General features: G+C 36.7%; 4 protein-coding genes across 13 annotated transcripts in view; 2 read left to right on the top strand and 2 right to left on the bottom strand.

Moving 5' to 3' along the window:
• Positions 1 to 9,923: 9,923 nt before the first annotated feature.
• Positions 9,924 to 36,182, bottom strand: LOC136035327 (uncharacterized). Of its 9 annotated transcripts, none has more exons than XM_065717052.1 (7): positions 35,970 to 36,182; positions 31,178 to 31,499; positions 19,253 to 19,588; positions 17,821 to 18,103; positions 15,945 to 16,112; positions 13,528 to 13,710; positions 9,924 to 10,257 (listed from the first exon to the last, which is right to left on the bottom strand). In XM_065717052.1, exons 1-7 carry the CDS (start codon positions 36,110 to 36,112, stop codon positions 10,250 to 10,252), a joined length of 1,443 nt encoding a protein of 480 aa, XP_065573124.1. In that variant the 5' UTR covers positions 36,113 to 36,182; the 3' UTR covers positions 9,924 to 10,249. The 9 variants fall into 9 exon arrangements, with proteins under 9 accessions (XP_065573124.1, XP_065573120.1, XP_065573128.1 ...); XM_065717048.1 differs by having other exon boundaries at positions 9,924 to 10,253; XM_065717056.1 differs by lacking the exon at positions 13,528 to 13,710.
• Positions 36,183 to 48,897: 12,715 nt separating this feature from the next.
• On the bottom strand, positions 48,898 to 76,585 carry LOC136035326 (uncharacterized). Its single transcript, XM_065717047.1, has 8 exons — positions 76,422 to 76,585; positions 71,967 to 72,086; positions 69,980 to 70,147; positions 68,053 to 68,165; positions 66,894 to 67,058; positions 55,191 to 57,586; positions 51,368 to 51,679; positions 48,898 to 49,110 (listed from the first exon to the last, which is right to left on the bottom strand). Exons 2-8 carry the CDS (start codon positions 72,068 to 72,070, stop codon positions 49,024 to 49,026), a joined length of 3,345 nt encoding a protein of 1,114 aa, XP_065573119.1. The 5' UTR covers positions 72,071 to 72,086; positions 76,422 to 76,585; the 3' UTR covers positions 48,898 to 49,023.
• A 9,996-nt stretch (positions 76,586 to 86,581) lies between these two features.
• Positions 86,582 to 103,297, top strand: LOC136035324 (uncharacterized). The gene is made up of 5 exons (XM_065717046.1): positions 86,582 to 86,765; positions 88,385 to 88,566; positions 94,838 to 96,531; positions 97,296 to 97,365; positions 102,277 to 103,297. The coding sequence occupies exons 1-5, from the start codon at positions 86,650 to 86,652 to the stop codon at positions 102,366 to 102,368; spliced, it is 2,154 nt and encodes a 717-aa protein (XP_065573118.1). The 5' UTR covers positions 86,582 to 86,649; the 3' UTR covers positions 102,369 to 103,297.
• A 9,968-nt stretch (positions 103,298 to 113,265) lies between these two features.
• Positions 113,266 to 115,805, top strand: part of LOC136035323 (uncharacterized) — a 9,252-nt gene continuing 6,712 nt past the window's right edge. Inside the window, exons 1-2 of one of the 2 annotated variants that reach the window (XM_065717044.1) lie at positions 113,266 to 113,423; positions 115,590 to 115,710. In XM_065717044.1, the coding sequence (XP_065573116.1) occupies positions 113,419 to 113,423; positions 115,590 to 115,710 (126 nt within the window). In that variant the 5' untranslated portion in view covers positions 113,266 to 113,418. The remainder of the gene's footprint in view (positions 113,424 to 115,589; positions 115,711 to 115,805) is intronic. The other variant, XM_065717045.1, reaches the window with a different exon arrangement.

The raw sequence follows: 115,805 nt of genomic DNA, 5'->3' as shown, positions 1-115,805 counted from the left end.
TTTTCCCATGGGTGATTGTTTCGAGTCAATTGTATTAGAAGATCGGGAGAGGGATCATTTAAACGGATATCACAAGTTCTAGTGCCCTTTTTAAGCAACCAAAAGAGATTGGATGGTTCTTTTCCCCGAAGTAATAGGATCAAAATTTTTAAGTATCCATTTTTTTAGCATAGTTAAAAGGTTCAATTATAAGGTTCAATTATAAAGGTTCAATCAAACAGTTCGTGGTAACGAACTGTAGTAAGGAGCGACCCGGCTCGATAGAAACCAAAACTCTAAAAAATGGAATTTTGATACCAATAGCTACATCAAAAGAATCGCATTTTAATGCTGATTTTAAATATATAAGTTTCATCAAGTTTAGTCTTACGCACTAAAAGTTACGAGCCTGAGAAAATTTGTGCTATTTTAGAAAATAGGGGGAAACACCCCCTAGCGAATCAGAGAACCCTACTGTAGAAGTTTCAAGCTCTTATCTACAAAAATGTGGAATTTTGTATTTTTTGCCAGAAGGCAGATCACGGGTGCGTGTTTATTTGTTTGTTTTTTTCTGTTTCCCAGGGGTGATCGTATCGACCCAGTTGTCCTAGAATGTTGCGAGAGGGCTCATTCTAACAGAAATGAACAGTTCTAGTGCCCTTTTTAAGTGAAAAAAAAATTGGAGGGCACCTAGGCCCCCTCCCAAGCTAATAATTTTCTCAAAGTCAACGGATCAAAATTCTGAGATAGCCATTTTATTCAGCGTAGTCGATAAACCTTATAAATTTGTCTTTGGGGACGATTTACTCCTCCACAGTCACCGTGGGAGGGGCTACAAGTTAGAAACTTTGACCAGTGCTTACATATAGTAATAGTTATTGGGAAGTGTACAGGTGTTTTCAGGAGGATTTTTGGTTGGGGGGAGGGGTTGAAAAGAGGGGAACTTTCCATCGAGGAATTTGTCATGGGGGAAGAAAATTTCCATGAAGGGAGCGCATGACTTGCTAGCATTATTTAAAAAAAAAAACAATGAAAAAATAAATATGAAAAAGTTTTTTCAGCTGGAAGTAAGGAGCAGTTTTAAAACTTAAAACGAACAGAAATTATTACCCATATGAGGGGCTCACCTCCTCCTAATACCTCGCTCTTTACGCTAAAGTATTTTTAGTAATGTCAACTATTTATTCTACGGCTTTTGTGATTCAGGGCTCATTCTTAATGAATTGGGCCAAAATTTAAGATTTAGTGTAAAGAGAGAGGTACTGATGAGGGGGCGAACCCTCTCATATGTGTAATAAAAACATGAGAATAAAAAATTGTTTACGTAAGCTAGTTTATAAGTTACGTATATCTTTTACTAATAAAAAGATTCGTAAAAAATTAAAAGTTCTAGTTGCCTTTTTTATTAACCAAAAAATTGGAGGGCAACTAGGCTTCCTCCCCAGCTCTTTTTTTCTCAAAATCATTCGATCAAAATTATGAGAAAGCCATTTGGCCAAAAAAAATAAAAAAAAAAAAAAAAATATGCAAATTTCGTTTTAATTATTTCTCTGCGGAGAGCCAAAATCAAAACATGCATTGATTCAAAAACGTTCAGAAATTAAATAAAAAAAACAAGTTTTTTCAACTGAAAGTAAGGAGCGACATTAAAACTTAAAACGAACAGAAATTACTTCGTATATGAAAGGGGCTGCTTCCTCATCAACGCCCCGCTCTTTACGCTAAAGTTTTTTGCTGTTTTAAAAAGAAGAGTTGAGAGAAAGAGTCAAACTTTAGCGTAAAGAGCGGGGCGTTGATGAGGAAGCAGCCCCTTTCATATACAAAGTAATTTCTGTTCGTTTTAAGTTTTAATGTCGCTCCTTATTTTCAGTTGAAAAAACTTGTTTTTTTTATTTAATAATAGTTAAAGGTTCAATAGTGGGGGAGGTGAATTTCCTGGCATTATTTGAAAATCGATCGGAAATTAATTACAAAAATAAGTTTTTTTAACTGAAATAAGGAGCAATATTAAAACTTAAAAAAACAGAAATTATTCTGTATATAAGTGGGCTCCTCCTCCTCAATACATCGCTCTTCACGCTAACATTTGACTTTTTGTCGCAATTCTTTAAGAATAACTTCTGAAACTCTAATGCCGTTTAACTAGAATAAAACGCTTTATTAAAGTACTACAACTATAGCGTGAAGAGCGAAGATTTGAAGAGGGGACACTACCCCTCACATACGGAACAAATTCTCCTCATGTTAAGTTATAATGTTGCTTCTTACTTTCAGTTGATAAGCCTTTTTTTAATAAATGAGAAGGTTAATTTTTGATGCTATTGAACAAGTTACTATAGAAAACAAGAGCTAAGAGATCATATGGCACTTGTGACGAGGTCGGAAGAGCCAAGAACTCATATGGCATGAGCTCTAGCAAATTATAAGAATCAACAGATTGATTTAAAAGGAAAATCAGAGGTTTAATGCCGGTCGGGATTTAAAATAAGAGCTCTGAGTCACGAGGTCCTTCTAAATATCCAAATTGATTAAGATCCAATCAAATACCTCAAGTTAAAAATACCTCATTTTTTTCTAATTTTTCTCTCCCTTCAGCCCCCCAGATGGTCGATTCGGGGAATACAACTTTATAAAGTCAATTTGTGCAGGTCCCTGACACGCCTACCAGTTGACGTCGTCCTAGCACGTTCAGAAGCACCGAACTCACCAAAGCACTGAACCCCCCTAACTCCCCCAAATAGAGCGGATCTAGTCCGTTTATGTCAATCACGTATCTAAGACATTTGCTTATTCTACCCACCAAGTTTCATCCCGATCTCTCCACTCTAAGCGTTTTCCAAGATTTCTGGTTTCCCCCTCTGACTCTCCCCAGTGCCACCAGATTTGGTCGGGATTTAAAATAAGACCTCTGAGACATGAGTTCCTTCTAATATCAAATTTCAATAAGATCCGGTCACCCTTTCTTAAGTTAAAAATATCTCATTTTTTCACATTTTTCCGCATTAACTCCCCCGCCCCCAACTCCCCAATATAGAGCAGATTCAGTCCAATTATGTCAATCACGTATCTAGGACTTGTGCTTATTCTTCCCACCAGGTTTCATCCCGATCTCTCTACTCTAAGCTTTTTTCAAGATTTCCGGTTTCCCCTCCAACTCTCCCAGTATCACCAGATACGGTTGCGATTCAAAATAAGAGCTCTAAGACACGAAGTCCTTCTAAATATCAAATTTCATTAAGATCCGATCACCCATTCGTAAGGTAAAAATACCTCTATTTTTTTCCTCCCCCTCCAGCCCCCCAGATGGTCGAATCAGGGAAACGACTGTTATCAAATCAATTTGTGGAGGTCCCTGACACGCCTACCGATTTCCCTCGTCCTAGGACGTCCAGAAGCACCGAACTCACCAAAAAACTGAAAATCCCCCTCACCCAACTCCTCCAAAGAAAGCGGATTCGTTCCAATTATGTCAATCATGCATCTAGAACTTGTGCTTATTCTTCCCATCAAGTTTCATCCTGATCCAAGATTTCTAGTTTCCAAGATTTCTGTTTCTCCCTCCAACCTCCAATGTCCCCGGATCCGATTCAAATTGAAAATGGAGCATCTGAAACGTAAGATCTTTCTATATATCAAGTTTCATTAAGATCTGATCACCAATTCGTAAGATAAAGATGCCTCAATTTTCATATATTCCGAGATTTCTGGTTTCCCCCTTCAACTCCTCCCAATGTCACTGGATCTGGTTAGGATTTAAATTGAAAGCTCAAAAGCACAGGATTCTTCTAAATATCAAATGTCATTAAAATCTGATCACCCGTTTGTAAGTTGAAAATACCTAATTGTTTTCTAATTTTTTCGAATTACTCCCCCCCAACTCCCCCAAAGAGAGTGGATCCGGTGCAGTTATGTCAGTCACGTATCTTGGACTTTTGCTTATTCTTCCCACCAAGTTTCATCTTGATCATTCCGCTTTAAGTGTTTTCCAGGATTTCCACCCCCCCCCCCCAACTCCCCGCAATGACACTGGATCCAGACGGGAATTAAAATAAAGAGATATGAGCTACGAGGTCCTGCTAAATATGAAATTTCATTAAGATCCGGTCACTACATCGTAAGTTAGAAATACCTCATTTTTCTATTTTTTAGAATTAATCCTCCCTCCCCAACTCCCCCAAAGAGAGCAGATCCTTTCCAGTTATGTCAATTACGTATCTATGACTTGTGTTTATTTTTCTCTCCAAGTTTCATCCCGATCCCTCCACTCTAAGCGTTTTTCAAGATTTTAGGTCCACCCAACTCCCCCCAATGTCACCGGATCCGGTCGGGATCTAAAATAAGAGCTCTGAGACACAATATCAATCTAAATATTATATTTCATTAAGATCCGATCACCCGTTCGTAAGTTAAAATACCTCATTTTTTTAATTTTTCCAAATTAACCGTCCCCCCATTCCCCCGCCCAGATGGTCAAATCGGTAAATGACTATTTCTAATTTAATCTGGTCCGATCCCTGATAGGCCAACCAAATTTCATCGTCCTAGTCTATGTGGAAGTGCCTAAACTAGCAAAACCGGGACCGACAGACCGACTGACCGACAGAATTTGCGATCGCTATATGTCACTTAGTTAATACCAAGTGCCATAAAAACAAGAGCTAATAGCCCATGTGGCACTTGTGACGGGGCTGGAAGAGCCAAGAGCTTATATGGTATGAGCTCTAGCAATATTCTAAGAATCAATAAATTGATTTGAAAGGAAATTCAGAGGCTTAATGCCGGTTGGGATTTAAAATAAGAGCTCTGAGTCACAAGGTCCTTCTAAATATCAAAATTCATTAGGATTCCATCACCCACTCGTAAGTTAAAAACACCTCAATTTTTCTAATTTTTCCTTAGCCCCCCAGACGGTCGAATCGGGGGAAATGACTTTATCAGGTCAATTTGTGCATCTCTCTGACACGCCTACCAATTTTCATCGTCCTAGCACGTCCAGAAGCACCAAACCCGCCAAAGCACTGAACCCCTCACCCCCTCACTCCCCCAAAGAGAGCAAATCCAGTACGGTTACATCAATCACGTATCTATGACATTTGCTTATTCTACCCACCAAGTTTCATCCCGATCTTTCCACTCTAAGCGTTTTCCAAGATTTCTGGTTTCCCCCTCCAACTCCACCCAATGTCAACAGGTCTGGTCGGGATTTGAAAAAAGAGCTCTGAGACAAGTGTTCCTTCTAAATATCAAATATCATTAAGATCCGGTCACCCGTTCTTAAGTTAAAAATACCTCAATTTTTCTAATTTTTCCAAATTAACACCCCCCAGCTACTCCAAAGAAAACTGATCTGTTCCAATTATGTCAATCACATATCAATAACTTGTGCTCATTCTTCCAAGATTTCTGTTTCCCCCTCTAACACCCTATGTCTCTGGATCCGATTCGAATTGAAAATGGAGCATCTGAGACATAAGATCCTTCTATATATCAAGTTTCATTAAGATCCGATCACCCATTCGTAAGATAAAGATACCTCAATTTTCACGTTTTCCTAGAATTCTGATTTCCCCCTCCAGCTCCCCCAAATGTCAACGGATCGGGTCAAAATTTAAAGCAAGAGCTCTAAAGCACAAGAGGCTTCTAAATACCAGATTTCATTAAGGTCTGATCACCCGTTCGAAGTTACAAATACCTCATTTTTTCTAATTTTTCCGAATTACCAACCCCCCCTCCAAACCCACCAAAGAGAGTGGATCCGGTCCGGTTATATCAGTCACGTATCTTAGACTTGTTTTTCTTCTTCCCACCAAGTTTCATCCTGATGAAACCCCAATGACGCAGTATCCGGTCAGGATTTAAATAAGAGATCCGAGTTACGAGGTTCTTCTAAATATGAAATTTTATTAAGATCTGATCACTCCTTCGTAAGTTAAAAGTACCTCATTTTTTCTAATTTTTCATAATTACCCTCCCCCCAACTCCCCCAAATATAGCAGATCCGTTCCGGTTATATCAATCACGTATCTAGGACTTCTGCTTATTTTTCCCACCAAGTTTCATCCCGATCCCTCCACTCTAAGCGTTTTCAAAGATTTTAGGTTCCCCCCAACTCCCCGCAACGTCAACAGATCCGGTCGGGATTTAAAGTAAGAGCTCTGAGACACGATATCCATCTACATACCAAATTTCATTAAGATCCAATAACCAGTTCGTAAATGAAAAATACCTCATTTTTTCGAATTTTTCAGAATTAAGCCCCCCCCCCGACTTTCCTAAAGAGAGCGGATCCGTTCCGGTTATGTCAATCACGTATCTAGGACTTGTGCTTACTTTTCCCACCAAGTTTCATCCCGATCCCTCCACTTTCAGCGTTTTCCAAGATATTATGTTCCCCCCCCCCCAATGTCACCGGATCCGGTCAGGATTTAAAATAAGAGCTCTGAGACTCGATATCCTTCCAAACAGGCGATCGCTATATGTCACTTGGTAGATACCAAGTGCCATAAAAACTTTAAATGCCAATTTTTTCTATTTTGTTGTTTTAATAAATCAACAGTATTTAATTTGTTATTTTTTAGCTGCATATAATCTAGTGCCAGGAACTTAGTACCCAATAAGTTTCTAGTCTGTAGCTTAAAAATTACCCCAAAGGATGATTTTACACAGAAAATTACATGTAAGTCTCCTAGGCGGGCATAGACTATCTTTTGCTTAGCCAAGAGGAAAATAAGGCATGTAATAATGAAAAAAAAGGATTTTGGACGTCTTCTATTTCAAAATGAAGGTAATATACCCTATAGTATGCATTGCTGTTTTTATTTTTATTCTTTGTTGTGTTTTTTGAGGTGGACTTATAGCCGGGTAATATTAAGGTAAAAGAAAATGAATTGCTTGTATATTTGATATAAGGAGTTTTGTGCATTTTAAACTTGCTTTCTTCTGACTTGTGGGTTTTACTCCATATTGTTTAAATAGGTTTCTTATTGCACTTGGTATTAACCAAGTGACATATAGCAATCGCAAATTCTGTCGGTCTGTCTGTCCCGGTTTTGCTACTTTAGGCACTTCCAGGTAAGCTAGGACGATGAAATTTGGCAGGCGTATCACGAAACAGACAAGATTAAATTATAAATAGTCTATTTTGCGATTTGACCATCTGGAGGGGGGAGTGGAGGGTCGGTTAATTCGGAAAAAATAGAAAAAATAAAGTATTTTTAACTTACAAACGGGTATTGAGATCTTTATGAAATTTTATGTTTGAAAGGATATCATGTCTCAGAGCTCTTATTTTAAATAAATTGGGGAGAGTTGGGGGTACCTAAAATCTTGGAAAACGCTTAGAATGGAGGGATCGGTGTTAAACTTGGTGGGAAAAATAAGCAGAAGTCCTAGATACGTGATTGACATAATTGGAACGGATCTGCTCTGTTTGGGGGAGTTGGGGGGGGGGGGGGGGTTAATTCTGAAAATTAGAGAAATGATATATTTTTAACTTACAAAGCAGTGATCGGATCTTCATGAAATTTGAAGTTTGGAAGAATATCGTGTCTCCGAGCTCTTATTTAAAATCTTGACTGGATCCGGTGACATTGAGGGGAATGGAAGGGGTGGGGAACCTAAAATCCTGGAAAACGCTTAGAGTTGAGGGATCGGGATGAAACTTGGTGGGAAAAATAAGCACAAGTACTAGATACGTGATTGACATAACCGAAGCGGATCCGATCTCTTTGAAGGAGTTGGGTGGTGGGTTAATTCGAAAAAAATAGAAGAAATGAGGTATTTTTTACTTACGAAGGAGTGATCGGATCTTAATGAAATCTGATTTTTGGAAGGATATCGTGTCCCAGAGTTCCTCTTTTAAATCCCGACCGGATCCTGCGACATTGGGGGGAGTTAGGGGGAGCTAAAATCTTAGAAAACGCTTAGAGCGGAGGGATCAGGATGAAACTTGGTGGTAAAAATAATCTTAAGTCCTAGATACGTGATTGTAATAACCGGAACAGATCTGCTCTCTTTGGGGGAATTGGGGGAGGAGGGTTAATTCTGAAAAATTATAAAAAAATGAGGTATTTTTAACTTACGAAAGAGTGATCAGATCTTAAATGAAATTTGATGTTTAGAAGGATATGGTGCCTCAGAGCTCTTATTTTAAATCCCGACCGGATCCGGTAAAGGGGAATTTGGGGGGCGGAGCCTAAAATCTTGGAAAAAGTCTAGAATGGAGAGATCGGGATGAAACTTGGTGAAAAAATAAGCAGAAGTCCTAAATACGTGATTGACATTAACCGGAAAGGACCTGCTCGGTTTGGGGGAGTTGGGGGGGGGTAATTCAGAAAAATTAGAAAAAATGAGGTATTTATAACTTACGAACGGGTGATCAGATCCCAATGAAATTTGATATCTAGAAGGATCTTGTGCTTTAGAACTCTCATTTTAAATCTCGACCAGATCCGGTGACATTGAAGGGATTTGGAGGGGAAAACCGAAATTCTTGGAAAGTGAAAATCGAGATATCTTACGAATGAGTGATCGGATCTTAATGAAACCTGATATATAGAAGAATCTTATGTCTCAGATGCTCCATTTTCAATTCGAATCCGATCCGGGGACATAGAGGGTTGGATGGGGGAAACAGAAATCTTGGAAAACCCTTAGAGTGGAGAGATCAGGATGAAACTTGATGGGAAGAATAAACACAAGTTATAGATACGAGATTGACATAATTGGTACGGATCCGTTCTCTTTGAGGGAGCTTGGGGTTGTTAATTTGAAAAAATCAGAAATATTGTGTTATTTTAACTTAAGAACGGGTGACCGGATCTTAATGAAATTTGATATTTAGAAGGAACTCATGTCTCAGAGCTCTTATTTCAAATCCCGACCAGATCTTTTGACATTGGGAGGAGTTGGAGGGGGAAACCGGAAATCTTGGAAAACGCTTATAAATGTCGTAGATATGTGATTGACGTAACCGGACTGGATCCGCTCTCTTTGGGAGTTAGGTGGTTGGGTTCAGTGCTTTGGCGAGTTTGGTGCTTCTGGACGTGCTAGGACGATGAAAATTGGTAGGCTTGTCAGGGAGCTGCACAAATTGACTTGATAAAATCGTTTTCCCCGATTCGATTCAATTAAAAAAAGCCATTCAGGGCATCGCTTTCGAAAATGAACGAGACAAGAACTTTTGTCTTAAAATAAATGTTTAGACCTAGATTTTCTTTTCGGGAAAAGAGTTAATAGCTCTTTCTTTTCTTTTAATAAATCAGTTAAAATGACTTCCCCTATCTTCCTTTTAGTAAATACAACATCTGCAAATTCAACCAGTTAATAATAGCCAGTGAGACTCTGAGTCGAATAAATTGATTTTAAATTGGACTTATTTTTTTAAATATCCATCAAACCATTTCTGGTTTTAAAAGACTCGTTTTAATGCTAATAAAACAGCCGATCTGTCTTTTCGAAAACTAGAGCAAAGTTTGAAGCTGATAGTAAAGAACAAGTGATTGGCTCTCAGGTGTTTTGGTAGTCATCAAACAACAAGTGATTGACTCTCAGGTGTTTTGGTAGTCATCAAACTTATATTTTGATATCAGAGAAACAGTAATTGGTAAGCAAATTACCCATGTTCATCGAAGTACCCTTATTCTTGTGATAAGGAATAACTGTTGAAATCTTTAATGTTTCACATTATTGATGCTAATAGCTGATACAAAAGAAGAACTTTACATTTTTGCATTCCTGCTTAAAAATTCAGAGTAGAGTGCAAAAGCAAAGATGAGGAAAAGGGCCCTAAATGAAAACACCTTGACACTTCTATTCACAAAACGGAACAGGCGTAATATAATGAAAAATACTATTCAAAACTTTGATATTAAGTTGTGTTTTTTCCAAGAGTTACTCTTTTAAAGAGATTTTGCTTCATGCCTAAATCACGCATTAAATTGACATTATTCACACGATATACCGTTTTATTACGTTAAAATAAGAAAAATGCTGATCACAGAAATATCATGTATAAACAAAGTGAAACTATGAAGCAATTGGTTCATTTGTTTTATTCTTCACATCTTTCAACAACTCCTTCGCAACAGGATCAGAATACCCAAGACTTTTACCCTTGACTTCTTCCTCCTTTTTAGTAGCAACCTTGCCTGGAGGTTGTCCAACAGTTTCTGCGTAAGATTTGTTACGAGGTCGTTTTGTAAGTGTATCTTCTTCTGGCTTCGCTTTGTTCATTTTGATATTGTTGTCAACGGCAGATGGATGCTCTTGACTATCTTTCTGAAAAAGAATTTATTTAGACTAAGAACTCCAGTGAAACTTTTTGTAGGATAGTTGAACCAAAACCGCTCAAGGTGCTCTTAAATCTAAAAGTAGATCTTTTCCTACTGCTATTTATCAAATAGTTACGAAAGCAACACAGCCTTTCTTTTCTACTGAAAAAGAAAATCGATTTTCAAACCCTTTCATTCCCTAAGGCAGACAATTTCTCCTATGGCATGGTGGTCGTCTTACCTTGTATAATCGGTTAGTATGCATTTTTATTTATTTTTTTTGTTGCTTACTCCGTTTGTATTTAAGAAGGTAATAAAATGTAATAAAAACTGTTATTATTGCAACACTCAGTCACGTGAGGCCATACAAAGGATAGCTCAAATCCGTATTTCTCTGGAGGTGACAGGTTTCAAACATAGTGGATGATATTTGGCTTTTTCCCAAGATTGATATTTAGACTTTAAATTCTTAGAAATTTTTTTTTTGACACTTGGGGGGAGAGATACGATGATTATCCTGTAGGGAGGGGGCTTCTGGGACAACAGATTTTTTTTCTGGTCTTCGCAAAAGTTTTCGCTACGGTCTCCTTTCTTTTTTTAATGCCTGTTGTACGAAAGGGATATGAATGAATGAATGAATGAACTTTATTACCCGTAAAGTATAAAAAACACAAAGTACGGAGTATTATAAATAAATATAAATAAATAAACAAAAACAAATACGATAAACAGCGAAGAAAAACAAAATTCAAACTAACAAAAGACAATATGGACTAATCAACCAGTATCTATATGGAAAAAAGGCTGCACAGGGTCATAAACGTGAATAAAGTTGACAGTCTTTTTACATAAATCATCACTGGAAGACCGAATCCGAGAAGGCAAATCTACTAAACCAAATCGAGCAATTATTTTTTTGTTTCGGTGCCATCTAGGAAGCCGGAGGAGGAATTTGCAATATCTGAAATAAGCCGTACGTAGAGTATGTCGATCTTTCTTACGAAACAGATGAGCCATGCCTGATAAAAACAAAAGCACAGGGGCGCAATAAGCGTTATAAATCATGCACAAACCGTTGCGGTTGTAACGGCTTTTGTTTGGGGATATTTTTCCGTAAGCGACGCGTAGGTTTTTCACGGCTTGATTCACTAGGGATGAACAGGTAGCGGAAAGTGTTGGGCCGAAACACAGACCAAGCCAACTAACTAAAGAAGAACATGGTAGAACTGCAGTCCCAGTAACGAATGGAGCGACCGCATAAGGGCTATTAAAACAAATAAACTCGCATTTAGACGCATTAACTGACAGTCCAATCTTAGATAGTTCATTGGATAATATAGTAAAATTAGAAAGCAATCCACGGCGAGTCCGGGCAACAAGAAGAACGTCCGGACACTTTATTTAGACTCACAAAGCTACATAACGTCAATAATAATGAAAGGTAAGGCTCTTGCCAGGCAGGGGAGGTTCCAATTTCCCCCTCTGAGCCACTCAACGGTTTCAGAAACTTAAAAAATGACCCGGAAACTAGAGATAAAAAGCCCTTTGACCTTGAAAGCCGTATAATCGAGTAAACTCTTAGCGACCTTGAATTAAAATCAAGTTGCCATCAAGCCATTGGCCTACTGAAGACAGAGCCAAGACAAGTCTGAGTGAGAGGCAAAGCTGGCGTAATCCTTTTTCAGAATTGAACAAAAATAATGTCATTTTCACTTCTTGATAGATAGTCTACCATCGATCCACCCATCTTAGGGCAGAATTAAGGTAGATATTCACAGAACTAAGGGATGATCGAGATTTTTTGGTTTTACTCATGACGAACAATGTCGACTGGACTAGTATTAAAAAAAGTGGGGGCGAAGACTGAATTTGCTTGGACTCGCAGGAAAACAAGTGACCGAAGTCTTATAGGCAAGCCCGCTTAGAGTCTCAGGTGGACTAGCGTGTTATTGGATTGACACACGACAGACTCCCTCTTAGTTTCACTATTTTGTTTAGATGTTGTTAGATAGTTTAGTTTTAAGGTGTTTGCCCTAGAAGTAGTGAGACAATAGGTTCATAAAAGTGATAAGATTTGGAAAAATGGTTCCATCACATCACAAAAATATCTTAAAATACAATTTTTTGTATTTTCGTCATTTTTGACATTTTATTCGTCATTTTTGACTGACGAATCGACTATCAGCTGAGTTGCTTTAGAGACAGGTATGGTATTTGAAAGTGAGACTAAAATGACAAATTGAGCTCGATCATCATAGCAGGTGATGGGGCCTATGAAAAAGTATCTGAGAGGTTTAAATTGCCAAGTAGCCTTTATTCTTATCCAATATGTGTGGAGGGGGAAAATTTAAAGAACTGCAAGTGTCATTGTAGTTCCCTAAATGAAATGACATATCAATAAAAATATTCAGTATTGGTGAAACTCATCGGCTAATACATTTAAAAGTGAAGCATAAATAAATATTAAGATATAGAGTATTAAGCTTATATATATATATAACAGATATCTTGTGCAATGAATAAGAGAACTTGCTTTTGCAGTAATCATATATACGTGGATGACATTACCTTTGTGAGTTTTGCTGTTTTTGCTAGGTTAAATAAATAAGAATAAATAAATAAACAACAGGAAAGAAAAATACTCTCAAATTTGTTTTAATAAGCAATCCTTCTCGCATATACCATAGAAGCATTATGTTATACCCAAGCATAGATAAGTTCGACATAGTTGGTGAAGATCAAAAGAAATTGACATTTTATCGTTTGAGCACTATTATCTTATGGTTTTGCTACTTCCCTGCATAAGGTACTGATGATTTTCTAGTATTTTGCACTACAAGACAATTTTTGTTCAGTTTGACTTTATTTTCGCTCTGGTGGCTCTGGATCCCTTGGAACTACACTCCTTGTCAGGGTGGTGAGCAAGTTATCATGGCCCTTATTCATAGCATTTTGTAATGAACCGCCCTAGTATTCTATGACGTCTTTACTGTACTTGAATATTTAGGACAAGCGATCTTCCGCTTTCAAATAAGTAAACAAGGACCACTGAAATGCTCTGAAAACTATTCCCAGTTGATTTGAGTGTAACATCCATATCTCCCAAATAGTTTGTAAAGTAGCTATAAAATAGCTATAAGTAAAGCTAAGCTAAGTTCGGACTTCTGGAAAGAGGTAAACGAATCTTGTTTGTAGATTGTTAAATTTGGATTAGAAAAAATCGCATTTCACTTTTTGCAAAAGTTCTCTTAAGTAGGGAGGGAGAGAGAATACGTACCCTTATAAAACCCCTCTTTCCCCGATTCATTATCCATTCGTCCAGCCATATGTGCAGCCGTGTCCTGGTCGTTCTTAGGATTCATATGGTGTGCATCTTCACCTGCTTTTTCTGGTGGGGCACCTTCATAAATATCGTTTAAGCGTGTCCACGCAGTTGAGTATTTATCAGTGTCACTGCTGCCTTAAATTTGAAATAAATAACTTGCTTCCGACTCACAATACTGTTCAATATTCAACGGTTGATAATGATCGTGTCTCAAGTATCGTATTCTATGTTTCTCTATCCCAGTACTACTATTACAAATACTCAAAACTAAGAATGGTCACATATTAAGCCTTTTAAAAAATAGGTTACAGAAATTGGTTACATACAGGAATGTAAGGGGTATGGGATTAGTCAAACAGCAAATGGCCGAAAATCCCAGTGAAAACCATGGATTCCATGGTTTTCCATGAAAACCATGGAATCCATAGTAATGACAGTGGTCAAGTAGGGATCTGAAGTATGGTAGCTTCGAAAACTGAGGAAGATTACTTAAATGTTTCCAGAGAAACAGTCTGAGGGCAGCTTTATGAACTCAGTTTGACTGATCAGATATTAAACAGTAACCAGAACGAGAAATTTGTTTCGGGCCCACTTTCTAGGGCTATAACGAAAAAAAACGCTAATAAGGCTAAGCTACAATTTATGGAGGAAGCGGTATAGATTGCTAGATTATTCTTATTGGTCTTCCCCCTGGGGCCAAGCGAGAAGCAGGTCGTTTGTGAATGGGGTGGGAAGATTTCATCAGAGAAGATTCAAGGAAATTAGAACTTGGAGCTTTGAATAGGTCGGAGCGGAGGAGCTTGTATTGCTGCGTTAGCCTTAAGTAACTCGGTACTGCAGTGAGTTGTTCCTAGTAAGAATTTACTGAGTTAGGTTACTAGTTCCAAGTTCTTATATGTTGATTCTCTGAATATTCATTTTGTTCTCCAAGAATTGAAGACGCTATCCCCTACAAGGGGTCGCCCACTTTCCACTATCTGGTTTACGTCTTGGAGTGCCATGTGTCACAGTTCTAAAACGCGTGGCAAATTTTCCATAGGCATGGTGTAGTCCCAGTAATGCTCTGAACAGTTCTGCCACGCTTGTAATACTTTCGCAACGCTTAGCATGCACCACATGGTGTACATGATTTCTGAACATTGTCGACCCCTCGACGGCTTATTTTTTATTTTAAAACTATTGCAAATAGAACATAATCCGTAATCTACCTAATCCATATTTACGTTAATCTGTGTCTAGGTATTTCTTATCAATCAATATTTCTTTTTCCTTAAAAGAGCTTAGAAATAATAGAATCCACTAAATTTATTTGAGAAGTTTTGAGAAATCAAAAATTACCTACAAGGGGACTAGCATAAGCAAGAATTCAGAGAATTACAGGTTAAGCCCTGCTTGCAGCACTTTAATTATATAACAGGCCGCAGCCTCTTATAATTCTAATGATGAACATAAAAAAAATCTTTAAAACGCACGACAACTTTCATTGTTATTTTCTTGCATATTCTAGCTGTCTTGTTCACCTTTTCTTCTACTTTATCTTTAATAAAGGCTTGCGGACATGAATGCAAAATAGTCAAGCATTTTTAAGTTTATTTTCTTTGTCTTGATTAAATGTTTTACCGTTTACTTATGTATCTACATATTGTGTGTTATAAATGGAAAGTTACTTTGGTCTAAGAAACCGTACCATTTTCTTTTTTTTTAATTCACTTAGGACCAAACTAAAAGCAGTACTAAGATTGGAAGACATCACAAAAAAGAGTTGAAGGGAAATTGAAACTTCACGGGAGTAAGTAGTGTAGCTCTGATGTGGCTAGAAACGAGTGCTCGTAGCTACGTCGGCCTCAGGTGGCTTGATACTGTGAAATTTGTCAATTAGAAAAAAGTATGATTTCTTTTTGTCGATCAAATTTTGGACATTTTCATGGTGATACTAATCACCATACGATGAACCTCTTGACATGGGTCAAAAGTAAGAAATTTTAAAACGAGTTAAAAACTCAAGACTGCATTTCTGACATTTAATGCATTCTAATCCTTTTACCAGAAGCTTGCAAGAATGTATGGCTCGCCCTAGACATAATGTAACTCATATTCCTGTTGCCTAATTTTCAACAGGTTGGTAATTTGCTAATTATGGATTTTTTCTAGTTTTGCCTTAGCAATTATTCACTTCTTACCAAGAGGCTAACGAGTAGTAACTCTTTTAAGACTTCCTTTAGAGCACATTGACTTCCACTTTCTTTTGCAAATCTGTTTCATCTTTTCTGTTTAATTTCTTTTCCTGAAATCTGTTTAAGGTTGAAGTAACCCAATTATTTTTTTTTCTTTTATTACTAAATATACTAAATGTTTAACTTTACACCCACCATGAGCTCCAGATGCCGACTGTTGCCCTTTCATATTCTCTGTCTGCTCTGGTGTTATTTGATTGAAGCCAGACCCTCCCTTTGAATCTCCTTTAGTCCCACTGTACATCTCTGTTACTCGCTCTGATACCTTTTCTCCCCTCTTCAAGGTCTTATCAACCGAGTTGCCTACAAAGTAACAAATCTGTATAAATTTTGCACTTTTTTAAACTGAGAAAGTAACATCGTCGAAGAGGTCATTTACGCCATCTCTACTTATTAAGTTGTCTTGCTAAAGAAGGATTGTCAAAAACTTCACTTGATGTTTTTCGTGTTTTTATCTTTTGTGTAAATAGACTAAAAACTAACTACATTTTAGATGTTAATATTCGACAGAAAATCCCATTTACTCACTTCAAAAGTTATACGCTCCCTCCCCCCCAAAGAGTTTAAACAGAATTTTTTTTTTTTGCTATGAAAGTTGTAAAAATACCAAATATTACTTTCAAATTGGCTATTCAGATAACGTCCACATTTTTAATTGTCAAAACATTTATAGTTTACACTTTCAAGGTTTGAAATTTCATCCTCAGGCTTTACAATCCTTACTTCATGTGTAAGAAAATTTTCTATAATCATTTATTGCTGATTTTCAGTATTTACTGGTTGTATAGCCTCGCAAACATTTGTTCTACTTTAAAGAGAAAAAAAAAGTTAAGACACTGGATTTTTATGCAAAAGCATTTGACTCAGCTGTCTATATTAATATAAAAATAGAATTTATTACGCCAAAATATGTTTGCTTTCGAAACCCAGTCTCTAAGGTTTTCTAAATACTGAAACAGAGGTTAGATGCAGTCTCCAACAGGAACATACGTTCAACATAGTAGAAAACTCAATATGTCAGGATAAATACGTTTCATATCCTATAGAAGCCAGCCATGCCCTGTAATAGAAGCTCCAGAAACTGGACTAGTACCAAAGCAGAAAGCTTTCTATAAGGTAACAACATTTCCACACTGACATTCCGTATCAAAACTACAAATTTCGTTTAAATTGAGAACAAATAGTTATACCGATCAATACACTAGATAAACTTATCACCAAGTTCTTTTACTTTCAGTTTCTTATGAAGATTTTTCGCTAAATATTAAAAAAGAAGTAATAAAGCCATGTTTGTTCATACTGACATTTGAGGATTGTAACACCACGGACCAAGCCAACGGCCTTTCTGACTGATTCCAATAAAGATTAGTTATAGTGCTTGCAATTTAATATAATTTTCTCGGAGGGGACAAAAACCCGTCATATTTTGTATTATCGAATTTTAGTGTGCTAAGATTCAATATTTACGGATCTTATGGAGCTAGTGTTGGGTAGTATCTAACATTGGCATGTCGGATAAAATATCAATATCAAACCACTTATATCGAAGTCAAATGGAATATTTAGAACGTTTTACCTATTTTCCACTATGCCTACAATCCATTAGTGAGATCCGTGGGAAATACTGTCTTTGGAACCCGAAAAGAACAATACTTTACCATCAGTTTGTCCCACTTGACGGATTCTGTAATTGCAGAGCTTTAAGTTAAGTCGAGGCCCCTGGGGTTACTACAGAGCAGAAACAATATTTTGCTGGTCATGATTGATTCAAACTGAGTTCCAAGCCTCTCCTAGCCTTTTCAATTGTTTGGCTACCAAATTCGCGGTTTCTATATTTTTTTTCTTCTTCAATGATATTTTTCTCAGCTTGCATGTGGCATTTCTTGTATCGTTTAAGTCTTAGCCAGCAAATTTTTGGCAGTCAATACTTGTGTTTCCGTGCGCAGAAGTTGTTTTCAAGCTTTTTGAAATTTTAAATTCATCAGATAACCCTTCAATTTAAGTGACTTACTCATTTTCTCCGAAGCTGCATCTTTCACTTCTTTCGTTTTGTCTTTTGCAGTGTTCCATTGATCTTGCGCCCCTTCTTTTGTCTGCTTTGCAGTATCTTTAAGGGACTCCCAGGAATCTTTCATGCCTTCTTTCATACTTTGACCAGTTTGTTGCATTTTTTCTTTCATATTATGGCCAGTCTCTCCCATTCTTTCTTTCATACTTTCCGCAGTATCCTGTATTCTCTCTTTTATCTCTCCAGCCTTTTCTTTGTATGTTTCTTTGGTATCTTCCCAAGACAACTATAAAAAAAGGAAAAAAATGGAAGTTAAGTATCAACTTTACCATAAGAGTAACACAATTGTAAGAAAGATACTAAAAAGATAATTGCATTAAAAAAGGAAGCTGTTGGCCAAAAAAGAAAAAGAAGGTAATAATGTGATAAATTCTCATTCTATCAATAGATAGATCTTGTCGCCCGGCTTTCGAGCCAGTCTTCCTACCAATATGCTATGTGAAGTTTTAAATATGTATAGTTAAAGAATAATAAAGAACTTGAATAATAACTGTTAATTGTAACCGTGACTAGATAGCTTTCATAGCAAATAAATGAAATGCGAAATATGAATAATTTTATCCGAAAAGCAATTTGGAAGAAGTTTGCTTCTGAGCATTAGTTTCTACAGTGAATGTTAGTGTGTTGGCTATTATTATGGACTTTTTAAGCATATTCCTTGCTTGTATTTACTTCTTGCATGTGCCCTTCGTAAGACAGCAAAGCTACAAAAACTATTATTTGTTTTATTGTAGTATTGTGCCTCTTTTCAAAACGGTCCATTGGTAAAATGAAACTTGTAGACCAATATTAGGTCACATGCTAAATAGGCCTGTGCGATAGAAAAAGGTAACTTTTCTAGATAATTTTCGAACTCTACTTTTATATTATAAAATTCCTGGCAAAATCCTTGATTGTTTACGTAGATTTGGTAGCTTTACGTAGCTTGATGTTTTAAGAGCTTTAAATGCATAACTTGTTACAATATTACAACATCTCATTGATATTTTTACTTTATTTTGAACTGCAGTACAACCTTTAAACTACCCACTTTTATAGTAATTGTTTCCTTAGTCTTACTTGTCCTGGTATTGTAAACTAGAGCCAAGGGGTTGCACATTTTCGATCGTAGATGTCCACACCCTTGTGTTCTGATCTTTGCCTTTTGGCCATTGTATTGTTTATTCAGTTCTGTGTCTGTGCTTCAGCTCCCTTTTCCGTGCTCGAAGTACACATAGTGACCTAGTGCGCAACCCTTTGACTAGAACACTTTTCTGTGTGAAGGAGAGAAGGGGATGGACAGTCTAGCAAAATTTAAATTTCTGCATATCATTTCTGGTTCGTGAGTTTTTACTCTTAAAACAGTTTTGTAGGATTTACCATAAGCAGCAGTTACCTTTGCGCCTTCTTTGAAGTTTTCTTTGACATCTCTTAATCCTTCTTTTAAGCTCCGCATGCCAGGACTGCTTCTGGATGCTGTATCCCTCCAATGCTGATCATACCTATCCGCATCGTCAGCTGGATCGTATTCTCTGGACGCTGTATCCATCCAGTGTTGGTTGTACCTATCTGTATCTTCGGCTGGATCATAGTCCATATTATTAGGGGCGATACCTTCGCTTTCTAAAACAGCACTCATGGACTTCTGAGAACCATTAGAGGTATATGAGCCCCCCTGGTAGTTCACTGATTCAGCTTGGACTCCACCAGTAGCTTTAGCCACATGCTTCATCTAAAATAATGAGCTGTTACGGCTTGCAACCAGCTGGTTTCAGAAATCTGCTTTTTAAGTTTTGGTGACAACTGCTTCGTTTTCTATTAATTTCAATCATAAATAGTGTAATTTAAAATTGGGTCATGGAAATTATTGTTGGTTTTACTTTGCAAACGTATGAAAGACAGTCTTTATAATAAAAAGCATAGAAACAAGATAGCTTTTGAAAAACTTCAATTGCATAATTGATAAAAATGGTCATAAATTTATGAATGGTCAAGCTAAACAAAATCATTTTGTTGTTATATCTGCCGTACCATTACCATTAAACATGCTCAATTCACTGAGAAGAATGTTTTCACAATGATTCTTTATAACTAAAAAAATTCTGGTTTATGGTACTAGTTGTTTTTTTGTTTTTTTTAGTTCTAAAAAATTGACGCTAGGTACAACACTAATACAGAACTGTGGAGATTTACAGAAGGTCTAAATCCTAGCTGACCAACCATGAAGAAATAATCTATCGGCAGCTGCCGATGAATGCAGGTAGTAACAAAACGCACAATTTGAGTGTTTAGAAACAAACTCAGGTTAAAGTAAAGTGATTAGGTCTGTTGGGAAATAATCTTCTCTTTGGCATCCAATGAAGCTTTTTCTACATACTGAATTCAAATAATAAAGATTGAAATTTTTATATGAATAAGTTAAATTTTCAATGATAGCTTCATTTTAAAAATATGTTCATAAATTGAGCCAATATCTAGATTTTCAGTAGGCTACCTCTATTACCAAATTTAAGGAAATGTGTTTTCTTTTTTCAAGGGCTTCACCAGCATATTGTCTAAAACCCCTTCTTGTATAAGACTGAAGCATCCACAAACTCAAAAAAATAGATAATTACTAAAACTATGCTTAGCCGGTCAAATCGTTTTTTGTTTTTGTTTTTAATTCAGAAGCTATGCATGGAGCACCATCTGCAGAGGGGTAGATAAATACTGAAAATGAAACATTTACCACAAGAACAGAGAGTCTTAGGATTTTGTTGTTCAGAGTATGTTTAATCCAAGCTGCTTTATATAATGACACTTGTTTGTAATGACTACCCAGTCAAGCTCACAAATAACGTATTAAAAATATAGGTAAAGTTTTGCCTCATATCACAACAGTCCTTGGTCAACGCCTTTCTTAAAATAAATTTAAAATCTAAATCATGGGTAGCTGAACATATTGATAGTTAGATGCTAAAATCTAAACTTTGATTCAATTCCTGATAATATTTTTAAAATGAACGTATTATTGAAACATGTGACTCAATCTTTCAAAATTCCCAACTGATTCAGTAAAATCATGGGATAAATGAAAACTACCCTAGATGACAAAAAAGATTATTCCTGGCTAGAATTACTAAGTCTTTTTTTCTTTCTACCTTGAGTTACTTTCTGGATGTGAGATGTGACAGAGGTAACTCGAACTCAAATCCTACATTTTTTTACTATCTGGATCTTTCGGGAGCAACCATAATATATTCGTATGATTTCATGTTTAGTTTTCAGATTTTTAGCCTCCTATTCTTGTTTTTGTTCCTTTTGTAACTTTTGTGTTTTAACTTTGTCGTTGTTTCTTTTTTTTTGGTTTTTCATACATCTTCTGATTGTTTATTCACGCCGAAAATGCCTTGGCTAATGTGCGAAAAATACTCGTGTTACTTTTCTCTTTTCATACCTTCTTAGACCCAATTCTTTGTAGTATTTTTCTCTTTTGTTTAGCACATATTAAATAGCATACTATTCAGGTTTTCTATACAATAGATTGATGTTTACCGTAGAGAATATACACAAAAATACACACGTAAAAGAAGACCCTAAGTCACTAGACATTAGACAAGAGCCATATTTTCCAACTGAACTAGATAAAACAACCACGGAAAACTGATTTCTAACCAAATAAAGTCTATTTTGGTAGAAGTGGTAAATATCTGTATATTTTTAAAATCTCTGTGGAGTGGTATCTAGAAATTGAAACTGTCTAGTCACATATTTCTAAATACACAACTTCAAAAAGCAAAGAGAATGATTACTCTGGGTAAGTGATCATAAGCCAAGTGTGCTACTTAACTGCTTAGTTTAGCATTGTACGCCTAGTACCAAACCATTTTATATTTACCTTGTTTTTGAGGAAGTTTCCAAGAAAAAAATGAAATAAAGCATTGTCTAAACTTAATTTTGACACGGGGATGTGGAAAATGTGCTGGAGATGTAAGCAACTTTATGTCTCCAGCTGTCTACCCTCCAATACTGATTCACAACTTGTATGCCTCCGAACCTACATAATTGTATTTCATCCTTTCGATGTCCACGAAGTCTTAATCTGTCTTTTCAGTATTTCTATTTCATTGGTTTATTTCTAATGTATGGTTGGTTGTTATTCACCTTATTTGCCATACTTTGAAGATATTTCAACTCTGAGGTAAAAAGCTGCTTCGTTAGTTGAGTCACTACTCAAATTACATTTAACAATTTTCACTTTGTTTTTATTGTATGAATATGGAACGCAATAACAGCTTTGTTTGATACTCAACATCGCACTAAAGCTGTACAGCTGAGGGGCAATTCTATCAAAGCCATGTATTAAATCCTTGAAGTGAATGTTTTATCAAAATTGCAAATCCTGTTGACTAGGCTGGATAAAGGATAACTGGTATACTAGATATGACTGGAACAATGTTACAAAAACATCGAAGAAAAGAAACTTCTGTCATTCAGATGGTTCAGATAGATATAGCTCTTTGAGTTACTTTCAAATCGTTTTGTATTGCTTTTTTCGGTAGTAAAATTGGCCCTACAATGAGACAAGATCCCCCCCCCCCTTACACTTTGGATAACCCATCTGTGGCATTAAAAGTAGAGAGAAATTAATTTTTCTTTTCACGAAATGAATATTAAGAATGAAGTTTTATAACTTAAAAACAAATAAATATTATCCTATACATGAGGTTTGCGCCTACATTCCCACTCTTTATGCTAAAGCTTAGCCTGTGCTTTATTGAATACAAAGATGATCTACAATATATTGAAACTTTAGCGTAGAGTGGGGTATTTGGAGGAGTGGCGATCCCCTTCAGGCCTGAAATGTGTGCTTATGCTCAAGTGTCAAGAGCTTTCTGAGGTGCATTTGGAATAGACTGGGTCAAATTGGCTCCTAAAAGATATTTAGCATTCATTGGCAATGTATTTTGTCTTTATTATTTTGAGAATTATTCTTATTTTTGGGGACTGTATTCATGATTATATAAAGTCGATCAACCAAGGAATGTGATATAAAAATTAAAGGAAAGATGAAAAAACTGGATAAGTCAGATTGGCTTCTAAAAAGTACATTTATATTGCAATTCTCCTAAAGATCGTTTGCACTTGTATTCAATGATTTTCATGGAAAAACTGAAATTGTCAAATATTCTATCATAGGCAGCGCAATAGCGCTGCGAAAGTAAAGAGCGATGTGGGCACAATATATGGTTTTGTTTTGCACTTCGTATCGACGGAGTTGTCACACAAACTTCAAAAAGGGCCTGTTCGACAGCAAATTGAAAGGGCTAGTGCCCTTTTTATAGTCGGAGTGATTGGAGGGCAACTAGCCCCCCTCCCATGCCAACCATTTCCCCAACCCATCCAATCAAAATTTTGAGATAGCCATTTTGTTCAACATAGTTAAAAGGTCCGGAATCTATATCTTTAATAAACTCTGGAGGGGGATCATGGAGTGGTAATCATAGGTTGTAGTGCCCTCTAAGATTCAGAGTGATCGGAGGGTGATACCCTCTGATCGTGTTTTTCCGATCTCGAGTTTTCCTGAAATGCATCTGATAAAAATTTTGAGATGGCCATTTGTTGTCGTAGAAATTTCTAAAAAGGCTAATTCGATTGTAAATTGAAGAGACTAGTGCCCCTTTTAATAGTCAAAAATCCTTGGAGGGCAACTAACCACCCCCACCCATCAATTCCCAAAACATACAATCAACATGTTGAGAGCCATTTTGTTCAACGTAGTTGAAAGGTCTGGAAATTGGGCCTTTGAGGATGACGCACCCCCCCCCCCCCCCACAGCTCTCAGCCCAAGGGTTGTAAGTTATGCCTCAGGGACATGCAAGGTTTTTATGAAAAGGATGGTCATATAAACTCTGGAGGAAGGTCATTAGATTGGAAATCAGATATTCCAGTTCCCTTTTTAAGAGTCAAAGTGATCGGGGGTACTCGCTCCTCCCCCCCCCCACGTCGTAATTTCCACAAATATATCCGATAAAAAATTTTAGATGGCTATTTCAGAAATAGTCCAAAGATAATATAATAAGGCCTTTGAGGTGGACAGAATCCCCCAGAGTTTGGGGGCAAGGGTTTTAAGCTATGCCCCATAGGCATACAAGGTTTTTATGAAAGCGGTGGTCGTGTGAACTTTAGAAGAGGTTCATTTGATTTGGAATGTATAGCTCTAGTTCCTCTTTAAGAGTTAAACGTGATGGAGAGCAAATAGATCCTCTACCTGACATCCTCCTTTCCCAAAACGCACTCAATTGAAATGAGATACCCATTGTATTACCAATTGTTCAAATATAATAACAATGTCTTTAGGGTGGACACAATCCCCCAGATACCATTGGCAAGGGTTGTAAGTTATGCACGGGACAAATAATGTTTTTATGGAAGGGGTTGTCATACGAACTTTGGATGAACTGGATCGGATGAAGCTCATTTGATTGGAAATTTGAAATTTTAGTGCCCTTTTTAAGAGTCAAAAGTGAATTGAGGGCAATCAGCCCCCTTTACCAAAGCCTATTGTTTCCCAAAATATTAGATCAAAATTTTAAGAGCTATTTTGCTCAGCATTGTTGAAAGGTCCAGTAATTACGTCTTCGATGATGTCAACCTCCCCACAGTCCTCAGGACAAAGCCTGCAAGTCAGGCAATTCGTTCATTGTTTGCACCTAGTATATGTTATTGAGAAAGGTGTGTATGTTAGAACTTTACTTTCGAAGAAGACGAAAGGTATTCAGTTGAAACTTCCAGAGAATCTTGAGGGATGTTGTTAACTAGTCAAAATAAATTATGCGTATAAGGATTGTCAGAAGGGTGCGGGTGCGACAGAAGTAACTGAGCATATTAATTTGGAAAATTCAAGAAATAATAAGGGAGATTATCAAAAAGGCAATATTTGCATGCTATCATACTACTACAACTACCACCACTACGGCTACCACAGTACTCCATTTACAGCATTAAGGGGAAATTTGAACTAAATCAAAAGACGCTATGTGCATGCACGTTGCCGAAAAATTGTATCTCAAGATTTGACTTAGGCATTAAGTTTGAACTTACAGAGAATACTTAAAGTGGAAGATCATTTCACCAAACGGCAATATGTGCACACTACTTCTAAAACTACTGTTACTGCTTTATTTACTGCTACTATTTGCATCCTACTAATCAATAAGAGCCAAAATCAAAACATGCATTTGATTCAAAAACGTTCAGAAATTAAATAAAAAAAACAAGTTTTTTTAACAGAAAGTAAGGAGCGACATTAAAACTTAAAACGCACAGAAATTACTTCGTATATGAAAGAGACTGCTTCCTCATCAACGCCCCGCTCTTGACGCTAAAGTTTGACTCTTTCTCTCAATTCTTCTTTTTAAAACAGTAAAAAACTTTAGCGTAAAGAGCGGGGCGTTGATGAGGAAGCAGCCTCTTTCATATACGAAGTAATTTCTGTGCGTTTTAAGTTTTAATGTCGCTCCTTACTTTCAGTTAAAAAAAACTTTGTTTTTTTTTATTTAATTTCTGGACGTTTTTGAATCAAATGCATGTTTTGATTTTGGCTCTCCGCAGAGGAATAATCAAAACGAAATTTGCATATTTTTTTTTTTTTTTTGGCTCAATGGCTTTCTCATAATTTTGATCGAATGATTTTGAGAAAAAAAGAGCGGGGGACGAAGCCTAGTTGCCCCCCGATTTTTTGGTTAATTAAAAAGGCAACTAGAACTTTTAATTTTTTACGAATCTTTTTATTGGTAAAAGATTTACGTAACTTATAAATTAGCTTACGTAAAAAACTTTTGTATTCTCATGTTTTTATTACATATATGAGGGGATTCGCCCCATCGTCAGTACCTCGCTCTTTACACTAAAGCTTAAATTTTATCCCAATTCATTAAGAATGACCCCCTGAATCACAAAAGCCGTAGAATAAGTAGTTGAAATTACTGAAAATACTTTAGCGTAAAGAGCGAGGTATTAGAAGGAGGTGAGCCCCTCATATGGGTAATAATTTCTGTTTGTTTTAAGTTTTATTGCTGTTCCTTACTTCCAGCTGAAAAAGCTTTTTTACTTTTATTTTTTAATTGTTTTTTTTTTTTTAAATAATGCTAGTAAATCCTGCTATCCCTTCATAGAAATTTTCTTCTCCCATTACAAATTCTCGAAGGAAAGTTCCCCCAGCATATCCCCCTCTTCTCAACCCCTCCTCCAAACCAAAAAAATCCTCCTGAAAACGCCTGTATACTTCCAAATAACCATTACTATATGTAAGCACAGGTCAAAGTTTGTAACTTGTTGCCCCTCCCACGAGGACTGTGGGGGAGTAAGTCGTCCCCAAAGACATAGTTATAAGGTTTTTCGACTACGCTGAATAAAATGGCTATCTCAGAATTTTGATCCGTTGACTTTGGGAAAATAATTAGCGTGGGAGGGGGCCTAGGTGCCCTCCAATTTTTTTGGTCACTTAAAAAGGGCACTAGAACTTTTCATTTCCGTTAGAATGAGCCCTCTTGCGACATTCTAGGACCACTTGGTCGATACGATGACCCCTGGGAAAAAGAAAAAACAACAACAAAAAAACAAAAAAACAAATAAACAAATAAACACGCATCCGTGATCTGCCTTCTGGCAAAAAATGCAAAATTCCATATTTTTGTAGATAGGAGCTCGAAACTTCCACAGTTGGGTTCTCCGATACGCTGAATCTGATGGTGTGATTTTCGTTAAGATTCTATGACTTTTAGGGGGCGTTTCCCCCTATTTTCTAAAATAATGCAAATTTTCTCAGGCTCGTAACTTTTGATGGGTAAGACTAAACTTGATGAAACTTATATATTTAAAACCAGCATTAAAATTCGATTCTTTTGATGTAGCTATTGGTATCAAAATTCCATTTTTTAGAGTTTTGGTTACTATTGAGCCGGGTTGCTCCTTACTACAGTTCGTTACCATGAACTGTTTGATTTATTGCAACTACTTGTATGGCTAAGATTATTGAGATGAATGTTTCATTATTATTGAGATGACAATAAATATTTGAACATACAGGCTATCAAAAGGACATATCAGCAATGTCATAGCGATGGCTAATTGCATCACGTTGAAACTTCCGAGATTTGATGAAAAAGTGTACTGAAGAAAGTTTCTCCAAATACAAATAGCAACCCATACTATAGATTCTTATAGAAAAATCTGAAAAGATGTAAAATATTATTTTTTCCATGAAAAAGACTCAATAAAATACGAACAGAAATTAATTTAAAAACTTTCCACAAAACAAGTTTTTCAAAGAAAAATAACTTGGCTCCATTAAGCCAAGAATGAGCAGAATCAAAGTCAAATAATCCCAAGCTTAAAACTACCACAAATCACCATCAATGAATAAATGAAACCCAAAAGAAACATAAATTATAATAAATAGCCAAGTCAAACTCAAAACGAAGAAAAATTAACACGAATAGGGCTGATATCCCCTATGCCTTCTCAAAACCAGAATACAATTTGCGCTTTACTGAAAACCAGATACGTTTTAAATGTTTTCACTTTTCTTACTTTCAAAAAAACAAAAGTGATCAAAACTTTAAGGAAAAATATCAGTATGTCAGTTAAACTGACAATCCAGTTTTTTTTTTCAGTAAAGCACAAAATATATTCTGGTCTTGACAAGGCATTGGGGTTATCAACCCTACTCATTAATTTTTGCTCGTTGAGTGACTCGGCTATTTATTGCAATTTCTGTTCCGTCTTGAGTTTCATTTATTTATTGATAGTGATTTGTGGCAGTTTTCCGATTGGAAGATTATTTGAATTTATTTCTGCTCATTCTTCGCCTAATGGAGCTCTTTACTTTTCTTGAAAAACTTGTTTTGTGGAAATTATTTTTTTTTAAACTAATAATAAAAACAAGAGCTAAGAGCTCATATGGCACTTGTGACGAGGTCGGAAGAGCCGAGAGCTCATATGGTACGAGGTCGGAAGAGCCAAGAGCTCATTTGGACGAGGTCGGAAGAGCCGAGAGCTCATATGGTACGAGGTCGGAAGAGCCAAGAGCCAAGAGCTCATTTGGCACTTGTGAGAAGGTCAGAACCTAAAGTTAAACTTTATAGCACAAGATCCTTCTAAATATCAAATTTCATTAAGATCTGGTCACCCTTTCGTAAGTTACAAATACCTCAATTTTCAAAATTACCTCCCCCCTCCCAATTCCACCAAAGAGAGCAGATCCGGTCCAGTTATGTCAGTCACGTATCTTAGACAGGTTTCTATTCTTCCCATCCAGTTTCATCCTGATCTCACCGCTTTAAGTATTTTCTAAGATTTCCGGTCCCCCCAACTGCCCCCCCCCCCAATTACGTTTGATCCGGTTGAGATTTAAAATAAGATATCAGAGTTACGAGGTCCTTCTAAATATGAAGTTTCATGAAGATCCGATCACTCCTTCGTAAGTTAAAAATACGTTATTTTTCTTATTTTTCAGAATTACCCCCCCCCCCCCGCAATTGAGCGGATCCGTTCCAATTATGTAAATTACGTATGCAAGACTTTTGCTTATTTTTCCAACCAAGTTTCATCCCAATCCCTCCAATCTAAGCGTTTCCCATCATTTTAGGTCTCCCCACCCCAAACTTCCCCCAATGTCACCAGATCCGGTCAGGATTTAAAATAAGAGCTTTGAGCCACGATATCCTTCTAAAAATCAAATTTCATGGAGATCCAATCACCCGTTCGTAAGTTAAAAATACCTCATTTTTTCTAATTTTTCAGAATTAACCCCCCCCCCCAACTACCCAAAAGAGAGCGGATCTGTTCCGTTTATGTCAATCATCTATCTAGGACTTGTGTTTATTTTTCCCACCATGTTTCATCCCGATCCCTCCACTCTAAGTGTTTTCCAAGTTTTAGGTTCCCCCTCCCAACTCCCCGCCCCCATCACAAGATCTGGTCGGGATTTAAAATAAGAGCTCTAAGACACGATATCCTTCTAAACATCAAATTTCATTGAGATCCGATCACCCGTTCGCAAGTTGAAAATACCTCATTTTTCTAATTTTTAAGACTTACTCCCCCCCCCCAACTACCCCAAAGAGAACAAATAAGTTCCGATTATGTCAATCATGTATCTAGGACTTGCGCTTATTTTTCCCATCAAGTTTCATCCCGATCCCTCTACTCTAAGTGTTTCCCAAGATTTTAGGTTTCCCCCCTCCAACTCCCCCCAATGTCATCAGACCCAGTCGGGATTTAAAATAAGAGCTCTGAGACACAATATCATTCCAAACATCAAATTTCATTAAGATCCAATCACCCGCTCATAAGTTAAAAATACTTCATTTTTTCTATTTTTCCGAATTAACCGGCCCCTACTCCCCCCCCCCAGATGGTCAAATCGGGAAAACGACTATTTCTAATTTAATCTGGTCCGGTCCCTGATACGCTTGCCAAATTTCATCGTCCTAGCTTACCTGGAAGTGCCTAAAGTAGCAAAACCGGGACTTTAGGTTTTCCCCCTCCGACTCCCCCCAATGTCATCAGATCCGGTCGGGATTTAAAATAAGAGCTCTAAGACACAATATCATTCCAAACATGAAATTTCATTAAGATCCAAATACCCGCTGATAAGTTAAAAATACTTCATTTTTTCTATTTTTTGCGAATTAACCGGGCCCCACTCCCCCCCAGATGGTCAAATCGGGAAAACGACTATTTCTAATTTAATCTGGTGCGGTCCCTGATACGCTTGCCAAATTTCATCGTCCTAGCTTACCTGGAAGTGCCTAAAGTAGCAAAACCGGGACAGACCGACAGACCGACAGACAGACAGACAGACCGACAGAATTGGCGACTGCTATATGTCACTTGGTTAATACCAAGTGCCATAAAAACGGATTGCAATCAAAAGAAAGATTACTCCTCGTGAACGAAAATTTTTAATTAAGAATAATTAAATTTAGGGTAATTGTCTGTTTAAACGAAACTACTCAAGAATTATGCTGCGTAAGATCTAACAGAAATCGGTTTCCCTTTCAGGATTGGTTATAATTTACTCAGTTTAAGTGAGCAAACTACGATATATGTATTTTTTAATTAATATTTAATACATATAGGCGGTCAGGGGTTAGGTTATGCTGGGTTAGGTATTTGATATAATGCGTTATGCGTGGCCTGCTTTCCAAAATTCATTTATCGTAGTTTTCATAATTTTGTATATGTAGCGCTGTAGCCCGAGCTAAACTGAATCTAGCACGTTTTCTCTTATGCAAAAAATTGCAAATACAAAGTCATAAAATGCGACTTAATGTGTTAACAAAATATAAGTCAGGAGAATCTTTACGTATGACAATAAGCTAAATACATTCAAATATGGGATATTCGTGTGTGTATACATTCTCCCATTTAGAGCTCTTATCAGCGCAGCGTACATTTTTATTCCTTTATATTAAAAAAGATTAGAAAATTGACCTAAAAACTAATTTAAGCACATTTAAATAGACCATGCGTGTATCGCGGCGCAAGCCACGACAGGCGCTAATTTTTTTTTTACTATAGCGCTGAATACCGCTATGTAGTACGCAAATTTGGGCAATTGTTACACTTCAGGAACTGACCGTGGTGACAACCCTGCTACAGACTAATGTAAGAATTAATCCACTTCTGGTGTCATCAGCAGACCTACCTCCATCGAACTCAATTTTAGAGATTCCTAATTTAACCACCCAAGAAATCCCCTAAGATTTTAAACCATTTCTCGTCTCACCCCAGCCTTGTCTTTGGCGTCCATTGTTTCACTTACCCTAAATTCATGCGTGAATGCTAGAATTTTTTTTACTGAAATCTAAGCACTGGCTGAACTTATTTCCAACTGAAGTACAAGAAAAGATAATATTCTAGATTAGGGCCTCCTGAGAAGGAAAAACCTTAACCAAAGGCAGTACCATTAGTTTTTATCCTGTTCTTTTCCCAGTATAATATTCGCGTTTCTGACAATACACCCGCCCCCCTACCCCCTGAAGGTCCCATACAACCATAAGACGTGCACAAAACCAAAAGGAAGCACTAGAACAGTGAAGTTCTTGCATTATAATATCCATAGGAAAAGATCAGGGGCGGGTGCATTGTCAGAAACGCGCATGTAATATCGAAAAATCATAAAATAAGGAATGTAATGTCACTACTTTTATTCTTTTAAAATTTTCGTTCTGAAGAGGGCCTTATCTAGAATGGTACTCAAGAAGATCTTGTTACGCCATATACCAATGCATTTAAGCTTGCAAAATTAACGCTTGTGGAAAAAATTGCTTACTTTATCTGCTCCTGATTTGGCCGTCTCCTTAGCAGTGTCATACATGCTTTCAGCCTTTTCTTTTGCTTTGTTTGCTGTATCTGAAACTGTTTCCTTTGTTTTACCATACATCGATTCTCCTCGATTTTGAGCCTCACTCGAAGTACTACTCACCGACTCTTTGATGGATTCGTATGCCGACTTTACTTTTTCTTTTGCACCTTCAGCAACATCTTTGGCTACATCTTTTGTTGCTTTCATGGAAGATGATAATGGATATTCTGGATCATACTCTCCCTTAGCTTTTTCCATTGCTCGTTTGAAAACACCTTCTTGCTCTTCACTAAAATCGCAAGTTTGTAATCAGAAAGGCTGCACATTCCGTACAAAAGAATAAATACCAATAAAGAATCAATTGTTTTATCACAAGAGTTACACAATTTCGGTGTTGGTAGTATTTTGCTTTGCAACCGCAGGTAAATGTCTGTAGCTTTAACTGGAATTAATCGTAAGAGATTATTGTCTGCAGCATTGTTTGAGAGTCAAAGAGCATATCTTCGCTTAATGCTCAAGACCTCATGAATGTAATACAACAAGGACAAATTAATGTTCATTAAATCTTAATTTGGTAAAATTTTTAGTTTATTGACTTTTGGCTATCTTGGAAAGGAGTTAGGTTAGGAAAATGAAACTTTCAGGGATGGGGCCCTCTCCCTCTAGAGGGTACTGACCTTTGATGACCCTTAAAAAATATGTGTTATAAAAGTGAAACCTTGCAAAATAGATATTCTGCTTGAATGAAGTACAACAAAATTGTTTTCAGCTTCACAACTTTGCTCAATTCCAATTTATAAGGTTTTAAAGATATGCAAATACATTTCCTAAATTTTGAAAAAAAACATAGATGTGGCTCAGAATTCTACTCAAATAATAGGAATCGCATTTTCAGAACTAAAGGCAGAGAAAATGCAACTGGTAACTGAAAGTTAAGGAAAAATGATGTTTTGTCAAAAATCAAACAGTTCGTGGTAACAAACTGTAGTAAGGAGCGACCCGGCTCAATAGTAAACGAAACTCTAAAAAACGGAATTTTGATGCTAAAATATACATCAAAAGAATCAAATTTTCATGCTGATTTTAAATATATAAGTTTCATCAAATTTAGTCTTTGTCATCAAAAGTTACGAGCCTGGAAAAATTTGCCTTATTTTAGAAAACAGGGGAAACCACCCCCTAAAATTCACAGAATCTTAACAAAAATCACACCATCGCATTCGGCGTATCAGAGAACCCTATAGCAAAATTTTCAAGCTCCTATCTACAAAAATGTGGAATTTCGTATTTTTTGCCAGAAGACAGATCACGGGTGCGTATTTATTTTTTTTTCCCAGGGGTCATCGTATCGACCAAGCGGTCCTAGAATGTTGCAAGAGGGCTCATTCTAACGGAAATGAAAAGTTCTAGTGCCCTTTTTAAGTGACCAAAAAAATTGGAGGGCACCTACGCCCCCTCCCACGCTCATTTTTGCTCCAAAGTCAACAGATCAAAATTTTGAGATAGCCATTTTGTTCCGCAGTCAAAAACCATAATAACTATGTCTTAGGGAATGACTTTCTCCCCCACAGTCCCTGGGGGAGGGGCTGCAAGTTACAAACTTCCGACCAGTGTTTACATATAATAATGGATATTGGCAAGTGTACAGTCGTTTTCAGGGGATTTTTTTGGTTTTAGGTTTGGGGTTGAGGGGAGGGGGCTATGTGGGAGGATCTTTCCTTGGAGAAATATGTCATGAGGGAACAGAAATTCAATGAAAAGGGCGCAGAATTTTCTAAAATTACTATAAAAAAAACAATGAAAAAATAAACATGGAAAAGTTTTTTTCAATTGAAAGTAAAGAGTAGCATTGAAACTTAAAACGAACAGAGATTATTATGCATATGAGGGGTTCTAAAAATACTTTAGCATAAAGAGTGAGGTATTTAGGAGGAGATAAATACCTCGCTCTTTATGCTATAGTATTTTTAGTAATTTCAACTATTTATTCTATGGCCTTTCTGATTCAGGGGTCATTCTTAAAGAATTGGGACAAAACTTACGATTTAGTGGAAAGAACGAGGTATTAACGAGGGTACAAACCCCCTCATATACATAATAAAAATTAAACAATGTAAGTTTGTTACGTAAGTTAATTCTTAAGTTACGTATATTTTTTACTAATAAAAAAATTCGTTAAAAATTAAAATTTATAGTTGCCTTTTTATGTAACCGAAAAAATTGCATGGCAACTAGGCCTCCTTCCCCATCCCTTATTTCTCAAAATCGTCTGATCAAAACTAAGAGAAAGCCATTTAGCCAAACAAGGAATTAATATGCAAATTTCATTTTAATAATTTATGTGTGGAGAGCCAAAATCAAAAATGCATTAATTCAAAAACGTTCAGAAATTACATAAAAAAAAGTAGTTTTTTAACTGAAAGTAAGGAGCGACATTAAAACTTAAAACGAACAGAAATTACTCCGTATATGAAATGGGTTGTCCCCTCCGCAATCTCTCGCTCTTTACGCTAAAGTTTGACTCTGCCACAATTCTGCTTTTTAAAACAATTAAAAGCTTTAGCGTAAAGAGCGAGGGATTGCAGAGGGGACAACCCATTTCATATACGGAGTAATTTCTGTTCGTTTTAAGTTTTAAATGTCGCTCCTTACTTTCAGTTAAAAAAACTAGTTTTGTTTATGTAATTTCAATAGGTATAGGCCTGTCATGTAGGCAGGGTTCTCCTGTATTTTAATATATCAGTGTTTTCACTTGCAATAATTCAATATATTAAAGTGTAGGAATCGATATTTTAAAGCCGTATCTCTTCTGATCTGCTAAAATATTTTCTGGTTCTCTTTTTGTTATCAGGAATATTGGAAAGTTTATTTGGTGGTGAGGGGGATTATTGAAAGCGGCAAAACCGGCAAACTGAACAAGCTATTGAATGCTGATAAATTTGACTTGGCAGGTATTTAGTATGAGGTTTCGCCAAAAAAATTCCCAGTTAAAAAATTGAAACTACGATGTGTTTTTTCAAAATCTTGACTATGCTAGGCTGTCAGGCGGTTATGGGGCTAAGAAAAGGAAATGCTTAATTTTAAAAATATTTTCTTTTTTTGTTGAAAATAGAGTGCCAAAGGATATTTTATAAATACTTCTTAAGGGTTGTTTTTATAAATATTGGAGTATTACCCAAAACTAGTTACACAAAGCTTTTCCGATTATAGCACCTGATCTTTGCATGGTATTTTTTTCAACACACCTGAAAAGTGCAATTTGGTTGATTTTATCAAAGTTTGGTTTAGTGATCGGGTTCAAAAGTTACATTGACATTATGCGTGAGGTACATCTGAATCTTTGTTTAAAGATTAAGGGGCATGTATACATTTTACCTTCGCCCTCATAGGAGACCTGGAACACTAACAATATGTATATTTAAATAGCCTATCGCAATCTTGTAAATTCTTTAGTCTTTACTCATAAAAATAAGAGCTAATGGTACTATGGTACTTGTAACGAGGCCGGAAGAGCTAAGAGAAAGAACTCATATGGTATGAGCTCTAGCAAAATTAAAAGAATCAACAGTTTGATTTAAAAGGAAAATCAGAGGCTTAATGCTAGTCAGGATTTAAATAAGAGCTCTGAGTCACGAGGTCCTTCTAAATATCAAAATTCATTAAGATCCAATCACCCACTCGTAAGTTATAAATACCTCATTTTTTCTAATTTTTCCTCTCCCTTCAGCCCCCCAGACGGTCTAATCGGGGAAAACGACTTCATCAAGTCAGTTTGTGCAGCTCCTTGACACGCCTACCAATTCTAGTTGATTGTCTTCGCTATCTCAGAAAGGGGTTAGGTCAGGAAAATGAAACTTTCAGGGACGGGTCTACAGGCTAAAGTATGTCCTGGGAAGGTATTTTGAAGTACCTATTTCCACTCCTTCTCCCTCTAGACGGCTCTGACCTTTGATGACCTTCAAAAATATATGTCATGAAAGTGAAATCTTGCAAAATAGATCTTCTGCTTGAATGAAGTACAACAAAATTGTTTTCAGCTTCACAATTTTGCTCAATCCCAATTTATAAGGTTTTAAAGATATGCTAATACATTTCCTAAATTAAAAAAAAAAAAACAATGATGCGGCTCAGAATCCTACTCAAATAACAGGAATTGCATTTTCAGAACTAAAGCCAGAGAAAAAGCAACTGGTAACTGAAAATTAAGGTAAAATGTTGTTGTCAAAATTTCAATAGGTAATAGACCTGTTATGTAAGCGAATTTCAGGGCTCTCTAGAGGGAGAAGTAGTGGAGGTGGATACTTTTAAAATATTTTCCCGGGCTATATTTAGCCTGTAGACCCATCCCTGAAAGTTTAATTTTTCTAACCTAACCCCTTTCTGAGATAGAAAGAAGTCGCTCAACTAGAATTTTACCGCCCTCCTAAGTAACTAATACCGCAAAGTAGCTTGACAAGTTCCTAATTCAATAATTTGAATCCTAAACTTAGCAATTGGGCAATTTCTGTGACGGATTAAGCTCCAGATGATATCACCTTCCACTTCAACACTGAGTAGGGGTGAGGTCGCCCCTTTTACTCCAACACTGACCTTCAATGAAAAAAATACAAGAGTGTAAATAGGAGCTGGAAAAGACCTTCCCGTGGCAGTTTATGCTCTTGGTCGATTCTTGAAAGCTCGGCTCACTTGACTCACCTAAATACTAATATAGCAAGAAGCCCATTTATTTAGAATTTTGCCATAAATAGAAGCAACTTACTGTTCTCTGCTTGGTGGCGGAGTGTCACCTTTATTTTTATCTAGATCTTTTTGTTGCAAGCAGCACGATGTCGTACCAGAAAAAGCTCTTAATTCAGTCCTAGATACACAGCTTAAGCTTTTAATTAAACGCTTGGACAACATGATGGATTTCACTTTTAGATAACCAACTTGGATGCCGTCTGGCAAATCTTGTTATTCAACGCAATGGAAACGTTTTTCTAGTTCTCTGAATTGTTGACACACAGCAAAAGGCAGTACGAGTTGTCCAGAGAAATACGTGCTATAATTCGTTGATTGATTTCCTGTCATTGATTAATAAGATGAACTTTTTTAATTGGGCTAGCGGCGCTTTAAAAGCCTAATTTTTAACTAAAGACCAAAATGGGAAAAGGGACTTCAGGGTTTCGACTGATATGAATGGTAATTGTTTTTACAAGGAAGGTTTACACCATAATTTTTACACCATAATTCTCCGAGTTCAATAAGCCTATTACAATTAAATTTTGTAAATTTCGGTGTTCAATTGGCAATTGCAATTATTGAACTGGGTTCAAAAGCGCATATTGGAATCTTTTAAATTAATTATTTGCTTATTCTGCTTCAGAGCTCAATGAGCTGCAATTTCTCCTTAAACTGATAAAAAAAATTCTTCGGATGTTTATCTATCAGTATAATTTAAGGTACTCTTATATTATTCAGAACACACTTGAGAAGTTTGCTGAATGTACGATCTATGACAAAGACAAATGACAGGTGTCAGAATGCATTGGACTTGTATAATTTTATCTATATATTTGCACATTAGTTGGGAGGGGTAAGGCTAGGTTAAAGTACGTTAGGTTACTTTGCCCCCAAGCCCTCCTGATGTGCAAATATATATAGCCAAAATTATATGATTACATAAGCTAAAGTCAGGGGTGGATCTTGAGCAAAATCTTGGAGGAGGCCCAGTGTGACAAGAACGCCAATGATCAAAATCTTTGGGGGGGCCCAATGTGACAAAGGTGCCAATAATTGATAAATTGCCAGATTTATCCTAAAAAAAGAGTAAAAAAGAAACAATACAGTATAAGAGGGCGCCAGAAAAAGCTTGAGGGAGGGGGTAGGGTCCCCCTGATTGATCAGTGGCTAAAGTATTACACTTTCAGCACATTTTGGTATATTTCATTAGGATTAACCTAAATTCACCTCTCGAGTGTGTTGTGAATAATACAGAAGTACCTAATTAAACACTATTTTTGGTCAGTTTAAAAGGCTCTATTGGAATTATTTCGATTTTAGAAAAATAATTTTTAGGCTCAATTTGCGTTCAATTCAGTACATTAAGTAGGCTTATGGTAACTAATTTCAATTAGTTCTTCTGAACGTGGGGAAATACATCACATGCCATTTTTTATTCCTGCAGTAAAGCGCATTTGCGTATCCCTCCTCTCCCACAAATATTCATATTCTTACGAATTGTTTTGTGTTGAAGCCTCTAAAACACCCTTCAAGCAAAATCTGAAACCTGGGAAAGTCACGGTTATCCATGTGATAATATATTGTAAGATATCAAAGCTAGGTAAATTACAAAAAAAGTAATTCAGTTCCAGATATATTTCGTTTTGTACATTTTCAATCGAGTCAAGTGTTATGCTACAGGAAAATGTCAAAATAGTAGCTCTGCTACAACCCCCTCATGAAAGTCCAAGGTTATACAAAATATATGGCAAAAAGGAGGACGTACCTGAAAACAGAAAAATAAATATTCTTTGTCTGTTTTCGATATGTTTTTAATTTCATTGAGATCCGATCACCTGTTCGTAAGTTAAAAATACCTCATTTTTAAAAATTTTTCAGAATTAAACCCCCCATATACCCCAAAGAGAGCAGATCCGTTCAGGTTATGTCAATCATGTATCTAGGACTTGTGCTTATTTTTCCCACCATCCCGACCCTTTCACTCTAAGTGTTTTCCAAGATTTAAGGTTCCCCATCCCAACTCCTTCCAATGTTGCCAGATCCGGTCGGGATTTAAAATAAGAGCTCTGAGACACAATATCCTTCTAAATATCAAATTTTATTGAGATCCGATCACCCGTTCGTAAGTTAAAAATACCTCATTTTTTTTAATTTTTCAGAATTAACCATGCCCCCTCACCCATCTACCCCAAAAAGAGCGGATCCGTTCCGGTTACGTCAATCGTGTATCTAGGACTTGTGTTTATTTTTTCAACCAAGTTTCATCCCGATCCCTCCAGTCTATGCGTTTTCCAAGATTTTAGGTTTTCCCTCCGAAATCCCCCCCCCAATGTCATCAGATCCGGTCGGGATTTGAAATAACAGCTCTGAGACACGATATCCTTCCAAACATCAAATTTCATTAAAATCTGATCAACCGTTCGTAAGTTAAAATACTACAATTTTTCTATTTTTACCGAATTAATGGGCCCCCAACTCCCCCCATATGGTCAAATTGGAAAAAAGACTATTTCTAATTTAATCTGGTCTGGTCCCTGATACGTCCGCCAAATTTCATCGTCCTAGCTTACCTGGAAGTGCCTAAAGTAGCAAAACCGGGACCGACAGACCGACAGCTCGACAGAATTTGCGACTGCTATATGTCACTTGGTTAATACCAAGTGCCATAAAAACTAAATATGCAAATTTCGTTTTAATAATTCATCTGCGAAGAGCCAAAATCAAAACATGTATTGATTCAAAAACGTTCAGAAATTAAATTTGAAAAAAAAAAAATTTAACGGAAAGTAAGGAGTGACATTAAAACTTAAAACGAACAGAAATTACTTCGTTTGTGAAAGGGGCTGCTTCCTCAACAACGCCCCGCTCTTTACGCTAAAGTTTTTTAACTGTTTTAAAAAGTAGAGTTAAGAGAAAGAGTCAAACTTTAGCGTAAAGAGCAGTTTCCCCGGCAAGGAAAAAATCCCTAGATTTTAGTGATTTCTTGGTAGGTTTAGAAATTTTCTTCAATAATCTATTGATTAATGTGTTGATTTAGTAATTTTATGTTTAGACTATATAAAAAATCACTAGAACTAGTAATAAATCACTAGGGGCGGCAACCCTGACCACAACACTGTCACTGTCACCGTCTAGCCTCCTTGCTCATGGTTTACCCCCCACTGGGTTTTTTCTCACTTCATAGAAACGTTTCAGTCTTGCGTTCATAACACTTGGCTGTTTATGAAACTTTTACTCTGTGTGAAGAAATTTGAAAACGATTGGTATTTTTCTATATATTCTTAGTACTCAATATTATAATTTAGGGAGGAGTCTTAACAATTTTGTTTGGAGGGAGCAATCGCTTCCATCGCCTCCCCCTTGAGTCCGTGCTTGTGTCAAACCACCACAACTATGCAATTGGCCCATTATGCTTTAAAACTAAATGCTGCTTTAGACTAAATGAAAGGGCGTTGTATTTATGGTTGCCAAAAAACACCTCAGCAATATATAGAGAACAACTGGGGGTATTATGTTGAAACTTTTGGGGCTACTACTATTACTACTTCTATTGTTACAAATTAAATAAATAAAAGAGTGTAAGTGTATCCAGGTTATCAAAGAACATAAACATAATCTCTTGGGAATGACAATAAGTTTTATTTTTAAGGTCAACTTCAGGAGTTATAAGATTAAATAAAAAAAGACTGTTTTAGTCAGGATTAAAAACTGTTGATAAAGTTGCTCCAACATACAAATAACAACAACCAAACTATGAATTCCTATATAAAATAACTTAACAGATATAAAAAAAAATTTTTAGAAAACGAATATATCAATAAAAACGACCAGAAATTAATTTTAAAAACTTTTTCCACAAAAAAAGTTTTTCATAAGAAAAGTAAAGAGCTCCATTAAGCCAAAAATGAGCAGAAATAAAGTCCAATAATATCCCAAACGTAAAACTACGACAGATTACTATCAATAAATAAATACAACTCAAAGCAAACAAATTACAATAAAAAACTGAGTCACACTCAAAACGAACAAAATATAACACGAGTAGGGCTGATTACCCCCATGCCATCTCAAGGCCAGAACATAATTTGCGCTTTACTGAAAACAAAATGCGTTTTAAATGTTTTCACCTTCGGAGGAATAAATCAAACAGTCCGTGGTAACGAACTGTGATACCAATAGTTACATTAAAAGAATCATATTTTATGTTGATTTTAAATATATGAGTTTCATCAAGTTTAGTCTTACCCATGAAAAGTTATGAGCCTGAGAAAATTTGCATTAACTTAGAAAATAGGGGGATACACCCTCTAAGTCATAAAATCTTGGCAAAAATCACACTATCAGATTCAGCGTACCAGAGAACCCTACTGTAGTAGTTGCTAGCTCCTATCTACAAAAAGGTGGAAATTTTGTATATTGTTTTGCCTGAAGACAGATCATGGATGCGTGTTAATTTTTTTTTTGTTTTTGTTTTTCCAGATGTGATCTTATCGGCCCAGTGGTACTAGAACGTCACAAGAGGGCTCATTGTAACGGAAATTAAAAGTTCTAGTGCCCGTTTTAAGTGACTAAAAAATTTGAGGTACCTAGGCTCCCTCCCAAGGTCATTTTTTCCCAAAGTCACTGGATCAAAATGAGATAGGCATTTTTTTCAGCATAGTCGAAAAAACAAATTACTATGTCTTTGGGGACGACTTAATCCCTCATAGTCCGCGGGGAAGGAGATGGAAGTTACAAGGTTTGACCATTGTTTACATACACTAATGGTTATTGGGAAGTGTACAGACGTTTTCAGGGGAACTTTTCTGCGTTTGGGGAGGGATGGTTCGGGGAGGGGGTTGCATGGGAGGATATTTCCATAGAGGAATCTATCACGAGGGAGAGAATTTCCATGAAGTAGGCGTAGGATTTTCTAGCATTATTTAAAAAACAATGAGAAAATAAATTAAAAACAGATTTTTTCAACTTGAAGTAAGGAGCAGCTTTAAAACTTAAAACGAACAGAAATTATTACGTATATAAGGGGTTCGTCTTCTTTTCAATACCTTGCTCTTTACTCTAAAGTATTTTTAGTAATTTCAATTATTTATACTACAGCTTTTGTGATTCAGGGGGTCATTCTTAAAGAATTAGGACAAAATTCAAGTTCTAGTGTAAAGAGCAAGGTACTGACGAGGGGACAAACCCCCTCATATACGTAATTAGAATATAAAAGTATAGCAGTTTATTACGTAAGTTAATTCGCAAGTTTCATTTATTTATTACTAATAAAAACGTTCGTAAAAAAAATAAAAGTTCTAGTTACCTTTTTAAGTAACAAAAAATTCTAAGGTAACTAGGCCTGCTCCTCCACTCCTTTTTTTTCAAGATCGTCCAATCAAAATCACGAAAAAGCCATTTAGCCAAAAAAAAAATAATATGCAAATTTTGTTTTAATTGTTCATGTGCGGTGAGCCAAAATTAAAACATGCATTAATTCAAAAACTTCAGAAATTAAATGAAAAAAAAAGTTTTTTTCAATTGAAAGAAGAAGCGACATTAAAAATTTAAAACTAACAGAAACTAGACCTACGTTGCCTGAGCAACGTGAAGTGTTGCGGCAACCTTTCTCCGGCTTCGCCAAATAAAGTGTTGCGAGAGCAACACTTTGGTTTTGTTTCTTTGCTATCGGTCAAACGCTGAAGTTGTCAGCCTATCGAAGCTTTTAAAACGTTTTGTTCAAAGAAGAACGTGATCAGTAATCACATGATCAAAGGCTATTCCTCAGCGTTGAAAAAAACAACAATAACAAAAGAATATCGAAAGAAGGGACTAAATTGACTTTGAAGCCAGTTGAACTTTATCCTTTTCAATCGTAGACATTGTGACGGATGAAAACTTGGAACAATATCTTATATAATCTAGTTGGTATTATAAAGCTATCCGTAATTTTTCAGGATTAAAATACCATAGGTGACACTAATTATTACAAAACCACCTCATTGTTTTACGTTATCGTTTGTACCCGTTGTGTAAACACTTAATTCTAGGTTACAGTGAGTATGGGTAGGCTACACCAACTAGCAAAAGTTACAAACCCCTCTTCACGGAAGATGATTGTAGGCTAACAGACGAAAATTACTTGCAAGTCCCCCTGCATGTCTTACCACTGGAACCAAATTGGTTTTACCATCAAATACACCGGAAACAAATAATATGTACACCAACTAGCCAAAGTTGCAAACCCCTTATTGCCGAAGATGATTATGGTCTAACAGCCGGCTGTTCCTTACACGTCCTCTACCTGTCTCACAATTGGTATTGGCCTATTTTTGGTTTCAGTGTGTACCCTACTATTGAAGTTGTCAACCCCTTGAAACTTTCAAACTAGTATATCTCATGAAGGAATTTTTTTACCAAAAAATGGATGACATATTCTTTGATCAGCTCATCAAGAGCTATCGATTGCCGTAAAAAAAAAATTCTATCTGTCTTAGTTCAAAAGTAGTTTTTTTTTGCCGTAGGCCTACTTTTTCATGTCACCACTAAGAAAGGAGCAAAGGATAAGCTCTAATTTCTTTAGCAATGACGGAACTTTTAAAGGTTAAGAGGTACATCTGATAACATTTCTCTACCTCAATCCCAAGTCCGAAAAAACAAATGATAAACCCAGCCGAAATCACGGCAGCGCTTTCGGACCCGTGGGAAAATGCCACTTTTTTGCTTCTGTAAATTTTTCTATTTATCACTCAAAGAAGATATATTGGCTGTGGGGCCGGGTAACTGCCGCATATATTTAATACTTATAGATTTTAGTCCATCTTCAATTTGAAAGTGGTGCCTGCCGGCTTGCCTGCTAGAACGGAGCTTTCCACTCGAAAGCAGAAGCATGGTTTAATGAAACGAAAGCTTGGCTGCACAACTTCAGATGCTCCTCTCTGACTTAGGCTATATAACTCCACTTCACTTTGCACACCATAGGCTCTGGCTCGTGGACAAGCAAAAACCATTATTTTTGGCCCCAGGCAAGAGTTCTGCGGAGCTTTCCAAAATGCAATGTCATATTCATCAATCCGGCCGGAGGTCTACACTTTCCGTAAAACCACCACAGCTTAGACTCTTACCAGTTTCCAGGAATAAGCCGAGATCGGCGGCATAGGAAAAAAAAACGGGACAAAACCAAAGTGTTGCTCTCGCAACACAAAAACCGGGATAAAACTAAAGTGTTGCTCTCGCAACACAAAAACTGGGACAAAACCAAAGTGTTGCTCTTGCAACACAATTATTCCGTAATTATTCCGTACATGAGAGAAACTGTCCCCTCCTCAACGCCCCGCTCTTTACGCTAGTATTAATTACGCTTAATCAATAAGTTTTTATTGATTTAAAAAGCAGAGTTGTGAAAAAGAGGCAAACTTTAGCGTAAAGAGTGGGGCGTTGAGGAGGCGACAAGCCCTTTCATATACGGAATAATTTCTTTTCGTTTTAAGTTTTTATTGTTTTAAAAAGTAGAGTTGTGAAAAAGAGTCAAACTTTAGCGTGAAGAGTGGAAACTTGAGGAGGAGACAAGCCCTTTCATATACGGAATAATTTCTGTCCGTTTTAAGTTTTAATGTCGCTCCTTACTTTCAGTTGAAAAAGCTTTTTTTTTTATTTAATATCTAAAAGGAATAAATATCAGCATATGTAAACTGAGCTGACAATCCACGGTCATTTGTTTTTATGGCACTTGTTATTTACCAAGTGACATATAGCGATCGTAAATTCGGTCGGTCGGTCGGTCTGTATCTCTGTCTGTCTGTCCCGGTTTTGCTACTTTAGGCACTTTCAGGTAAGCTAGGAATTTGAAGTTTGGGAGGCGTATCAGGAACCAGGACAGATTAAAATAGAAATTGTTGTTTCCCTGATTTGACCATCTGGGGGGGGAGTAGGGGGACGGTTAAATCGGAAAAGTTAGAAAAAACGAGGTATTTTTAACTTAAGAACGGGTGATTGAATCTTAATGAAATTTGATGTTTGGAAGGATATCGTGTCTCAGAGCTCTTATTTTAAACTCCGACTGGATCTGGTGATATTGGGGGGGGGGGGAAATGGGGAACCTAAAATCTTGCAAAACGCTTAGAGTGGAGATATCGGGATAAAACTTGGTGGGAAAAATAAGCACAAGTCCCAGATACGTGATTGACATAACCGAAACGGATCCACTCTCTTTGGGGGAGCTTGAGGGGGGAGGATTAATTCTGAAAAATAAGAAAAAATGAGGAATTTTTAACTTACGAACGGGTTATCAGATCTTAACGAAATTTCATATTTAGAACGATCTTGTGCTTTAGAACTCTCATTTTAAATCCCAACCATATCCGGTGACATTGGGGGAGCTGGAGGGGGAAGCCGGAATTTTTGGAAAACGTGAAAGTCGAAATATCTTACGAATGGGTGATCAGATCCTAGAGAAACTTAGGAATCTTAGGAAACTAGGGAATCTTATGTCTCAGATGATATATTTTCAATTTGAATCGGATCCGAGGACACAGAGAATTGGAGGGGAGAAACAGAAATCTTGGAAACCTTAAATTTTGGAAAACGCTTAGTGTGGAGAGATCGGGATGAAACTTGACGGGAAGAATAAGCACAAGTTATAGATACTACTACTACTACTACTAATAACTCACTGCAGCACCAAGCCGCCTGAGGCCAACACAGCTACGCACGCTCCTCCTCCATCCTAATCTATTTAAAGCCTCCCTCTTTACACCCTCCCAGGAAGTTCCCATTTCCTTTAAATCTTTATTTATGACATCCTCCCAACCCAGACAAGGACGACCTGCTTTCCGTGTAGCCCCAGACGGTTGGCCAAAAAGGACCATGATTGACATAATTTGAACGGATCCGTTCTCTTTGGAGGTGGGAGTTGTTAATTTGGAAAAATTAGTAAAATTGAGGTATTTTTAACTTAAGAACGGGTGACCGGATATTAATGAAATTTGATATTTAGAAGGAACTCATGTGTCAGAGCTCTTATTTCAGATCCCGACCAGATCTTTTGACACTGGAGGGAGCTGGAGGGGATAACCGGAAATCTGGGAAAACGCTTATAAATGTCGTAGATACTTTATTGACGTAGCCGAACTTGATCCGCTCTCTTTGGGAGAGTTAGGGGGTGGGGTTCAGTGCTTTGGCGAGTTTTGTGCTTCTGGACGTGCTAGGACGATTAAAATTGGTAGGCGTGTCAGGGAGCTGCACAAATTGACTTGATAAAGTCGTTTTCCACGATTCGACCATCTGGGGGGCTGAAGGGAGACGAAAAATTAGAAAAATCAAGTTATTATTAACTTACGAGTGGGTGATCGGATCTTAATGAATTTCAATATTTAGAAGGACCTCGTGACTCAGAGCTCTTATTTTAAATCCCAACCGGCATTAAGCCTCTAATTTTCCTTTTGAAACAATCTATTGATTCTTAGAATTTTTCTAGAGCTCATACTATATGAACTCTTGGCTCTTCCGACCTCGTCACAAGTGCCAGATGAGCTCTTGGCTCTTTGTTTTTTTTTTTTAGAAAAGCGCAAGTTACGTTCTGTTCTTGATAAGACATGGGTTATCAGCTATATTCATGTTAATTTGTGCTCGATTTGAGTTTAACTCAGCTATTTATTGTAATTTTTGTTCGTTTTGAATTTAATTTATTTTTTGATTGTGATTTGTGGTGGTTTTTTTTTTTTGCTTGAGATATTATTTGACTATTTTTGCTCATGGCTTAATGAAGCTCTTTACTTCTTTACTTTTCTTTGGAAAACTTATTTTATGGGAAGTTTTTTAAATTAACCCTTAATATGGTGGCTCTGAGGTTAGAAATAAGTTACTGAAGATGATGAATTTGATTTTTGAAAAAGGGGAAGTACCTAACGATTTAAAAAAAAGCCTTGATGAAACAACTGTTTAAGAAAGATAATAAGACTGAGTGTGGTAATTATTGAGCCATTAGTATGGTTTCTGTAGGAAGCAAATTACTTATTAATATACTTTTTAGACTGAGAGATACTGTAGACAAAATTATGAAGGAAGAACAGTGCGGTTTTAGGAAACGTAGAGGATGTGTCGACCAAATTTTCACTCTTAGGTTAATAACTGAGAAGTGCCTGACTTTTTAAACACCATTAGTCTTCAGTTTTATAGCAAGCGTTCGATTCTTTGTAAGTAACCGTTCAATTCTGTTCACAGAAAAGCTTTAGCGAAGGTCTTATTCGTGTTTGGTATACCAGACAAATACATAAGTGATTAGTGCTATATACGAGAATAACACTGCTGAGGTTAAGGTAAGAAATGAGGTTAGCAGCTGGTTTCGTACTAAATCAAGAGCTAAGCAGGGTTGTGTTCTATCCTCCTTTATGTGGATCTTTTTGATGGACAGTCTTTAGGAGAACTGGAAAGGCAATGGGAGATCACGGAATCAATTGGGGAGGAAAAACACTTTTAGACTTAGGTTATGCTGACGATTTAAGCATCATAGGTGAAAGTGTGAGCAAAATAAATGAACTTTTAGAGATTTTTCGTGTTCAGGGTGCTAAAATAGGTATGAAAATTAATGTTAAGAAGACGAAAGTTACTAATGCTAGGATTAAGTGAAGATGAAAAGGTGACGTTGGGCAGCAAAAAGATTGATTTGGCGGACAGCTTCACTTTAGTAGTATTACTAGGGAGCAGTGAACATGTTAAAAGTAGAATAGTCAAGGGTCAGGGTTTTTTTTCAAACTTGAAAAAAGTTTGGAAGTATAGGAAGATAAGTATGTCAAACCAAGATTAGAAAATTGGAAGCTATAGTGATGACAGTGGTCAAATATGGCTCTGATGCATGGGCACTCCGAAAAGTGGATGAAGATTTGCTAGATGTTTTCCATAGAAAATTGCCTAAGGATTTTTCTGGGGAACCGGCTGACTGACCGTATTTCAAACAGTAGGGTTTACGAAAAGTGTAGTTCCATCCCGCTTTCTAGGGCTATAATTAAAGAAATATTGAGGTAGCTTGGGTACGTCCTGGGGATCAATGATGACAGATTGCAAAATGTTGTCTTTTTTGGCACATCGTCTAGGGCTAAAAGGAAAGCAAGTCGTCTGTGGTTGGGGCGGGAGTATGTCAAAAAGAGAGATTTAAAGGAAATGGGAACTCCCTGGGAGGGTGCAAAGAGGGAGGCTTTGAACAGATTGGGATGGAAGAGGAGCGCGCTGAGCTGCCCTGACCTCGGGTGGCTTGGTGCTGAGGTGAGTTGTTAGTAGTAGCAATAATAAAAAACTATCACACCGTTGAATTTCACAACCCAGGTACTAACATTCCTATGATTCAATGATTCAGAAATTTCTCTTCTATTATAAATAACATGAAAGGAAGAATCATACAGCTTATTTATGTTCAGAGGTGGTGAGCCACATAATCGTGGTAGATGGCCTAAATTTATAATCGCTTATGATTTAGAGCGAAAAAATCTTTATGCGAATAAAGATAACCAAATAACACAATAGCCATAAATAAAATTTATGCATCATAATATTTATATTTGCGTCATTGCAAAATAAATATTTCAATAATCAATAATATTACGTCATTGCAAAGCAAAGACGTAGTTTACAAGTATTAGTAGTGTTGATGTGGCAAAGAGTAGATGAGACAATAGAATAAAGTTCGTTTTTTCATTGGATAAATATAAAACAAATAATGTCTTATATTCTAACACAGCTTAGATATTTAGCTGTTGTGTAACACAACTTAGATATTGGTATCTAAGCTGTTTATTCTAACCACATACTGCAATTTAGCGAAATAACAACATGGATTGTAATAGGTTTTTAGGTTAAAGTAATAATATTTTCTTTCGTTAAAAGTACATTTCTAAACCAACATTAGTGATAGGTTCTCAGAAAATGGGTAACAAAGTTGGTTTATAGCTTGCTTTCAATGTCTAAATCGTAATATGCCTAAGAATCTAGTGTTTAAGATCATCTTTAGGGAACGTATTAACATTTATTTTCTATTGTTTTAAAAAAAAAGTTCTTCTCGGGACATAACATTTTAAAGTTTTAACGGGCCAAGAAATACGGCGTTCAATCGATTGCAAAAATGCAATATCAAAATGCTGTTCCTGAACTTTTTTGGCTAATGTCGATCACAGCTTTAACTTCGCTATTTTACTTTAAATTAAAATCTACTCAGTGAGTACAACATTAGTAATAATATATATATATATAAAAAAATTAGGTACCACTTTACAAGCTAAAAGACTAAGTTTTAGATCGAATTTTTTGTTCTTGGTTGTAAAGCAACTAAAAATTCTCATATTATTCAACTTTTTTAACTGAAGTGGACAGGGGGTAAGATTAATAAAAACTTTACCTTAGACTTTAGTTCGGACTGCAATTAGGAGCACTCAGTGGGACGTTTGCCACACCCTAGGTTTAAAAAACACCTATTTTGGTATTTTCATTGGATTTCTTTTTTCTAGTGATTCATTGGGAAAATGGGCAAAAAAAATACAAGACTGTTCCCATGTTTTAAAAAGAACATAAACCCCCCTATAAGTTGTTTTATATGAAGGATATAGGAAATGATAAACATAATCACTAAGATATAGGCATCTTTATGGGAATGTGGGCTCAAGGCCTCTCCCGTCCTCTCCCGGCATACATGTTACAAGGCACTGTTTTTCTGCTCGTGGTCATTTTTTTAAAAAGCCGCCTGAGGAAAATATAGCGATTCCACAATACCACTATGATTCCACCTGAGGAATCATAGTGGCAGTCACACGAGTTAAGCAAGGGTCTGCTGGCACGTCAAATACGATTTTACTAGGCAACAGATGCCAAATCTGGGCACATTCATACATAGGCGAGATTTTGTTTTCTTGAGTTAAATCTATGAAAGTGATCCTTTTTTCTTTGTTTTTCTCTAAAACAGTTTTTGTGACGAATAACTTGCTAATCTTGGAAAGAGAATATAAATCTTATCATATTTATTATTAAAAAAGGGCATTGCGAACGAAAACGACAACTCGACTAGTCCTATAACTTTTAAAAATATATACACAATTTTAAAAAAAACTATATCACGATGAGTAAAGAACTCAGTCCACACGAGTTTTTTCTTTCCACGTATCTGCTCCTTGTTTAACCTTTTCTCCAGCGTACTGAGCAGCATCAGATGCTCTATGCTAAAAAAAAAGACAAAGATCGTGTCATAAATTCGAGTTTCAGCGTTTTGTATTCAAACTTCTAAATAAAATATGCCCCTGTTTTGCTACTAAGCTCTTAATTTTCTGATCTTACATATAGAATATATATATATATATATATATATATATATATATATATATATATATATATATATATATATATATATATATATATATATATTTATCAATATATATATTTATCAATATATTTATTTATCATTAATTTATCATATATTTATCGAAAGAATTATTTAACCGTCACGTCAAACATGATCCATTTAAAATACAAAAAAAAATAACGAGTCAAAACTTAGTTAAAAGAGAGAAAGAAAGAATAAATAGATAACCACAAAATTATTAACTTGTTTTCCTAGCTACAAGTCCACAAAACTCGAAACAAAACTTGCGATATCTTTCATGTTTAGCGGGAATGGGAGTCAGTTTGGGGACTTCTTAGGATTTTATACGGGATGGTCTGTTGCGGGCGGGAAGGTAGGATTCGGGGATGATGGAACGAACGAAATCGGCGACCAGACAGGGTTTTGGTACCGAAACCAAGGCACAGGAGGTTCTTTCTTTCGGCCAATATGGTGAGCTCGAACTTACCTTGTAGATAATGATATGGAGCCTTCCCTTCCCTAGTTTTGATTCTAAGTGCTCGTTTTTGGACATTTTCAATCTTAAAAATATGCTCTGGAAGAAAGACCGCAATGTCACACTGGACAAACAAACTCCAGCATTGGCCGAATAAAAGAATGATGAAGTTGGAGAAGATCCTTAGGAGGGCAAAACAATTTAATCAAAAGTTTTAGAACGGAAACCGAGGCGGAAGCTTGTTTGAGAATCATTCCGATTAGATATCAGTCGAAAGTGCTTAACAATATGGCATAGAGCAGAGGGTGTTAAAATTTTTTCATTACAGTCTTTAGATATTTCAGAGCATGAAGAACTTTTATTTTCAGAAAAGTTTGCCTGACAAGCGCGAGATCAGTTATCAGATTATCATAAAAGTATAGTTTTCTACAAAAAGATTTAAGATGTTAGCACATTGACTAGCCAAAAAAAAGGCTTTATACGCGTCCAATCAACTCGAGTTTTTGTAAAAATTATTCTGCTATATTTATAGCAGAGGCAATGATAAGCAGGTAATTATTCTGAACACCGATTTCTTTATACCTCAGTTATAGAAAAGCACCCCTTGTGGCTCTGGAGTCACGTATCCAGCTGCCTGTTTCGGTTGAAGCTAGTCATGTGACGTCTGAACCAGTGACCCAAGGACGCATACTTTCAGGGGGAGGCTAAAGCAACATCCTGTTCGAGTTAATCTTAATCATTTACCCATTTAAAAGTGACAAAATCAACACAGTGACATTTTGTTTTTTTTTAATTTTCTTTCGATTTACAATTCAGTGACCGATTTTACTTGATGGCTAGTAATGAAAATTAAATAAATTTTTCATTTGACATCTTGGCTCTTTTAAAGGTTACTCAGGTGCTGCTACATTTCATCTTGATTTGCAAGAAAAACATATTTTTGATAGCCTGGAGTTCCATTACACCGAATTAAAATCAAGTATCAATGATTTTTTTTTTTTTTTTTTTAACCAAAGCCTGCACTTTCAAAGTCATACACGAAACGAATACTCGTAGTAAAATTAGGGTTTTGATCTTTTCTGGACCAATTTTTGTTCAAGGATTCATTTGCTTCAGATCTATCCATCCACAATACCAAAACTATGATATTACTTAGTTTTTTTTCGACAAAAATTCCTAGAAAATGACCTTAGAAGAGACTAAACCGGTGGCAAACTAATGTATCTAAAACATAAAGGCACTAAATGTTGAATTTTTTCCCATTAATCTATTTTATGTGGTATTTAGGTTTAACTTATTTTTGATTCAAGTAAAACTTACTCAATGAACTCAGTTAATTTCTAAAAAAGAAAGAACCAGGTATGAAACATGCCAGATGTAGAAAATTTCCAAGAAATAATCGAAAAAATTAAATAGGAGTGTTTGCAGTTTTGGCCAACGCACAGACGCACTAAAAGGTTCAAATGTAAAAATCGTTGCATATCATATTTCCATCTGAATATTATACTTTTAAATATTCAAGAACACATGACTTGAAAGATAAATTTATAGAAGCTAATTTTAAGAAATATCTACTCTGCAGTTGACAGAACAACTTGGTTCGTACACCGTTCAAAAGATCACTCAAAAATGAACAACTTACTTTTGTTGCATCATATGCTGATCCTGTTGCTTCCCTTGCTGCATTTGCACCATGAGCAGCGGTGTCATATACTTTTTCAGCTCCATCAGCAGCCGTATCCTTCACCACAGCCGCACCATGGGCTACAGTGTCATATGCAGCACCGGATGCACGCTGTGCAGCACCAAAAGCAGATCCAACGGTATCTTTGGTAGCATCATAGGCCCCTCCAACAGCTCCTCCAACAGCCGCAGCAGCTTGCCTGGATGTATCATAGACAGCCTGTGGTGATTCTTTAATTGCATCATAAACATTTCCAGCAGCATCTTTTACCTATAAAAGAAATGTATACATATTGTGCTTGCGTCCTGGCATAAGAGGAAACAAAAACAAATTATGGAAAGAAAGAAGTAAACAAACAAATTGAGGAAGAGCTGACACAAAGGTCAGGTCCTACGGTAGTTCGAATTGCACTATTGAAATTTCATAGGAAAACAGAAAACAAAAATTACTTTTAGGTTCTTTTTAATATAAATTACCCCTAGTTATGCGAACAAAGTTTTTTTTTTCAAAATATGATAGATGATTTTAGGACCTAAAGCATTATTTTCTAGGAGAAAAAAAAGAACAAGAGCTAAGAGCTCATATGGCACTTGTGATGAGGCAAGAAGAGCTAAGAGCCAAGAGCTACTATGGTATGAGCTCTAACAAAATTCTAAGAATAAATAGATTGATTTAAAAGGAAAATCAGAGGGTTAATGCCAGTCGGGATTTAAAATAAGAGCTCTGAGTCACGATGTCCTTCTAAGTATCAAAATTCATTGAGATCCGATCACCCACTTGTAAGTTATAAATGCCTCATTTATTCTAATTTTTCCTCTCCCTTTTGCCCCCAGATGGTCGAACCTGAGAAAACGACTTTATCAAGTCAATTTGCGCAGCTCCCTGACACGCCTACCAATTTCCATCGTTCTAGTAGGGAGAGTTCCACTCTCCCTTTAGCCCCCCCCCAGGATGGTCGAATCTGGGAAACCGACTTTATCAAGTCAATTTGCGCAGCTCCCTGACACGCCTACCAATTTCCATCGTTCTAGTACGTCCAGAAGCACCAAACTCGCCAAAGCACTGAGCCCCTCCCCCCAACTCCCTCAAAGAGAGTGAATCCAGTACGGTTATGTCAATCACGTATCTACGACATTTGCTTATTCTATCCACCAAGCTTCATCCCGATTCCTCCACTCTAAGCGTTTTCCAAGATTTCCGATTTCCCCCCTCCAACTCCCCCAATGTCAAAAGATGTGGTCGGGATTTGAAATAAGAACTCTGAGACATGAATTCCTCCTTCTAAATATCAAATTTCATTAAGATCCGGTCACCCGTTCTTAAGTTAAAAATACTTCAATTTCTCTAATTTTTCCAAATTAACACCCCCCAGCTCCTTTAAAGAGAATGGATCCGTTCCAATTATGTCAATCACGTATCTAGAACTTGTGATTGTTCTTCCCATCAGGTTTCATCCCGATCTCTCCACTCTAAGCGTTTTCCAAGATTCCTGTGTCCCTCCTCGAACCCCCGATGTCCCGGGATCCAATTCGAGTCGAAAATGGAGCATCTGAGACATAAGATCCTTCTATATATCAAGTTTCATCAAGATCCGATCTCCTATTCGTAAGATAAAAATACCCCAATTTTCACGTTTTGCAAGAATTCCTGTTTCCCCTCCCAACTCCCCCCAATGTCACAGGATCTGGTCGGAATTTAAAATAAGACCTTTAAATCACAAGATCCTTCTAAATATCAATTTTCATTAAAATTTGATCACCCGTTCGTAAGTTAGAAATACCTCATTTTTACGAATTATCCTCCCCCCTCTAACTCAAACAAAGAGAGTGGATCCGGTCCGGTTATGTCAGTCACGTATCTTAGACTTGTTTTTATTCTTCCCATCCAGTTTCATCCTGAGCTCTCCGCTTTAAGTATTTTCTAAGAGTTCCGCCCCCCCCCCCCTCAACTGCCCCCCAATGACGGTGGATCCGGTTGAGATTTAAAATAAGAGATCTGAGTTACGAGGTCCTTCTAAATATGAAATTTCATGAAGATCCGATTACTCCTTCGTAAGTTAAAAATATGTAATTTTTTCTAATTTTTCAGAATCAACCCTCCCCCCCCCCCTCCAATAGAGCAGATCCGTTCCAATTATGTAAATCACGTATCTAAGACTTCTGCTTTTTTTTCCCACCAAGTTTCATCCCGATCCCTCCAGTTCTAAGCGTTTTCCATGATTTTCGGTTCCCCCTCCCAGCTCCTCACAATGTCACCAGATCCGGTCAGGATTTAAAATAAGAGCTCTGAGACACGATATCCTTCCAAACATCAAATTTCATTAAGATCTGATCAATTGTTCGTAAGTTAAAAATACATTTTTCTATTTTCTCCAAATTAACCGGTCCCTCATTCCCCCCCCCCCCCCCAGATGGTCAAATCGGGAAAAAGACTATTTCTAATTTAATCTGGTCCGGTCTCTGACTCGCCTGCAAAATTGCATCGTCCTAGCTTACCTGGAAGTGCCTAAAGTAGCAAAACCGGGACCGACCAACAGACACACAGACAAACCGACAGACCGACAGACAGACAGACCGACAGAATTTGTGATTGCTATATGTCACTTGGTTAATACCAAGTGCCATAAAAACTAGTAAGAATTCTTACTTTAATAAAGATCATGATTGAGAACTTTTGTATACTTCGCTACGGAAACGAATTTCTCCAATTTTTGAAAGCATGAAATCCCACAAAAAAGGCGTTGAATTGAACTAAAAAGTGCAGCATTGGAATCAGTATGGTTGAATAACCTTGTCTAGAGGTTCTGAGCTCCAACTCTTGAAAAAAACGATTCACTTTTTATGTGGATGGCAGCAATGTTTCCTTTTGTTTTGTTTTTTTTTGTTTTTTGTTGTTTTTTTTTGCCAAGTTTTGTAGACTACTGCAAGATTGTAGTGTTTTTGTAAAGCAATCAACGATAAGGCCTTCGCGAATTGTCGTATGGCACCCAAATTATTCACTGGTACCATTTAAAGGCACTATTAAAATCTGGCTGAAAACCCATACCCAGAGTTGTTTTTTTATAAGCACAATCATATAAAAATAATATTTATTTGCACTATTTTTTATTCGAAGAAACGGCAAAGAGCTTTTATTGGTGTTTACGTTTTTGGTAAGGCTCACGTTGGGAATGGACTCTCACTGATTCTGGAAAATTGACTAGCAAAAGAAAAAATCGGTACTTTCAAATACCTTAGCCACATTTTGATCAGCTGGTTCACCATATACAAGTAGCTTTTTTAGCTTTGCTGTGTCGTTCCATGTTTCAGCAATTTATTTTGAAATCAGGTCAGTTTTGTTGAGATTTTGGAATTACCTTTTAATCCCTTTTCAACTGAGCACATCTAATACCTCCCAAAAAAATAAATATTAATAGATTTTTTGGCCAGGCATTTGATTTTTGAAATACTGGCCAGTCGGACTTTACAATGAACATACTGCACTCTCGCCCGGCCCTTAAAAAGCCAATTTTAAAAGTTTCTTTTTTCAACGTAAATTTTCTGTTTATATTTATCATATAGACATAGATTTAGCATTTGCATGTTATAGTTGTAGTTATTACCTTTTTTTTTATTTAATCATTATAAATTAGTTAATGGGTGTGGATCATTTATATGTAAAAAACTTAAGATGTAACGGCGTAGCTAATCGAGTCATCTTCTTTTAATTGCGTCTTTATAACCATTTAATCCAAACTACCCAAGTTTGCACGGAAGTTACAACAGAGTTATATATCTTTTACCTTGCCAAAGACGTTAGTTCCACTCTCTGGAGTCTCTCTATAGGCTTGTTGACCTTGCTGATATACCCGTTGCCCTGACTGCTGGGCTACATTGTAAGCATCTTCTGCGCCCCTCTTTATTCGATCTGCAGCCTCTCCCACTTGTTCAGAGCTGCTTTGGAAAGGATGCATTATGGTATCAGCAACGCGATGAAGAAACCCCTCACCCTGGTGTCTAGCCTCCTCTGCTTCTCTTTTAGTTCTCTCGATAGCCTCCTGGGATTCTTCACCAGCCGATCTAAAGGGTGATGCAACTGTATCCTTAACTTTTTGCATAAAACCTTGGCTTTGATCCGCAGCTTCTTCAGCTTGTTTTTTTGCTCTTTGGCCTGCTTCTTTGGCTGTATCAGCTGCAGAATTGAATGGTGATGTGATCGTCTCCTTAATATTTTGGAACATTCCTTTGCTTTGTTCTACTTGTTCTTCGGCAGCTCTCTTGGCTCTTTCAAAGCTTTCCTGAGCCTGTTCTGAACCGCTACTGAACGGAGAAGTAATTGTATCTTTAGCTCTTTCAAATAAGGTTTGACCCTGGTCTGCGGCTTGCTGCGCTGCTTCTTCAGCAGATCTTCTAGCTCGCTCATATCCTTCTTGGGTCTGATCATATCCAGAACTAAATGGAGCAGTTATAGTATCTTTAACTTTTCCAAAAAAACCCTGACCAGCATCAGCTGCCTGTTGTGCACGATATTGAGCTTCATCTTTGGTTCTATCATACGTTTCCTTCACTTGATCTGATGAAGAACTAAATGGAGCTGTTAAAGTATCTTTAACTCTATTAAGAAAGCCTTTGGATTGCTCCTGTGCTGCTTGTGCCGTCTCTTGTGCTCTCCTGTAAGCATCATCTGCTGAGCCTGCTACTGTTTCATACGCACCTTTACCCGTGTCTTGTGCTTGGTGGTAAATGTCTCTGGTTACTCTTTGTAGGTTTTCAGGACTTTCTTTTAGTCCCTCATAGGCTCCCTGGGCTTGCTCTGCCGCTGTATTCTTCATTTTTCTTGCTGAACGAACAGCATCATCAAACACACTTCTTGCCGATTCATAAGCTTGGTTATAAGCTTCTTGAGCCCTATCTGGAGCACTAACAAATGCGCTTTTAACTTTTTCGTATATTCCTGGAGGTTCCTCTGGCTCAGCCATTGCTTTTTCATACGAACTTCTCGCGGCTTCGTACGCCCTATTATACAGATCTTGTGTCTGATCAGCACCAATATTCAATGCATGTTTGATTTTTTGCATGACACTCTCGCCCCCCTCTTGGACACTTTCTCCGGCCTCTTGTGCCGTTCGAATTGACTGTTCATAAGCGTTCCTTGCTGCATCAAAGGCGCTATTGTAAGCATTTTGGGTCACTGCTTTTGCACTTTCGGCCGTGTCCTTAACTCTCTGTGTCCCCTGAGCGCTATAATCGGCGGCACGCTTGTAAACATTTTGAGCCGTGTCTTGAATTTGTTCTCCTCCTGATTGTACATACTCACCACCCTGTTTTGCTATATTTGAGGCTTGGTTATACGCTCCTTGAGCTGTGTCTCGAACCTGTTCAGACCCTTGTTGAGCCATATGAGCTGCTTGCTCATAGGCTCCCTGCGCCACTTCACGTGCTTGATCTGCACCTCTTTGCGCTAACTGGGCAGCTTGGTTGTAAGCCCCATAAGCTGTGTCTCCAACTCTTTGGCCTGTTTGTTTTACATAGTCTGCAGCACCTCGAGCTGTGTCTCTAGTTCCTTGGTATGCTGAGCCAAGGGTGTCAGTAGCTTTATCATAGACACCCTCAACTTGATATTGGGCTTCTCTTGCCTTTCTACTCAGCTCGTCAGATGAAGTGAATGGATGTAAAATTCTATCAACCATTCCAGGACTTGGTTCTTCTGGTACAGCTGCAGGTGGTGCCTCTCTGCCTAATTCATGCCTTTTTTGTCTCTGCAGCTCTTCTGATGAAGTAAAAGGGTGCAAAACGTGATCAGCAATACTAGGCTCCTCTTCGGCAATATGTCTTCGTTCTCTGTTTTGTCTTTCTAACTCTTCATTTGGAGTAAGAGGATGGATGGTTTTCTGTAGTAGGCTAGGTTGATCATCCTCCCTAGCATGAACTTCTCTTGAATTTTGCTGTAACTCTTCCTTAGATGTTAAAGGGTGAGCAAGTCTCTCCAGTACTCCTGGCTCTTCTTCTGTCCCTCTAGCAGCAGCTCTTTTTCTGCGTTCGAGTTCTTCTGGACTAGTCAACGGATGTTTAATTTTATCCATCACTGACGGACCAAAATCTTCCCCCGTTTCTTTTGTCCTTAATATATGGGGCTGATCGTCATGTTGAGGTTCACTGCCAGTGAAAACATTCTTCACCTTTTCTAAAATGCCAGGACCTAAAAATAGAAAGTTGGTGAAATTCAACATTCAACAAAACTCTTCGCATTTGATTGGATATTGAGGCTCGTTTTTCTATAAATTGATAAGCTGTTATACAAACTAAATGAATAACTACAAATTACTTTACTGATTGGTAAGTAGTCTAGTAATTAATTAAAACCGAAGGCAGTTTCTCTCTCTCACTCTGTCACTCACTCTCTCTCTCTCTCTCTCTCTCTCTCTCTCTCTCTCTCTCTCTCTCTCTCTCTCTCTCTCTCCTCTCTCTCTCTCTCTCTCTCTCTCTCTCTCTCCTCCTCTCTCTCTCTCTCTCTCTCTCTCTCTCTCTCTCTCTCTCTCTCTCTCTCTCTCTTTCTCTCTCTCTTTTTTTGGGAAGGCAAAACTCTTGGACGAAGGCTGGTTTGGACATGGCACCTAGGTTAATTTTTTTGGTTAGGAAGAGAAGAGTTTCATATTTTGTGAAGCTATTTTGTGTTAACCCAAGACCCATCAGGGCTTTTAAGACAAAGTCTCACACAATTTCAAAAATATATAAAAAGATTCTGTATGAACAAATAAATATAAAAGTTAGATTTTGTGTACTAAATAATAATGTTAGATGATAATAAGCTTACCTAAGCTATGGATGTCAGGTGGTTGTTTTTCTTCAAACGTCAATTTCGATAGGACGATAGGCATAGGTCCTGTCGAAATTATTGTTTGAAGAAAATCGATCACCTGACGTCCATAGCGTAGGTAAGCTTATTATCATCTAACATTATTATGTATAAGAGTAGGGTTGTCCCCTGTTTCTGCAAGTACAGCTATCATCAACCTGACCGACTTCTCGCTTAGAAACAATTTGTATTAGAAAATATTAGGTAAGAGTAACTTTCCAAGGGTCTACACACCTGCTGCAATGAAATGCATTGATACTGACAAACTCCTAACCATATTAATATTAACTTATTCAAAACAAGCTTTTAATGGAATGGAATTGTCTTTACCAGTGCTTTATCATCAAGTGACTTAACAATGCGACAAGAAAATAACGAACATAATAATAGATAGTAAAATTAAACAGGCAATAAAAAGAAGGGCAATCCCTCGAATGAACTTTTTCCCGAATGTGAAAAATAGTTTTAATATTAGACTAGTTAAACAAGAAAAATAATTCTCCATCACATATTTGTTGTAGTTGCTAATATTTATTCAGAATTTCAGACCCAAACTATGGTAAATAATTGATAAAAAAAAACCTCAAGGGTTTTGATAAAAAAAACTCCATATAAACATAGTAAAAGTGGGAAATCGGTTCTTCACGTAATAAATTTTAGTGACTAAATTTAAGGGAAACTAAATAAAATTTAGTGAGTCTTAAAATCTTAAATAATCCTTGAAACTTGCTTGAATAGCCAGGGGTGTAAAACAAGCTCATGGATTTTTTCACTTTTCGACACCTCCATTTCATGCCTTCAAGTGAAAATACTAATTATAAAAAGCTCCCAATTTACAATGAATTCTTTCCTGAAGCTTCGTTATAAGTATCACAGATTAACTCAATTTGTGGTATTAACTTAATTTGTGGTATTTTATTGTATCCACTTTGGGCCACTTCTGTTTCTTGTGTTCAAGTGAAAATACAAACTTTAAATACACACAAATGTTCTTCCCCTCTAAAATGCATTTTAAAGGTACCAGACCTAAAAAGCTCGCAATTTACATTGAATTCTTTCCTGAAACTACGTTTGGCTACATTTACTTTGGGCCACTTCTGTCTCGTTTTCAAGCGAAAATGCAAACTTTAAATATACGCAAAATTCCTTCCCATCTATGGTGCATTTAAAAGGTACCTGACCTAAAACTCACAATTTACATTGAAATCTATCCTGAAGCTACGATATAAGTATCACTGATTAACTAAATTTGTGGTATTTTGTTGTATTTACTTTGGACCACTTCTGTTTCTTGTGTTCAAGCAGAAATACGAACTTTAAATATACACAAACTTCCTTCATGTCTATAATGCATTTCAGAGGTACCTGACATAAAAAGCTCACAATTTACATTAAATTCTTCTCTCCTGAAGCTACGTTAGAAGTATCACAGATTAACTCAATTAGTTGTATTTACTTTGGGCCATTTCTGTTTCTTGTGTTCAAGCGACAATACAATTTGTATAAATACTCAATTTGGGGCAACTTGTTTTATTTACTTTGGGCCACTTGCGTCTTGTCGAAAGTACAAACTTTAAATGCACACAAAGTTCCTTCCCATCTATAATGCATTTCAAAGGTAGGAGACCAAAAAAGCTCGCAATTTACATTGAATTCTTTCCTGACGCTACGTCATAAGTATCACTGATTAACTAAATTTGTGGTATTTTGTTGTATTTACTTTGGACCACTTCTGTTTCTTGTGTTCAAGCGGAAATACGAACTTTAAATATACACAAAGTTCTTTCATATCTATAATGCATTTCAAAGGTACCAGACATAAAAAGCTCACAATTTACATTAAATTCTTCTCTCCTGAAGCTACGTTACAAGTATCACAGATTAACTCAATTTGTTGTATTTTGTTGAATTTACTTTGGGCCATTTCTGTTTCTTGTGTTCAAGCGACAATACAATTTGTATAAATACTCAATTTATGGCAACTCGTTGTATTTACTTTGGGCCAGTTCTGTCTCTTGTCGAAAATACAAACTTTAAATGCACACAAAGTTCCTTCCCATCTATAATGCATTTCAAAGGTAGGAGACCAAAAAAGCTCGCAATTTACATTGAATTCTTTCCTGAAGCTACGTCATAAGTATCACAGATTAACTAAATTTGTGGTATTTTGTTGTATTTACTTTGGGCCACTTCTGTTTCTTGTGTTCAAGCAAAAATGCAAACTTTAAATATACACAAAGTTCCTCCCATCATAATTTACATTGAATTCTTTCCTGAAGCTACGTTATAAGTATCACTGATTAACTCAATTTGTGGTATTTTGTTGTATTTACTTTGGGCCACTTCTGTCTCGTGTTCAAGCGAAAATACAAACTTTGGATATACACAAAGTTCCTTCCCATCTATAATGCATTTCAAACGTACCAGACATAAGAAGCTCACAATTTATATTGAATTTTTTCCTGAAGCTACTTTATAAGCATTCACAATAATTCAATTTAGTTTATATTCCTAAACTTTATTAGTTTACTTTTCTGACCCTTCTTTAATCATATCCGTGATCTTCTAATTCAAGTACTCTTTCCATATACAAGTTTACTTTCTTATAAAATACTATTTTTTATTTGTCTTCATTGATGTAGTTTAAGGGGATTAAAGACCCATCCGTAGCTTCACACTGTTGCATCTGACTTAGTGAACCTTGATTGATAGCTATTAACTCAGACGGGGATAGTCTCAACTTTAATCCCCCTCCCCTCTAATCAAAAGTAGTAGTAATCCCGAAATATCATGTAGCAAGTCTACCATGTGTTAGCTGCATCGCTAACACAAGGATGCCTAGTGGCGCTTAAATTTTAGGTTGTTACGATTTTATGACAAGCCTACAGTTTCAGCTTGCAAAAAAAAAAAAAAAAAAAAAAAAAAAACGAAAAAAAGGTAGTTCTATCCTTTAATCAACTAGTTTCAGACCAATCCATCCACTATGTTGGAACTGTGACATTACTACTTTTTCATAAAACGATCTACGCTTCTTTAATATAGATAGACATAATTATATCTAGTAATTCTATTTTCTTGAAAAATAACTATTTTTGCACGATTCGGTATTTTTATAATAAATCGGAAAGAAAATGCAAGACAAATTTAAAAATTATAGTTTTTAGATGGATACAACTGAATATCAGCTATCAGTTGATATTAAATTGTTGAAACATTAATAAGTATAATACAAATAAATAACATATAACAAACTTGCAGAGGAAATGTTGTCCTTACAGCAACACATATATTCATGTATCTAATTTGGGACTGACTAAACTTTCATGTTAAATGCTTGCGGTTTTTATTGAAAGATTATGCTACCCCACTCACATCGGCGTGCTGGCTGAAGATAGATGGCACCTCTGGCCTTACGGGGAGCGACTATTATTCGTTCAAACTTTGAATTCCGTCCTTGGTGTAACTGGATAGCATTATTAGTTATGTTTATTTTTAATTTGTTGCTCCTCCTCATCTACGTGAAAAGCAATCAAAAAGCTAGTTAATCACAGTATGTCACACGTGTTTTTATTTCTTTTTCCCTTGCATTTGTTTTGATATCGTTTTAGGCTGAAATTTTCTCTTACGAAAATGAGTCCAGATGTACTCAAAATTTTAACATGATGCTTTCCAACATATGGTAAGCGCACCCTTAAGTTATGCGGAATGCCTTTCGAAATGGTATACAAGGATCTTAAGGGGTGGTGTTTCCTTTTCTCGAAACTCCTTTAATTTAGACTTGTATGCCTTTCCTCCTGAAAAACGTAAGCCTTTACTGATTTCCCCAATTGCTTGCGAGGCCCTCATTAAATTTAATTTTCCTTTTTAGTTGGTCCGTTATAAATTATTTGTAAATAACCTTATGTCCGATCAATTTGGTCTTAATGGAAGCATGAGAAACATAAAAGCGATATGAAATAAAATCCTCTACAGTACAGGCTTAATAAAATGGTATAGACTTGGCTCGAAATAGGGTAGGAGTCGTTGTCTTTAAAGAGAGGAAACTCTTAATTTTTTTACCTCTATTGAGCTGCCCATGCTCGCCATATACATTATCAACGGCTTCAGCACCAACATCGTACATAGATTCTGCTTTATCTTTGACATGATCGTAACTCTTGTCTAAGGCTTTAAGCATCCTTTGGTACCACAAATCAGCTAAAGAGGAGGATTAATTTCCAAGAGAAACTTTAAAGTCTCACTGGAGGCATGTGGTGTTATAGCAGTAAAATATTATTGGAATCGCATATTTTTTTGCCTGTTTTTATTAAGAAAATCTCATTCTAGTTTATTCCTCACTCTATACGGTTTAATGGGGAATAAGATTCACTTTAGTTGACTAAATATGAATAAGTAAAACTTCTCTTTTTATCAAGTAATGATTCATTCATGAATGGAGATTGTGTTTATATTAAGTTTTCCCAAAATTCCTAGTTTGAGACTAATTACTAGTGATACCAGTAAGTCTTAACCACGGACTGTTTGATTCAAAAGTATACTAATTTCAGTTTTGTCGTTCTTTTGTAAAACTTGTTATCATTTGCCAATCAAAAATATAGGGGACCAAACACATTGGAAAACAAGAACTAAGAGCTCATATGGCACTTGTGACGAGGTCGGAAGAGCCAAGAGCCAAGAGCTCGTATGGCATGAGCTCTAGCAAAATTCTAAGAATCAATAGATTGATTTGAAAGAAAAATCAGAGGCTTAATACCGCTCGGGATTTAAAATAAGAGCTCTGAGACACAAGGTCGTAAGTTAAAAATACCTCATTTTTCTGATTTTTTTCTCTCCTTTCAGCCCCCTAGATGGTCGAATCGGGGGAAACAACTTTATCAAGTCAATTCGTGCAGGTTCCTGACACGCACACGAATTTTCATCGTCCTAGCACATCCAGAAGCACCAAACTCGCTAAAGCACTAGAACCTCCCCCCTCCTATGCCCCCCTAAGAGAGCGGATCTAGTCCGGTTACGTCATTCACGTATCTACGACAATTGCTTATTCTACCCACCAAGTTTGATCCCGATCTCTCCTCTCTAAGCGTTTTCCAAGATTTCCGGTTTCCCCATCAAACTCCCCCCAATGTCACCAGATCTGGTCGTAATTTAAAATGAGAGCTCTTAAGCACAACATCCTTCTAAATATCAAATTTCATTAAGATCTGATTACCCGTTCGTAAGTTACGAATACCTCATTTTTTCTAATTTTCCGAATTGCCCCCCCCCCCTCCTAACTCCCCCAAAGAGAGCGGATCCGGTCCGGTTATGTCTGTCACATATCTTGGACTTGTGCACCAAGTTTCATCCTGATCTTTCCACTCTAAGTCTTTTCCAAGATTTCCGGTCTCCCCCCCCCACTCCCCCCAATGACACTGTATCCAGTCGAGATTTAAAATAAGAGATCTGAGTTAAGAGGTACTTCTAAATATGAAATTTCATTTAGATCTGATCACTCCTTCGTAAGTAAAAATACCTCATGTTTTCTAATTTTTCCAAATTAACTGCCCCCCCCCCCCTCATCCCCAGATGGTCAAATGGGGGAAACAACTATTTATAATTTAATCTGATCTGGTCCCTGATACACCTGCCAAATTTCATCGTCCTAGCTTATCTGTAAGTGCCTAAACTAACAAAACCGGGACCGACAGACACAGACAGACAGACAGAATGCGTGATCGCTATGTCACTTGGTTAATACCAAGTGCCATAAAAAAACTTTCAAAGAGGGCAACTTTCTCTTCAGTCGTAAGATGAGTCAGGCGTCTAAAAAAATAAGACAGCAATAGCAAGCAGATCTTCGAATGATTTCTTGGCAAACAGCTCGTGGTTAACGAACCGTAAGTAAGGAGCAACGTGGCTTAATAGTAACCAAAACTCATTATAAAACCCTAATGTAAAGGTTTCAAGCTCCTATCTGCAAAAATGTGGAATTTTTGGATAAAAAAGGAGGTGGGAGGGGGGCTAGCTGCCCTCCAATAATTTTGGTTATTTAAAGAGGGCACAAGGAATTTTTATTTCCGATCAAATGAGCCCTCTCCTGAACTTCTAGGATCATTGGTTCGATACGACCACCCCTGGAGGAAAGAAAAAATCATGAACACGCATCCGGGATCTAGCTTCTGGCAAAAAATTCAAAATTCCACATTTTTGTACACAAGAGCTTGAAACCTCTACAGTAGGGTTTCCTGATATTCTGAATCTCATGGTGTGATTTTCATTCAGATCACTTGATTTCTAAGGGGTTTTTCCCCCTTTTCAAAAATTAGTCAATTTACTCAGGCTCGTAACTTTTGATGGGTAACATTAAACTTAATAAATTTTATATATTTTGAATAAGTGTCAAAATTGAATTCTTGTTGATATCTATTATTATCAAGTCTCAGCTTCTTACAGTCTTGACTACTATTGAGCCGCATCGCTCCTTACTTATAGTTTGTTACCACGAACTGTTTGACAAGAAAGGGATCATTCTTCAACAAAAAAGAACAGTTTCCCTATTTCTAGTTAGCTAATTCTCAATATACCATAGAAAATGAAGAATGGATTGGAATGAGGCAGTCTTAATAAAACATGTGTTATGTACGAACCTTAAACTTATTGCATATCTAAAACAACGAATTTGTCAAGGTTTTTGGGCAAAAATATTCCCTGAAATGGCAGCGCTTTTTCAAGTGACCCTATAATATAAAACAAGCAAAAAACATGATTTCACCCTTAAACAATTTTAACTTATAATACCAAAAATATAATAATAATCAAATATATATTATCATTATAACTTTATAATATCACTGTGGTTTCCAAAAACCTCAGTAATCTTAGAGAAATTTACATTAGTACACGTAAATGTAGCCTACTGCTTGTGACTACGTTTTAGAGAAATTTCTAGAGAATCTTTGAGCAAAAATTAACAATGAAAACAGCATCCACTACTTCCAGATTACATAATTCCAGAATTTGGAATTCCAGATTCCAGATTACATATTCCAGATATACATAATAAATCTTCCATTACCCCTTTCCAATGCGCTTTCAGTGAGTCCTTAAAGTTGTTTTGCCTGTTACTGATTTCGAGATTCCTGGGACTTCTTAACCGTGTTTTAGCTAATGTTTTTTTTTTTTCTTATTTAAAAAAAAGAAATTTTAAAAGCAGTGGCCTTCCAATGTTTCAAACATATTATATTTTTCCTTTACTTTGCCTTTACTTTACACTTATCTTTTACTTTACACTTATCTTTACTTTACACTTATCTTTTACTTTACTTTTTTCCTTTACTTTACACTTATCAGAGCGGTTACTTTAACAATAAGCAACTTGCATAAGTTACAGCCCTTGCCCTAGGGAATGTGGAGGATCATATTATTTATAGTCCTCTGTTAATTGTGTTGTATTTTCCTTAGCCGTATCCTCAAACTTGGCTTTGCTATCAATAAGATAATAGTTATAAGTACTAGAGAAGCCAAATTTTGGCAACGATCTTGATACAGCAAGTTTTATGTTTCTTTTTTCTCTAATGCGAATTCAGTATGTCAGAAGCCAATCTGTTTGCATATTAAGACTTTTGTTTCAAAGCATTTTATTGACTGTATTTATACAGTCCGAAGTCAATTCTTAAACGATATGCTGATGAAACATTTTTTCTATCGAAAACAAAATGTTTTTTTATAGAGGCTAAATTTTAACAGTCCGTTATATTGTTTACCTTAGAATATTCATCGTCCTAAAGCACATTTAGTAACACCGAAAAGTCTGAAACTGGTTGCGCCAAGAAATCACTGTAGTAAACCTGAGCTAGCAATGAAGGCACATTGATTTTATGCATTGTCTTTCATAGACTTGATCAATATGGGCTCTGAAGAGATTCTTTCATACATTTTAAGTTGTTTTTCCATTGTGATCCTATAGTAATCTCTTTTCGCTACGTTTTCGGGTGTTGGGATGAGTTGCCAGTAATAGTATTAGCAACAGTTAACCAAGACTATCAGGCGAATTATTAAGAGTTCATCTTTGAATTTTTAGTCAGCTGTATTGGAATAGCCTAAGGAGTGAACTGTCCTTTGCACAAGTTCTAAAGAAATTGCTTTCAAATCTTTAGGTTATCAATTTAAGAAATGAAACTGCGTTCTAGTTTCTTTTTCCTTAAAAAATTACGATCATGTGAACGGAAGGCGAAAATAAAATGCGAAGATTCACCTTTTTAGACTGATGCATCCCCTAAGACTATCATATGGTTTCGCTTGAGAAAAATAAATGTTCATCCCAAATTTGTCTCTTTTTTAAGGTCAAATTTTGCATTTTTTTTTTTTAACTGGACCACAGGCCCTATCAACTCTTAGGTCTCTGTTTTTATTTATTGCTTTTATTTATCATTATTGTATTTTTTTAAATTCTGTTCCCTTAGTTGTCCCTCCTTCCAATCTTTTTTGTAAGATGAAGGCTGATTGTGCTAATCCGATAGGCTCTCATTGACACGGAAGGGTCGAGAGGATTCTAAGTAATTATTCTGAGGATTCTGAGAAAACCTACAAGAGACCTTAAAAGTTGAGTAGCTTGAACTACTGTGGAACCGGTTAGGCAAAGATTATGGTAAAAATAATGTCGTTTACTTACTCCCTTCAGCTGCCTGATGAGCAGTGTCTCTTGCTGCTCTATATGCATCGGATCCAGCTTGCTTAGCTTGATGATACCCTGACTGCCCGGTGTGGTAAGCTTGGTCAGCCGCCTGTCTTGCTTGGTCATATCCCCTTTGTGCACTACCAACTCCAGGAATATTTTCTGAAATAAGTTAATAGAAAAGAATAGATAGGTTTTTTGACAAATTTAGGACTCACTTAAAATCGTAAATGAGTGGAACACGGAAAGCCTTCACGATCAAAATTTAGCGTAAATTCAATATCCTACACCTCCCCTTGCTTTCCCGCTAAGAAAACAAAAATCAAGCTAACTTTCCTTTTAATTAACATATTATTTACAAAAAAAAAACAAATAACATCTTTTTAATCTAATCCGAATAACCGTTACCAGAAGGCCTTGCTTGATTTTAAGGAGAAACCAAGGACATGCAAGAGTAAAAAGAAAAAGTAACTTGTGTACTTTTTTATAAATCGGCAAATTTTCAAAAACACCTCCCAAATAGGCAAATAATTAGGAAGCTTATAAATTGTAGGAACATTTTGTAAGAAGTAGGGTCCAGAAGGCTCCCCACTGTATTTATTTCTAACGCCAATACTTAACAAAAATTTAAAACTACCGGAGTTTTCTTAGTTACAATATACCTAAAAAAAACTGGACGCATGCATTCTTATGTCTAGACAGAGATGCCCTTCGTTCAGCTTCTAAGTATATTTGAATGTGGTTAACTGCACTCCATTTAGTAAGATGTATTTTGTCTACTCACAGTAGATTATCGGTTGGCCGACATGGCACATTGTTTTTTTCAAGAGAGCTATCTGATCAGATCAAAGCCATTCAAGGATGTCCTTAAGGATAATTTTTTGAACCTGGTTAGTCCCTTGGTTATTTCTTGCTGAAAAGGCTAAGTTTGTAACTTTAGAGGACTAAGCGACTCATCTTTGCATGTGTTTGAAAAAAAGAAAAAAGAATACAAAAACAATGCACTACAAAATCCACTTAAAGAAAATACATTCCACAAGAGCCATTCATCCGTTAAATCTCAACCTTTTCTCAAAACTGCACAAGGCACTTCAAACTTCATAAACTTCACACGGCACAAAAAAACTTACTCTATTAAAGCATGTTATAAATGTACCTCTGACAGTGTCGTATGCTCCCGATACTTTGTCCTTGGCTCCCGACAGTGAATCTGCGACATAATCAGTAGCTTTTTCGGTCAAAGTTTTGCCTCTTTCTATACCCTCTTTGCTGAAAGTAAAAGAAAATAGAATGAAATAGATATCTTCTTTAAACAAATCCAAAATCTTACTAATGAACCTATTGGCGTTTCCAAATTGTTATGCTGAATCTTTTAAATTGCTGTAGCTATTTCTAAGCACCTTTTTTAGCCTTTCACGCCAAGAAGTAGGGTTAGAATACGATGTTCTTATCCCCACAGGATCAACATAAAGTAGTTTTTATATAGCGTAAAAAATTTAGTAAATTTTAGGACCTTTTTCTTTATGTGTCATTAAAGCTTTAAAATTTCGAATTTTCAATAAAGAGGGAACATTCATCTTTTTAAATGAGAAATATGTATTATAAAGGACTAGATTAACATTCAAACCGAAAGTTGGGTCTAAACTTGTCAGTTGCCTAGTTTATCTCTGCATTCAACCGAGATCACCAGCCTAAATTAATGCAATTGCTCTGCTCTCATTGAACGAGGCCGAAATTGTCTATTTCCTTCTATCTTAGTACCTTCTATGCCTCTAATACTATTCGGTATTTTTAATTTTCTCTCAATCGTTTCAATAGCATGTTTTGTTTGGTAGCAAGTTGGTGAAAGACTATCGAAGAGACGAAGGTTTCATTTGGCATTCCACGAACTGTTGAAATCCGCATATGTAATGTCAGAATACTCATTCCTCAAAATCACGAGTGAAACAGTAAAACTTTTCATTGTCTTCACAGAAGCTTCAAATGCTGCACCAGGTTAAGCTGCCGAAACAAATGACAGTCTTTAGAAGCTAAAAAGGGTGCTCAGCACCCAGTTTTGACAGTTTTTGGACTAGTATTGAAACATTTATGTAATCCAGAAACATTATGGAACGCAGACAGCTTAATAACAACGCAGACAACATTTGAGGCTATTACAATGATAAAAAATTGCATATAATATTGGTGATGCGAGGGCCAATATCAATTTAAACAAAAGGCGGATATATTCGTCTCTCAAGAATCGCATTTCCTTGTCTGACAAGACCTGTCACTTAACGTTAGTTAACTGGAAGCATTAAAAAGCCCAGTTTTAAAAACTTAGGGTTTTTCTCTTCAGAGATAAGATATTATAATCAATTTGCAAAAATAAATCACAGAGAACACAGAGAGAGACACTTTCTTTATACGTGTCATCGATATAAAAAAGAGTCACATCAGCCAATTTAGCAAGTCAAAGACTTGTTAGTAGTGGCTGATAAACATTCAATGAACAACAATACCGACAACATTAACAAAACAAAAAAAATAAAATGAAACTAGACAAAAAAAAATGGGAAAAAGAAAACAAAAGGAAAATAAAGCAGAAGAGAGAGAGAGAGAGAGAAAATTCTAACAATGGAATTAAAGCACGCCTTTTATCCCAGAAGTACAGGATAATGATCTTTTTTTTCCTTAAGCTGAATGTTGTCAATCAGGAAATCAGAAAGACAGTGCTAAGTCCGAAACTTTGTTCGCCCGTTCTTTTATCATTCTACTTCAATCTGTTCTAACTCAACGAAAAAAAAAATTTATAACTCTCCATGTTCAGGTCTTGCGAATACAGAAACTGCAACAAATTCCTACACTGCACAAAACTACTAACTCGGAAAACTTGGGACAGAAATCGTTGGCTATGGAAGCTCCTATTTGCTAACAAGAAAACGGCCAATAAAAAAATAATTGCTTTTCAGCATTAGATACGTTTCTGCAAGGAAATGACTTGTGCAAAATATGGTAAAAACGTAAGTATAGATTTATGAGGAATCCAATGCAAAAAATGGACGAATCCGGGAAGCCTAGGTTGGTTGATTTCTTTTACTTACGTCTGGTGATGTGCAGCGTCTGCTGCTCTGTGTGCATAGTGGGCGCCCGTTTCTGCTCCTTCCTTCACTGGTTCTCTTGAGGTTCCCGTAAGTGTATCTGAAATTCCATGTCCAAGCCTACTAATATATTCCGAGGTTTTTGAAATCACACCCTCTTGCTGGTGCTCTCTGTAAAACAATACTTTCATTTAAACCTGTTTAATAAGCTTTTTCTACGTGGCAATTTGTCTTAAAACTTTTCATACTTATCACGAAACCAGACGTCATTTAATAGCGTTTACTGTATACACAACAAAATCAACTTGTGCTAAATTTTCATTTTTTAGCCTCTCGGAAAGTTTTCTTGGGGGTTCCTAGAAATCAGGACCCAAAGATTTTCTGTACTCCCTCCTTCAACCCAAATTACGATCTCCCAAAATTTTAAATCAACATCGAGCTGCTAGCTATTAAAACGAAACCTTAAATCTAGTGGACTATTAAAGAGGAGTAGATATCTATAACTGACAATACATTTCTTTGCTTATGTAAAATAATGAATTTATGCCCATTTTTACAAAATTAAAGGACCAAGATAAAACAAAACAAATGGAAAAGAATCCACAAAAACTTATAAAAACATAAAATAATATTACTTCAACGACAATATATTAAAATATATTCGGCAGTCGCAAATGAGGTGCAAACGAAGAAAATCAAACAGAAAGATTATCGGCTTTTCTTTGCACTTTCAGCTCTAGATACAGTAGAGGGACCATGATATCCGGCAACTCCTGCGAAGAAATAGTTATTCTCCCATCGTTGCAATTTAAGAAAAAAACTTGTACGTACTTGAAAAATGCAAAGCCCACGTTTTAACATACCGGCTTTAGTAAACCAGTCCCCCCATCCTAGATTATCGGTCTTCTTCCCTAGATTTCCGAAAATACCCTTTGTGTTTTTATTAAAAAAATCTTTTTTGGTGTTTTTATTCCAAAAATTAACCCACCCCCATATATGCTGGAAAATACATCTTACCACTCTTCGCCCCCAAGAACAAACCATTACAATATTCAACATTACAACATTCAACATTCAACAATGATAAAAATAAACATGTATATAATATTGGTTATGTGGAGGGCCAATATTAACTGAAACAAAAGGTAGGACTATTTGTCTCTCCAAGAACCATTAAATCAAGAGCCTGCTTTTGCCCAATTGTTAACTAACAATGTTTCCTAACACTTTTGTGTTAGCTTGTGGGAACAGAAGTTTTTAGTTAAAAGAAAATTGTTCGCAAAAAAAATATCAGGTAACAATTTTTAGGACCATTCTAACTAAGCGAAAAAAAAGTTTTGAAAAAAATTAGAGTATCCTATTACGGTAACTGATCTCTGGATGTTTCTAGGAAACCAACAAAAGGACTTGCTAATTGTAAGAAATATTAGAAGTCAAAAATTATTTACCAGTGTTTATACTTTGGGAACTAGTCATCCTGCCGTGCTGCAAATATCAGTTTTGGAATACTATCCAAATTCTCAAACAATTTTCCCCAATAATTTCTTGAAAAAATTATTTAACAATGTTTGTTAACATTGGGTTACCTCATGGAGGCACAAATATTAGCAAAACTGTCACCCAAGCATTTATTAGAACAGAAGAAACAAGGCCATGATCACCTATCATTAAGGAAAAACAGTCAACAAAAAATACACTATAAATGTCCTTGTTAATGCACCCTTGTATTCCTAGAAATTTCCTACACAACCAATTCTGTTTCAATTGAGTTTAAACACTTATATTGGTGAATTAACTGTAAAAGAAAAAATCAGCTCTTTCATAAAATGACTATTTTAGAGGTTCCTGGAAGAAATCATAGCTGACATTAGCTTTTTGTACTAAATCAGTCCTTATTTTTCATAACATCTAAACAGATATAAACTGTGGCCAAATTCCATGGAAGCCAAAAACACAATTGTTGGAAGAAGATACTTAGAAAGTTACTTACGGCTCGGTTTCTACCATAGGCGACTCGACGTATGCTAATACAGTTGTACTAGTGCATATTAAACAAAAAGCAGTGAAGGCAGTTATACTTCTTCCCAACCTCATCTTGATTTACTTTAACCTAGAACAAAAAGGCAATTACTTACGTTGCCTCAAGAGCACCAACAGTCTTTTGCTGCAGCCGAGAAGGGAGGGACACGTCCCCTTTTGGCTCTATTTGCGAACATACTGATGACTTTACTAAATGTACCTTAACATCTTTTATTGAAGGGGTAGCTGAAGAATTAGCTAGTTTTGTTGGGGTTAATTCTGTTAGTACCTTCATACTGACTTCCACCACTGCTTCAGGGGCAATCATGGTTGGAGTGAAAAAGCTTTTATCTTGAGCCGAGTCAGAATTTAACCTGGAATTGCTTTTTATTAATGATTATAATAGTTTTTATTAATGATTTCCTGTCCATTTCTGTGAATTAAGTGACACAGTCAAGTCATACTTTGTTCAAGAGTAAGCAAATTTAAATAAAAGGGGTAGCATATTCGAGCGTTGTAACCACTGTATAATCTGTCCTAAATTCAACGCAATGCATTTAGTGCCCCCAAATTCTGGAGTTCCCAAGAACTTTCCCTAAAGAAAATTAGGTACTTTAAAAACTGAGAAATTTGGGAATAGTTCTTCACGGTCACTGAAGTTCGCCTTCGTTAATTTTGTTATTTAACTTCATAAAACGTCCTACTTCATGATGTCTTTTAATTTTGTCAGTCTTTTCCTCATCTATTTTCAGTGTTAATTTAGTTTTTCAGTGTTATAGTTTGTCAGTGTTATTGTGTCATCGTAACATTCTCAGATTTAACGTTAGATTATCGCAACGTTAAGCACAATTACTTTTATCATAATTTTTCTTCAAGAAAACTTATTAGCCAAGTGCTTTCTAAGTATTGAAGTTTTTTTGGGCTGTAGCTCCTGAGTAAGTGAAAACTTTAAAGGTTAATAGATAGCTTTGCAAAGTTTTGCAAAAAAAAAATCAATATTTTATTATTAGACAAAACGTAACAATCGACCTATTGTTAGGCATATCAATTTGCTAAGATCTTACATATTTTGAAAAAAAAACTGAGGATTTCAAGCCTTTTTTCTGAAAATTGCAGTTTACTCTGCCCTAGTTTAGTCATCTGACGACTTAGATGTTATCAGTCCCCTGTTCAATGTTCTATAGGGCACAAATATTCCAAGCGACAGAGAACAACGTACAGATCTTAGCACTTTGATTAAGCCAGAGACTACAATCTGAGCAGAATAATCTGAGATTGGAAAAGTATGACCTTAGAAAATTGATTAAATAATAAAAAACTCGTTATTTCAACTGAAAGTAAGGAGCAACATCAACCCTCGAAATGGATAGAAATCATACTCTTACCCGTCTTACAATCATACTTTATACCCGTCTTATGACGGGTTGCTCCCTTCTCAATACCTCGCTCTCCACGCTAAAGGTTTTTAGTATTTTTAAGTAAAGTTTCTTATTGTTCTAATGAAACAACCTTTTGTGTTTCAAGAATCGTTCTTAAGGAATTGGGACAAAAATATAAACTTTAGCGCAGAGCAAGGTAATGAGGGGGTAATTCGTCTGATATTTGTAACTAGTGGGAAAATGATCTGCCGTATTTGCATCGTGAGTTACTTTTGAAAACCCTGCCAAATTATGACCAGGAACCAATTACTGTATTGGGACTAAGCATCAATGAGATTAAGCTTAAACTGAGTTTAATAACATGATTTTACTTGAAGCACCAAATTATGATGCCACGGAATTCTTAACTTCTAACAGTAAAATAAAATAAGGTCCAACTAAGCTATCAATTCGACCACGCGAATTGAATATTCACCAAAATTAATGGTCGCAATTAGCCTAGGCTATTGGGAATTGGAAGGCAGGTAGCCTGTGCCTCTACAGAATAGGAACAACTAGTAGAGTAGAAGGCCTATTCAAAACAATAGTTTGCAAGGGCCAAAATTAGTAATCACCTATGCTTAATTTTACGCCCATTCATGATAGGATTTGGCTAATATTAAAAGCTAGCGGTAAAATTCTAATTAATTGACTTCTTGCTATCTCGGAAAGGGTTTAGGTTAGGAAAATGAAACTTTCAGGGATGGGTCTACAGGCTAAAGTATGTCCCGGGAAGGTATTTTAAAGTACCCACCTCCACTCCTCCCTCTAGAGGGCCCTGAAATTTGCCTACATGACAGGTCTATATCTATTGAAATTTTGACAAAACAACATTTTACCGTAATTTTCAGTTACTAGTCGCCTTTCTCTGCCTTTAGTTCTGAAACTGCAATTCCTGTTATTTGAGTAGAATTTTGAGCCATATCAATGTTTTTTTTTTCAAAATTTAAGAAATGTATTTGCATATCTTTAAAACCTTATAAAATGGAATTGAGCGAAGTTATGAAGCTGAAAATAATTTTGTTGTACTTCAATTAAGCAGAAGATCTATTTTGCAAGGTTTCACTTTTATAACACACATATTTTTAAAGGTCATCAAAGGTCAGGGCTCTCTAGAGGGAGGAGTGGAGGTAGTTGCTTCAAAATACCTTCCTGGACATACTGAAGTCTGTAAATTCATCCCTGAAAGTTTCATTTTCCCAACCTAAACCCTTTTTGAGATAGCAAGAAGTCAATTAACTAGAATTTTACCAAGCTAGCTAGAGCCAGAGCCCAAATGCAAATTCTCTGATTTTTTTTTTAAGCCCACTGATTGAAGCTAACCGGTTAAAGGCGAACCGATTAGAGCTTCCTTAGCAATTCTCAGCTGCAGGCTACAGGAAAACAAGAGCCAAGAGCTCATAAGCCACTTGTGATGAGGTCGGAACCTAAAATATGACGAGGTCGGAACCTAAAATGTGACGAGGTCGGAACCTAAAATGTGACGAGGTCGGAACCTAAAATGTGACGAGGTCGGAACCTAAAACGTGACGAGGTCGGAACCTAAAATATGACGAGGTCGGAACCTAAAATGTGACGAGGTCGGAACCTGAAATGTGACGAGGTCGAAACCTAAAATGTGACGAGGTCGGAACCTAAAATGTGACGAGGTCGGAACCTAAAATGTGACGAGGTCGGAACCTAAAATGTGACGAGGTCGGAACCTAAAATGTGACGAGGTCGGAACCTAAAATGTGACGAGGTCGGAACCTAAAATGTGACGAGGTCGGAACCTAAAATGTGACGAGGTACGGAACTGCAAAAGTTGTGCATCTTACGCACTAACTCTCAAAGGAAATGAGATATTTTGATGACACTTTTGTAGCCTACATTTAGAGGTGGGAAAGGATGTTTACATTGAAGTACCTACGAGGTACTTACAAGGTACTACAAGGAGGTTTACAAAGTATTTTGAAGTACCTACCTCCACTCCTCCCTCTAGAGGGCCCTGACCTTTGATGACCTTTAAAAATATGTGTGTTATAAAAGTGAAACCTTGCAAAATAGATCTTCTGCTTAATTGTCAAAATTGTTTTCAGCTTCATGACTGCTCAATTCCATTTTATAAGGTTTTAAAGATATGCAAATAAATTTCCTAAATTTTGAAAAAAAAACATTGATATGGCTCAAAATTCTACTCAAATAACAGGAATTGCATTTTCAGAACTAAAGGCAGAGAAAAAGCAACTAGTAACTGAAAATTAAGGTAAAACGTTGTTTTGTCAAAATTTCAATAGGTATAGACCTGTCATGTAGGCAAATTTCAGGGCCCTCTAGGGGAAGGAGTGGAGGTGGGTACTATAAAATACCTTCCCGGGACATACTTTAGCCTGTAGACCCATCCCTGAAAGTTTCTTTTTCCTAACCTAAACCCTTTCCGGGATAGCAAGAAGTCAATTAACTAGAATTTTACCTAAAACTTAAATAGGGCGGGGGGGGGGAGGGGAAGAAGTGCAGGCTACTCAAAAAATCGTTCTCTTCCACTGCCACTGAGACATTGGTGTATAACATAGCTACAGTGACAAGCCAATCTTACTTCAAGAGGGAATCGTACTCGATAGGGATTAACAGGAATGAAAACAAGTAGATACAGATGAAATGAAGAATTTTTGATCTTTGTTTTACCCCTTTCCTAAAAATTAGACAAAACTAAATGCTTACCTAATACATTAACCTAACTCAGCTTAATGTTACTGCGAAAGGCCTCAGCAACCTTATTTTGATTATTTGAAAAAATTAGTATGAAGTTTCATTATTTTGTCTCAAATCACAAGTTGAAATTAAAAATTGTTCTGTGAGGATAAATATTTATTGACCCATTTGTTTTAACGGTTGCACAGCCCGTGCCTTCGTTTCTAGACGTGTCTATCACACCCTTCATAAAAAATTTTAACCTAAATTTACTCCCAATAATCCAAATTTAATCCAAGTGAAATTTGATACATGACGATAAAATTTACAAGACTAACCTCTACTCTCTCTAATGTTGAACGTTGTATTTTCCTAAACCTTTGACAAAAAGTTCCAATCTTGCAGTGATAAATAGGACTTGTTAATATTCCTTGTCTCGCATATAATCTGAGCCCTTGAAACTTGCTTAAACGCACATGTTTACGTTGGTATGACGTTTCTCAGAATTTTCAGGACAACAACTGATTACTCGTTTCCCATCCTGCAATAGTTAGAAAGATGGGATGATTCATTCCAGTCAATAAATTTCTTTTTTTTTATGCTAAGGACAACTTACATTAAAGTTGCTTCAGAGAATACAGGGGTTATTTTGAAAAAGGGCAATAATAGAACAGACCAGAAGATTTCTTGGGGGAATCAAAGTTACAAATTCTTGGTAATCGAGGCCTTTTAAACCAATAAGGTTGACTGTTCAAACATTTTATTTCAATATGGCTTTTATTTTTTAATTTCACCTCAAAGGAACATTAGCCTAATTGCTGATTTTAGTTTTCTGTTGTTAATTGGACATTCTTGCATTGAAATCTTTTCACTGGAAATAGGAACAACTTTGAAAAAGCGCAAAACAAATCTGAACCCAAAGAAATCCGGGGGAAGGGGGAAAATACGTTTCTTATACGTAAATATACGAATTGTTGAAGCATGTTAGATCAATAAACTATTTTTTTTTGTAGGAAAAAGAGGTAGGAATTTTCCTCTGTAGGAAGGATGCACAGAGAGAAAGGTTGAGAAGGGCTTGTCCAGGATTTTTTTTTCTGGGGGTGGTGCTACAGAAAAACTTTAGTAACGCATGAAACATTTGTTTATATGTATTTTGTTACGTCTTTACGAGTCGGGTGGGAATCTCGGGGGGATCAAACCTGGCCCCCCTGGATACGGCCTGACCAAAACACGAAAGGGTACAGTTTTCTAGAACTAGCAAAAAAATTGCACCGTTTTGGCAAAACACTTAAGTTTCCATTTTTACCCCTAACAAGTTTTTGTGGGCTTATCCTCTTAAGAATTTGGGTGGTAGCCCTTACTTGGAGAACCAACAAGGCTAAAGAAAACCTTCGTTTTAGTCCAGTTTCTAAGAAAAATGTGTTTTTAATATGTGATTAATTTTTGAAAAAATCAGCCAACCCAGGCTTCCTCCAAATGGTTGTTCCAAGAAGCTTATCTTTTGTTCGCGTATTTTATTCTCCTTGGCTTTTTAAGCATACTTTAAACTATTGAATGAACTGGGCATTTATATAGGAAATTATGTTTTGAGCCATATTTTGGGAATTATTAATGCACGATGCAGCAGGGTATTGCCGTGTAAACTAAAGCAGTTTTCGTCTTGGAAGACTTTTCTAATGCGTCAAATGCGACTAACTTCAGGGTTAATTTATGAATTTACTTAAATTATTCCACCCCCATGCTACTGCTGGGTTTTCGAGAAGGTAAGATACTGGAGGTCCTAGCCTTTTGTGATGTTAGTGGGTAAATTTAAGTAAAGAATTAGTTTCGAATCTCAATATATTTTTTTGTCTCAACCTACAAACTTAACTAACAAATTATTCCTTGAGAATTAAAATTCATTGATCCAGAGAAAATGGTCTTTTATTTAGTTTATAAATGAAAACTTTTCAATTCAAAACTTTTTTTTCTCGAGATTTATAAATATAAATCAAGATGGGTCTGCTGTCAAAAAGTTTGAGAAAATTCAGGTTACACTATAAAACCCAACAATATAAGGAGAGGAGAAGCCATGGAGGGTTGCAAAAGGAATTTTCACTTATAATGCAAGAGCCTATGCTATGACGCATCAATGTCATCTCTATTAGTACCGTATTAATAAACAAAAAAAAATATTCAGAGACGGGAGGAAGGGCCAAGAAGAAATTTGTCCCTGAGGCCCAACATTGGGATTCTGTGGTTCTACTGGTGGCGTGAAAAACCGACAAAAAATCGAAACAGATCCATGGGTAAATGGCTAAGTTATATTCACATATGAGAGCTGAATCACCCAGTTAAATAATGAGCAATGATTAAATAAAGAACATCACTGAATAGGGCTTTGAAAAAAGTTTTTTTTTTTCAAATTGCATAGTAGAATTAAATATGAACTCTTTTAAACCCCGCGAGAGTCAAAAATTGTTGGCTCGAAGAAGTCACCTTTGTGACCATCAATTTGAAACGTAATCATAGCATTGAGCCGACAGCCTCATTCAAAAAGAGGTATTGGAAACGATTTTGTCTTCAATATTCATTAAATATAAAAAAATAAGTTTTTTTTATAACTGAAAGTAAGGAGCGACATTAAAACTTAAAACGAACAGAAATTATTCCGCATATGAAAGGGGCCACCCCCTCCTCAACGCCCCACTCTTTATACTAAAGATTGCCACTTTGTCGCAACTCTACTTTTTAAAGTAATAAAAAATTTCGCGTCTTTATACAAAACTTGCTTAGTAAAAAAAATCATCTTTCTTCTGGCAAAAAATTAAAAAAATCTACATTTTTGTAGGTGGAAGCTTAAAACTTCTACATCAGGGTTGTCGGATATGTTGAATCTAATGGTTTGATTTTCATTAAGATTCCTTGACTTTTAGGGGATGTTTCCCCCTTTTTCGAAAATCAGGTAAATTTTATTAGGCTTATAGCTTTTGATACATAACACTAAACTTAATGAATCTTATATATTTGGAATCAAACAGTTCGTGGTAACGAACTGTAGTAAGGAGCGACCCGGCTCAATAGTAATCAAAACTCTAAAAAGTTGAATTTTGATATCAATAGCTACATCAAAAGAATCGCATTTTAATGCTGATTTTAAATATATAAGTTTCATCAAGTTCAGCCTTACCCATCAAAAGTTACGAGCCTGAGAAAATTTGCCTTATTTAAGAAAATAGTGAGAAACACCCCCTAAAAGTCGTAGAATCTTAACAAAAATGACACCATCAGATTCAGCGTATCAGAGAACACTACTGTAGAAGTTTCAAGCTCCTATCTACAAAAATTTCGTATTTTTTGCCAGAAGACAATTCACGGGTGCGTGTTTATTTGTTTTTTCTTTTTTCTTTTTCCCAGGGGTCATCGTATCGACCAAGTGGTCCTAGAATGTCGCAAGAGGGCTCATTCTAACGGAAATGAAAAGTTCTAGTGCCCTTTTTAAGTGACCAAACAAATTGGAGGGCATCTAGGCCCCCTCCCACGCTCATTCTTTCCCGAAGTCAACGGATCAAAATTTTGAGATAGCCATTTTGTTCAGCATAGTCGAAAATTATAATAACTATGTCTTTGGGGATGACTTACTCCAGCACAGTCCCTGGGGGAGGGGCTGCAAGTTACAAACTTCGACCAGTGTTTACATATAGTAATGCTTATTGGGAAGTGTACAGACGTTTTCAGGGGGATTTTATTTTGTTTGGGGGTGGGGCTGAGGGGAGGGGGCTATGTTGTAAGATCTTTCCTTGGAGGAATCTGTCATGGGGGAAGAAAAATTCAATGGAAAGGGCGCAGGATTTTCTAGCATTACTATAAGAAAACCATGAAAAATAAACATGAAAACGTTTTTTCGAATGAAAGGAGTAGCATTGAAACTTAAAACGAACAGAGATTATTACGCATATGAGGGGTTTTAAAAATACTTTAGCATAAAGAGCGAGGTATTTAGGAGGAGATAAATACCTCGCTCTTTAAGCTAAAGTATTTTTTTGTAATTTCAACTATTTATTCTACGGCCTTTCTGATTCAAGGGTCATTCTTAAAGAATTGGGACAAAACATACGATTTAGTGTAAAGAGCGAGGTATTAACGAGGGTACAAACCCCCTCGTATACATAATAAAAATATAAGATTATGAAAGTTTGTTACGTAAGTTAATTCTTAAGTTACGTATATTTTTTACTAATAAAAACGTTCGTTAAAAATTAAAACTTCTAGTTGCCTTTTTAAGTAACCGAAAAATTGGAGGGCAACTAGGCCTCCTTCTCCACCCCTTATTTCTCAAAATCGTCTGATAAAAACTAATGTTTTTACGTGTGCCCATAAATTAGAATTTTTCAGGCAAGCATTCATTTCGTCTGCAGGGGTTAATCTAGGTATTATAGGTAATGTTTGCCTGAAATCTCCCGCAAGCAATATTAATGTGCTGCCAAAGGGTTTCGACTTCCCTTGCAAATCTTTCAAGCATTGATCCAGAGCCTCGAGCGATTTTTTGTGTGCCATTGTGCACTCATCCCAAATAATAAGTTTGCATTGCTGCAATACTTTACCCGTCCCAGATGATTTGGAAATATTGCACGTGGGAGTTTCTGTAGAATGCAAATTCAGAGGCAATTTCAAAGCGGAATGAGCAGTTCTTCCACCAGGCAGCAATGTTGCGGCTATTCCAGACGACGCAATTGCCAACGCTATATCATTTTTTGATCGAATTGATGCCAGAATCAGTTTTATCACAAACCTTTTACCAGTACCTCTTGGCGCATCCAAAAAGAAAATTTCTCCAATGTTGTTATCGACACAATGCATTATCGTACCATAAATGTCTTTTTGTTCCGACGTTAACTTGGAAATGTAATTTTGTACATACGACAATAGATCAATCGTACTGTAACTTTGTTCACGATCCAATTCTACACATGTCGAAACAGCAGCGATACGGTTAGGTGAAGGCATTCCCAAATCCTGAAGAGGTTTGTTTGCCATACGTACGCACAAATCTTCTATAATAACTAAAGTGTAGTTATAAATTTCTGATGTAAAATCAAAAGTCATATCTGACGTCTCTAACTGTTTTCGATGGAGTATATCCTCGGACATTTTTGACTTATATTTTTCGCATAACTCTGTAGGAGCTGATGGAGAGCAAGTTGTTAAAATGATGCCAAACAATGCACGAATTTGACTTGGAGTTGACGTTTCGCGCGCGTCATTGATGCAGTTATCCCAGTGTTGGTCATTCTCCAATAAATTCAGAGCTTGGCATGCACTACGGTAAGTGTCATGTATAGTACCGTTTACAGTTCCCAAATACTCAAAGGATGTCGGACCGGGTACATTCACCAAAGCAGGCGTAGAAAGGAGCATTCATGTTGATTGGGGTGAACGGTGTAGAGTCTTCCTATCGTGGTATCTTTGAAGATGGTAGGTTGGCCGTCGACTGACTTACCCTGTTTTCGACGTTCAAATACTTTATTTTTAGTATTCCACGTGTAATACGAAGGCACTTCAGTATACAGCAGTTTTTTTGCAAAAGAATCATTTTTGCATAGCAAAAAGAAAGCGGTTAACTTTGTATCCGGTGGATTCAGGGCTCTTTGTTGCACGTTGGTTTCCGAGAAATAAACACGTTGACCATTCTGTAAATGTACCGCTAAGTGAACAACAGCTGGACTACGTTCATGTATCGGAAATGAAAGAATTCGCCAAACAGCTTCATTACTGCTTATGTATCTTCCAGCCTGATATTGTACGATTTCGTCGATATCTTTGATTTCGGGCTGCAAGCCAAAAACTGCCATGTCACTGCCTTTGTTGACGTATTTACATATGTATTTGATTGCCTTTACGGAGTTACAGTTTTCAACGTTTATGTGTGCATTAAATGTTTTTGACAATAATGGGGAATATGGAACAACCCACTCGTTATCTACTTCGATGGTGGTACCGTTACGCTTCTTTATTATTGCTGTTTTACCGCCATCTTCAGTAGATCTTCTTCTATATTGTGGGTAACCATCATTGCCAGTAATTGTTTTGGATACTAAAAGTCGAGGATATTTCTTTTTGCACCTCCCTTTGGCCATGCATGGTGAATTTTCGTTCAGTGAACCGCAAGGTCCAAGTATCATATTTTTTACAATAATATCATGTAACCCCTTATCGACATTTTCATCAGGTATTTCAGCGGAAATCACATCATCAATTTCGTTCGAAGTAATTTTTTATGTAGCCAGATTAGTATATGTGCGTGTGGCAAACCTCGTTTTTACCATTCCACTGAGTACATCCAGCATCGCACTAACCCAAACACTTCAAGTTTTACTATGTAGTTTATCAGTGATTTCAACTTTTGCCTGAAGACACGGGCCGTAATGTCATGTCTATGAACCGCCGATTGTCCTTGAAGTAAAAGCTGTAGTATCTCGTCCCAAGATTGATTACATGTAAATGTAATAAATAAATCTGGACGACCATAGAGACGAACTTACGCAATAGTATCATGAGCATATTCATGCATATGACGGGGACTGCCAGCATATGACGAAGGTAAAATTGTTATTCTTCCAACGTTTGTGGTATTGCCGTCATTTACAACTGCATCTTGCAAATGAATGTATTGTTCAGAGCGGAGCTTGGTCTGATTCAGGCAGATATATAGCAAACGTTCTGATTCAATTTTAGCATACATATCAACGACGTATTGTTGAAACAATTCATGGCATTTTAAAATATAATTTTCTTCATCCTGCCGAATCATTAGTCTATAGGAATAATAATGCATTGCACTGCATTTCTTATTCATTTCTTTGTTAGTGGCTGGATTCATCAATTTAATATTAAAGTGATAGCCGTCGTCTCCATCCCAAAAAATGATAGGATATTGTAGGGCATCGTAGCATCGATGAGTTTCAGCAATTCTTAACAACTGAGCGTTTCGCTTATGAAGAATAATATCTCGAGGTAAAAACTGATCACCGACCATAACGATTGCCACTTCGTCGATAAGTTGGGGCATTGTATCTACGCACATGTTGGCCAGGAGGCGTTTTGTCAGCGGAAATAACAATTTTATGCGTATCAGTAGGCATCAAATCGATGGCTGTTTTGAACAGACGCACTAAATTATTATTTTCGTGGAAAAGATGTTGCAATTGGGAAACGATTGTCCTTTCAACGTTGGGAGAAATTTCGCAAAGTGCATTCAATTCCGAATTTCTATCACTGATGAAGTAAAATTGTAAAAATTTATGATTCTCGCCTGAGAATGGTAGAAGTGACCCTGCTCTATGTTAAATTTGCCCTTTTACTTTGAAAGTGGACATAAATTGATCTGGATTTTCGATTTGGGCTCCAAACGACGTCATTTGGAAACATGAGTTATATTTTCTGATTTGTGATAAAAAACGCTTAGATTCTGACGTAGTTCCAGTAAGGAAAGTCTTCAATGGCTCTAGTGGTGCAGCCAATAGAGGAAGTTTAACTTTTCCTGAGGCGCAACACATTCCCATTGTTTCACCATTGAATTTCAAGGCCTTGCAATAGGGACAAATTTTAGACATAGTCCCGATTTGAACACATCTACTCAAGCTATAATCATCGACTGGGCTGTACCTGAATGCCAGGCGATAACTTTCAGGTTGCTCTGATTCCTTGGCACGCTTTCTTTTCTTACTTTCTCTATCAGCAGCAAGCCTGATTTCTTGCTGTTCTTGTGATTCCTGGGCACGCCTTCTTTTTTCACTTTCTCTTTTAGCACCAAGTCTGGTTTCATGTTGCTCTGGTAGTTCCTCGGCATGCCTTCTTTTTTCACTTTCTCTTTTAGCAGCAAGTCTGGTTTCACGTTGCTCTGGTAGTTCCTCGGCACGCCTTCTTTTTTCACTTTCTCTTTTAGCAGCAAGTCTTGTTTCGCGTTGCTCTGGTAGTTCCTCGGCACGCTTTCTGTTCTTTCTTTCTCTATCAGCCTCAAGCCTGTTTTCTGGCTGTTCTTTTGATTCCTCGGCACGCTTTCTTTTCTTACTTTCTCTATCAGCAGCAAGTTTTTTGGCATAGACTCTTTGAGCATCTTCCTCGGCTGTTGCCATTGTAAGTTCATCAGTCATTTTACAGTTAAACATTAATAGATTTCTCCGTGAACGCATATCTTAAATACCTTTAATGACGTCACCGTCATAACAAAAATGACGACAACTAACTTCATAAAGTCAGTCAACACACAAACATGACGTCACCCGACAGACCCACACACACACAGACAACTTATTCTGATATATATAGATTTCTTTTTCAGGAGTGATCGTATCCACCCAGTGATCCTAGAATGTCGCGAGAGGGCTCATTTTAACGGAAATTAAAAGTTCTAGTGCTCTTTTTAAGTGACCAAAAAAATTGGAGTGCACCTAGGCCCCGTCCCACGCTCATTTTTTTCCAAAGTCAACAGATCAAAATTTTTAGATATTCATTTTGTTGAGCATAGTCGAAAAACATAATACCTATGTCTTTGGAGACGAATTACTCCGCCACAGTCCGCGGAGGAGGGGCTGCAAGTTATAAACTCCGACCAGTGTTTACATGTAGTAATGGTTATTGGAAAGTGTTCAGACATTTTCAGGGGAACTTTTTTGGTTGCAGGGGTTGAGGGAGGGAGTTACGTGGAAGGATCCTTCCTGGGAGGAATTTATCATGGGGGAAGAGAAATCCCATGAAGAGGGTGCAGGATTTTTTAGTATTATTTAAAAAAAAACAATAAAAAAATAAATATAAAAAAGTTAACGAACAAAAATTATTACGCATATGAGAGATTCATCTCCTAAATACCTCGCTCTTTGCGCTAAAGTACTTTTAGTAATTTTAACCATTTATTCTACGGCCTTTCTATCATTCTTACAGAATTGGGACAAAACTTAAGCTTTTATCTAAAGGGCAAGTTATTAACAAGGGGGCAAACCCCCTCCTATACGTAATAAAAATATACAAATATAGAAGTTCATTACGTAAGTTAATTCGTAAAGTATGTATATTTTTCACTAATAAAAACGTTCGTAAAAAATTAAACGTTCTAGCTGCCTTTTTAAGTAACCAAAAAATTGGAGGGCAACTAGGATTCCTCCCTCACCCCTTTTTTTCTCGTCCGGTCAAAACTAAGAGGAAGCCATTTAACCAAGAAGAAAAATTGATATGCAAGTTTCGGTTTCAAACAGTTCGTGGTAACGAACTGCTGTAAGGAGTGACCCAGCTCAATAGCAACCGAAACTCTAAAAGACCGAATTTTGATACCAGTAGCTACATGAAAAGAATTGTATTTTTATGTTCATTTTAAATATATAAGTTCCATCAAGTTTAGTCTTACGCACCAAAAGTTACGAGCCTGAGAATTTTTTTAGAAAATAAGGGGAAACATCCTCTAAAAGTCATAGAATCTTAACGAAAATCACACCATCTGATTCAGCGTATCAGAGGTTTACTGTAGAAGTTTCAAGCTCTTATCTACAAAAATGTGGAATTTTGTATTTTTGCCTCAAGACAGATCATGGTTTATTTGTTTTTTTTTTGCTTTTTTTCCAGGGGTGATTGTATCGTCCCAATGGTCCTAGAATGTCGCGAGAGGGCTCATTCTAACGGAAATTATAAGTTCTAGTTCCCTAAGTTCTAGTTCTAATTTCTTTTAATGATTTATGCGCGGTGTGCCAAAATCAAAACATTCATTAATTTACAAACGTTCAGAAATCAAATATATAAAAAAGAAGTTTTTTCAACTGCAAGTAAGGAGCAACATTAAAAGTTAAAACGAACAGAAATTATTCTGTATATACAAAGGGTTGTCCCCTCCTTAACGTCCTGCTCTTTACGCTAAAGTTTGACTCGTCGTTACAGTTCTACTTTTTAAAACAATAAAAAACTCTAATGTAAAGAGCGAGGCGTTGAGGAGGGGACAACCCCTTTTATATAAGGAATAATCTCTGTTCGTTTTAAGTTTTAATGTCGCCCCTTACTTGCAGTTAAAAAACTTATTTTTTTATATATTTAATTACTCTCAAGAGTATATTTGGATGTGACCCAAGTTCATAAGCATGCATTGAAGTCATTTTAGTTCTTAAGCACTTTGCGAGAATCTTACTTTGTGGAAGTGAAGCATCTGACCATCTTTAGAGAAAAATCTAAATTACATGTCACAGGTAATCTAACGATCGAACCGGTGGACCACGACCATGATTCTGGCTGCGTCTGCACTCCCTCCCCCCCCCTCACAAAATTGGCGCTAATGATCAATTGGCTAAAGATCGAATGGAAAGAAAATACCTAAGTTCTATATAAATTAAAAACGGTGTCATGTCCCACATTATTGAAATAATTAATAATTAATCAATTCTGTTATATTTTTGTTTGATCTCCCAACCTTGGTCTTAACGCTTTGCTTCTCTGAAAAAGTAAACGTTGTAACAACGATTCTTGACATTGCTTGCGCACTGGATTATCCAGCATGTATGCAATTGTGTGGTGAATCGTTTAGTGAAGTAATAAGGTATATACTGAGGAATGGAGAGAGTTGAAAGAAAAGAAACACAAACTGAGAGGAAAGTAGAGTCCAAAGAAGGAGAGAAACCTGTAGTAAAGGAGAGAACGGAAGAACGAATACCGGAAGAAGCACTAAGGTACAAACTTATATTTGGCCCCTAGGGGTGGGGGCTAGGATGCAAGAGTATTGACAAGTGTTGAAGGAAAATCGAATGGTATTTACTTCTTTATTATTAAAATGTTACTTGAACAAAAAGGAATCTTGTAAAAAGCCGGGATATACTTTAGCGTGAACACCCATCCCTGAAAGTTTTATTTTCCTAACCTAACCCCTTCCTGAGATAGCGAGAAGTCACAACTAGAATTTTAAATAGTGAAAAGGTCCAATACTTAGATAGCCCTTGGGACAGGGGCAAGGAAAAGGGGACTGTTCAATCTTTGGTGTAGTTGACTCAAAATTTTTGCTGCGAGTCAAATATTCTGCTGTGGTATAAGGAGGGTGTTGTAGAACGCTCAGAAATGGGCTAAAACAGATTGTTCTCAATCGGTTACATTTTGATCCAGCTGTGATGAATCACCCACTATGCCAAGATTCCCATTGTCTCCCAAGAGCATACTCTGGAAACCAAACAGGCATAAACCACAAGATGTTATGAGCACCTCATTTTTCAAATTATTTATAGGAATATTAATACTTAGTGTTGGTAGGGGAATGGGCTTAACAGTTTTCGTCTCCAAACCAGTAAAAAAAAATGTTTGCACTATAAGCTCCTATGAGACCGTTATCCATGGTGAAGTAGTAGGATAAAAAAAAACAAAAAAAAAACAAACAAAAAAACAAAAAAAAAAAAGATGCAGCCAGGCTGTCAGGGTGGCGTATTTAAAAAATGACTGAAGATATTGACTTAAGGGGATTGAATTAAATCGAAGACACTTATACATCAGGGCTATCAAAATACGATACCTTCAGTATCTTGGGAACGGAAATTAATAGCCTAAGAGATTATATTGAAATTGCAGGTATTGGAGGGAGGCCGAATGGATTTTAATCTGATTTTTCTTAGGGGGGAGGGCAGGGTAAGTCGAAAGACTGTATAACCAAGTCATTGAAATAATGTCTGAAATGTCTTGGGAATGGCTTAGGAGACAACGTTGAGCATCAGGTACAGATTAGAATGAAAAGCGAGTAAGGCAAGGGAATTAAAAGTTGGTACTGGGGGAGGGGGAACGGTAAAATGACTTATTTCCATTTCTAACAAAATAACCTTTTGCATCGCAAACTCATATGAGACTTATTATTCATTCACGATAAATCACTAAGAAAAATCAAAGACAAAGACCTGCGCTGTCAGGTTGTCATAATGGCTTATCTGTAATATCTTAGGAACAGCTTAGAATATCAAGATTAAACTTTAAGGGAATATTGAGGGGATCCAATTCAAGAACACAAAAAGCCCGTCATCTAAAACACTACTTTATCATGTTGCTGCCGACCAACCTTGTCAATTTTGTTGTTTTCTAGCAACTCTACAGTTGACAGGCTGAGTTTGAAGTTAGAAAAAAAGAAGAGAATAGGTCAATTTAGACGGATGGCCATTTGCTAGTAAAAAAAAAAAGAACAAAATCTGAAGCAAGCAGCCAATATTAAGCTAATGAAACGCTGATTAATGCTCAATTCTTAAAAATAAACGTCAATGAAACCTCTAAAAAATACTGCTATGCTGTTTTTGGATTTATAGTTGTTTCCCATTTTAAGGCCGATAACCGACCAAGGTGTGCTTGAAAGAACTCTGGATTATCTATCTTCTGCAGCCCAAAATGTGCCACAATCAGCTGGAGCGATTGCAGAAGGAACAAGAGACCAGTTTGGAAATGTAGTTCATGCTGTGCAGGAAATCGGAGCATCTGCACAACAGCAAGCAAGTGGGCTGACAAGAGGTATTATTTGTTATCCCTATCCTATTCAACTGTTTACAACTAATCACATTATAAGTTTTAGAATTGAAATATATAGCTAGTGTAGCTGGAATTTATGCGGAAATTGATGGATCCTATCTTTTGATAAGAAAATGTAAAAGCTGAGGTCTCAGTTCTATCATCGACACAACTTATTGATGGAACTGAGTGGGTAGCCCTATTTACGTTTAACTTAAATTATTTTATATGGAACAGGCTTGCGCACTGGATTTTAGCATGTGATCTGCTCTTATTCATGCGTAGCCTACGTATTTAGAACTGAAAACAAATAAGGCTTCGGAATATAAGTAAAGAAACAATGACTTTAGTTAAACAGCAATCCAAGATTGACTTTTTTGCCCATTGCACTTTCTTATTTATAATCAGTTTAAGGAGAACCCGTGGGCCTAAGAGACATCACTAAGGGTAAGTTTCCTCTTATGGGGGGGGATGAATTCTGTCCGCTATATGGTAATTTTTACTTACTGCTTCACCGATACTAGTAGATGTTTCGATAAAATTGTGGGGAAGTTGGCAAGTTTTCAAGACGCTGATATGCCAGTTTTAAGCTCATATTTGTAACTAGTGGTTTCAAATCCCCTCCTAAATGCCAACTTTGCGGAACATCAAGCACCATCTGTGAAATGTGTACTGTTGTCTTCTGGACCAGCCTTAAATTTTCCTTTTTTTTCTTTTTTTCTTTTTTGATCAGTGAAGCTCTATTAGTTTTTGGTAGAATTGCAAGGCTAGGAGACAAAACCTCCTGTTAACAAAATTTCGTCTAGTTTTCCGAAGGAAATAACTTTTATTAACAAAATAGCATAAAAAAGAAAGAATACAAAACTTGTCTTAGACTTTTTGAAAACAATCTTAAAAGTCCATCTGGAAACCACGAATTCCGACTATTAGTTGTGACTTTTTTACAAAATGTTTGATTTCTGCTGAGTTTTCTGAAATTTCTTATGCTTGTTTTTGAGCCAAGAACTCAACTGAAACAGCTGTAATCTAGCTGTAATGGAGGTCATGGATGGGGAATTTCCAGAATCAGTAGGCTCTAGTAGTCTCGCTAAGAGATAGAGATAAGGAAAATCTTCTCTGTTAGGGGAATCATCAAACGAAAAACACTCTTTGAAAATTTGCAATAATCCTAGTAACTTTTTGGAAAAAATAGAAATCGTACCCTATTTACTATATTTAAACAGAAAGAAAAACGAAGCTGTCCTAACTTCAAAAGTTGACTTCTTTGGTATCATTCAGCATCGGATTCTGGTATATAATGTAAAATTATCTTTTAATGCTTCTCTAGTTTTCTCTGAAATAGTTTTTGAAAGCTCTATATAGCCTAGAATTTTCATATTCCAATTTTTATCAGTTTTGGTTCGGATAGAATTTTCGGGATTTTGGTATGCATATACGGCTCTGTTCTAGAAGTAAGCGAAATGAGGCAAGTCTAGCTGTGACATAACTCTCAGGTGCGAGTAACTAGATGGGTTTCCAGAATCGTGTCATTTGCCCATCTAACAGAACGGGTTCTCACCCCTTGTCTCTATTTAACTGGTAGCAAAAGCTAATTTCTTTTTGGACGCAGTTGCGTCCAATTGTGTCCAAACATTTTTATGCAATCCTAAAAGTGCTCATGCCAGATTTACCTCTCACTCCGTTGGACTATGCGTAATTCTACTTTTTAGTCGATATCGGATGCGATGTATGTGGGATGCTATGTTAGGCCTTTTAGGTTTCCAGACAGGAGTCATTTGGCAATAGCAAGATATTTTCTATCGAAGTGATCCAGGAATATGAGTAGGCTCAAGAAAAAAAAAATATTATAGGAGAGTGAACAGCTCCAAAATCCTGGTGTCACCCGCATCTGTTTAAAACGTGATAAATTGAAGGGGCAAATGTCTAGTCAAAAATAAAACTGACTTACAACGTAAGTGAAAAATAAAGTTAGAAATTATAAGTTACGAAAGGAACTCTGTCAGGTTTACCAATTAAAAAAAGATAAATAAATAAATAAAAATCTCATTAAAAAATCTTACCGAAAGTGACCCTTTTACGGTTTGGTTTTCAGCCCTTTGTTGCCGATTGTCAAACAGATCGTGTAAGTAAGGAGCAACCTAACAGTGAGATAAAATTACTAAGTAGAATTTACGCTGATACGCTCGGCGTATCAGATGCGTTTTGAGATGCGCATCTACTTCTTACGAGGCACGAGAGATTGAATCTGATTGGAATAATTTGTGCCTTCCGTCCCAAAGGCTACCAGATCTTAAGCACTTTACAGCAAATTAAAATACGTGCTATTCAGCTAGATGCTGTGATTTCTTAATTTTTTGCATAAAATTTTCCAAGGAAATGCAAAAACCTTAAAATTAATGTTTTGGTCTTTTCCAAAATTGCATAAAAATGAGATATTTTCATTTCAAAGATAACGACAAGTTATATAACATTGCCGTATAAATTAACTTTAATTTTGCTAGCTATCAGTTCTGTCAAATCTTAAGTTTTCCAAAAAATCACGCATAGCACCTTTTTTTGTTAGTTTTTGTCTTTACAAGAAGCATAATATAAGCCTCTCCTCCTATTTTTTAGTAGGCCTCTTTTTCAATGGATATTGACATAGACTTTACACCTTAGTAGAACTACTACTAACAACTCACTGAAGCACAGAGCCACCAGAGATAAACACAGCTGCGCATGCTCTTCCTCCACCCCAATATCAATATCCTTTCAAATCTCCCAGGTTCCCTCTTCTAACCCATTCTAAAATGACATGTTTTTCCTTTGGAGACAGATGAATGGCCAAAAAGATTAGTTCTTTGGGAATCTGCCATCCTTTATCCGTAAAACGTATCCTAGACATCTCAACCTTTGTTTCATCATAGCCCTAGAAAAAAGGATAGAGCCATATTTTTCGCCCAGTTTGTTATTTGACATACGGTCAGTCAAACGGGTACCTAAAACTGTCTGAAAGCAATTTCTCTGGAGAAAGTAACAAATCTTTCATTGCCTTTCGAGGTACCCTCGTTTTTGAAACCAGTGACCACTGTCATTATCATAGCTTCCAATATTGAAGACTTGGCTTACAGATCTATTTTTCTATTTTTCAAAACCTTTTCCAACTTAAAAAAAACCTCGACTTAGATCTTTTTACTTTTGACATCTAAACTGTATCCACCATCTTTACCAATAATACTACACAGGTAAGTGAAAATATTCATTTGATTGATCTTCTCGTTATTCAACATCACCTCTTCACCTTCATTTATTCCTAGTCTAAGCAACATAGTCTTATTAACATTAACTTTCAAATCTATTTTTGGACCCTGAGCTCTTAAATTCATGAACTTCGTTAATGTTTTATCTAAGACTCTTAATCCTCTGCATAGTTTCAGTCTAGAAGATTTTTTCCTTCCCAATTTTATTTTGTACTTTCTAATAGCCTTACCATGTTCCATAGGACAGATTCTGTCAAAATAATACTCTTGTTAAATTAGGATAAACAACCTTGGGCAACTCTTGATGCAACATCAAACAAAGTAAAAACTTCACTTCATACATTAACCGCTTCAAAATTATTCCCGTACCGCTAGTCACTTTAGCTTACTTATCTGTTTACCATACAAGGAACGGATTTAAATACTTCTTCTATCGGCTGAGTCAAATACATTTTCTTGTTTCCCAAAATCACCCCTTCACCTTCAGTTCTTCCCAGTTTTAGCAACTAAGTCTTCTGAACTCAAAACCTCCAAAAATTCATTTCTTTTCCTAACATTTTCATGTAAGACGCTCAAATCATCAGCATAATCCAAGTCTATAAGAATTTTATTTTCCCAGTTGATTCCCTACTCTCTCATTGCCTTTGCTTTGCTGCATAGGACAAAGTCCATCAAAATGAGCTTAATGGGAATAGGACGCAGCCCTGCTTAACTCCTGATTCAATAGAAAAACAAAGCTACTAACATAATGTCCTACCTCAACCGCAGCAATTTTATTTTCATACATAGCGCTATATCACTTTAATTTATTTATCTTGTATGACATACAAGGACTTTAGTTAAAGTCTCTACGATCGGCTGAATTAAACACCTGTTCATATTCTATCAAACAGAGGACTAAACGGGTCTGGTGATGCAGACGCTTTTCATTTGATACCTTGTTGGTGAAAGCTTGGGTGACAAATCTTCTCACCTTCCTAAAACCACACAGTTCTTTTCTTAAAACTTCATCTACATCATCTCTTAGCCTAATAAATATCATCGTGCTAAGTAATATTGTTTGGTTTAGAAACTAAGCTAATTCCTCTATAATTGCCACACCCTCGTATCAACATTCTTATAAAGAGATGAAATTAAGGTTGTCGCAAAATCAAATAACTACTCCTTTTTTCAAAAATCCTATTCACAAACTTAACTATTTTATCTTTGATTTCCAATCACCACAAAATTCATTTACCACGCTATCAGCACCTGAGATCCTATGTTCTTTAATTCTTATTGTACTGTCTCTGACCCCACTTCACAAAATAAATCTTTCTTCCCTTCCAAAATGTGTTCATTCTTTTCTAAATAATTTCCTACAACTTATGTTTTAACACATTCTCAAAGATCCTGTCCATCTCTCTTTAACATTCCTTATCACTAATTAAGGCCCAATTCCTATCTTCAACTGGGACAAGTCTAGACTGATTAGTTCCTCTCGACTTCTTAATATGACAAAATTGTACTATTATGTTGTCTGGATGTATCTTCCAAATCCTCAAAAGTTTTACACATCGCCTCCGATTTTACGTTTCCATAGTCTATAATTTTATACCTTACTCTTCTTCCCTTACTTTCCTTTTATTCTCATATGATGTTTCACTCAAGCTTCTTGCACTAAAACCCCTGCTATTTAGTAAACTTTTTTCCTAAAATTATTCCATCGATCTTGTATATTGTCAAAATTTAAACTTCAGTTTTATGTTTAACTGCTCCTGGAAACTTCTCAAATTCTCATCCTAGAGTCTGCCAGCATCATGACTTCCCGGGAGGTAGCTACTCTTCCTAAATTTCAACTGTAGATGCTACTAGATGGTGTTCTTTGCTTTTAACATCAATATCAACACTACTGTATACCCTAGTGTCTTGTTTCGATCCTGCCAGTCTTCGATTTACAGTATCATAATCTGTAATTTTGGTGATCTCACCATTATGTAAACATATGCCGTGTGGTTATAACTAGATGTATACCTACAAAACTGCAGCAGTCTAAAATTGTTATTTTCCTTTCTTACACAAATTCCCGTAAGATATGGTACCATCTCTCCCTATTTCTACCAGCCTGAGCATTGAAATCCCCTCAAGAATATCATATTTCTTCATGAGATGACTATTTGCTACTGTAACATTACTTTTATATTAATATTACCTTATATTAATGCCTTTCCAACCTAAGCAAGACATAGAAGCTTCCTTATTCGTCATGAGCCCTATTCCCTGCCTGTATACCCATTCTTCTTACCTAAATAAATAAATTCTATTTTACCTAATTTCGCGTCTCCTAATGCTGGAAGACGAGTTTCTGAGACTCCCTAACTTCAGTTCAAAACGTCTGAATTGGCCAGTAAAAATATCAATACGATAGTTGATTTTAAGTGTTGTAAGGTTCCTAGTCTTAATTTTTTTATTACTAAAGTTATTGAAATGCTTATGGTCTCTAGAAAAGCAGTCGGTCCCATCACCGCATTTCAGGGACTAATACATCTTCTCAAGGCCTACGCATAGCGCTCAAGCCGGCTTGCAACTGGACTGCGAGAAGTCCACTGGACCTCCAGTTGGATGGAGATTTTGACCAACCCTCTGCTTATCTTGTTCACTGCGCCGTTTTCCAGTCTTGGCAATACTCTTCTATCAACAAGAGTCCACATCCTTCAGTAAAAAATCTCAAGTCTATTACCTCTGAAGTATTATATATTCATGCCTACAAATATTATACTGAATTGGGAAGCCAGCCATAATAGGTAACATAGCAAGGAAGAGGCTACTCATCCCAAAAAAGTCCACCCCACAAAAAAGCAGAGCCCAGAGGAACTATCGGTTCATCAAAACCTAGCGCAATGCTGTGTCACTTACTAACATCTTGTCGGTATCTCTTCGAATTAGATTCACCGTTTTCTTTACTAATTCCGCTTTTGATCGTGTTTAAACTAAAGATTATTTAGTCTAAGCTATTTCTTTTTTTACGCTACTTCACCATTACACTTTTCTTGCAGGTATTGTTGGCTCAGCTCACGACGCTTGGGATCTTACAAAAGACTTGGCAAGCGCTGGTGTGGAAATCACAGAACAGAAGTTAGGTGGCTTAGTTGAAGGAAGCAAACAGATTGCTTCTTCAGGATTAGAGCGGGCAAGAGCTGCTACTGGAGCACTTTCCAACGCTGCTTCAGAAACAGCACATAAAGGCTCTGAATATATAAGTAATGTTACAAAAAGTGTGCAAGAAAGAGCTGGATCAACAGTTGAATCAGCAAAAAGTACTGCAAGTAATGCTGCTGAGAGTTCTGGTGAAGTTGCTGAGAACCTTGGTCGTATGACTTTAGATAAAACCCAAGAAGCTTCAGAAGGAGTAACAAGTCTTACAAATAGAGCTAAAAATGTTGCAGGACAAGGGTATCATACTGCTATGGATACGGCTGAGGGTGCGGTGAACACAGCAAAAGGAACAGTGCAAGGTGCTGCCAATTTAGCTCAACAAGGCTGGGGAAAAGCAAGAGACTTAACTGGTCAAGCTTTTGAATATATAACACATTTAGGTGGTCAAGCTGCTGAGCAGGGGCAACAAATTGCAGAAAAAGCATCAGAACAGACAGCAAAAGCTGCTGATACTGCCAAAGAAGCTGGGCGTCAGGCTGCAGAAAAGGGGCAAGACTTAGCAAAACAAGGCAAACAGCAAGCTGGCCAAGCAGTGAGTGCAGCCCGTGATATTGGTAGTAAGGTATATGAACAAGGTAGAGAAGCATCACAAGTTGCAGCGGAAAAGGCTCAACAAGGAATTGAACAGGGAAAGGAAGTGTCAAGTGAAGCAACCGAACAAGCAAAACGATGGGCTGAACAAGCTGCTGAGAAAGGGCGAGAAACTACACAAGCTGTCTCTGAAAGAGCAAGGAAAGCAGCAGAACAAGGAAAAGAGTTTGGAAAGCAAGGGGCTGAAAAGGGCAAAGAGTTTGCCGAAGATATTCAAGAAAAGGGAAAGGAAGGTATTGAAAAAGGGAAAGAAGCTGCTGGTCAGGCCACCGAAAAAGGTCGTGAACTTAGTGAATATGCAAAAGAAACCACTCAGAGAGGTATTGAGAAAGGTCAAGAAGCTGCTGGAAAAGTATCTGAGCAAGGTAAAGAATCAGCCCAGAAGGCCAAAGAATCGGCTGAACAAGGAATTGGGAAGGGAAAAAAGTTGGCCGAAAATGTAACAGAAAAGGGCAAAGACTGGGCAAGTCAAAAATCGGAAAAGGGTCAAGAAATGGCAAAACAAGGAAAGGGAATCATTGAACAAGGTGCAGAAAGAGGAAAAGAGGCAGCAAAAAGGACTGCTGAACAAGGAAAGGAATGGGCCGGTCAAAAAGTAGAGCAAGGCAAAGAAGGAACGGAGCAGGCCAAGGAATATATTCAACAAGGAACACAAAAGGGAAGAGAGCGGGCAGGGCAGAAAGTAGAAGACGGCAAAGAAGCAACTGAGGAGACTGACAAGAATGTTCAAGAAGGAGCCCAACAGGGTCAAGAGGCCACTGGGAATGCCGGACAAAAAGGGATGCAGTGGACAACTCTTGCTGCGGGAAAGCTTAAAGAAAGTGCAGACAAGGCAAGAGAATTAGCTGAAAATCGAGTTGAAAAAGAAGAACAATCACGTGAAGAAGCAAGTCAGAGAGAATCTGAAGGTCAAGGACAAACACCTAGATACGAAAGCCGACAGGTAAGAACGAGGAAAACTTGTATTTGATCTGTAGATTAGTCCATAAAAGATGAGCAGGAAACTTAATCTGGAATCTTAAAAAAATTAAGGGTGGTAGAATGTTTCCTATGAAAATCTGCGGCAAAGGCAGAGGCAGCGGCAAAGGCAGCTGCTATGCTAGGTAATCAAGGGTGCACCAGAAATTCTCAAAAAAATTATTCATATTAAAATGGGATCATAATATTCATAATAAAGTGCTGCAGCAAAGGCAGCTGCTATGCCAGGTAATCAAGGGTGCACCAGAAGTTCTCAAGAAAACTATTCATAATAAAATGAGATCATAATATTCATAATAAAATGCTGCAGCAAAGGCAGCTGCTATGCTAGGTAATCAAGGGTGCACCAGAAGTTCTCAAGAAAATTATTCATAATAAAAATGAGATGAAGTAATTTTCAGTCAGAAACTGCCAAAACGAAAGCTAGTCGATTTTATATGGGGAGCTCTAGGCAAGTCAATTGGCAAAAATAAAATTTTTCTAAGAATAAAGCTACTAAAAAGAATACGATAAGCCATTTCAAAACTAAGTTTAAGAACAAACTAACTAACACGTTAAGTGAATAGAACGGGCAAATTAACATGACGGACACGCTGTCAAATCAACCTGTGACTTGACAGACTTCAGTTATTCAGACATCGGTCATTTCAATCCTCAATGTAATAGTTCGTGTCAGTTGAAAGTCAGTGCTTTGAAGCTTTACTATTATGTCCTTTTTTCCATTTTTAGGAAGGATTTCACAGATGGGTTCCACCTGAAGCACCGAAGGAAGGCAGTTACTCGACCATTGTGAGAGAAGGTTAGTAACACCACCCTGTATCGTTGCTCTCAAAGCGAAAAGCCGCATCTCTCTTCATAATTCGCACGGGAGATGAAAAATATTATTTTTAGGCTAAAGAAAACTGCTATAAATATAAAACAAATTCTTTGTGAGGCTGAAAGTGTCATCAAACATGTTGCTTTTCATTAAACAAAATAAAAAACGTCTTTTATACCTTAGTATATCAACATTTTTGGGCACTTCGAACATATTTTTATTTCTACTTCTTGTTTTTGTACCGGTATAACTGGGATTAATGCTAGTTATGCATTAAAATTCCAGATCGCCAAATAGGTTATTACTGAAGTAAAATATAATCAAAGGTTTCACGCAGAAAGTCCTTAAATTTGCATGAACAATAAGTATGATGTCTTGAAAAAACTGCACGTTTTATCCTTGTTTTTATAGCACAATCACAAATTCTGTTGGTCGGTCGGTCCCGGTTTTGCTACTTTAGGCACTTCCAGGTAAGCTAGGACGATGAAATTTGACAGGCGTATCAGGGACCGGACCAGATTAAATTAGAAATAGTCGTTTTCCCGATCTAACTATCTGGGGGGGGGGGGGGGGGAAGTGGGGGCCCGTTAATTCGGAAGAATAGAAAAACTGAAGTATTTTTAACTTACGAACGGTTGATCAGATCTTAATGAAATTTGATGTTTGGAAGGATATAATGTCTCAAAGCTGTTATTTTAAATCCCGACCGGATTTGGTGACATTGGGGGGGGGGGGGGGTTGGGAGGGGAAATCCTAAAATCTTGGAAAACACTTAGAGTGGAGGGTCGGGTTGAAACCTGGTGGGAAAAATAAGCACAAGTCCTAGATACATGGATGACATAATCGGAACGGATCCGCTCTCTTTGTGGTAGTTGGGGGGGGGGGTCTTAATTCTGAAAAATTAGAAAAAATGAGGTATTTTAAACTTACGAACGGGTGATCGGATCTCAATGAAATTTGATATTTAGAAGGATATCGTGTCTCAGAGCCCTTATTTTAAATCCCGACCGGATCTGGTGAAATTGGAGGGGGGGTTGGGAGGAGGAAACCTAAAACTTGGAAAAGACTTAGAGTGGAGGGATCGGGATTAAAATTGGTGGGAAAAATAAGCACAAGACCTAGATATATGATTGACATAACCGAAACGGATCCGCTCTCTTTGGGGTAGTTGGGGGGGGGGGGGTTGATTCTGAAAAATTAGAAAAAATGAGGTATTTTTAACTTACTAACAGGTGATCGGATCTCAATGAAATTTGATATTTAGAAGGATATCGTGTGTCAAAGCTCTTATTATAAATCACGACCGGATCTGGTGACATTGGGGGGAGTTAGGGGTGGGGGAGCCTAAAATCATGGAAAACGCTTAGATAGGAGGGATCGGGATGAAACTTGGTGGGAAAAATAAGCAGAAGTCTTAGATACGTGACTTACATAATCTGCTCTAGCAGCGGATCTGCTCTATTGGGGGGGAGGGGGTAATTCTAAAAATTAGAAAAAAATGACTTATTTTTAACTTACGAAGGAGTGATTGGATCTTCATGAAACTTCATATTTAGAAGGACCTTGTAACTCAGATCTCTTATTTTAAATCTCAACCGGATCCAGCGTCGTTGGGGGGGGGGACCGGAAATCTTAGAAAATACTTAAAGTGGAGAAATCAGGATTAAACTTGATGGGAAGAATAAAAACCTTTCTAAGATACGTGGCTGACAACCGGACCGGATCTGCTCTCTTTGGTGGAGTTGGAGTGGGGGGGTAATTTTGAAAATTGAGGTATTTGTAAAACGAAAGGGTGACCAAATCTTAATTAAATTTGATATTTAGAAGGATCTTGTGCTTTAAACCTCTAATTTTAAATTCCGACCAGATCCTGTGACATTGGGGGAGTTGGAAGGGGAAACCGGAATTCTTGGAAAACGTGAAAATTGGGGTATTTTTATCTTACGAATAGGTGATCGGATCTTAATGAAATTTGATATTTAGAAGGAATTCATGTCTCAGAGCTCTTATTTCAAATCCCGACTAGATCTTTTGACATTGGGAGGAGTTCGAGGGGGAAATCTTGGAAAACACTTGGAGTGGAGGAATCGGGATGAAGCTTGGTGGATAGAATAAGCAAATGTCCTTGATACGTGATTGACGTAACCGTACCGGATTCGCTCTCTTTGGGGTTGTGGGGGGGAGGGGTTCAGTGATTTGGCGAGTTTGGTGCTTCTGGACGTGCTAGGACGATGAAAATTGGTAGGCGTGACAGGGAGCTGCACAAATTGACTTGATAGGGGAGTTAATTCTGAAAAATTAGAAAAAATGACGCATTTTTAAATTACGAAGGAGTGATCGGATTTTCATGAAACTTCATATTTAGAAGTGACTCAGATCTCTTATTTTAAATATCAACCGGATCCAGTGTAATTGGGGGGGCAGTTGAGGGGAACCGGAAATCTTAGAAAATACTTAAAGCGGTGATATCAGGATGAAACTGGATGGGAAGAATAAAAACCTGTCTAAGACACGTGACTGACATAATCGGACCGGATCTGCTGTCTTTGGTAGAGTTGGGGGGGGGGGATTTTGAAAATTGAGGTATTTGTAACTTACGAAAGGGTGACCAGATCTTAATGAAATTTGATATTTAGAAGGGTCTTGCGCTTTAAAGCTCTAATTTTAAATTCTGACCAGATCCTGTTACTTTGGGGGGAGTTGGAGGGGGAAACCGGAATTCTTGGAAAACGTGAAAATTGGGGTGTTTTTATTTTACCAATAGGTGGTCGGATCTTAGTGAAATTTGATATTTAGAAGAAATTCATGTCTCAGAGCTCTTATTTCAAATCCGGACCAGATCTTTTGACATTGGGGGGAGTTGGAGGGGGAAATCTTGGAAAACGCTTGGAGTGGAGGAATCCAGATGAAGCTTGGTGGATAGAATAAGCAAATGTCCTTGATACGTGATTGACGGAACCGTACTGGATTCGCTCTCTTTTGTTGAGTTGGGGGGAGGTGTTCAGTGATTTTGTGAGTTTGGTGCTTCTGGACGTGCTAGGACGATGAAAATGGGTAGGCGTGTCAGGGAGCTGCACAAATTGACTTGATAAAGTCGTTTTCCCAGATTCGACCACCTGGGGGGCTAAAGGGAGAGGAAAAACTAGAAAAAATTAGGTATTTATAACATACGAGTGGGTGATCGGATCTTAATGAATTTTGATATTTAGAAGGACATCGTGACTCAGAGCTCTTAATTTAAATCCTGACCGGCATTAAGCCTCTTATTTTCCTTTTAAATCAATCTATTGATTCCTAGAATTTTGCTAGAACTCATACCATATGATCTCTTGGCTCTTAGCTCTTCTTGCCTCGTCACAAGTGCCATATGAGCTCTTAGCTCTTGTTCACCTAATATTTTTTACAATTCCTTTGAATTTTCTTTTTCTCCCAATTCAAAACTGCATTCAACAGGAAACAATGTGAGGACATGGAATTGATAATTGTCAACAAGACAATGATGTCCCTGGCTGACAGTGTAATCGAATGAGGTACTTCTTAAAATAGCAAAACTGATGGAAAGAAAAGCGTGTCAATTTCGAAAAGAAATCCAGCGATGGAAGCTAGGGTAGTTGTAGTCTTCAAACCATTTATGCTAATAAACGTTGTATGTTTTGTTTTTAGCTATTTGTTGGTTTTTTTTCTGGGGACCATTGTCTAAAATTTGCGGTAATGGAATATCGGAAGAAGGCCAGAATACTGTTGAGAATCAATATTAAGATTGCTTCAATACTGTCAAGAAGCTATTTATATAACCAAGTTATATAGGTAACACTACCGCAGGGTTCTGCTTTCACCCCTAAACATACGCGATCCAATCAAGACGAAGTTACTATAAATCTATTGCATAGTGGAACGCTAACGGTGATAGACCATTACCTAGTTGTACTCCAGCTATTAAGAGGGGATATCCGTGCTTTTTGCAGGGGAAGAGGAACCTGAGACCAGACGCAAGGGGGTTCTCTAAGAAAGATCCAACAAATCAATACGAAGGGGGGAATTCATAAACGCTAGCTTTTTGAAAAAAAAGCAAAGGAAAATAATATCACAAATATATGGGAACTAATGCATTCCTGAAACATTCCCTTTTCTTGCTCAGGCTTGATTTTTGTCGTGAACGCTCAAATCACAAAAACAATGTAAAATTTCTAGCGTTTATCACAATACTTCGAGAATTATAGGACTCAATTAGGTGCAATCCATTTAAAGTGTAGCTGTTTTGAAAGACCCTCGGTAAATAAAATCGCTTTTGATTGCAAATTGCCCGTACTTCCTGTACTTTATGCACTCAGGAGAGCACAGACGATGCACTCAGGAGAGCACAGGAGGACTACGAGTTAATAGAATTACTTTAGAGTAATACAAATTCTTTAAAAAATAAAACATAGTACACGTGAATATCCTATTAAAATGATTGGCCTCAATTTGGATCCATTATTGGAAATGATTGATCTCAACCTAAAACCTTAAATTTTAGGTAAGGAACCTCCTTTTGGACTCTGTTGTGTATATACTTTCATTTGCCAATAAAGTATGGTCTGCCTAAAAGACCCAAAAACTAAATAGGTTTGAGACCCTGGACTGCTTAATTACAAATTACTCACACTTACGATTACAAATCACTCAGGAGAGCACAGACTATTGTCTCAAAATAATTTCTTTTCGCTTAGTATCACCCTTCACGTTCATTTGATTCGTTTTTAAGGGTCCAAGACCAGATGTTTGTTCAATTCTACCTTCTTATGTATAAACAGGGTAATTTGATTTTTTTTTTCAATATTCTTTGTACTCTATTTCGTCCTTTTTCGCTATTTCAGGACCTCTGTTTCACCCTATTTTTGCACTCTTTTTCAGGACCTCCTGAAGCTCAGCAGGATACAAGAAAACAAACAGAAATAACCCAACCAGCTCAGCAGCCGTGGGAAACCTTCAAACGCCCATCTTAATTTTCTAGTTAGATATTCTCTTTTAATTTTGGGAAATGTTAGTTTCCAATGCTACAATTAATGTTCATAGCAATGCCATAATAGATTATTAAATCTTTTGTTTATAAATTAGGGTAAAAACAAATAATATCTTTTGTTTATAAATTAGGGTAAAAACAAATATCTTTTTGTTAAAAATGGTGTCTTAGAAACCAAATAAAAGCAGATGCGCCTGAAGTTTCTAGAAAAAAAATGAAATGCTTTAGATTCAAATCCCAATTCATTAAGGCATTTTTATAGCGAATAGCTTAATTAAAAAAATGACTAAAACAAGAAAAGTATTTGAGAATAAGTGGGATTTTAAAAATGGACTAAACAATAAAACACAAAATTGCCGAACGATTTCTTCAATTTGAGTTTTTGATACTTCGAATTTAGTTATTAACTGGCTGTGATTTGAAATCTTGCCATCGTCAAAGATTAGGTTAACGTTTCAGAAGCCAAATGTGACGAAGTCCACTTTATATTTAGAGCTTTCTTTAGCGTGAAAGCGCTGAAACAACAATTTTATAAGGGCATTTCAACACTAAATGGTTCTTTAGAAATACATTAAACCAAAGTCATTTTTGTAAAGTAGTTAAGATTCTTCAACCAAAAAACATTTAACAACCACTAAAATTTATGCGATTATTCAACCTTCATGGTCGGTGAATGAAAACCAAAAAACCCTTTGGAGTTTCTCCGCCTTTTATCATGGTCTAGATTAAAATTGCCACTGAGGGGTGCAAATGTGGCTACTCATGTTTTAGTACGTTCGACAAAAACCTTGATGCCTATTTTTATTTTGATGGCTTATTCGTATGTTGCTCGTGATATATTTTCCATAATTTTGTTTTTATTATTGACGGTTTTACGATTATATGAAATTAAACGTTCTTTTGTGGTAAAAATTGTCTTCTTTTATCTCAGAAAAGTAATAGGTTGAAACTAAGGATATTTTTAGTTGAGAGCGCATAATATATATTTTACTGCATTACGACAGTGCTTATGGAGGCTACTACTGAAAAGGATTTCCGCAACGAACCGTGAATTAGCGGCAAAAACTGACCAGCCGCAAAGAACCATATGAAAGTGAAGCTGGCTTGTAAGACAAGGCTAGTAAAAAGTGTGCCGGCTAGTCGCGAATCACGAGTGAAAAAGCAATTTAGTTAAAAATTGAACACGATTCCTTCGCTAGTCACTCAAACAGTTCATGGTAACGAACTGTAGTAAGGAGCGACTCGGCTCAATAGTAAACGAAACTCTAAAAAACGGAATTTTGATACTAAAAGATACATCAAAGGAATTGGATTTTCATGCTGATTTTAAATATATAAGTTTCGTCTTTGGGGATGACTTACTCCCCCAGAGTCACCGGGGGAGGGGCTGCAAGTTACAAACTTTGACCATTGTTTACATACAGTAATGGTTATTGTGAAGTGTACAGACGTTTTCAGGGGAATTTTTTGGTTGGGGGGGGGGGTTGAGGGGAGGGGGCTATTTGGGAGGATCTTTCCTTGGAGGAATATGTCATGGGGGAAGATAAATTCAATGAAAAGGGCGCAGGATTTTCTAGCATTACTATATAAAAAAAAACAATGAAAAGATACATGAAAAAGCTTTTTTCAATTGAAAGTAAGGAGTAGCATTAAAACTTAAAACGAAAAGAGATTATTGCGCATATGAGGGGTTCTTCTCCTCCTAAATACATCGCTCTTTATGCTAAAGTATCTAGCAATTTCAACTATTTATTCTACAGCCTTTCTGATTCAGGGGTCATTCTTAAAGAATTGGGACAAAACTTAAGATTTAGCGTAAAGAGCGAGGTATTAACGAGGGGACAGACCCCCTCATATACATAATAAAAAAAAATTACATAAGTTAATTGTTAAGTTACGTATATTTTTTACTAATAAAAACGTTAGTTAAAAATTAAAAGTTCTAGTTGCCTTTTTAAGTAACTGAAAAATTAGAGGGCAACTACGCCTCCTTCCCCACTCCTTATTTCCCAAAATTTTCTGACCAAAACTAAGAGAAAGCCGTTTAGCAAAAAAAAAATTAATATGCAAATTTCATTTGAATTATTCATGTGCGGAGAGCCAAAATCAAACATGCATTTATTCAAAAACGTTCAGAAATTAAATTAAAAAAAACTAGTTTTTTTAACTGAAAGTAAGGAGCGACATTAAAAGTTAAAAACGAACCGAAATTACTCCGTGTATGGAAGGGGCTGTTCCCTTCTCAACGCCCTGCTCTTTATGCTAAAGTTTTTTACTGTTTAATAAAGTAGAATTGAGAGAAAGAGTCAAACTGTAGCGTAAAGAGCGGGACGTTGAGAAGGGAACAGCCTTTTTCATGCATGGAGTAATTTCTGTTCGTTTTAAGTTTTAATGTCGCTCCTTACTTTTAGTCAAAAAAACTAGTTTTTATTTATTTAATTGTAATACATAAGTCAGGCTAGGATTTAAAAATGATATTCATTCCTTGAAGTAACTGATAATAACGACAATAAAATTCAAAATTGGAAGTTATATTGAAGTGTAATTGCTACAATTTAGGACCGAAAATCACTAGTCCGGCTGGATTCGCTTTCCTAGTCCATTCTTTTCTTACAAATATCGGTCTGGTGATTTTTTTCTAGTCGTAAATAATGTAAATAAACTATGTAAAGCTAAGTCGGCATTGTTCTCTTGTGTGGGAATGGGAAAGCCAATCTTAATTTTATTATTGAGAGTTCTTTGATGCTGTAATTTTGGGTACAACTAGCCTTGTTTAATATTAAGCTTTAAAAGTTAGTATCGATAGTGACAATTCAAAAGCTAGTATGTGATATTGAAAAAACAGATTTACAGCTGTCCTCTAAAACAAAGCAGACTGTCGATCGGTCAAGTTGTTTCTTTGGACTTTTTTTGTTTTGTTTTTAAGTATGTTCTGAATCTTTCTCAATCACAAAAACAAATAGTAACTGAAGCTTTTGGTTTCGCAGCCTTATGTTACATCTAAGATGCTTGGAAAAAATCTTGGAAAAAGCTTTTCTGTTTTTCTGCTTCCCCGGAAAACCCTAAATCTTATAACAAAGCCTACGGAGGTGTGTCAACTGAGCTATCGGTCCCTTCAACAAGCTATTGAGTCAAGTTGCACTCAAATCACAATAGGAAATATTAATCTGATGTAAGTACTTTGTGATCACAAAATTTGGAACTGCACATTAAAGTAGTCTTCTATGGATGCTAGTATTAAAAATTAGATTTCCGTTACCAATACTTCGTGAGGTGTTTGATCAACTGTTAATCATAAGCCACGCTGATGAGGCAACAAGTGACGAATTCTAACGCTTGAACTTTCTACATGCACAAAAATGCCGCGGTCGCTGATCTATAGTGAATATTATTGGTATCCATTCATTGGGCCCAGTGGCGGATACAAGGGGTGCTTGCCCCCCCCCCAACGTAGTGGTGGATTTGTGGTTGGGTCCGGTTGCTCTGGTTTGGGACGAAAGTTATTTTCTTTGTAAATGGTTTTTAATCATTTAATTTTTAATAAGTTTTCAATTATTAAGACTGCTACTTTTTCTAAACAAGTTTGAAACAAGGTTTTAGTTACTTTATGCCGTCTCTGTTAGATTTTACCAATGATGCATACTGCCAAATTATTTAATTAAATTTAAGTTTATCCTGTGAATTTGTCCGTTTTACCACAAAAGCCAACTGGGTGGCGAAGATCTTCATTTCGTAATAACAAGTTGGGAATTCAACATCCTAACTTCTTTAGGCTGTCAAAACGATATTTAAGAATTGTGCTGTCACAGCGGGGTTGAAAAGAAAAAATATTTAATTTTTTTTACAGTAAATTTTTTTTCGATATCTTGCTATAGCATTGAGGCAAAGAAATTGATATCATTATTTTTTTTGGCTGTCTGCTTTGGTTTTTGGGGTTTGCTTTTTTTGCGAAGCAGGGTGGTTTTCACAACATCGTTGTTTTTTATGGGGTTTGTATAATAGAAAGTAAATGTAGGAGAAGTGCAAAAATTATTAATTTAAATTTTGGATTTTAGTGAGCAAATAGTGGCCACTTCACTGCCACTTTTCATCAAACAGTTCGTGGTAACGAACTGTAGTAAGGAGCGACCCGACTCAATAGTAACCGAAACTCTAAAAAATGGAATTTTGATACCAATAGTTACATAAAAAAATCGCATTTTAATGCTGATTTTAAATATATAACTTTCATCAAGATTAGTCATACCTATCAAAAGTTACGAGCCTGAGAAAATTTGCCTCATTTTAGAAACTAGGGGAAAACATCCCTTAAAAGGCATACAATCTTAAAGAAAATCACACCATCAGATTCAGCATATCAGAGAACCTTATTGAAGAAGTGTCAAGCTTCTATCTACAAAAATGTGGAATTTCGCATTTTTTGCCAGAAGACAAATCACGGATGCGTGTTTATTGTTTTTTATGGGGGGGGGGGGGTCCCAGGGGTAATCCTATTGACCCAGTGGTCCTAAAATGTCGCGAGAGGGCTCATTCTAATGAAAATTAAAAGTTCTAGTGCCCTTTTTAAGTGACCAAAAAAATTGGAGGGCACCTAGGCCCCCTCCCGTGCTCATTTTTTCCCCAAAGTCCCCGGATCAAACTTCTGAGATAGCCATTTTATTCACCATAGTCAAAAAACCTAATAACTATGTCTTTGAGGACGACTTACTCCCCGCAGTCCCCGTGGGAGGGGTTGCACGTTACAAACTTTGACCTGTGTTTACATATAGTAATGTTTTTTGGTTTGGGAGGGAGAGTTGAGGTGAGGGGGGTTACGTGGGAGGATCTTTCCATGGAAAAACTTCTCATGGGGGAAGACTTTCAATGAAGGGGGCGCAGGATTTTTTAGCATTATTTAAAAAAAACGATGAAAAAATAAATATGAAAAGTTTTTTTTTCTACTGAAAGTTAGGAGCAGTTTTAAAACTTAAAACGAGCAGAAATTATTGCGCATGTGAGGGGTTTACCTCCTCGTAATACCTCGCTCTTTACGCTAAAGTATTTTTAGTAATTTCAACTATTTATTCTACGGCCTTTGTGATTCAAGGGTCATTCTTAAGGAATTGGGACAGAATTTAAGCTTTAGTGTAAAGAGCGAGGTATCGACGAGGGGTGAACTCCCTCATATACGCAATAAGAACGTACGATTTAGAAGTTCATTACATAAGTTAATTCGTAAGTATATTTTTTACTAATGAAAATGTTCGTAAAAAAATTAAAAGTTCTAGTTGCCTTTTTAAGTAATCAAAAAATTGGAGGGCAACTAGGCTTCCTCCCTCTCTTCTTTTTCCTCAAAATCTTCCGATTAAATCTATGAGAAAGTCGTTTAGCCAAAAAAAATTAATATGCAAATTTCGTTTTAATTATTTATCTGCGGAGAGCCAAGATCAAAACATGCATTAATTAAAAAAAGTCCAGAATCTAAATATAAAAAAACAAGTTTTTTTAAATGAAAGCAAGGAGCGGCATTAAAACTTAAAACGAACAGAAATTACTCCGTATATGAAAGGCTTTTCCTCCTCAACGCCCCCCTCTTTACGCTAAAGCTTTTTACTGTTTTAAGAAGTAGAGTTAAGAGAAAGAGTCAAAAATTAGCGTAAAGAGCGGGGCGTTGAGGAGGAAAAGCCCCTTTCATATACGGAGTAATTTCTGTTCGTTTTATGTTTTAATGTCGCTCCTTACTTTCATTTAAAAAACTTGTTTTTTTTATTAATCTAATTAAAGCTCTACATTATATGACAAATCACCTCTGTTCATCCTAAAACAGTAAGATAGAGGCCATACTCTTTATACTTTAATAAAGGTTTGTATAAGTGTATACTTAAAACTAAGTATATGAGGAAAAATACTCCTTCAAAGGTTGGAGTAATCATTTAAGAATAATAGATTTTCGAAAAACTGTTCATAAAAGAAGGCAAATAATTATGTGTTTATTTTTTTTAACAAGCTGGTATAGATGGGACTCAGGGTATAAAGCTGATATAGAATGGGATCAGTGTGAATCACTGGAATCAAAAATTAGAAAAATGAGGTATTTTTAACTTGCGAAGGAATGATTGGATCTTAATGAAATTTTGAAGTTTGGAAGGATATCGTGTCTCAGAGCACTTATTTTAAATTCCAACTGGATCCGATGACATTGGGGGGAATTGAGGGGGGGCCTAAAATCTTGGAAAACGCTTAGAATGGAGGGATTGGGATGAAACTTGGTGGGAAAACTAAGCACAAGTTTTAGATACGTGATTGACATAAACAGGACGGGTCCGCTCTCTTTGGGGGAGTGGGGGCGGGTTAATTCTGAAAAATTAGAAAATTGAGGTATTTTTAACTTACGAAGGAGTGATCGGATCTTAATGAAATTCGATGTTTGGAAGAATATCATGTCTCATAGCTCTTATATTAAATTTCAACCTTATCTGGTGAAGGGGATGTTGGGAGGGGGGACCTAAACTCTTGGAAAATGCTTAGAGTGGAGGGATCGGGATGAAACTTGGTGGGAAAAATAAGCACAAGTCCTAGATACGGGATTGACATAACCGGAATGGATCTGCCCTCTTTGGGGGAGTTGGGGGGGTTGATTCTAAAAATTAAAAAAATGAGGTATTATTAACTTGCGAAAGAGTGATCATATCTTAACGAAATTTCATATTTGGAAGGACCTCGATACTTAGATATCTTATTTTTATCCTGACCGGGTTCAGTGTCATTGGGGAGGGGGGGAATCTTGGAAAACGCTGAAAGCGGAGAGATCAGGATGAAACTTGGTGGAAAGAATAAGCACAAGTCCAAGATAGGTGACTGACATAATCGGACCGGATCTGCTCGCTTTGGTGGAGTTGGGAGGGGGGGTAATTTGGAAAAATTAGAAAAAATGAGGTATTTGTAACTTACGAACGATCAGATCTTAATGAAATTTGATATCTAGAAGGACCTTGTACTTTAGAAACTCTCATTTTAAATCCTGACCAGATCCGGTGACATTGATGGGAGTTGGAGGGGGAAGCCGGAATTCTTGGAAAACGTGAAATCGAGGTATCTGACGAATGAGTGATCGGATCTCAATGAAACTTGATATATAGAAGAATCATTTGTCTCAGATGCTTCAGTTTCAATTCGAATCGGATCCTGGGACATAGAGGGTTGGAGGGGGGGAAAGAAATCTTGGAAACCGGAAATCTTAGAAAACGCTTAGAGTGGATATATCGTGATGAAACTTGATGGGATGAATAGGCACAAGTTATAAATACGAGATTGACATAATTGGTACGAATCCGTTCTCTTTGGGGGAGCTGGGGGTTGTTAATTTGGAAAAGTTAGAAAAATTGAGGCATTTTTAATTTAAGAACGGGTGACTGGATCTTAATGAAATTTGATATTTAGAAGGAACTCATGTCTCAGAGCTCTTATTTTAAATCCCGACCAGATCTGTTGACATTGGGGGAACTGGAGGGGGAAACCAAAAATATTGGAAAATGCTTATAAATGTCGTAGATACGTGAGAACGTAACAGGACTGGATCAACTCTCTTTGGGGGAGTTAGACGGTGGGGTTCAGTGCTTTGACGAGTTTGGTGCTTCTGGACGTGCTAGGACGATGAAAATTGGTAGGCGTGTCAGGGAGCTGTACAGATTGACCTGATAAAGTCGTTTTCCCCGATTCGAACATCTGGGGGGGGGGCTGAAGGGAGAGGAAAAATGAGAAAAATTGAGGTATTTTTAACTTGCGAGTGTGTGATCGGATCTTAATGAATTTTGATATTTAGAAGGACCTCGTGACTCAGAGCTCTTATTTTAAATCCCGACCGGCGTTACGCCTCTGATTTTCCTTTTAAAGCAATCTATTGAATTTTAGAATTTTGCTAGAGCTCATACCATATGAGCTCTTGGCTCTTCCGACCTCGTCACAAGTGCCATATGAGCTCTTGGCTCTTGTTGATCGTTGGCGTTGTTACGGATTAAAACGTACAATATCATCTTATTATAGAACACAAGGTACTAGTGTATTATTCGCCCCTCACTCAAGTTTACGCTGTCAATAAAACTTTCTTTCACCTTAGCGTGAGACAAGACAAAGAAAAGTGACAGAATAAATGGGAAATATATAATGTGGGCTATATATTTGCATATTTGGGGGGAGGGGAGTATTTGGACGACTAGAAGTTGGAAAAAAATTCTTACTTCATAATATGCCGAATAATTGTAGCTAACACATTTTGCATGCAGACCCTTTATACTTTACCCCCACCACCCCTAATATGTAAGTATATAGTCTAAATTTGTTCCTAAAGTATTTTATTTTCATCATTTGTATATTTCATTAGATTTAACCTAACTTCACTCGTTTTGTCTGGTAGATATAAGAAATTACTACCAATGTAACTTTCAAGTCTCTAAAGTGTCTCCAACTTTTAATCGGATTCTTGCTTTCAGGTGTTTACATTAAAATTGAAGTTGTTGACACCTTGAGATCCTTTAGATGTTATATCTCATAAAAAAGCTCAAAACTTGCAATGCAATCTTAACGAACCTAGTTGGTTCTATAAATCTATCGTCCGTCGCTTTTCATAATCATGCTACTATAGGTAGACGCTGCAAAACAGAAATGGTACTCCATTAAGTAGAAGCGCATAACCCCTCATTCCTGAGTCGATCGTGTTCCAACTACTAATTCTTAACTGAAGATCCCTCGCTTGTCTTTGAACTGTGTTTTCCCAATTCTTTTGATCAAATAAAAGGTATACCAATTTGTAGAAGTTTCCAACGCCTTAACCAAGAAGATGATTGTACTCTATCAAGTCGCTCCTACTTGTACGTCCGTCTGCATAGTTGACATGAAACCAAATTCTTCGTAGTCTCATATGCATCGAAAGCAGATAATACGTACACCAACTAGGAAAAGATATCGGTCCCCTCATCACAAAGATCACCAAGGCATATCAGTCAATTCTTTACTTACAATTCCCTCCCTTAGCTTAATACTTGGACCAGTTTACGTAACTTCTAGTTACGTAACTTCAGATAGTCCTCTCCGACACAGACTGTAAAACTCTACTTCAACTTAGACCTAGGAGGTTCTGGCTCGATTACTAGTGAAAAACATGTTTTTTTGCCCCACGCAAGAGTTAAATAAAACTTTCCAAACTTTAATGTAATACAGGCGCGCAGATTAGACATTTACCTTACCACTTTCTAGCATTAAGTCAAAATCGAAAGACTAAGAGAAAAAAAAAACAGATAAAACCCAAATGGTGCTCCCGCAGCACAACAAGATATGAATAAGCGAATTAACCAGTCGATTGAACTTGGTTTGTTTGGGAGAATTGAATGTAAATCTTAGATTTAAAAGAAAGGTCAAATGAGGCTTTCTGAATTATAGCAGCCAATTTTAGGGTAAGTTGAGGTGCCAAACGATGGCCATTGGTAACAAGAGTTGAACACCCCCTCTCCGCTCTTTGATCTAAGTTCAAACAAAACGAAATGAATATATCAATCAAGGATAAACTCTGAAGACGTAAGTTAAAATTTTGCGCAGGTTGAGTTTAGCATCGGTATTACTTTTCGTTGCGTCATCTTAAGTCGAGTTCTTTAAGTTTTGTTTGGTAAATTCTGGGCTCACGCTACTGAGTTTAATTTTGTGTTGATCAACATTTGCATTAGCTTTAGCTAGCATGAAACTATGACGGGTCAAGTTTTCCGGATAGAAATTTGGAGGGTCTGGCACATTCTCCCTATGGGAAATACCACCCTGGTGGAAAATTCCCCCTGAAAAACTCCCCCACAGAAAATTCCCCGGACAACTCATCTGAAGAAAATTCCGTCCCCCCAAAAATTCCCTTCTGAACAATACTCCCCACAGGTAAAATTGAGCAGCCAAAGGGAAATAAAGAAAAATGAAAAGAACGTAGAAAAGAAGGAATTTTGGAGATTCTACCTATATTCCAAAATGCTTGTAAAAAATATGGTGTAGATTCAAGGAGTGACTCGGGCTAATAGTAACCAAATCGCTAAACGACGAAATTTTGATGATAATACATCAAAAGAATTGACTTTTTATACTGATTCGTAAAATATATAGTTCATTAAATATAATATTACACTTTAATATCCAAGAGTCTGAGAAAATTTGCCTGATTTTCCAAAAAAGGAGGAAGTGCCCTAAATTGGCAAGTGATCCTGATGCAAATCACACCATTAGATTAAGCATATTAAAGACCCGGATTGCTAAGGTTTCAAGCTAATATCTAGTAAAATGTGGAATCTTGCATTTTGTTTTTCTCCCAGAAGAAAGATCACAGACACTCGTTTAGTTATTTTTTTTTTCATGTGTGATCGCAGTGAACCGATGTTCCTAGAAGATTGGGAGAGGGCTTATTCGAAATAAAGTTCTATATGTTTTTGAAAGTACCCAAAAAGATTTTTGCCACGGGAAAGTGGTGTTTTCTGCCAAAAGCTTTGGCTGGTGGTGCCTCCAACCGGTACCAGACAAAGTCCACGGGAAGTAATTGCTGGTACTTCTTAGTCCCACCCTATTATACCTGCGCACTTTCATCATTTGGCAACCCTTCTGCATTTGCCACTGATTTCATATTAAATTTTTTTTTTTTAACCTCTATCATACCCAAGTATGAAAAATAAACCCGCCAAAACACTGAAATTTGGAAGGGTTGAGTTACATGATGGACTCATTTGTCCTTGATCCAGGTCAGGGAACTGCAACAATCCCTTTTATTTGACAAATGTTTTAAATAGAATCGTTTTTGTTTACGGCCAGCTTTGTTATTTAGCTACAGCCAGGAATTTCCGCCTGTCAAAGATTAATCATTAGTGGAATGCGGGTTAAAAACCAACCCTTGTAGGGGAAGAAGATTTTCTGGGAAGCCAGTAAGCAAATACTGGTGGTAAACAAAAATAATAATAGCTAGAAAAGCTCTTAAATTTTTCATTCTAGTTTGAGCATTGTTACAAAGAACATCAACGGAATAAAATTAAAACACAATGAGGTAAGTCGTATATTCGAATGGTAAAATTAATTTTAGTACTTACATTGGTACTATTCTAGAATTTTATCTATTTTCAAGATAAATGCTGGGAATTTTGTAAGTTCAATATTAAACCTAGCTTAATTATTTTTTTTGCAGCAAAAATTTCTTTACAGTCAAATAGAAGTGCACCGATATAATATGCTGGGAATAAGAAATAAAATTAATTACTTCCGTTGAACTTGGCCTAGTACCGACCTGAAGCGTTACTACTCACTTTTTTGTGGGGGGGCATTGGATTTTAATGACTGGGTGGTCATTTTTGCCTATTGATTTAGATGATAGGCTACTTATCAAATAAGAAACTGCCTATTTTATGTCAAATAATGTAAACAAATCTTGACAGTAAATATTTTACTGAAAATATTTGTAGTTTATTTCCCAGATTCTCTTCAGATTTGTAATCAAATTCAAGTTCAATAACAAAAATCGACATCCCCCTCAAGCGGGTTCTATGTCCTAGAAAATAGGGTAGGAAAAAGAAGACAAAATGTAAAACAAGCAATAGTTTATATAGCGTATGATTTGATTTTTTGTTTTTTATTCTCCTGCTGAGACTGGCTATTTTCTTTTTAATTGTTCTTACGGTTTTCAGGATAATTTCATTTTTGAGACAATAAAATACAACCAAAAGCTTTCAAAAATGGAAAATTATTATTGTCCAATTATAGCAAGCATTTCAGGTTTGATTTAGTGGCTGAATCTGTGGAGCAGCAAGAATGCTTGGCATTAACATTGTGTAAATATCAAATAAAAATACGTTTAGTTGAATGTCAGGATTTGTCAACCTGTCAAAATTTTGGCGCTTTGCTAGTATTTGTCTGAATTCTAAAAGAAATTACTAATCTACACTGCACAAAAAAGGGCTTTAACTTTCAGTGCCTAATCTGCCAAACCTGTCAATCTGTCAAATTAGCTGTGGTGTTATTTGAGATTGTGAATCGGTTTACCCCTCCCCCCCCCCTTGTGTCACCCATCCCGAAATCCTTATAGACCAAAAAATGAAGTAATTTTTATAGCAATAGGCTAGATAAATGCTAGTTTCAGTGAAAATTTCCGGTCCGTAGTTGAATTTACCCTAGTTTTTTGTTGAAAACTCGTACTTTTTGGGGACAAATATGTAGTGTAGCGGCTCTTCAAAAGGAGACATGCTAAAAAAAAGCAATTTTGTAGATAACTTTATGCTCTGTTTTACAAGTCGTCTGCTCTTTTACAAGCCGAGTTAGTGACAGTTTACCCCCCCCCCCCTGAAGGCCCCATGTTTAGCACTAGGCTATACACAAGACTAGCATAATAAAAACGGCACCTCGACTCATTTTATGCTCCTTAAATAATAGTCGTTACCTTGATAAGTCGTTACCTTAAAATTTAGTCTTTGGTAGATTTAATTCAATGCTTAATAATTCCTGCATTAAGAACATCTGCTGATTTCTCCAAGGATTCATTTCTCCTTGAAAATTCTAGATATTGGTGAAATAGAAGTTATGATGATATTAAAAAAAAGTAGTATTGTCAGATGTAGCACAGATGTTTTTTGTTTTTCAAATACCAAAGGAAAATGAAATGTAAATGGTTTACAGATTATTATGTTGAATGCATAAGGGCGACCCTCTTCCGCATTTCTGTATTTCTGGTTCTTTCTCCTCCATGGGGCGGTCTAAAAATGTGTAAAGTGGGCTTGCTTACAGGTAACATTACCTATAGAGCCAAGCATATTAGTCCATGAGCCCTGCAGGCAGTGGGGCGAGATCTGTATTCTATATTTATTTAATAAACCTCGTTTGATTTTTTTTTTGTTTTAGTTTAATCACTGTTTAATAAATATAGAATACAGACCTCGCCCCGCTACGCGCGGGGCTCATGGACTAATACGCTTCACTTGAGTAATGTTACCTGTTACCAAGCCCACTTTACACATTTTTATTCTTGTTGGAGGGGGATTTTAGAAACTTAAAAACATGGATGCCCTTCTCTAACAATAATAAAGAAACAATATGCAATCATCAGAATCTTGCTATATGCAGTAATACGCACTTTAGAGCACTTGGAACGAAAGTAAACATTAACCTATTCCTCTATTAAAAAGTTCAAAAAATATTTTGGATTTTATTGTTTTCTTTATTTTAGCGACAAAAATGTATTCCAAAGAGCTGGTGAAAGCGTTTCTGAAGCAGCACAACGTGCCAAAGATGCTGCCAGTGATGCCGCAAACAAGGCTGCAGATACTGCAAGGTCTGGCATGGAATCTGTAAGTTTATTTTTTCTATTCAAAATGGGGGATTTAAGGGTGCACTTGAGAATCTTCTATTCTTGGTGGGGGCTTGATGTTTGAATAAAACCAAT

This window comes from Artemia franciscana, chromosome 14, assembly GCF_032884065.1.
Source record: "Artemia franciscana chromosome 14, ASM3288406v1, whole genome shotgun sequence".
Classification (NCBI taxonomy): domain Eukaryota; kingdom Metazoa; phylum Arthropoda; class Branchiopoda; order Anostraca; family Artemiidae; genus Artemia; species Artemia franciscana.
This window is presented reverse-complemented; position numbering and strand designations above follow the sequence as displayed.

What these genes read in the sequence shown, in the direction of transcription:
- LOC136035327 (XM_065717048.1), bottom strand. Translation starts at nt 36,112, where the DNA reads ATGTTGTCCAAGCGTTTAATTAAAAGCTTAAGCTGTGTATCTAGGACT. An exon ending in CCGCCACCAAGCAGAGAACA is followed by an intron (nt 31,500 to 35,969) that starts GTAAGTTGCTTC and finishes TTGCGATTTTAG; the next exon opens with TGAAGAGCAAGAAGGTGTTT. An exon ending in GTCGGCATCTGGAGCTCATG is followed by an intron (nt 13,711 to 15,944) that starts GTGGGTGTAAAG and finishes TTCAAATTTAAG; the next exon opens with GCAGCAGTGACACTGATAAA.
- LOC136035326 (XM_065717047.1), bottom strand. Translation starts at nt 72,070, where the DNA reads ATGAGGTTGGGAAGAAGTATAACTGCCTTCACTGCTTTTTGTTTAATA. An exon ending in GACGCTGCACATCACCAGAC is followed by an intron (nt 68,166 to 69,979) that starts GTAAGTAAAAGA and finishes TTTTACTTTCAG; the next exon opens with CAAAGAGGGTATAGAAAGAG. An exon ending in CAGCATATGATGCAACAAAA is followed by an intron (nt 49,111 to 51,367) that starts GTAAGTTGTTCA and finishes CTTTTTTTTTAG; the next exon opens with CATAGAGCATCTGATGCTGC.
- LOC136035324 (XM_065717046.1), top strand. Translation starts at nt 86,650, where the DNA reads ATGGAGAGAGTTGAAAGAAAAGAAACACAAACTGAGAGGAAAGTAGAG. An exon ending in CTAGATACGAAAGCCGACAG is followed by an intron (nt 96,532 to 97,295) that starts GTAAGAACGAGG and finishes TTCCATTTTTAG; the next exon opens with GAAGGATTTCACAGATGGGT. An exon ending in CTCGACCATTGTGAGAGAAG is followed by an intron (nt 97,366 to 102,276) that starts GTTAGTAACACC and finishes ACTCTTTTTCAG; the next exon opens with GACCTCCTGAAGCTCAGCAG.